General features: G+C 47.7%; 6 protein-coding genes and 1 pseudogene across 13 annotated transcripts in view; 2 read left to right on the top strand and 5 right to left on the bottom strand.

Moving 5' to 3' along the window:
- Positions 1–15581, bottom strand: part of LOC113912572 (vitamin D3 hydroxylase-associated protein-like) — a 16204-nt gene extending 623 nt beyond the window's left edge. The window contains 16 exon segments of the mRNA XM_027575938.2: positions 940–1087; positions 2530–2636; positions 3028–3067; positions 3700–3743; positions 4074–4173; positions 4495–4576; positions 4579–4591; positions 5307–5435; positions 6662–6789; positions 7418–7452; positions 8665–8871; positions 9437–9570; positions 9888–10037; positions 10264–10377; positions 15232–15281; positions 15284–15581. Of these exon segments, the coding sequence (XP_027431739.2) occupies positions 940–1087; positions 2530–2636; positions 3028–3067; positions 3700–3743; positions 4074–4173; positions 4495–4576; positions 4579–4591; positions 5307–5435; positions 6662–6789; positions 7418–7452; positions 8665–8871; positions 9437–9570; positions 9888–10037; positions 10264–10377; positions 15232–15281; positions 15284–15491 (1689 nt within the window). The 5' untranslated portion in view covers positions 15492–15581.
- Positions 15582–19804: 4223 nt separating this feature from the next.
- Positions 19805–37563, bottom strand: FAAH (fatty acid amide hydrolase). Its single transcript, XM_027579714.2, has 15 exons — positions 37135–37563; positions 31514–31627; positions 29477–29611; positions 29109–29242; positions 28825–29031; positions 28532–28572; positions 28165–28289; positions 27141–27266; positions 26524–26621; positions 24807–24906; positions 24462–24502; positions 23589–23628; positions 22966–23074; positions 22270–22415; positions 19805–21890 (listed from the first exon to the last, which is right to left on the bottom strand). The coding sequence occupies exons 1-15, from the start codon at positions 37327–37329 to the stop codon at positions 21762–21764; spliced, it is 1740 nt and encodes a 579-aa protein (XP_027435515.1). The 5' UTR covers positions 37330–37563; the 3' UTR covers positions 19805–21761.
- Positions 37564–49356: 11793 nt separating this feature from the next.
- NSUN4 (NOP2/Sun RNA methyltransferase 4) lies at positions 49357–67484 on the bottom strand. 3 transcript variants are annotated; one of them, XM_027569260.2, is made up of 6 exons: positions 67257–67484; positions 62881–63224; positions 58286–58440; positions 55412–55572; positions 52710–52834; positions 49357–52116 (listed from the first exon to the last, which is right to left on the bottom strand). In XM_027569260.2, exons 1-6 carry the CDS (start codon positions 67347–67349, stop codon positions 51840–51842), a joined length of 1155 nt encoding a protein of 384 aa, XP_027425061.2. In that variant the 5' UTR covers positions 67350–67484; the 3' UTR covers positions 49357–51839. The 3 variants fall into 3 exon arrangements, 2 of the variants coding, with proteins under 2 accessions (XP_027425061.2, XP_027425072.1); XM_027569271.2 differs by lacking the exon at positions 67257–67484 and adding an exon at positions 63748–64090; XR_003515594.2 differs by lacking the exons at positions 55412–55572; positions 62881–63224; positions 67257–67484 and adding an exon at positions 63748–66885 and having other exon boundaries at positions 52104–52116.
- A 9024-nt stretch (positions 67485–76508) lies between these two features.
- On the bottom strand, positions 76509–84831 carry LOC113924949 (cytochrome b-c1 complex subunit 6, mitochondrial). Of its 2 annotated transcripts, XM_027599447.1 has the most exons (5): positions 84612–84726; positions 81190–81216; positions 80548–80695; positions 80276–80437; positions 76509–76729 (listed from the first exon to the last, which is right to left on the bottom strand). In XM_027599447.1, the coding sequence occupies exons 3-5, from the start codon at positions 80608–80610 to the stop codon at positions 76697–76699; spliced, it is 258 nt and encodes an 85-aa protein (XP_027455248.1). In that variant the 5' UTR covers positions 80611–80695; positions 81190–81216; positions 84612–84726; the 3' UTR covers positions 76509–76696. The 2 variants fall into 2 exon arrangements, with proteins under 2 accessions (XP_027455248.1, XP_027455171.1); XM_027599370.1 differs by lacking the exon at positions 80548–80695 and having other exon boundaries at positions 84612–84831.
- Positions 84832–84855: 24 nt separating this feature from the next.
- LRRC41 (leucine rich repeat containing 41) lies at positions 84856–102148 on the top strand. Of its 2 annotated transcripts, none has more exons than XM_027599025.2 (10): positions 84856–85314; positions 88906–88992; positions 89658–89728; positions 95419–96556; positions 99235–99495; positions 100015–100179; positions 100268–100366; positions 100928–101050; positions 101271–101346; positions 101441–102148. In XM_027599025.2, exons 1-10 carry the CDS (start codon positions 85116–85118, stop codon positions 101658–101660), a joined length of 2439 nt encoding a protein of 812 aa, XP_027454826.1. In that variant the 5' UTR covers positions 84856–85115; the 3' UTR covers positions 101661–102148. The 2 variants fall into 2 exon arrangements, with proteins under 2 accessions (XP_027454826.1, XP_035582823.1); XM_035726930.1 differs by lacking the exon at positions 84856–85314 and adding an exon at positions 85380–86485.
- On the bottom strand, positions 102093–129412 carry RAD54L (RAD54 like). Of its 4 annotated transcripts, XM_027599220.1 has the most exons (19): positions 129301–129383; positions 128738–128843; positions 128546–128632; positions 127182–127301; positions 119749–119809; positions 118689–118824; positions 118186–118255; positions 117795–118083; positions 117447–117571; positions 112122–112272; positions 108925–109051; positions 107798–107872; positions 107517–107647; positions 106861–106971; positions 106586–106709; positions 106152–106230; positions 105675–105854; positions 102574–102737; positions 102093–102478 (listed from the first exon to the last, which is right to left on the bottom strand). In XM_027599220.1, the coding sequence occupies exons 2-19, from the start codon at positions 128738–128740 to the stop codon at positions 102268–102270; spliced, it is 2244 nt and encodes a 747-aa protein (XP_027455021.1). In that variant the 5' UTR covers positions 128741–128843; positions 129301–129383; the 3' UTR covers positions 102093–102267. The 4 variants fall into 4 exon arrangements, 3 of the variants coding, with proteins under 3 accessions (XP_027455021.1, XP_027454938.1, XP_035582824.1); XM_027599137.1 differs by having other exon boundaries at positions 128738–129412; XR_003520853.1 differs by lacking the exon at positions 102093–102478 and adding an exon at positions 102933–103083 and having other exon boundaries at positions 102605–102737; positions 128738–129412.
- On the top strand, positions 109205–109513 carry LOC113915428 (annotated as a pseudogene).
- Positions 129413–140325: the final 10913 nt, after the last annotated feature.

Below are 140325 nucleotides of genomic sequence, written 5' to 3'. Positions count from 1 at the left end.
CTGTCTTTGTCACGAGTCAAGTCAACTGGCTTCAAGTCCGGGCTCCTTCCACTTCACCTGCCTGTGTGGTGTGGTGGCATGGGTCAAATCTCTTAACCTATGTGTGCCCCCATTGCCAACTTCGTAAAACCTCACAGGACAGTTAGGGGATTTAATGATTTAATAAATATACAGCACTTTTAAACAGTTCCTGGAACAGAGTAAGAGCTCAAGACACATTAGATAGTGTCATTATTATTATTTTCTCAGAATTCAGGTCAGCAGCTCCACTGGGCAACTCTAGCACTAAAATCAATTTCCAGAAAAGTAAGTTACTTAATGTCTGACTCAGACACATACATACTTTTCAGAGTCAGTCTCTCTCTCCCTCCCTTTCTCTCTGTCACCCAAGACAGGGTTGTTATTTTAGATCATGCATTAAATATGCACATGGAAATATTTCCTTTTGTGAAGCCAACTCTGAATTAGTAATAGTAGCATTTATTGGAACACTTCCTATATACAAAGCCTTATACTGATTGCTTCACTGTTTTTCCATTGAACCTTTAGGACAACCCTGCAGGGTAGATATTTTAATTCCCATTTTCCTGGCAAAGACGTTGAGGCTCAGAGAGGAGGAGTGTCCAGTCCAATTCCCTAGTAAGCTCCTAACCAGCAGCATTTGCTCTACTCTTCCTGCCTCTGGGGTCAACTTTCCCTAAGCAAGTGTCAAGAAGCCCGTGGTTTTGTAAAGTATCCTCCCTGGACAAGGACAGAGGCTGACTTGGAGCTCAGAGGGTGTGTCCTCAGAGATGGGATGAAACTGCAGCAGAAGTGATAAAGGATAGAACAGTAGGAATGACTGGCCCCACCCCACTCCCACTCACTCGGGCTGGGATGGAGGCAAGACTCAGTCCTGGCTTGTGTCCCTGGGGGAGAGGTATGGAGGGGGAAACTGACCTCCCAGAAAGATTTGTCAGAACTGTCTCCGTAGTATCCCTTGTAGAAGGCCAGTTCCTCCTCGTCCTGCAGCGTCACCGCGGTGACCGGCACCACGCCAGCGGGGAAGTTCAGGACATTGTACAGGCTCCAGTAGGAGGAGACATCCGTAGGAAGATCCCGGCCAGCCCAGGTCAGGGGACGAAAGAGGCAGGTGGGGAAGAGTGTTGGGTGAGCGCCCCCTCGGGGTCCTTCTCGGAACTGCAGCCCTCTGGGCTTGCAACGTTGCCCGTCTGGGACCAGGAATCCACCTGACCACCGCCTCCTGCTCGCCCCACAGTGGAGGGAAGGAGAGGATGGATGCTATCGAAGCCTTCCTCAGTGCCAGGCACTGTGCTGGCCTCTCTCTGTTACTGATTCCTTGAGTCCTCTCCACCCCTGTGAGGCGGACTTGACTCTTCCCTGTGTACAATGAGGAAACGGAGGTGGTTGACAAGTTAGCTGGTTTTTTCACAGACCACACGGCTGAGGATGGCTGAAGCGTGCAGGGAGGGCAACCCTGAGTTAAAAAGGCAGCTCCCCTGCAGCAGCCACCTGTTTGCAGGGAATGAGTGACAAAGAAGGGGCGGTGATGTCAGCAGAGGACATTGATGCAGGGCCAGGTGTGGGATGTGCATTTGGGCAGCCACTGTGGGGGGACCCAGGGAAAAGGAGTCCAGGCTTGAGGTGGGTTTTCATTCTGCACTGATAACACCTCTGAGACCTGCTCCTGTGCTGGGCAGGGGCCCCAGCATTGGCCCAGAAACTGCCTTGTGCTGAGGCTTCATTTCAGGGGGGCTAGGCCAAAGCCACCTTTTAAAGTGGGGCAGCAGGAAGTCCGTTAAGGGTGAATGCATACGCTAAGTGGAAGAAGCCAGACCCAAAAGCCTCCTTCCTTCTGATTCCATTTACGTGAAATCCCAGAAAAAGCAAAACTATAGTGACAAAAAGCAGCCCAGTGGTTGCAGTTTGCAAGGATAGGGAGAACTGCAAAGGGCCATCAGGGAAATTTGGTGGGTGATAAAAATAGTCTATCTTTTTATTATGGCGGTAGTTACACAATTGTATGCATTTGTTAAAATTTATCAAATTACACTCTGAAAGTTGGTGGGTTTCACTGCATGGGAATTATATTTCAGTAAAGTTCATTTTTCTCCTTTTTTAAGTAAGCTCCATGCCCAACAGGGGGGCTTGAACTCATGACCCTAAGATCCAGAGTCCCATGCTCTACTGACTGAGCCAGTCAGGCGGCCCTCAATAAAATTCATTTTAAAAGTGAATGGAAATTGGGAGTGTCCGCTCACAGGTACAGGGTTTATTTTCAAGATAACGGAAATGTTCTGGAATTAGGTAGCGGTAGTAGTGGCACAGCATTCTAAATACATTCAAAACCACGGAACTGTACACTTTAAAATGGTGAATTTATGTTATCTGAATTTTACCTCAATTTAAGAAATTTTTTTTTTTCAATAGTGAATGGTAACAGAGGTCAAGGCCACAGAAGCTGTGGCAGGACTCTGAAGTCCTGGGCTCTGGGTCTCAACCCCATCAGGACCCAGGTTCGTCTCACCTAATGCCATGCTAGAATGGTCTGTAGAGAAGGCAGGGGTTAGCGGTGGTGTCAGCAGAACATCCAGGTCCAAGGACCTCCACTTGGCTATGAACTCTTGCTGATACTCCTGCAGGAACAGGGAGGGGTGGGAGGGGTAAGACCAGCAGAAGTCACTGTTTGCAAGGCAAGGTCAGGTGCTGCCAGGCCCAGTGGCATTCAACATCAGGAAGAATTCCCAGGCTGTGAGATGTACCCTAAGATATCTGGGGCACGGGAGGAGGGGTCAGGGCCTTCCCGGGGGCTGAGGTGAAAGGATGGGAAGAGGAGTCTCCGGCTGCAATTATTTGGGAACAACGTATCATCCTGGCCCCAAAGAGATGGACTAAATTAACCTCCCATGTCCCCAGGCCTCCCCATCCAGGTGTAGCCCACCCCCAATCTGGCCAGTCCTGTCACCACCCAGGTCTCTGCTGCCCCTGCTCCAGCAGTCCCTTGAGGTCTCTTCAGGCACACATCACCTCCACTGCTGTGTGATGTTCCCGCAGTTTTTTGGGAGTCCTGGGGGAATAAAGAAGACACAGAAGTCCAAAGGTCAGCATGGGAGGACTCCCTTTTATACAAATTGGGACATTACAACCAAGAGCTAGAGCCTAGTCTCCGTGCAAGCTGCAAGTCAGCTGATGGGCTGGGAATGACCCTGTGTCTTGTTCACTGACCAAAACACCTTGCCTGTCCAGTGCTCCCAAGAGTCCACACCCTCTGGTCAATGCCCCACCCACCAGCCACAGGGACTCCAAGCTCCCCCCAAAACCACAGGTTCTTCCCCTAACCTGAGGCCCCCAGTCAGCCCTCGGGCTACTCCAGCCCCAATTCCAACCTTAACCCCAACCCAAACCCAAACCCAATCTCAACTCAGGCCCAACCTTTACCCCAGCCTAAGCTAATTCTAGCCTGAGCTCAGAGCTTAACTCCAAATCAAACCCCAGCCCCAAAGTAGCCCCAATCTCAACCCCACTCAAAAGCCTAAATTTAACCAGTGTCAGATATAACCCTAAAAACCTAATTAGATCCCAAAGTCTAAACAGCCCTTGCCCCCAGTGGATGCCAACTCTAGCCACATGGCCCTTACTTAATTCCCCCCACCCCGTAGAAGATGCCTGTGAGCTTCACCTGAGGAGACTAGCACTCACCCCATTCCACGAATCTCTTTCAACTTCTGGCTAGCTCAGGGCTCCTAGAGATGAGGAGAGAGGGAGAGACCCATTCAGAAACCACAGGGCAACACCAGTCTGCCCAGAATTAGGGTCCAGAAAAAGCAACTCTGCAGAAGCTTCTACTCCTCCGCAAGCCTTTAGCCCCCTCTAAGCCCCCACCCCCTCTCTAAAACCCCTTCCTCTTTCTGAGATGCACCCCTCTCTCTAAAAGCACCGCTTTCTTTTGGCCCCCATCAGCCTTTTCAGTTCCTCTTCTCTGAGCCCCCACTACTCTCTGGGCCTCATTCTGAGTCCTCTTCTGAGGGCTTCTCCCCTCCTGAATGCCTCCCCCACCTTCGGCCCACACTCACTATGTACTTCAGGATATAGGCCAAGAAACTCTTGAGAGGGTCCGGCAGGCGGAGCACGTTGATCACTGTCTTTATGCAAGGGTCCACAATGTCCCCCTCACTGAGGAACCACAGACACGTATCCGGTCAGTCACAGCATTTCAGCCATCGACTGGCTCTCGTCCCCACCCAACTCCCACTCCAGAGGGAAGCCATGGAAGGAGGTGTGACCCAGAGGAACACTTCTTTTCCCACCAGCACCACCCCTGGAACACACACATCCTGAAGACGGGGACCGGGTTGCTGACTTGCTGTTTAAGGTCACACAATTAACCAGAGGCATCCCACCAGCCCAGGCCCACACAGTCCCTTCCTAGGGCTCAGGTCACCACCAGCCCTGTCCCCAGCCCCATGCCCTACATCTGAGTCCTGACAAACGCACAGCTTCTCCAGAAGGGTGGCCCCTCCATCAGCAAACAGACCTCCCATGAGCAGGTGCTCGACAGCATACTCTATACGGGGGCGGAGAAGGGGATGACCTGGGAGACAGAGGCTGAGTCAGGGCCTGGAGCGCTTCCCACCCCGCCCGGGATTCTCTGCATCCCTCAGGATTTAAAGAGAGGATAGCACATCACCACCGTCTCCATCCACCTGAGCCCCTCCGCTGCCATGACACTCCCTCACCCCCCACGGAGACGCCATGGCATTCAAGCAACCCTCATTTCCTGCCTGCTCCACTGTGATCCTGCCCCAGGCCATGTGTTTCACATATGTGAGCTCATTTAACCTTCACAGCCGCCCCGTGTGGTAGAAAACTGAGGCTCAGGGGGGTTATGAGGCTGGTCCAAGATTACATATGTCGCCAACCAGCAATTCTCAAAGGGGAGGCAGGACCAGGACAAGCCAATGGGTGTGGGAGGCAGGGGTTGGGGGAGGAAGGTGATTTTGAGGACAGGAATCTCCTCACAGCCATTTGATAGACGCAACAGAAACCCAGGCTATAAGAATTATGGGAGTGAGTCCCTGAGTCCCCATCCCTGAAGGGGGAAACCGCAAAACCTTGATGCCTTCCTCACAGGTTGGGCCCACCCTGCCCCCACCTGCAGCCCATCAGTTTTCTCCAGGAAACTTAGGGGAAACACAGTGATGTTAGCACCTCAGACTCAGATATAATTTCCTTCCTCTCCAAGAATGGCCCAGCCCAACATCCTCACCAGTATGGCTTCCCTCCCAATCCAGGCTAAGCAAGCCTACCTGATGTCCTTCTGCAGCCTGGAGCAGCCTGGAGGTGAGCCTCATGGCCCTGGCCATGCTAGGAGTTGGCTGGGCGAAGCCATCTGATTCACAGTAGCCAATTCGAAGGGGCTGGTTACTGGAGTGTACCTGTGGGCAAGAAGAGCTGGGTGGGTCTCAGAAGACACTGAGGCCTCTTCAAGAGCCAGACTGGGACCTTGGGCCACAGCTGTCTTCAACCCAGGGGAATCTACAGAAACTCCCTAAGACCCCCTTGGAGCCTCTCTATGTACTTTCCAGGCTCTAGGTCCTCTGGAGAAACCCCTGGAAGGGCAAATGGATGGGGACATGATTGAGGGGGTGCGGTAGATAGGCAGATAGATGGTAGATAGATTCATGAATGAGTGGGTGGGCATATGTATGAGACGGTGAATGGATGGGTGGGCAGAGGATCAAATGGATAGATGGGTGGGTGGAAGAATGGGTGGTTGGAATTGAGGGGGGGCAGGTAAGTAAGTAGGTGAATAGACACAAAGACCCTTAAGCTAAAAAACAGCCAGAAGAGGATGGAGATGGAGAAATTAGTAGAGGCAAATAATGGGTGACAGAAAATGATCACAGGTTGATTGTATTAGGATGTGTGTAGAGATCAGATGAGTAGACATTGACTGAATGGTAGAAGAGACTTTCCCTATGGAGAGGGTTCTAGAGCAGATAAGGCTGGGTTCAAAGCCCAACTCTGCCAGTTACTAGCTATGTGATCATAGGCAAGTCACTTCATTTCCCCTCAGTTTCCTTGCCTGTAAATGAGAAGCACAATGCTCATTCTATAGAGTGAGTATTAGGATGAACTACAAAGAGCCTGCACATAGTAGGTACCAATAAATGTTGAATAAACTATTGAATAAATGAAGCCTGCCAAAGCTGGCAGGGCCTGGAGCAATCTTCTGGTCCAACCTCTTTATTATACCACTGGGGAGACTGGGGCCTAAAAAGAGATGTGACTTGGCCGAGGTTACCTAGAGGACTGGAAGCCCAGCTTAACCAGATAGTGGCTAGATGAGTGGATGGATGGGGAGACTCTCTAAACCATACTTGCTGAATGTCATGTCTGTGTGTGTGTTGGGACTATGACGATGGAGTCCCTCTCTGGGGGCAGTATTAGCTATGGGTCCAAGGAGCTGGGAGGCCAAAGCAGCTGTTGTCCAGCAGAGATGGGAAGTGAATATGACTGAACATGTGGGCTTCTTGGTCACTGTACCCTGGGCTGGGAAAAGCGGTCTTCATAGAAGATGGTCAGATGGTAGACATGTCAACAAGGAAAGAAAGGAGCGGAGAGGTGGGAGTCCTCCAGGCCTGCTCCCCAACCAGCTCACCTCCTCCCTGAAGGGCATGAAAGGCACAGCGGGGTCCAATCGGTGCATGTCTTCACTTAGCAGGGCTCGCATACACAGCACCAGGCTCTCCACATCCCGGGCTATGGGGCCACCCACTGTAGTCACTGAACAGAAAGGAGGCAGATTTCTCTCATCCCTTCTGCTCTGGGGACCCCCACGGCCTGGCCTCAGAGGGTGGGGCCCAAGACCATGATCAGGGTCAAAGGGTCCTGGGACCAACCTGGGTCAGGGGTTGGGGACAGGCAGAGTTGGCACACCAGCCAAAGCATCTCCGGTGCCTGACAGGAGAATCTTAGCTGGGGCAGAACATCAAGAGACAAGTAGGAGAGACTAAGGCTAGATAGTAGGAAGCACTTCTCACTGGACTTGGGGGGAGGCCAGGTGGGAGCCATGCTATCCCTTCAGATTGCTTTATCACCGGTGGGGCTAATCTGAGATAGGGGCTGAGTGAAATGTCCTTGGGAGGAAGGCGGACAGGTTATCTTTGAATGGGTGTAGCCACGGGCACAGTCAGCTTACCTGATTTCTTTTTTTTTTTCCCAAAGATTTTATTTATTTATTCATGAGAGACAGAGGGAGAGAGAGAGAGAGAGAAGCAGAGGGAGAAGCAGGCTCCCAGGGAGCAGGGAGCCCGATGCGGGACTCGATCCAGGATCCTGGGATCATGACCTGAGCCGAAGGCAGACGCTTAACCATCTGAGCCACCCAGGCGCCCAGCTTACCTGATTTCTTGACTTTCTTGACCAACAGCAGAGGCGATTCCAGAGTAGCTGCACAACCCCGCCCACCCAGAGTCCCGCTCAGCCCTTGAAGGGACCGGCCTGAGAGCCGAGGCTTTAGTAGCCAGCCAAGCACTCCCCCAGGAACCAGCACCCAGCAAGAGGAGCTGCTTCAACCCTGTCGTGACCCCTACTGCCCACAGCATTAAGTCTGATCTCTTTGACTGCCTTCAAGGCTCTGGAGTATCAGCTCCTTCCACAGCATCCCCTTCTAGACCTTCCACACACACATATTACTCCAGGCAAAGTAAGTTGCTCACAGTTTACAGCCTTCTAGACTCTACGCCATCTCTGCATATCCATCCTTCAAAGCCAAGCTCAGATTCTGCCTCTTCCAGGAAGCCTTTCCTTCCCTTGCCCTGCTTCTGAAAGTTTAAAGTCTAGGCTTTTAATAAATCTCTGTTGAAGAAAAGGTCAGCTTCATCCTGTGAATTCCCACAAGCTTTGACCCTCTCTTAGAGCCCCATCACTTTCTGACTCAGCCATTTGCATGTCTAATAGCACAACAAGGGCAGGTACTAGGTCTGAGAGTGTTCTGTGTCCCCAGCACAAGGGCCACCACAGTGTAGGTACTCGGCGGGGGGGAGGGGGAGGCTGAAAGATAGGTGATGAAGGAACAGAGGCAGTGGATGGATGGGGAGATAAATGGATGAGTGAATGAATTAACGAATGAAAGGAAGAATGTGTATAAATTTGTCAAGGGCTGGGATATTTGTCCTTTTGTTTACCGATATATCCCAAGTACCTAGTACAGTGTCAGTCACAAAGTAAACACTCAATAAATATTTGTTAGATAAATTAAATGGTGGATGAATAGTGAAATTGACTGATGGATAGAGACCGGGATTGTGATTGCATAGGTGGATGAATAGGCAAAGGATGGATAGCTGGGAAAAGGGATGGACCAATGAGTGACTAAGGGAACAGGTAGGTAGATGGGTAGATGTAAAGACAAATGAATTAATGAACAAATGAATTAATGAATGAGTAGAAGGTCTTTTCTACTGCCACCTATACCAGACACGGTGTGCTGATCTGGGGCTGAAGCAGGAGTATTTGAAGCCCTCCTAACTTTAGCCACTTCCCCTAGTACTGAGGTGAGTGGATAAGAGTTGATGTGCCAAGCAGGCCCCTCTACTCCCCCAGACTTCTGTTCCCCTAGGCTGGGCTGAGCCCCCCGCCCCCATCACCAGCACCAAGTACCTGAGGCAGTATCCCGTGGTCTGGAAGCCACAGACCCCACAAAAGCTGGCTGGTATGCAGATGCCGCCAGCAGTGTCGGACCCCATGCCCAGGATGGAACCCCCTTGTGCCAGCATGACTCCCTCACCCCCTGAGGAGCCCCCACGTGTCTTCTTTAAATTCAGAGGGTTCAGGGTCCGTCCATAGATGGGGTTGCTGCAATAAAAGCTGACGGAAACAGAAGAAAAGGGGCTGGGAGGTGAAAGTTTAACTGGGGAAACGTCCCTCCCCGTGTAGAGACTGACCCCCTCAGGAGTCAACCCCGGGCCTGCTTTGGCTCGCATGCTCCTCCCCAGGGCTGAGCCCTCCTGGTCTCCTTTACGGCTGAGGTGAGGGCCCACTGCCACAAGGAAGACCAAGAGTGGACACCAACCACAACTCCTAACCTAAGGACAGGAGCCCCCAGCCCTGCTGTCAGAATTGGGAACAGGTTCCTCACAACAGTAGGCACGCTGAATGCTATGGGAGAGGAGGGAAAAGCTAGATAAACACAAAGATGAAACTCTTCAGAACCCCAGAGCCTGAGGGCCTGGAGAGACGATGAAGTCCACCCACACATTATAAGATGAGGAAACCGAGGCTCAGGGGGCAGGAAAGACTTGCCCAAGAACCTCGGTCCTCACGGTCTGCTTGACTGGCCCTCAGCTCACCCTCTGCCCTGAGTCAGGCCTTTACGTTGCTGTCAGTGCTGGGCCCACCTCCAAACCCAGCCCCGCCCACCCACTTCAGAGACCTGAGCAGTGTCTGGGGGATGATGGTCTTAACGAAGGGAATAGCTCCCTGAGCCTTGAGCGCTTTCACAATGACCCCATCCTTGGCCGTGGGCTTCTCCAGGAACTGAGCCAGGCCACACACAGAGTCATGGCCCTGCAAGGAAGTGACATTAGCCCACAGAGGTCAGGATGCAACCACCCAGTGGACAGACTCTCCTCCTCACTCTGCTCCCGCTCCACGCATTGTCACGGCCTCTGAGACGCACGTGCTGCCCCCTTAGGAGAATTCACCCGAGTGGCAGAAGACCATGGTGGGTCAGAGCCAGACTACTGGGTTCAGCTCCCAGCTGCCACTTTCTAGTTGTGCTTCCTTGATTACATAACTCGCCCAATGTCACACACTCAGAGGCTCACAGGCTCAGTGACGTATGGGGACACACACATACGTGTACGCATGTGAACCCGGCCCACCTTGCAGTCATAGGTGTCCTTGGGGCTGATGGGGACCCCATAGAGAAGGCCTCTCTCAGTCTTCTTGAGCTTCTTCAATACCTGCAGTTCCTCCTCATGCTCGCCCAGGAAATCCGTCAGGCAGTTTACCTTCTTATGTACCTTCAGGGCCTGAGCAACATTGAAGGAGACCAGATAAGGGGCTCAGGTTGAAGCCAGACATGGGGTACTCAGTCACCCACCACCCTGACTCAGAGCAGAATAGAAATGACCAATGACTGTGGCATGTACCCCCCTCCCAAGCCAGCTATAGCGCCATGATGTTACACCGGCCCCCACGTCTTGTGAGGAAGACAACAGGTGACAGCCCCCACCCCACTCCTGACCCAACCCCCACCTCCTCTAAGTAGCTAGAGAGGATGCTCTCCAGACTGAGCTCTTCATCCTGCAGCTTCTGGGCCAGACTCTCCAGGGGCAGCTCCAGGATGGCCTTGGGGTTCAGGGAGGGTTCCTGTGGAGATGGGAGGTCAGAGGTCAATGACTGATTCGCTCCAGTCCACTCGCACACACTCAACATCACCTCCCCACACCCCACCTGATACGCAGTTGCACACCCATCCATGTGTTGCACACGCTCCTGGACTCATCCTTAGCATGAAGAACATTTCCTGATCGGTCTCCAGGTTGGCATGAAAGTCCTGGATGTTCCCTATGTCTCTGCCTCCCCAGTGCCCATGGGCACAGAGGAGGGCCTGCCCCCTTGTGTTGCTACCCAGAAGGGGCACAACGGCAGTGGGCGTGACTCTATCTGCACGTTTTGGGACTCAGGGGTTATGGAAGTGAGGTTCATCTCTGTAGGGTTTGCCTTCAGTGGGGCACCCCAACATCCCAACTTTCCTTCTTATCCAGCCTTCCCATTCCTGGTGATCTGACCTGGGGAAGGGCATCTTAGTGCCTGAGCTCAGAACTCCCCCACCTGTATGCCTCAAGGACTTTCAGAAGGGCCCAGACATGGATCCCTCTAGAATAGAGTGGGCAACTGGCTAGAATGCACCTCAATGGCTGCATTGTGGCTAAAAGGAAATCCTTCTGAGTCACTTAGCAAAAAGCCACTCCCACAAGTTTCCCACCACCCCCAGCTGCCCTAGCCCCTGCCATGGGACTCTGCCCTCTCTTCACAGTCCAGCAGGTAAAAGGTTAATGCCCGGCCCAGCAGGGACCCTCAAGGCACAGCCCCTGATTCCCTCAAGGACTCTGAAGAGCCAGCTTGAGCTCATCGCTTGCCCTGCTCCCCCCAGCCCTAAGGAGCCCCAGTAGGACCCTCCAGGGACCATCCCAGCACATGCTGACCCCCAGGCACACCCCAAGACTACCTGTCAGCCCCCAATTCCTACATATCTACCTGGAGAGATGACACCCCTCTGGGCAAGTGCCCAGTATCCATCTGGACCCCTGAGGTTACCGCTCCCCTGCAGTTGTCCTCACATGGCCACTTGTAAAAATGGAAGCCTCTCAGGGAGCTGGGGAGAGGTGGGGAGAGCAAGCAGAGGGAGCTCATGGCCACTGGAGGCGGCTGCTGGGACTGCCCCTTTGCTGGCATGGCAGGCACTCCAGTGACTTGGTGGGCTGGGCGGGGCTGCCAAGGGCCCAGTAATACAGCCACCAGCCCAGTTAGTGTTCCTTCCGTAATAGAACAAATTCATCGAAACTCACCAAATGCCTGCCCAGCAAGGATAACATTAGTTTTATCATTACTACAGTGAGAGCTAGTGAATCGTGTAAGACTGATGAATCACAGACCTTACCCCTGAAACAAATAATACATTATATGTTAATAAAAAATAAAAATAAAAAATAAAGTGAAAGGTCTCACTTAGGTAGTGCTTGCTGCGTACCAGGCACCACTGTAAACATTATGAACTCGCTCGAGTACTATAATTATAATCATCACCCCATTGTAGAGATGAGGATGTTAAGGCACAAAGGAGTTTTTTTAAAAAATAGATGCATCAGGGGCACCTGGGTGGTGTAGTCGGTTGGACGACTCTTTTTTATTTTTTTAAGGTAGACTATTTTTTCTTAAGATTTTATTTATTTATTTCCAGAGAGACAGTGAGAGAGAGAGAGAGAGCAAAAGCACAAGCACAGGGAGCGGCAGGCAGAGGGAGAAGCAGGCTCCCTGCTGAGCAAGGAGCCCGATGTGGGGCTCGATCCCAGGACCCTGAGACCATGACCTGAGCCGAAGGCAGCCGCTTAGCCGACTGAGCCACCCAGGCGTCCCTTATGATGGCATTCTAATAACAATATTTATGACTTAGCTGACAACAGAGATGCTTGATTAATAGAATCTCAGCATTAGAACAGCTAGAGGATTGTGAGTATAATTGCTACAGGTTTGGCAGAAGCCAAGCAAGGACTCAATACAAGGAGTGACATCAATGATGTCGACAGAAAGTCTCTATTTAATGAGACTACAAGTCACCTAATGACTCTCGGTTTATTGGGAGAGCTTTGAAAGACAGGGAAATCTTCCGAAGATGTGAGCCACATCAAAAGATCCCCACAAGTTTTCTATAAATTAACAGATCACTTGGAAATTATTAGGATAAGTTGATAGAAGAACTGAGCCTCAACTTATTTCACTTTCAAGTCATTTTAACATATACTTTGGTTTAGAACAAATCCCCCTCCTGCCACGTCCCACGGCTCCACAGCCCCATCTGGCCTTCTCCACACTCACTGGTGCTGCCTCCTATCATGGTTTAAAAATCAAAGAAAATATATTTTAAAGTTGTTAGTTAATTGATGTATTATTAATGTTTCCAAAGCAGTTGTGAAACATGTTTAATATCGTCAAAACCTTCAACCGTCAGGGGGGCTTATGTCCTCCTGAGGTGACCAGAGCTTCCTAGCCAGCAGCCTTCAGCCATGAGCAGCTTGTCCATTTACCCCGGTGGACTCTGAGTATTATTTTCTATGCGCTCTACAGAAACACTGCCTTATCTCAGGCTTTTCTCTCTCCGGAACTGTCTTTCCTCTTCCTTCCTCCTTTTGGAAAACTCCTACACATCCTATAAGGCTCAGCTCCAACACCACCTCTCCATGAAGCCTTCCCCACCCAACCCTCTCCAGATGGACCAAAGCCCTTCCTGCCAGGTCCCATAGTTCCATGGGCATTTGGCCCTCACCACACTCAGCTGAGCTGCCTCCCATCACAGTTTGCATAGCTCTGCATGCACACACAGTTTGCATGCACACACCATGCTACACTCAGACCGGGAGCATCTTTAAGGCAAGTTGAAGTCAGATGTCAGATTCATCCTGATTATGAATCTGTATCCAAGGCCCAGCAAAAGGCAAGACCAGAGGAGCCCTCTATAAGATGTTGCTAAGTTGAACCGAATTGGATTTGTTTGAACCCTGCCAGGGTTTGACCTATGTCTCAGCCTCCTACCTCCCTGGGACATAAAGCTGGACACCTGAGGCCTTGAGGGTATCCTTGGCAGAGGGGAAGGTGCCCAGGATGGACCTGTGTAGCTTTGTTGGGAAGAGAATAAGGTACTGAATGCCAAGAGGTCTGTAGCCTTGGGGGAAAGCTGGAGACACCAGGGACGACCTCATCCCTTCCACTCCTCCAGCCAAGCAGACCCACACCACCCCCACCAGGTACCCAGCCCAAGAGCTCTACATACCAGATGCCCACACATATACCAAGCAGATGCCCAGACCTACACAGAAGCAGATGTCCTCACACGTCAGACACCTGACCACACAGGCACATGCTCAACCAAACATTCAGACCCAAACCAGCCACACATATCTAGATGTACACACTCCCATCTGTAACACAACACATACACACCCAGCCAGGCACACACACCACAAGCCCATAACCAAACACAAGCAGCACACAGCCAGGCACACCACTCAACCAGCACACAATAACAAGGCAGCAGGAGGCACCCATAAGCAGGTTCTGGTGTGTGCAGTGAAGGAACCCAAATACACCACCGTGCACATGCATGCACACACACACACACACACACATGCACACGAATCCTCTCCATCACACTGATTCACCACAGCAACCCCGTTAGCCCAGATTTCTTGCTCACCAACCAGGGAGGGGCAGCTGCTCTCTGGGGGCAGATTGATTTATCCAACTAATTAGCCCCAATTAATATTAATACACATTCTCAGGAACTGCAGCAGCTCGGGCAGAGAAGCTGCCCCTTGGGGCCATCAATCACCATCCAGGGGACGGCAGAGGACATTCAGGAGCTCCAGAGCATGGGGATAGCACCTCAGGCATTATCCCCAGCCCCCACTCCCAGAGCTCCCAGGGAGTCTGCCACCATCAACCACAGTTGGGGACCCTAAGATACCATGAGCCCACCCCTCGTAGGGCAGTTGGGGAGCCCAGGAAGGGGCTGTCACGTCTTCCAGGCCCCACAGCAGACCTCAAACACAATGGAAGGTGGGCCGCCTCTCCTTCCCATCCTGCTCTCTGCTACTCTAGGCAGGTTCTGCTGCGACACCCACAGCTCAGTCCCTTCACCTTCAAGTCCCAGCCCAGCCGCGATGATTGACCCAGTGCCTTGAAATGTCCCCACCTAAGCTGTCAAAAGTCCCTTTTAAGACACAGAGCTTCCTGGGAGGACCCCATCTCCAGTGACCACCCTGTGCTTTGCATGTATCAGGTGCTCTCAAACATTTGCAGAACCCGGTGGCAGGGGGATGGGAAGGAGAACGTGTAGACCCGGGTTCCTGTGTCAGTGGGGTGTGGGAGTACTCAGGGGCTAAAAGAGACCTGAAAGAAGACCTCCTCCCTCCAATTGCTTCCATCAGTTTATCTTATTTCTTTTCTTTTCCTTTTTTTTAAAGATTTTATTTATTTATTTAATTGACAGAGAGAGAGGGAACACAAGCAGGGGGAGTGGGAGAGGGAGAAGTAGGCTTCCTACTGGGCAGGGAGCCCGATGCAGGGCTCGATCCCAGGACTCTGGGATCATGACCTGAGCCGAAGGCAGCTGCTTAACCACTGAGCCACCCAGGCGCCCCCCTGGGGCGCCTATCTTATTTCAACAAAAAGCTCGAGTGAACACCCGCCACGTTACTGAGTCCCGTGCGGGCACTGGGAGAACAAAGAAAACCCACGGCCCCCAATCTCATTGGGTTGGAAGTACATGGATGGAGGAGGAACTGACAGCAATACAAAAAGCCAGCATGGGGAGAGCTGGGGGTAGGGGGCTGTCCGCCGCCCCAGGCTCCTTGTCTTCTGAAGGGGATGGGGCAGTGGTCCTGAGGTGAGACCCGCCTATTGGGATGGAGGGCTGGGGGGCCTCCGGGAGAGGCGTCCGCTCACCTGCTGCCGGAGACGCTGGGCCAGGGCCTCCATCTGCTGCAGTGCCACCCCCTATGCTTCTGTGCCCCGGGGATCTTGCTTCGTGCTGGAGCATGCTGCCAGAAGAGCAGGGCAGCCCCCAGCAGGGCCAGCAGGAGTACCAGCAGCCAACCTACCCCCGGCATCAGGGAACCTGTGTGGATAGAGCAACTGTTTCCTCGAGGGCCCTGCCTGCTGACTGGCCAGCTAGATGCTCGAGCGCCCTCCCACAGCTGGCGCATCAAGGGGCCGAAGCCAGCATGACCCTGCACGGCGCAGAAGCCAAACTCCTCCCACCTGGTTCCTGGCCCTACCTGGACTTCCTGGAGACAAAAGCCCTCGTGCCTCGGGCAATGCAGAGGAAGAGGCTTGGGCAGAGACCAGCCTGAAGAGGAGCCCACGCCTGCAGGTGGGCAGGGGACCAGGCTCTGATCGGACCTCCTCACACACTTCTCCCCCATCCTGCCCCTCAAACACCCCACCAGAACCCTGGTCTGACCTGTGGCAGTTCCTAATGGAGTTGTCCCTGGGGGTTCCCGTTTCTTCCAGGATAATTGCCCACCCCCTGAACACAGTTCACAGGCTATATAGAGGTGGACCGAACAGGCTCACTCTGGAGGGCGTCTGGGGCCCAGGCAGAGAAGAAAGCAGGGACCCTGGCGGGAGCAGGCATCAGCCCCAGGGGAAATGATGCCAGGAAGTGAGGACCGAGGCAGGCGGGCAGAGCCCTCACCCCTGCCTCTGTTACCCTCACTAGGCTCTCATTCCCGACTGTAACGCAAGGCCACACTTGGGATCCTGGGACTCCAGCCTCCCCAGTCGATTGGTTCTCCCTTCCAATCTTCTCATTGTTCCAGGAGCTCCCTATAGGCCGCGGGAGCAGTGGAGAGGAGTATGAGCCTAGGGAGGTGAGGAGGTGCAAATGGCTCCCTGGAGGAGGAGCAGAAACAACGGGAAGATACGGGGCAGCAGAGGAGGAGGGACTGGTTTGGGAGCCCTCTGGCTCTTGCTGGATCTTCTGGCCCAGTCCTGTCTCAGAGGGAAGAGAGGAGCGACCCATCACAACTGAGGCTGCCAGTCATTGGGACCAGGAGTGGTGGTTCCGCCCTTGAGACGGGGACATTGGAAGCAGAATTGGTGGAAAGGAGATGTTTGTGGTTGGTAATGTTGAGTCTGAGCACCTGAGGGTTGCCCAGGGCCAAATGTGGAGTTAGCAATTGACCTGTTGGTCACAACCCAAAGGGTAACCCCAAGGTCATCCACCCTCTAATACTCTGTGTCCTCACCAACAGGTCTCTGGAACTAGCCCCTCTCATTGGCAAACTCCCCAGGTCCTTCCTCCTCTTTTCAGACCATTTCCTTCCCCCATACCAAGGCCTCCCTCGCTGAACCCTGGCTCTCCCCTGATGGCTCAGCTCCCCCAGGAAATCTAGCATCCCTGCCCCTTACAGCACCCTAAATCTTGCTACATCCTTTCTCAAGTTGCACCCCTCCATTAGCACATCACCCCATTTTATTTCTTCATCCGCACTTACCATTAGCTGAAATTATCGTTTACTTATTCCTTACCTCCCTCCCTAGAAAGTAAGTTCCATAAAAGCAAGGACCTTGGGGCATCTGGGTGGCTGTCGTTAAGCAGCTGCCTTCGGCTCAGGTCATGATCCCAGGGTCCTGGGATCGAGCCCCGCATTGGGCTCCCTGCTCGGCGGGAAGCCTGCTTCTCCCTCTCCCACTCCCCCTGCTTGTGTTCCTGCTCTCACTATGTCTCTCTCTGTCAAATAAATAAATAAAATCTTAAAAAAAAAAAAAAAGCAAGGACCTTGTCAGCCCTTTTCAAAATGCCTGGCACAGAGCAGGTGCTTGGTAATACTTTTTTTTTTTTTAAGATTTTATTTCTTTACTTGTCAGAGAGAGAGAGAAAGGGAGAGAGAGAGAGCAAGAACAAGCAGGGGGAGTGGCAGGCAGAGGGAGAAGCAGGCTTCCCTGCTGAGCAAGGAGCCCGATGTGGGACTCAAGACAGGACCCTGGGATCATAACCTGAGCCGAAGGCAGACACTTAACCGACTGAGCCACAGTAATACTTCTTAAATGGAGGAATGATAGGTGGGTTGAGCCCTTCATTCCCACCTTTTCCTCTACGTGTTTCTGCTGGCTCCTTCCTAGCAGCATTTAACACGCTTAAGTCTCTCTCATAAAAAAAAAAAAAAGAGGGGGTGCCTGGGTGGCTCGGTTGGTTAAGCATCTAATTCTTGATTTCAGCTCAGGTCGTGATCTCAGGGTTGTGAGATGAAACCCCATGTCAGGCTCTGCACTGGGCGTGAGGACTGCCTGGGATTCTCTCTCTCCCTCTCCCTCTGCTCCCCCTTTCCCCACTCACTCTCTCAAAAAAAAAAAAAACAAACAAGAAACAAGCCTTCACTGGATACCTAATGAGTACCAGGCACCTTGGTGGGTACTGGACACATGAGAGCAAATCCCACGCACCCCGACCCCAAATGGCCTCCCCGGCCTAAGACACCCAGGGTTACCACTCCCAAACTCTGTGGTGGGAAACTTGAGGAGGGGGCAGCCCAGGCGGGCTGGTAGGCTCTGGACTTGATTATGTGGGTGTCTCTTAAGGGTATGGCAGATCAGATTGCACTGGTGTGTGCCTGGAGTGACACACCCCAGGGTCTTTCCTTGGCCTTGATCCGATCAATATATTTATTGGTGACTTAGATGAAGTTAAAGAGGTCTAGTGCTCATACTTGTGGATGGACAAGCTGAGAGGCAGAGCAGAGTGGCCAACACAGCCAGGATCCCAAAGGCTCTCAATAGGCTAAAGCCCTGGGATGACCTTAAAAGATGCTGCTTAACAGGCACAAATAGCAGGTATTCTCACAGTGTCCTAAACTCCAATGATCGCAACCCCAGGGAGAGGAAGGGAGGGTGGACGATGATCTGACAGAACCTCCTGGAGAAAGACACCTAGCAGAGGAGCCCCGTGAATGGACCTTGCTTCTGTCTCCAGTGTTTGTGGTCACCGAGCCCAGAACCTGATACCCTGGGATGTTTAGTGCATGTTCTTGGGATGATTGTGCAGATGAGCAAAGTATCTGAAGTTTGGCTTAGTGGCTTCAAATCTCTGTGCAAGTCTTTGGCCTTGGCCAAATTAGCAACTGTTTCTAAACTTGTTTCCCCACCTATAAAATGGAAGTAATAATGCCCATTTTTTCCAATGGGATAATGGGTTATCAACTCCACAGGCTAACAGATGTTGGATTCTATTATTAAGACACGGCCCCTGCTTTGGCGTATGGACAGAAGCACAAAGAAGTGTTCCAAGCAGAGGGGACCCATATAACACAAAAGCTCTGAAGCAGGTGCCACCGGCTGGAGATGATCCAGAAACGGAAAGGTGCTCGTGTGGCTGGAGCACAATGAATGAGAGGAAGAAACACGCTAGAGGAGGCTCTAGAGGTAAGCAAGGGCCATGTCCCTCAGAGCATCATAAGACACAAGGAGACTGGATTTTATTCTGGGTGAGATGGGAAGCCATCGGGCCTTGAAACACGTGACTCGATCTGATGTACACTTTCAAAGCCTCCCTCTGGTGACTGCACGGAAAGTGGACTGGGAAACAGGTGCGGATGGAGGCAGGGAAGCCCAGTTAGGTCACAGCACTGTCCAGAGGACGGGCAGGTGGCGTGGACTCAAGTGCTAGCGTATTGATGGAGACGGAGCACAGTGGCCGCTCACCGGCCGCAGCAACCACCTCCCCCACCCCTCGGCATCATTTGCCTCCTCGTCTAACCTTTCCCCAAGCCCTGATCCCCCAGGGAGTAGAGGTGTTTGTGTTAATGTCCAACCACCCCCGTAAGCCCCAGAGCCTCTCCAGGATGGGAGTCAGGCTTGGTAGAGCTCGAGCACCGGTGAGCACAGGGCTGGGCAAGGCCACGCTGGGCTCGAAGGGTGAAGCGGTGAAGCAGGGAAGGCAAGAGGACAGGCACCCCCACCCCACAGCCTTGTGTCTAAGAGCACGAGGATATTGGGGCGCCTGGGTGGCTCAGTCAGTTAAGCGGCTGACTTTTTTTTTTTAAGATTTTATTTATTTATTTGACAGAGAGACACAGCGAGAGCAGGAACACAAGCAGGGGAAGTGGGAGAGGGAGAAGCAGGCTTCCCGCCGAGCAGGGAGCCCGATGCGGGGCTTGATCCCAGGACTCTGGGATCATGACCTGAGCCGAAGGCAGACGCTTAACGACTGAGCCACCCAGGCGCCCAAGCGTCTGACTTTTGATTTTGGCTCAGGTCATGATCTCAGGGTCCTGGGATCCAGCCCTCCCCCACTCCCTCCCACCCCGTTGGGCTCCCTGCTCAGTGGGGAGCCTGCTTGAGGATTCTCTCCCTCCCCCTCTGCCCACTCCTCCCCACTCATGCATGTGCACTCTCTCTCTAAAATAAGCAATCTTTTTAAGATTTTATTTGTTTATGGGGGGGAAGCATCAGTGGGGGGAAGGGGCAGAGGGAGAGGGAGAAGCAGACTCCTTGCTGAGCAAGGAGCCAGACTCTGGGCTCAATCCCAGGACCCTGGGATCATGACCTGAGTCAAAGGCAGACGTTTAACTGACTGACCTACCCAGGTGCCCCCCCCCAATAAATAAGTCCTTTTAAAATTAAAAAAAATAAAAGCACAAGGATATCAGTAACCAAAGAGAAACAGGGCAGGAGTAGGAAGCTGGGGGGTGGGGCAGGTACAGATGATTCTATGGAATGATATGAGGCAAAATGACACAGTAGTTACAAGGAATCTGGGCAAAGTTCAGTGACCTGGCCAGCCAATCTAGGTGTCCGTGTTAGGTTAGGCCCTCTGATAAGCTCTTTGCGTCTACCCTGAAACCAGTCCCACTGAGGTGGGGACACCACTGTCAGACAGTGCAGGGGCCACTGGGCATGTAACCCAAAAGGAAATGCCCCTCTGAAGGAGTAGGAAAGTCAGGAAGGAGAAGGAAGACTTGGGAAGGCAGCCTGCCCTGAAAAGAATTTGAAGAGAGCCAGGTAGAACCAGGGGCATGCCCGACCCGAGGGTCAGAAACATCCTTTACAGTAAACAGGGGAGCTAGGGCTGGGGCCAGGGGAGAGTAAGCTTTGCTTAAGGGGACCAAGAAGCCCCCAGATTAGTCACAGGCAACGCAGTCGTGTAAGAGGGAGGCTGGCAGATGGGGCAATGGTGAGACTCTGAGCAGAGACTGCTCACTTCCATCCCAACTGTCAATTCCCAAACCACCTCTCTCCCTACCCCTGGGCCATGGCCCTAGCTCAGGTCCCAGGCCCCCTTCCCCAGACTAGGATCACGGGGCAGCCTCCTTGCCCCTCTCCAGGCTCTGTTCTACCCAGTTCACTCTCTGCCCCGCACCTGTGTGATCCTTTAAGAGCCCCCCCACTGCCCTGAGACAGGATTCAAGTTCCTGAACTGACGCCCAAAGTCCACCTTGATTTGGCCTCCACCTACATCTCTGCTGCTTCTCCTCTGCCCATTCAACACCTCTGTCTACTGAACTCCTCATGGTCTCTGGATGTATGGCTCCTTCTCCCTGGGATGTCCTTACTCCCATCTCAGCTTCTGGGAACTTTCTACACTCAACCCAGGTCCTCCTCCTTCAGGAAGCCTTCCTAGAACAATCTAGTCCTTGGCCGGTCCTGTGAGTGCTCTCTACCAGATCGCCTTGTCTCACCCTCCCTCCCGAGGCCTAGGGCCTCCTCACCCCCAACAGCGCCACGTCATGGCCAGCACTCCAGACTCCCAGCTGCCCTGAGCCTAGCCCTGTGCGGGCCACTAAGGACAAAGATACAGCATTAGGGTCCCTGCAGTCAAGGAGAGCCAGTGTCCTGAGAAAGGCAAACCCTCCCACAGATGCCCACCACACAGGACTGGAAAGAAAGAGCCCACCTATTCCAGGGCTCAGAGGAAGGAGGGAAGGCCTTCTCGAGAAAGAGGGATCTGAGGAGGGCCTCAAAGGATTTAATGGCAGAGGAACAGAAAGGGCATCCTCGGCAGAGGGAAAGGAGCAAAGAAAGAAGAGAAGGGCAATGCCTAGCAAAGAAGGTCTTAGTCTAAGCAGGGGGAGCAGGGGAGGGGGAGGTGCTGGGGCTGCAAGGCTCCTGTGGTGGTTGGGAACCAGGAGACTGCCAAGGCCAGAGTAGGGCTCAAACTCCAGTGCCCTAACAATGCCAGCCAGAAAATATACAGACTAGAAACATTTCTTGACTGTTAATGGGTCTCTGCCCATATCTTACCCACTGGCTGCCACATGGCGGGGGGGGGGGGGTGTCAGGGCAGAGGGAGGGGACCAGAATGGGGAGCAAGCACAAATGGGGTTTGTGCTTCTTGTAGGGGATTGGGGGAGGGGGCCATGGAGGCCTCTGTCTCCGGCCGAACATTTCCTCCCAGGGTGGCCGCTACAACCGCACGAGGCTGGGTGCAGATTGAGAGGGTCTGGGCCCTCTGGAGCCAGGCGGCGGGCAGGCAGCAATCAGGATGGCCGCTTCTCGGGGCTCATCAGTCGCTCCACCTCCCGCATGAACCGCAGACACAACTCTTCCTGCCACGGCAGAGCCACGCACTGCACGGCCACAGGCAGCCCCACGCTCTTCTTCATGGCCTGCAGGGGACACAGGCATCAGGGTAGAAGGCAGTGGAGGCAGGCCCCCACCAGGGACCAGGACGCACCCCAGCTGGAGAGGAGGGGCAGCACCAGCAGAGCCAGGCTGCAGTCTTTTGGGGGGTCTCGCATCAAGGAGGGCCGGCAAGGGGGCACCTGGCTGGCTCACTCAGAAGAGCATGTAACTCTTGATCTTGGGGTTGTGAGTTTGAGCCCCAGGTTGGGTATAGCGCTTACTTAATGGGGAGGGGAGGGGAGGGGAGGGGAGGCAAGGACTGCTCGTGCTTATGCTGCTTCCTCCCCAGCGGCCAGAGTTGGGTATGGGTGGGCGTCCCAGGGAGGGGGTGCCCAGGGGCCAGGCCAGGCCCTGTGGCCTCACCTTCTGTAGTGCTTTGTCCCAGATATCCCCAAAGTAGCCCCTGTAATGCTCCATCCGGGCCTCATCCTCTGCGGTCACCGAGGTGACAGGCACCACCCCCGCGGGGAAGTCCAGGCAGTTGTAGAGCAGAGTGTAGCTGACGGCCGCTGAAAGGCACCACAGGCAGCTAGAGCCACCAGAGGCGACCCTGCGACCCTCCGCAAGGCCCTGGGAGATGGTGCCCTGCCCCCACGGGCAGGGAGAGGCTCTCTCCCAGAGCCCAGACTTGAGTGGGGGACAAAGCCCAGGAATCCAGATTCCCGGCAGGCTGGAGAGCCTGCTGGAGCTTGCCCTGTGCCTCTGCCCAGGAAGCTTCCCCACCTGGACCGTTGTTCCTATTTTTCTTGGCTTTTCTAAACCCCACCAGGACTTTAAACCCCACCTCCCCAAACTGTAGGCTCCATAACTCAAGACCTCCCACTTCAGTGGTGCTGAGGACAGGGAGCCTGTTTCCTCCCAGAACATCCCAGATGACTCCCATCTCTCCAGCCAGTCGGACTGTGAGGCCCCCAAGGGCGGGGCCCTCCCCAAGGGGTGCAGCCCTCCGCCAAGACTCCTCTTGTACTTCCCGGCAGCCTGCAGGCACTGGGCTGAACTCACAGAAGAGGAGAAGCAGGTGGGAGTGTCCGAGGTGTGTGCTGGGGCAGCAGACCTCACCTGTGGCCTTGCCTGGGGCATTCAGGTCCAGAGCAGGGCCCAGCATGGGGGTGAGCAGCACGTCCAGGTCCAGCGCCCTCCACTGGGCAATCACGGAGTTGCGGTACACCTGGGAGGATGCCAGCACACCAGGGGAAGCCCTCAGACCCAGCGCCTCGCTCCGACTCTTCAATGCAGGGACTGTAGCCGGAGTGGCTCTGGCCCCAGCACCTGCTTCTGCAGCTGGACTAAGCCACACTGGGATGGAGGTCCTCAGGGCACACAGGCACAGCTGCTTCCGGGAGTCCTCCATTGTTCTACCTCCCACATGAACTGCAGACATCATTTTTCCTGCCAGGGCAAGGCCACATAGTTCCCAACAGCACTGGGGCAGGGGGGCGGGGGCAGGGCAGAGAGGCATCCAGAACAGGAGCCTCAGACTGACTCAGCCCCCAAGGTGAGCACCCAGGCAAGTGAGGATCAGAGAGCAGGGCCCAAGCAGACCAGTCCAGGGAGTGGAAGGCGGAATGACAGGCCACTCCAGGGGCCCAGGGGACCCATGGCTAAGAGATCCCTCTGGCAAGTGCCCTGTCCAGCTCCACCCCATACACCACCCGACTCTAGTCTAGGGGCTCTGGCCTCACCTCGATCTCGTGCTGCAGTTCCCAGAGCTTGCCAGCCGACCTGGGCAGAGGAAAGGAGGTCACAGCCCATCAAGGTCACAGCCGTGGGGAGTAGCAACATCAGACCCCTACTCTTAACACCTCCCAGATCTCACTCCTCCATGGACCCTTCTCAACTAGGGGAGCTCCAAGAGGGAAGTAGCACGGAAAGAAGTTCAAATCCCTAAGTTCATGTCCTGTGGAGAAAATCACGCCCCAAGAGGGATTTAGACTGTGTCACTTAGTTACTTTACAGCAGAGCCAGGCCCAGGTCAGGCCTGATTCCCAATGACCCTTAGGATACCAGAGAGACCAGAGCTGTCAAAGGTCCTAAATGCCTGGCAGTGAGAGAAGGGGCAAGTCTGCAGGATGTCAGGGCCTAAAAATGAGGCCATTTATGGTGTTCCCACCCAGGCCATGAGGGGGCAGCAGGACCCAGTGCAGCTCAGTTCCCGTCAGACGTCCAAGAGCAGCGTCTCTCACAGGTTCCCCAGTAACCCCCTCTCCCTTGGGCCTCCCTGATGCTTCCCTTCCTGGTCCTTTCTCCCCTCACCTCGCGGGGTCTGCTCCTCCCCACCCTGTCTCATCCCGTGATCTCCTTCAAGCCCCTCCTCTCTAGCCAGACCTGGACCCTGAGAAGACAAACTTCAAGGTCCCATCTGAAAGCCGCAGAGGCTGCCCACCCCCCCACCCCTCCCACCCCCCACCGCCCCCCACCCCCCACCGCCCCCCAACCCCCGGCTGGACCAGCCGCAGAAGCGACTTCCCTCAGCTCCTCCCATCAGAAACCACTTAACCCCAGGTCAGGGGACAGGGAAGAGGGGGTCAGGGTCTAGGCACAGGAAATGTCCTTACCGGGGCTTCATGCTGTTAAGAAAAGCTGCCACCCTTGGGAGCTGCCAGAGGACAAACGCAGCGTCAGTAAGTCAGTCCTGGGCTCCGAGTGCAGACAACAGTCTTCTTCAGGCCACGTTACCTGTGCCTCCTCCCTCTGGCCCTCCCCCAGGTCCCCAGGCAGCACCTCTTTCAGCACGTGGCTGGCTGGAGGTCGCAGGGCATGGGGAGAGGACAGGAGTCTGGGGAGGGGCTGGCGAGAAGAGGAGGCCATGCGGGCCCAGACCAAGAGAGGCTAAGGCGATGGGAAGGGACCCAGAGGCTCCGTCCCAGCCCACTGCAGCCCTCCGCTCCTTGGGCCCTCACCAGAGGCTTCAGCACGAGAGCCAGCAGTCCTTTCAACCACCCTGGCATCTTCAGAATGGAGATCAGGTCCCCCAAGCAGGGGTCCACGAAATCACCTTTGCTGGGAGACAAAGGGTCCAATCCAGCACTCCCTCCCCAGGCCTCCCTCCTGGCTCGCCCCCACCCACAGCACCCCCAGCTCGGTGTCATCTATTCCGTGACACCACCTCCACTACCCCCTCACCAGACTCTGGCAACCACTGGTCTCTAACCCCTTCATCTGCCTCCTTTCATTTTTTTTTAAGATTTTCTTTTTTTTCTTTAAGTAATCTCTATACCTAATGTGGGGTTCGAATTCACAACCCCAAGATCAAGAGTCCCATGCTGTATGGACTGAGTTAGCCAGGCACCCCTATCTACCTCCTTTTACTTAGTTTTTTTTTTTTAAAGATTTTATTTATTTCAGAGATCAAGAGAGAGAGTACACATGAGTGGGGGGAGGGTAGAGGGAGAAGCAGACTCCCCGCTGAGCAAGGAACCTGACATGGGACTTGATCCCAGGACCCTGGGATCCTGACCTGAGCCGAAGGCAGACACTTAACAGACCGAGCCATGCAGGAGCCCCTATCTGCCTCCTTTTAGACATGTGACTTGTTTCTGCTGATCATTTGGAACGCCTGGACTCCACTCCATACCCACTGGAGCTTCCAAGGCAGGACTCCACGTCTCCCTCCCTGGCACACTCAGCTCAAAGCAATAAGGACTCAGTGACGGCAACATTTCCCCAGCCGGGGCCTGACACTGAGGGCATCCCCTATTGATGCCGACGCCAGCCTAGAGAGACAAGTGGAGCTGCCATGACTCTTATTTCTGAGGCTGTCTCTAGCTCTAGAGCTCAGAGAAAGGTCTCAGGAGGCTGACCCAAGGGCTTCATTCCCAGGGCCAGAGTGAGGGGCAGCCCCTCCTGCTGAAGCCTGGACCAAAGTCAGCTATAAAAGGAGGTCCAGTCAGCCCAGGCACATCAGCAGGGGGTACCTTCAGAGGTCTTGCACCCCTGTCAACCCTTAAGGACTGAAAGCTTCTAAGTGGAAACAGCTTCTCTAAACATGAGCTCTGGGGCGCCTGTGGGGAGCTCAGCGGGGAGCCTGCTTCTCCCTCTCCCTCTGCCTCTTCCCCTGCTTAGGATCTCTCTCTCTCTCTCTCTAATAAATAAATAAAATCTTTAAAAAAAAAGAGCTATAAAAAAATAAACTGCAAAGTCCCTTAAAGTAGGTCTGATCCAACCCACCCACTCTACAGAAGAGGAAACTACTCAAAAGGCAGGTCCAGCTCAAGTCAGAAGAGCCTGGAGTCACAGCATGATGTCTAGACCTCTCCCATCTTGCTTCACCCTGCCCTTGTCTCTCAATCTTTCCCAAACAGACAAGCAACTCCCCTGCCCACCCCCTACCTCCCAATGAGTTTTCATCAATTGAGCTCTGCTCAATCCAGCCTCCCCTTGAGCCGGTACCTTTCTAAAGTGCCCCTGGCCAGGGATCTCCAGGCTCCATCTGCATAGTTAGAGGGGCGGTGAGGTCCCCGCCCAGAATGCTCTGACCTTCTTTGTGTTCAACTGAGGCCTGTTCCCCCATCTTCTCCCAGAGTGGCCCATCCTGGGAGTAACAGGACCCAGCTGCTCTCCCTGGGTCTACCCACGTCCCGGACCCCACCCCAGACCCCAAAGTCCAACATCACTCACAAGTTCTGCAGGAAGCTGTGGCCTCCATCACTGAACAGCCCACCGGTTGACAGTGTCTCCAGAGCATGGGGTATGTTGCTTGGCAGGAAGGGAACCAGCTGCGAGATTGAGGGGTGTAAGGCCCCCACACCTAGAAACCCTTGGCTCCCACGATCCCCATGCTGCCCAGGCAGCCCTGAGGAGGGACCGGACCAACCCTGCCGCCATGGCAGCCCTCAATGGAGCCACAGAGGCCGCCTTACTGACCCATGAACATTCCCTTAAAACGCACATCGTGAGAGAAGTCAAGCCACACATAAACTTGTCTCAGATGAGCAGACTAAAACCCATTGGCCCACCATCCTCTGGACAGCCATGCACCATGGTCTGTGGTTGACGGGAGCCTCCCAGGGCAGCGCTCACTCATCGCCAGCACAGGGCTGAGTTCACCATCCATCACAAAACCTAACGCTCATGATCAGCCCTCTATCCACGGGTCCCACAGCAACATCGCTCCCGTCCCAACCACAAAGCAATCGGGGTGAAAGGACGCTGGGGACCGGTGGCAGCCACGGGTACCAGGAAGGTTTCCCTGAAGGAGGGGCCATACCAGGACTTCAGGGTCCCCACGGCCATACCGTGTGGCCAGCAGCCTCAAGGCTCTGCTTCGTCTCCAGCACGGCCCGCTGCATGGCTGGGGTGGGCATGGTATACTTGTCGGTCTCATAATACCCCACACGCAGAGGCCGAGAGCTTGTGTAGACCTGGGGGGGCAAAACCCTGGAGTCAGAATCAGGTGAAGAGAGAGCGGCCCAAAGTTGGGCTCCCAGAGATCAGAGAAGCTACTCAGCCCCAGACACAGCTGAGAGGTTGCAGCCTGGATCCCCCAAAAACCGAGTGCCTGAGAGGCCGGCCCTTTCTGCATCTGACCCTTTCACAAAACCCCTTCATAATCACTCTGCAGAAGGGGAACAGATGAGGATTCCCACTGGCGATATATGAAACTGAGGCTTCAGGTCTAGATAGGGAGATAGGCAAAGGGGCCTGGAGTGGGGCTGGGACTCGTCCCAGTCCACCCCGTGCAGACTGACAACACTAGGTCCAGAACCCAGGTTACCTGTCCCCTGAGTCGAGGCCCTCCACTGCCTGTTTCAAGACTGCAAGTCCTGGCTCCCATGATAATTCGTTCCAGACCGCAACACAGGGACCTCATCTCGTCCTCTCCCCCCTCTCAGGAAGGGCTTCTGAAACCACTGGGTTGTTAGAATATCCTCTGCCAAGGAGGGGGAGCTCACACCACCCAGCCTAGATCTCCTGCCTGCCAAGAAGCACCCTAGTTCTCCCTCAAGTGGTTCTTGGGCTGAGAAGGGAGTCCTGTCTCTCAGAGCCGGCAGAAGAGGCTGAGCCCAGAAGGTGGGACCTTTTCTCCTTAGAGGCCTCCCAGGCCAGTCTGAAAGCCCAGGAGTCGCCACAGGCGGGCAAGGGCTCCATCTGGTGGCTGTCTGTGGAGCAGCAGCTGAGCCTGGCTTCAGACCCCTGGGGGGTGGTTTTCAAGAAACAGAGCCTCCGAGGCCTATGCACGCTGCCTGGGGCTGCTCTCTGGGCTCAGGAGCACCAGCAATAACCAAACTCAACCCCACGCCCATCCCCAGCCCTGCTCACCTCCTCCCTGAAGGGCAGTGGGGGCACCGTGGGGTCCAAGCGGAACATGTCCTCACATAGCAGTGCTCGCAGGCACAGTGCTAGGCTTTCCACGTCCCGGGCCATGGGGCCGACTGAGAGCCGCACTGCGGGGGCAGGGAGGGGAAGGAAGAAAGATCACCCTGCCCTAATGGGCTCTGGGGCTGGGTCCAAGCAAGGGCTGGGCCATGGCCCAGGAGTGTGAGCAGAGACAAGGAGGTAGGAACTCAGATCTACACTAGCCTGAGAGTCAAACACTGCCCCCGGGAGAGGGAGAGGCAGGGGTAGAGGTGGATCAGGCAGAGCCCCCCCCCCCCCCCCAGTGCACTGAGGGAATCCCAGACCTCACCTGCTACCTGTCCATAGACACAGCCCTTCAGGCCACTCTTGCTGGATAAGAAACACAAGATGTTGGAAACGGGAAATGGTCACCCTCTGCCCAGCCCCAAACCCATACAGCAGCTTAGAACTCTCACCACTTTGGAAACTAGGAACCAAAGCCAGTGGTGCTGGGACGCTCCCCATCCCCAGCAAAACCCCAGTGAGGGAATCCCTCCCTGGGGCCTAGAGAGGTTGGAAACTAGGCCAAGATCACACAGCAAGAGATCCAGAGTCTCCTTCCACCCACCACCCACACCATACCTGATGCGGTTTGACGTGGGCTTGAGGCCACAGATGCCACAGAAGGCGGAGGGAAAGCGGATGCTGCCTCCAATGTCAGTGCCTAAACCCAGGGGGGAGCCTCCAGCTCCAATGAGGGCTCCTTCACCCCCGGAGGAGCCACCTGGGGTTTTGGAGGACTTCCACGGATTCAAGGTCTGGCCAAAGAGGGGGTTACTGCAGTCATAGCTGGGGAAAGCAGGAACGGGTCAGCCCAGGTCACACTGGTGCTAGTGCCCCTGCCCCCACCCTGTACCCAAGCCCACCTGAACATGGACTGAGGGATGTTGGTGTGCACGAAGGGCACAGCGCCCTGGAGCTTCAGCACCTGCACCGCCACACTGTCACAGTCTGCGGGCGCGTTCTCGTTCAGGCTCAAGCCCAGCGTGGATTCCTGGCCCTAGAGGGAGGGACAGGCACCAAGAGGGGTGTGGCTGATGGCTCAGGGGCCCTTCAGCGGCAGAGGGTCCCCTCCTCCCGCCATCTCACAGGCCAAGGGGGGGCACACACCCAGGGTCCCTCCCAAGGCCTCGGGACCTGATACTTCCTCTGAGGGCCCAGGGTAACCCAGGAGGCAGAGCAGCTGGCAGGGACAGGGGCGTGGGGTTGGAGCCCGAGAGGCGGCAGGGCACACCTTGTAGCTGAAGCACTCCTTGAGGCTCACAGGGACGCCATAGAGCAGGCCGCGCCGTGGAGCCTGGGACAGCTGAGTCTCACAGTCTGCGAGGTAGGTGGTCACACAGTTGGTCCCTTTGTTTACTTCCCAGGCCTGGAGGAGGGAGAAATGGACACAAGGCAGAGTGAGATTGGCCTTTTGTTTTTAATTGTGGTCGAATATACATTATATAAAATTGGCCTTTTAAAGGCTACCCAGGGAAAGGGTAACCAGCCACATGGCCCAGAGCCAGGAGCACAGAGAATAATCTAGGGCCCAGCAACTCACCTCACTGGGGACATCTAGCCCCAGCCTCCCTGGCCTCAACCCCAAGATGGAGAGAGTACTTCCAGGGCCAGGGCACAACCAAGGTACCCAAAGGAGCAAGACACTGGCTTCAGATGCTCCCCAGAGGGGATGAGCTGGGAGGAAGATGACCTTTGGCCTCTAAGCCACATCTCTGTCAGTGAAGCAGACAGGGGCAGATCCCCATCTCAGGTCATGCTGGGAGTCAGCACAGAGCAGGGCTAGACCCAGGTTCCAGCCTCCCAGAGGCCAGCAGGTTTTCTCTTGCCCCAGGCCCGGCCCACACCGGCACCAGCTAAGCCTCCCCTCCCCCAGAAACTCTTGAATCTGATAATCAAGTCACATGGAGAAGTGACTGACTGATATCAATCATTTAAGGGGGTGGGAGCTTGCCTAAAAGGAAATGATGCATTAACGGGGACCATCTGCCCTGGGGCCTCTCCATAGCCCTCAAACCACACTCAGCAGCGCCCTGTGGGAGGGCAGGCCAGGGCAGAATGATGTATGGCTTTCAGCAAATACTCCTGTCCCTGTGAGACATCTGAGGAAGATGCGTGTGGGCCCCGCTGCTGCACCTTGGCCCATGAACTCTGTGGGTGATTAGGAAGGGCAGCCACTTTTCAGGGACACCGAATGAGGAGACACAGCACAGTCTGCTGAGCCTGCCAGTGTCCCCTCGGGCATCCAGTGCAGGAGCTTGGGGTCCTCCCTCCATAGTCAGGCTCCCTCTCCCTCCCCCTTGCTCAACTGGTAGTCACTCACCCCACTGTCACCCATGCCCATCACACTCTGTTTCAGGAAACCACAAGCAAGGCAACTCATAAAGCACAACTCTTTCCTTCATTTCATTTCAAACAGGTGCCTGGAACACTTGCTACATGAAAGATATAGTGTCTGGCACTGAGTACGAAGACAAATAAGCTCTGTCCACAAGGGGCCCGCGTTGACAGGGGAAAGAGGACAAGGTGAGCGCAACAAGGCCCAGAGAAATGTGTTAAAAAGTGAGCGCTGGCGCGGGAACCCTAACTCCCTGGAAGAGGGCCTCCTTCTCTGAGCCCAGAAGGTTCAGCCGGTGGTGCCTGCTACCCCAAGTGGGGCAAAGAAGAGGGAGAAGAGCCTTCCAGGTAAAGGGAATCCTGCACAAGGCAGGGCTCAGCATGGCAGGCTCTGGGTGCCAGGGAACCACCGGCAACTACTGCTGCCCACCCTCCAGAAGGCCTTGGCCAGACAGGATGCCGGAGACCGAAGAGGAGAAGAGCAGAGTCTGAAGAACTGCAGACCTGAGAGGGCATCAGGCAGGAGGCTGGCGATCCATGGTGGAGGGAGACGGTGGTGGAGGACCAGGGTGGCTGCTGGGGGGATGGGGACAAGGGGTTGGACTGGAGAGAGCTATAGAAAGAGAACAGACCATACTTGGTGACCGGTGGGTGGAGGCAGGAGGGAGAGGGAAGTCTGGGCTGCAAGCCAGGCTTCTAGCTAAGACAACATGCTCAGTGTCGCCCCCACACAAACACACACACAGAGTCAGCTCCTCTCTCTCTCTCTCTCTCTCTCTTTCTCTTTCTCTCATGCACCTCCTGGCAGCCCCTGGCACTGTGGTTCCCCCTCCCCCCCCCCCCCCCCCCGACCCTCAGAGAGACAAATTCCAGGCCGGGTTTTCCCCACAGCCTTTGCAGAGAGAGAGAGGATCCCTGGCAACAAGGGCCTTACCTTTCCCAAATAGGTGAAGACTGCCGCCTCAGCGGACAGCTCCCCACTGTGTAACTTCTGCACCAGCTGAGTCAGGGGCAGGGCCAGCAGTGCCTCTGAGTCGAGGTCAGGGTTCTGGAAAGACACCTCAGGTGAGTACGCCCTCTCCCCACAGTCCCCAGGTGCCTACAGCAGACACCCATGGCCCGTGCCCCTAGGTCCCGATACCTGCCAAAGCAGATGCTCATGTCACATGCCCATCCATGACAGACATGCCCACCTGCAGCTCTGACACCAGAAATGTGGCCCAGCCTAGGCAGGTCCTTGTCACCTATGGACAGTGCAGATAACCTTCTTCCAGAAGGTTATCGGAGGCGGTGCCCCAGGAAAGGCCATGCCCAGGCTGATTATGAAACCATTACAAACCACAACCACTAAGAGCTGCCTGTAGGCACCCCACTGGTAGGTACACTCTGTATGGTGATTAAATCTTGTTACCATTCCCATTGCACAGATAAAGATACTAAAGCACTGAGAAGCTATGGTACCTAGGACCATACAGGTAAACTATAGTTCTCTGCCCACTCAACATAGGCTGTCCACTGGCTATCCACCTGCACCTAACCACTCCACCCCTGGCAGGGGAGGCATAAAAAAAAGAAGACACTGTCCTGGGTGGTTGGGCAGTGGTTGGCAGGAGGGGGATCTCTGAATCACAGCCACCATTTCGCAGCCCCACTCTCTCCTGCCCTCGCCAAGGTCACCAGGGCCCTCCTCTCGCCAAATCCGAGAGATACTTGATTCTGTTCTTTGCTCCATGTCTCACTGAGGGATTCAAAGGTACTGAGACCACACACTGGCTCTCTTCAACTTCCTCTGGTTTTCTCCAGCTTCTCTGCTACTTCTGTCATCCATTTATTCAGTCAGTCGGCAAATATGTTCTGAGCACCTACTATGTGCCAAGGACTACGTTAAGGGCTATGAATTTAGAGGCAACCAAGACAGACAAGTCCCTGCTTTCAGAGAGCCTGCACTCAAGAAAAGAAACAAGTCAACACATGATGGACAGCTCACGGAAAGTGCAAGAAGGCAAGTACACACTGCTGTGATGGAAATAACAGAGGACCGACTCGGATGGGATGGTCAGGCCTCGCCAAGGAGGTGACATTTTTTCGGCTGTGATCTGAAGGAGGAGAAGGAGCCAGATGTGGGAAAGACAGATTCCTCTTGTTCTGTCTCTGAGGCTGGAAGAAGTGACTCCTTCTCTCGTGGCCTCCATCCAGGCTCTCCACCTGCCCCGCCGGCCTCCTGACCCAATCAAGCTCCGGTGCTCACAGGCTATTCCCATTGCCACCCACCCGTGTGTCCCTCCCCCTGGGCTCACTGCTCCCCCACTTTCCCTTGGTTCCTGCTCCCTGTACCCTTGCTCAGGGAAGGGCCGTCAGTCTATCCAGGGAGGAAAGTGAGAAAAAAGGAGTCATCCCAGACCCCTCCTTCTCCCTCCCACCCACAGCCAAACCCAGTCAGTCACTGTGCTCACTAAGTAGCTCTGGAAAACAACCACTTCTCCAACCCGTCTACCAAGACCCTCGCTGGTGCCCAGCTTTCTCTCCTGGCTCACACAGAGGCCACCTAAGTGGCTGCCAGGCCCAAGGCAGGCGCTGCCCACCCACCCTTCCTGCCAGGCCAAACAGTGCAAAGCCTGTCAGGCCTTGCCTCTCACCTGAAGGTCCCTGTCACACCACAAGCCCCAGAGGTGTGCCAGGAGGTGCTTCCAGGCACCTGTCTGACTCCTCTGCACCCCTCCCTGAGACACCACCTACTCACGCCCTCCACACAACCTTGGTACCCCGGCTTTAACAGAAAGAACACTCTATCCCCTGCCCTTAATTTGTTAAAGAGATATATTACTTACTTGGGATAATCTGTATCTATAGATATATAGATATAATACAAATACATACATACAGATATTTATAGATATATATTATATATATATATTTATCATATATATATATAATACAGGGAGCCACAAAGAAGAAAAAAATGAATCATGATATCTCCACACAAACAAGATAATCCCTGGTGATATATTTTTTAAAAAGAGACAAAAAATGAAAAATGAACATTTACCCCACCCACCCCGAGGACCACCCTGCCCAGTCCCTCTTCTGAAAAGGAAACCATAAGGTTTCTAATGAAACCTTACAGGGGAAAAAAAATGTTTAGGAAAAACCCACCGTGTAGGGAATTGTATTTATATATTCTGGCTTTGCACAAAGGAATCATACCATATAAACATTACTTGCTACACCTTGCCTTTCTCACTTCATGATGAAAATAGCAAAATGGCTTTTTTTTTTTCTGATTATATAAATGTGCCCACTGTAGAAAAGAATGCCTAACAGTATGGGGAAGAAAGTAAAAATCAGCGAAGGGCCCCCCGCCCCCACGAGGGTAATTACCACCAACGGTCTGGGCACCACCATTTCCCACCTTGCAACAAGACACCACGGAGTCCCTGTGTGCCTCCGCTCAACACTGTCAGCAAGCTCCCTCCATTCTCAGCACAGATTTTAACTCTGTTTTTTGTTCTTGGGTGTGGATGGCTGATGACACTGTTGCTAACGGTTATTTTTAAGTCTTCAACTAGTTATCAGGCAGCTGAGACATTTCTTCTTCCACAAGACACCCAAGAAGGCCTGCGTCTCCGGGGCCAGTCCACAAATGCGAGCGTGATGACATTCGAATGGAAATGCAGAGATGTGTACAAACAAGTTCTAACAAAGCACAGGGCCACCCCGTGGCATTCTTTTTCAAGGGAGGGACACCACTGCTCCCCACCAGCTGTTTTTCTCCTTGAGGCCCCTACTGTCCTAATTTCTGGGATCCTCCATGTTTTCTTTCTTTTCCCCTCATGGTTTTTATCACGTTTGTTCTATTTCAAGATATCTTTTCCATTGGGTCATGTAGGCCACGGATCCTGGTCTCAACAAATGATTCGTCTACTGAATCATTTTGCTTTAAAGTCAGGCTTGGAGAAGGCCAGGAGGTGGAAGCATGGGTCAGACCCAACAGAAGGAAGCGGCATTTGTGAAGACCAGTGGGGTTCTGACAAAACAGGTTGTCAGAGATGTGGGCAAAGGCACAGAGGTGTGAGCAGGTGCTCTGGTATGTCTCTCCCAGCCATCATATTCTAGGGATGCTAGTCCCTCTCTTCAGTCTAGAAAGGATATTAAAACTCATTCGGGGGCGGGGGGGGGGAAGAAGTGGGCAAAGAGTTGTTACAGATTAAGCCTCACACAGTCAACAGAGAGTTACCAGAAACAGGCTTTACTCTAGAGTTGCTCAAGAGTCGAGAGAGGTGAAGGATTTTGTGATGATTCAAGAGATGCTTAGGGGGAGGGGGGTGGGGGGATGGGTTAGCCTGGTGATGGGTAAAAGAGGGCACGTTCTGTGTGGAGCCCTGGGTGTTATGCACAAGCAATGAATCATGGAACACTACATCAAAAACTAATGATGTAATGTATGGTGATTAACATAACAATAAAAAATTTTAAAAAAAAGAGATGCTTAGGATCCCCAGGGATGCCTGGGAACGCTGGCGGTATCTGGACCCCCAGCTAGCTTCATCAGCAGTCTATCAGCCTGGGGCTGTACCACCAGCTGCTCCATTCCTCCAGGGCCTGCCCTGAGCCCTGCTTACCTCACTGCCCCTTGCTATTTGGGGCTGGGCCAAAAAAGCCCCAGAAGAAAGGCTGCTGAGACAGCCTCAAAACCCACATACATCCCCATCATCCTGCGACTCCAGAGCCAAGCAGAAAGGCATTTGGGGGCAGGAAGGAGGAAGGAGCTGGTCCCAAGGTCCCTAGGGACTGAGTTCATCTAAACCACCTACCTCTTAACTGCCCCCAGGGCCTTCAGAGCTACTGTTGTCAGGACCCCATCCCTTTGCTGATTGTTCAAACCAGTAAGACTACTGAGATAGTTCTTTCTCCTCTACAATCACTGGAAAGTCAAAAAGTAAATTTCACAGTTCACTCACTTGGAAGAGCCAAGCGTTGGCATTCTGAGGCCAGGCTTTCCTGCCCCGGGCAGGGTGCAAAACAGCATTTTGTATTTCAGAGCCAAAACTTCTATCCTGGAAGATTTTGTTCTTAAAAATAATGAGAGACAGTTGCTCCAGACGGAAACTGTGTAGATGCTGGTGTTTGGAACTGAAGTGAAGGAAGACCCACCACCCTTCTACAGCCTCATGCTCCTGCCAGCAAGTGGGTTTCTTGTTTCTTGTGACGAGGAGGGGAGTTTAGCAGGCAGGAACTGTGGGCTGATCCCTGAAGCTGCCCCCACACAGTTCTTGCTGGTAGAACCGGCTGGCTGCAGTTCTGGCAGTTACTCCAGAACAGGGGCCTCGGGAGCAGTGGAGGGTAAGGGGCTGAGTCCAGTAGCATTGCAAGGATCCCCGAGTGGGATACCTTGGAGCTCAGCCAGAGAAGGGGGACTAGACAGTGAAGAACTTGGGCTCAGCTATGGCCAACGGCCAGTCTGGATTGAACTTCTAAAACCTGACTGACGGTGGGCTTTTCAGCCAGCTTAATGAAAAGAGGCTGGAACCAGATACATATTTATGTCAACAAATAAATAAATATGACATATCCTGGCCCCGGAACGGTGTGGAGTATATTCATAGCAGCTAAAACCTCACTGTGATCGAGGCTTCACCCTGGGCCTGGCATCCTAAGGCCCGGTCTCCCTACCTAATATCTCCCCCTGCTCTCCCCCGCTGGAATGAGGCTGGAGAGTCCCACTGGACATCTAGGTTCTAGTTCCAACTCTGCCGCAACTCTAAAATCACTTGCTGCCGCTGAGCATCTGCTAAGTGCAATTTTCTGTGACTCCTGCCCTGGCTCCTACCTAGGCACATCCTCCTGACTCCTGTTGTGTCCCCAGTCACCTGGAATGCTTTCCCACTTGTCAGATCTGAATCCTATCAAACACAAACCCTCACAAACAATCGTGGCAAGTTTTTCCTCTCTTGGCACATAAGAACATCTCTCAGAATTTATCATTTTGACTTCTAGCTGGGTCCAGTGTCTCAAACACCTGGAGTGAAAGTCCCCTCCTCTAGGTCCCTCCCTGGCGCCTAAACAAACACTGGAGCGGATGCTGAAGGAGAAAAGCTTGTTGACAGATCATCCAGGGAAGGGCTGGAATTACACCTGCTCAAGGAACGGGACCTATCAGGGGTTAGAACAACACCTGGGCGGCAGGAGCTGGGGAAACTATCCAGCCCGGCTCCCTGGTTGCACTTGGGCAAGTCCTTCCCTGGCTCGCTTTCAGGATCATCACGCACAACCACTTTGAACGGTGAGCGCTCCAGATTTCCTTGGCCATCCCCCTCTGATTCCAAAGTCCGATGTCCTTTCAGGACCTGCCCTGGCCCTTTCGTCTCCCTGCCTCTCCCCTTGGCTGGCTCTACCTGACTCGGAAAGAATACGGAAGGCATTAGGGCGTGGAGAGGTTCCGAAAGTAAAACCTGCGCTGCCCGCCACCTGCCTCTCCGCGAGCCAGTGCGCCTGAGAACGCTGCCAGGAATACCCCCGCCCTGTGCCTCCCCACACACACCGGACCCGAACGGTCACCTGGAGGCGGAAGCGCTGCGCCGCCTTGTCCATGGTCTCCAGGGCCGCCCGCTGCCTCTGTCGCGCCCGGGCCACCGCGCCCCGCGCCGGGCGGCGACTTGACCAGCGCAGGGCCACGGCCGCCGCCACGAAGCAGCAGGCCAGGGCAGCCCCAGAAGCGCCAGACAGCGCGGCCCACAGTTCGTCCAGCACCATGATCTCCCGCCGCCGACCGCTGCCAAGAGCAACAGATGCGGACGTGCCGCCGCAAAACCCGGCCTGGATCCGCCTAGGATCCCGCGCCCGCGTGCGCGGAAGAGGCTGGAGGAGGGCTGCGCGGCCGCCGGCCGGCGGGAAAGCGCGCTGTTGCTTGGCAGCGGGCTTAGGCCGCCAGCGCGCGAAGCTCAAGGTCAAGCCCGCACCCGGCTGGCCGGGAGGGGTGGGAGGGGCAACCGCTTCCCCCGGGCGCCCTCGATAAGCCTCCGCCCCGCGCACGCCACAAGCCCCAGCTCTCGAAGACGTGACTAGCCGGAGCCCCCTGCGGGAAAGACCGGCCAAGAGGACAGGGAGCCGCGACCGACTGACTGGGCTCGCGGACCTGATTAATCCCCGCAAACAGTTTAGAAGCATCTTTCCAGGAGACCCTCCCCGGGTGCCCACCTCTCCCATGCTCGGGGCTGCCAGGGGCACCAGGCGGGAGGGGCCCAGGAAGTCCCCTAGGGAGCCCACCTGCTGCCCCTTCCCCTCTCCCAACCCTGGGACCCCGCGTCTCTCTCCCAGGGCTCTTCATGGCCAAACCACCCACCGCTTGTCCTTTTGCTCAGTCACCTCCTACAGACTGACTTTCCCAGACTCACCCTTCTCCAGTCATGGGACCTTCTGGATTTTACATCCAGAGAGCAGAGAGAACGCCTGACCAGGGGTCTGGGGACCTGGCAGTCTTCATTAGGGGGATGGGGGTCTTACATACACAAACAAAATACTCCCATCCAGGCATCTCTCACAGGACTTTATGTTTATGTGCTTTATCTCATTTGTCCTCCCAACAGACCCACGAGGAAGGCATTTTATTATTCTCATTTTACAGCAGAGGTAACTGAAGCCAAGAGGAGGGGTTAAATGACCTCTGTGGGTCACACACATGGCTGAGTGGGGACTGAAACTCAGCTCTAGTCTCAAGCCATTGCTCTTTACCAGCAAGGTTTACCACCATTACTGCTCCTGGAAGTGAAACTCTGTGGGACGCCCGGTGGGAATGTGCTTTGTGGCTGGAAATGCTGTCTGCTGAAACACTCTGCTGGTACTCCAGCTCTATGTTTACTTCTCTGAATCTGTGCCTTAATGTGTAAAAGAGGGATGGTTAAAATGCCTACCTCACAGGATTGTTACCAGTATGTGAGGTCCTTTACGATGGGTGCCTGGCACATAGTAGGCTCTCCATAAATGTTTATTGACTGAATGAAAGGCCCACCTGTGAAGAGCCTAGATGTGTTAAACTTAAAACTGTCAGTCGGGAGCCTGGGTGACTCAGACAGTGAGTCTACGGTGAGTCTACCGACTCTTGATTTTTGGCTCAGGTCGGGATCTCAGGGCCAGGGGATGAGCCCCACCACCACTGCCACACTCAGCTCAGAGTCTGCTTGAGATTCTCTCCCTGTCCCTCTGCTCTCTCTAAAATAAATAATGAAATAAATGTTTATAAATAAATAAAACTATCAGTTATTTTAACAGCAAAATGGTTTATTCCAGAATAGCAGAGAGTTGCAACTCCTGACAAACAAGCCAGGCCAAAGCCACAGGCAGGTCCAGGGAACAAAGGAGAGGACAGCTCTTTTACAGAGGAAAGGGGGCAGTTAGGAAAGGCTATTAGAAACAAAAAGTCCAGGGCGCCTGGGTGGCTCAGATGGTTAAGCGTCTGCCTTCGGCTCAGGTCATGATCCCAGAGTCCTGGGATCGAGTCCCGCTTCGGGCTCCCTGCTCCTTGGGAGCCTGCTTCTCCCTCTGCCTCTCTCTCGCGCTCTCTCTCTCTCTCTGTGTCTCTCATGAATAAATAAAATCTTAAAAAAAAATAAAAGAAACAAAAAGTCCATTGGAGTAAACTGGGAATTTGAAGTATAGTGGCTTTTCATTGGCTGAGGTTATGACATTCTCTCATTGGCTGAGCTGCTGCTGTGGGAGGAGAAAACCGTTTTTTCCCTCCAGCTGGGTAGTAAAACAGTATGAATGTGTAAGGTGCCTCACTTCCTCCTGGGTCTGCAGTTGAGTGATAGGGCGTGAGAGCTCTTCCTTCTGGCCTGGTGACTGCACTATACACGAGGTTTCCTGGGGCACCTGGCTGGCTCAATTGCTAGAGCATGCAACTCGTAATCTTGTGGTCCTGAGTCTGAGTCCCACACTGGGGGTAGAGTTTACTTAAAAAATAAAATAATCAATGAAGTTTCCTGTTACGACTTTTCACACATGTATTGGAAGAATCCAGACTGAGGGTCTTGTAAGTCGCTGTCAGGCTCTTGAGCATATTCTGGAGGGGTCCAAACCCTTGTGTTTTTAAGTCTTCAATCCCAGTTGAATGCTACTGAGTTCCTACTCAGCACTCATAGCCCTTTGTAAGTTTGGCTAGGAGAGCTGACAATGCAGGATGATGGAAACCCCAATCTGAAGTAGGTCTTGTAAGGTCATCTCACCCCATTTCCTGATAAAATAAAGGGATTCTAGCCTTTGACTCAATGCTTTGCTTTCTGGGTGATCTTGGGTAACTCAATTTTCCCTTTTTTTTTTTTTTAAGATTTTATTTATTTATTTGTCAGAGAGAGAGAGAGAGCACAAGCAGGGGGAGCAGCAGGCAGAAGGAGAAGCAGACTCCCCTCTGAACAGGGAGCCCAATACAGGACTGGATCCCAGGATCCTGGGATCATGACAGATCCCAGGCAGATGCTTAACCGACTGAGCCACCCAGACATCCTTCAAATTTCCCTTTTGTAAAATGAGAAGCATTCTTCCTGACACACTCTCCCTCTCAAGAAAGAGAAACTAAGATTATAGTTATGGGGACACCATGGCCATTCTGAGGCTTAATCACCAAGTTTGTAACCTGCTGTAAGTTGGGCCAAAATTTGTTAATTTAGGAACACCATTGACAAAATATTCACTGTATTTCTTTGCTGTGATGATGGTTGCTCTCAGTAGTAGCTTCCTGGGGGCATATTAAACAAGACTTAATTTAAAAAATGGATCTGGGGGATCTGGGTGGGGTCTGGAAGCCAAAGCAGCAAGTCCTGGGCTAATTTTAAAGTGCAGGTCATGGTGGGTGGCGACTTCACTCCTCTGAGAGAGGATGTCTTCACCTTCTGACATACGGTGGTTTGATTCAAAAGATTGCCACTGACCCCTGCTCTCATTTGATAGGCTTCTTGCTGTGACCTGGGGAAACTGAGACAAGAAACAAACCTCAGATCTGGCCTTGTGGAGCTCAAGGTCTGGTTGGGAAGGGAAAGACATGCATAGACCAAGAGACAAAAGATATACTTTGGTGGAAATGCGGAGATCATACTGCATAAACCCAAAGAGCCTTTGGATGCTGGGCTCTTGGGCTGAACAGACCTCGGGGAAGCAGACAGTACAGATGTATAAAGCTTGGCTCTGAAGCTAAAGTACCTGGCAACCCATCCCTGTTGTGTAACTGTGTTTTCTTACCTGTAAAAGGAGGACAATAATGGTATTCCCCGTCCCCCAAGTCTCTAGTACTATTATAAGAATCGGATGAGTTAAGGCACCTAACACAGTCAAAACAGGACCTAACATACGTAAGGATTCCATGCATGTTAATCATATTATTGTTATTTATTATTAAAAAAAAATAGAGAGGTTTTCTGGCCTGAGGAGCCCACGCTCAGGAACCAGACTGCCTGAGTTCAAATCTTAAGTTTGCCACTTGCTTACAAAGTAACCTTGAATAAGTCATTTTATCCTCTTGTGCCTCAGTGTCTATATCTGGAAAACAGGGTATTATAATGCTAGGGACTACCTCACAGAATTGGGAAGATTCAATGAGTTAAATCAAGGAAAGAGCTTAGAACAGCACCCGGCCCATTGTAAGAGCTCAATAAGCATTAGTTCATTAGTAAGCAGGAATGTGATGCAACCCTACCAGTGTTTGGGGAAGGTAATATGGAGGAGAAGCGGGAGACAAAGGCCATGGAAAGGAAGAGCAGGCAGAATCAAGGATCCATAGGGGCATGGGTCTCCAGGGCTCCGCCTTGTGTTAGCATCTGTAAATCAACACCATACGATTCTGGGAGCCACACGGCAGGTACCTGCACTCAGGTGCTACAGTGCCAGGTGAGTTGCTCTTACTGACAGTCCCTCAGGCAGGTGCTGGTGGGTTCCCTGAGCAGGATCTGGGGGGGTCCTCCCCCATTAGTTGGTCACCTTCAGCAAGTCATCCTTGTGTGCCCTCAGTTGTTGGGAAGACCGGTGATACCCTGCCAAGTCCCCTTGGAGGTGGGAGCAGGGCTGCAAGAAGGGGAAGCAGAGCTTGCAGAAGGGAAGAGAGCTTCTCTGATTCCAGAGGGTTTAAAGTCTGTTTTTGTTCTGGGGGTGGGAACACAGAGTGTGCCCCTGTTGCCAGTAACTGCTTTACTTCTCCGTTTCCTTTCACGTAGGTGAGACTTTCCTCGGTACTGAAGGGGTGGGCAGGAGAGGGACACAGCGAGAACTCACAGCCCCACAGGTGAGGTGGGTTACTAGAAGCACTAATTGTGGGGTGCTTTATCATTCTCAAAGCCCTGTCAAGCCTTTGACCTCAGTTGTCTGAGCCTCCTTACCACCTTAAAGGCCCCCACTACCCCAACACTGTCCTCTGAATTAGGGGAGTCTATCTCCTATGATAAGTTGATTACATAAATGATCTCAATACTCCACCCCTTTCCAGATCTGTGCTTTTTGCAAAACAACTGTAGCTCCTCCCTTCAGGAGGTGGAATCTATTTCCTCCCCCTTGGAAATCTGGGCTGACCTTGGCGGATCGCATTAACTAATAGAATGCCCTGCTAGTTCTGAGTCTAGGCTGCAAGAGAATTTTCCCTCCCTTTCCTGGACCCCTGCCACTACCATGAGAACGAGTCTTGGTAAGCTAGACTGCCAGAGGATGAGACCATGTGTGGGAGAACCTACTCAGCCCAGTCGTCCCTGCTCAGGCCCTCACACAAGCGATGGTGCCCAGCCAAAATAAGGAGAGCCACTTACATGCAGATACGTGAGCGAGCCTAGCCAAGCCCAGCTTAGCCCAGCAGAACCACCAGCCCACCGGTAGACTGAGAGAATAATAAATGGTGTTTAAACCACTAATTTTGAGGTGAATTTGTCACAAAGCAATAGCTAACTGATATACCTCCTGATCCCCCTTGCCCACATGAATAACCGAGGCCCACCAGCAACTTGCTCAATGCTACATCGCCAGTGGGGGGCCCAACCGTCAGTCAAAGCTGGATCTTTGAGACTCGCTGCTGCCTCTGGAATATGGACACAGACATCTAGACTTAGAACTGTTATTCAAAGTTCCTATTTTTTTAAAAAGATTTTATTTATTCATTTGACAGAGAGAGACACAGCGAGAGAGGGAACACAAGCAGGGGGAGTGGGAGAGGGAGAAGCAGGCTTCCCATCGAGCAGGGAGCCCGATGCGGGGCTCGATCCCAGGACCCTGGGATCATGACCCGAGCTGAAGCAGATGCTTAACGACTGAGCTACCCAGGCGCCCCTATTCAAAGTTCTTATTGGTTAGCTTAGAAACACATCAACCACACCTCCCCTTAAATCTTTTTCTCAACCCATTTTAGCCCATGCACTCTTTGGACACTCACACAATGCTATGCGTTCTCCCTCCTAAATGTTTTGAAACTCTAAGTTTCCTTGCCATTCTGCCCCTGAGTTTCCTTATCTGTAACGTGGGGATACTGTACTACCTCACTGGTTATGAGAATTAAATGAGTTAATGTTAGTAAAGTGTTTAGAACAGGGCCTGACATCTAGCAAAGGCTATATAAAATTAAAATAAAATAAAATAAAATAAAATAAAATAAAATAAAATAAAATAAAATAAAATAAAATAAAATAAATAAAATAAAATAATAAAATAAAATAAAATAAAATAAAATAATAAAATAAAATAAAATAAAATGAAATAAAATAAAATAATGTGACTAGAAATGAGCCATGGCAGTAGCAATTTTACTAGGGGAAACATTTTTATTTTGATCCTGAAAGCTTCATAGTTTTCACTTGGATCCGGTGACATCAGTATGAGCTTTGAGTCAGCCCCCATGCCATAAGTCTTCTCTCCAAGATGGCGTGGGAGACAACACCTCGTGGGTGGCAAACCAGTTTTTGAAAGCCAGACGTGCAGAAAAGCACATGCGTCCCTTCCTGAGAAGCACTGGTAGGCCATTATTACACATTTACCTCTTATTTCACGGAGAGCATATTCTTGGTAGGTTGCATGCAAATCAAATCCTAACATAAATCTGTGTTAAAGCTCATCTGGGGAATCGTTTTGCCAAATGAAGAGGGCTTTTGTAAAGCAGATCGGTATCCCTTTGAAGGACACTGAAAATTCTGACCAGAGATGGATTGAATTTGTGTCTAAAACAAATCTGCCACCCAGGGTTCCCTCAGGGGACTCTGGTCCTTCTCTCTTTCCAGGATCCCCCCACAGGTTCCAGGGCCTGCCTGCTGATGAGCCTCAATACAACCCCAAGAGGCCTCCTCTCACTTGGCTTCTTGCCCTTGGCTCTCCAGGGCTAGGACCTGTGCGATTCCTGGCTCCACCAACGTGAGTTCCCTTGAAACCAGCAGGGGCAGAGCTGCTGTCTGCAGAGACTCTGATGTCACTGTGCAGGCAGTCTGGGCGTCCAACTATCAAGCCCTCTGGCTTCCCTAGCAGGCAACAACCTGCTTAGAACTTCCTTCACAAACAGGGGCATCTAAGACAGCCCATGGTTCCAGCACATGCCCACATTTGGTTCTCTGGGTTGGGTGAACATACAGATAGGGTGAAAGCTCAGTGATCTAATGGTCCTGGCAGGCTGCTGGAATGAGCACGAGTGTGAAGAAAGGTCCTAGCTAACTTCCCAGCCTTCCTCAAACACTTTAGGCCCCAGGGTAGTCCTGTGCCTTTGGACACACTATTTTCCTTGACCTCTCATGTCCAGGGTTCCTCCATACTCTTCTTCCAACCACCCCAACCCTGCAACACACAATGCCTGGCAAACTTCTATTCATCCTTTAAGACCCAATTCAGAGGCCTTAGGTTCCAGATGGCAGGTAAAGCACACAATTACCTTCTCCATTACAGTAACAGAAAAAATAAAATAACAGAAAAAAATATTTTTAAAAGAAAAACAGGAGCTATTTATTGGCAAGCCAGAAAAAAAAGTAAAATTCTTAGAAGATCGAAAGCAGGTGATATCAAACTGAAGGAAAAGGAGAAGCAGCTCAAGACACCAGGGGGAACCAAGGTCTTTCCCAGGGGAGCTCTGGGGAAGATCCAAGTAGGACTGGGCCATGGGGACCATCATGGGAATACAGAGAGTACGGCTTGGAACTGCGTCAACTTTGGGACCTCTCCTTGCCGTCTTCAATAAATAAAGTAACAGTCCAGGTTCAAGTCTGAAGAACTACTCTGGAAATAAAGTACCCCAATCTGGGAAAGGCAACCACTAAAGGCATCAGGGCTTGAAAGGAACAGAACAGAAAGGAGCTGAGTGACTCTGGTCTGTTAGGACAAACGAAAAGGGGGTAGGGGAGAGAAGAGGACATTGATATTGTAGGAGTCACAAATTACCTGCCCACTTCTTGGTCACACTCCCCCTTCTGACCAGTCAGCTCTCTGGATCAGGGGAAAGGAGTCCCGGGAGGCCATCCTACTCAACTCCCTAGGTAACGCACACCACTAGCACCTTTCCTGACCAATGGTCTGTTCAGTCTTTCATTCATTCCCTCAGATGATTGAGTTCATCACACTCCTCAGTGTATAGCACATTATCATCATGGATCCATCCAAGCCCTTCTCATATTTTATCTATTTATTCTTTTTATCTTCACTCCCCAATCTTATCCTCCCCCTCACCCACCCAGGCAACCACTGATCTGCTGTCACTACACATTGGGGTGCATCTGCTATTTTTTCTATTCTCTTTCATTAAAAATGCAGAGCTGGTCTATGCCCGCTGCTTCAGTCAGGATAGACTAAGGTCTACTTCAGTCACAACACAAATTCTCAGTGGCTTCACACAACCACAGCTATTTTTCACTCTCGCCACATGTGTCATGTAAGTCCATGGGGGCTCTGCTCAACACAGTCACCCGGGTACCCAAGCCAATGCAGCTTCCATCTCAACCAATGTTCCCATGGTGGGAATGACACGGCAAATCTGATGCTCACATTCAAAGCTTCCATCCAGAAATGTGGAAGAAAAACACCATTTCTGGGGCGCCTGCGTGGCTCAGTCGTTAAATGTCTGCCTTCGGCTGAGGTCGTGATCCCAGGGTCCTGGGATCGAGCCCCTCGTTGGGCTCCCTGCTCAGCGGGAAGCCTGCTTCTCCCTCTCCCTCTCCCCCTGCTTGTGTTCCCTCTCTCGCTGTGTCTCTCTCTGTCAGATAAATAAAATCTTAAAAAAACAAAACAAAACATTTCTGCTAATATTTCATAAAGCAAGTCACATGGCTATGCCTAACTGCAGAGGGAGTAGGGAAGGCAACTCTGCCAAGGGCCCAGGAGGATGAGTAACTAGGTATCTGTGAAAAGTCCTACTGCTCTCCATACCCATAAAACTGATGTCATAGCCATTGATGTATCATGGTTGTGAACCATAATTCAGAAAACACTAGCTTAGGGGTGCCCGGCTGGCTCAGTCTGTGGAGACCAGTCTTGATCTTAGGGTTGTGAGTTCGAGTCCTATGTTGGGTGTAGAGATGACTTAAAAATAAAATCTAGGGGAAAAAAAAAAAGAAAACACTAAAGATTTCTTATGGTGACCTGCAATCTGGTCCACTACACCTTCTTTCCACTGGCCCCAGCTCTGCCCCTGGGGACACTCAAAACACCTCTGCCCACCCTGCCTCAGAACAGTCCTATTGAGAGAGGCCATCTCTCTTGCCCAGGTGTTCCCCTCTCCTGGTATAATACTCTCAATTCCCTTAACTCCTCTTCCCAGGCTGAGACTTTCCATTTCCTCTCCGTCCTGGTCATGGTCCTCAGGCTCTACCCACTTGCCAATGTGCCTCCTAATGTGTCACCTCAAAATGCAGTCTGAGCTGCTTGGCATTCAGCAATTCCCATTTACTCAGAGAAATGAAGGCTGAGTAAGCTGAAGGAGAGGACTGACCTTCAGAAGCATGCTTTGTTCAGCCAACTATCTAATTTCCTCATTCAGCAAATACTATTAATAATAATATTCCCAGGGCGCCTGGGTGGCTCAGTTGGTTAAGCGACTGCCTTCGGCTCAGGTCATGATCCTGGAGTCCCGGGATCGAGTCCCGCATCGGGCTCCCTGCTCGGCAGGGAGTCTGCTTCTCCCTCTGACCCTCTTCTCTCTCGTGCTATCTCTCATTCTCTCTCTCTCAAATAAATAAATAAATAAAATCTTTAAAAAAAAATAAAAAAAAAATAATAATATTCCCAGTGGGAGGCCCATGGAAATCTGGTATCATATTCTGGCTTAAAAATCCTATGATGGCTTCCAATTACTCAGGATAAAACACCTATTCCTGGAGCAGTTGGCTTCTGCCTGCTTCTCTAACCTCAGATTCCACAACCATCCCCTTCTACGCTTCAGCATACTAGACCTCTTTCAGTCTGCTTTAGAGGGATCAAGAAAGAAATTTCTGATTGTGTGTAATTTTTTGAAATTTACTTGAGTGGTCAGGGTGGCGGGATGGGGCAACTGGGTGAAAAATAATAATAATAATAATACATACATACATAAAATTTGGCTTTTTGAAGGAAAAAAACTTAAAAATAAACCCAGACTCATTAGCAATCAGACATAATACCATTTTATACCAGCACATAGAATCAAGCATACAATGGGTTAGAGAATATGGCACACATTTTGTTAGGGGGATTACTGAAAATTCTCTCTCTCAAATAAATACAATTTTTTTTAAAAAAATGAGTAAATTATCTATGGAAGAAAGTTACTTTAGGAAAGTCACTGGTGAGATAAGGACATCCCCATATTTTACCTAAAAACTGAAATGTACATAAAGTCATATCCACAATTAGACAATCGTTGCTTCCCTAACAAATTATGTATCAAAATATGTGTTGTAAAAGTTTTTTGATTAAAAGAATAAAAGACGAAAAAAAAAGTTACTTAAGTGGTCTAAGCTTGTTTCCTTATCTATGAAATGGAACTAAAAGAGTACCTCTCAGGGTTTTTGTGAGGGTAAGAAACAAGGATGCCTATAAAACAATGCTTAGCATCAGTCTGAGATAGACAACTGCTCAACACGCAGTAGCCATTTCCACCACTGCTGTTAGGAATGAGGCGTCAAGGGCAGCCGCGGTTCCCGGCTTGGGCAGCGGGGCCCATGGTGGCGCTGTGTTGGGAGGTGAGGAACGCACACGGTGAGGAAGAGCAGGTTGGCCGAAGAGAAAGTGGTGATTTGAGTTAGCCATTGGGGCTCTGCCTGCCCCCCCTTGCCCTCCTCTAAAGACCCTCAAATCCTGAGACCTTCTAATCCAAAGTTTTTGGTGTTTTTTTTCCTAAAGGTTTTTAACTTGGGGTTTGTGGATGGTCTGTAGGGAGTGCCCAAATCCCGGGATTATGTGTAAAATGCATTCTTCCCCTGAGAACGCCAAAGCTTTTACCGGTCTCTCAGACAGATTTATGACCCCCGCCCCCCAACAAGGTGAAAACCACAGACCCAAACCATCTCTCTAATGTGACCCACGGCTGTCCCAACACTTGGTCCTCTGCCAAGGATGGGCTATTGTATGTCACACAGAAAGGGGAACCCACGAGGAAGACTGAGGCAACATAGCTAAGCTTCCAGGTCTCCAGATATAGCCCCTCCCACAGCCCCTATCAAGCCACATTTGGCACTATTATACTTCGTGAGCTGGTTCTCTACCCTCTCTATTTTTTTGGTCATCATGTGCACAAAATTGGATTAATCAAAATCCTTTTTCATGACACATTTTTATCATGTACAACATACTTTTATGCATAGCTTTTCACTCATTCAGTTGACAATAACCTAATCTAACTATATGTTCCCTCCAGCTCCATCCTGTCCCCCTTACCTGTGGGAACCATTATCCTGAATTCCACCGTGAGAACCCTTCCATCCTTTTTACATAGTTTTATGGCATATGTGTTTGTTAAAAATGTTTTTAAATTCTTAGTTGTATTTAACTCTAAAACATGACAGAGATACAAATTAAAACCACAATGAGATACTCAGAGACACCCACTGGAATACAGTTTAAAACTTACAAGGCGCCTGGGTGGCTCAGATGGTTGAGCGTCTGCCTTCGGCTCAGGTCGTGATCCCAGGGTCCTGGGATCGAGTTCCGCATCGGGCTCCCTGCTCCTTGGGAGCCTGCTTCTCCCTCTGCCCCTCTCTCTCTGTCTCTCTCTGTCTCTCATGAATAAATTAAAAAAGTGTAAAAAAAAAAACTTCAATACCAACTATTAGCAAGGATGTGCAACAAAGCATTCTTTTGTTTGAATCACCATGATCTGTGTAAGGAATCTTGGCTTTGGGAGAGCTCAAATTAGAAGTTGACGGAAGGGTTTTTATGCTACTCTGGCCATGTAATCAAACCAGAATCACGTAACCTGTTAGGCCAGTTATAAACCATTAGTAACGTAAGTTTACTTATTCACCGTAAGTAAACCAGTAAAGGAAGTGACCCTGGGAGTCATCAGGGGAGCTTCAGACTTTAAATGGCACATTAGGAATTCTAGACTAGGCTAAACTCTAATGATAGAAAGCAGTGATTTCCTGGGACCAAGGACGGGGGAAGGGGATTGAGTGCAAAGGAGCACTGGGAAGCTTTTTATCTTTTTTATTTTGTAAAGATTTTATTTATTTATTTGACAAGAGAGAGCACAAGTTGGGGGGGGCGCAGCAGGCAGAGGGAGAAGCAGGCTCTCCGATGAGCAAGTTCTGATGCGGGGCTCGGGGCTCTATCCCAGGACCCCGGGATCATGACCTGAGCCGAAGGCAGATGCTTAACCGACTGAGCCACCCAGGCGCCCCAAGGGAGCTTTTTAGAAGATAGAATTATTTTCTACATTTTGATGGTGATGGTGATTATATTATTATATATAATTATCAAAATTCATGAAACAGTACGTTTAAAACTGATCAATTATATTGTCTGCAAATAATAACACATTTTTATGTTTTCCTTTTTTTTTTTTAAATGGCATCATGCTACATTTAATCTTTTGGGACTGAACTTTTTTCATTTAATATTTTATTATAAAAGTTCATCCATACTGTTTTGTATCACTGTGGTTCATTTGACAGCCATATAATATGCCATTGTGTGAATATTCCAGTTTATTTGTCCACTCCGCTGCTCATGGGCATTTGCGTTTCCTTTTGGGATTGCTATGAACCAATCTTGTACAAATCTTCTGGTGGACATGTATGAGTTTCTCTTGGATTTATCCCTAGTATGGGAATAACTGCGCTGTAGAGTAAGTAGATGTTCAATTACAGGAGATAATCAAACTTTTTTCCAAAGTAGCTCTTTGCCTTTCCAACCTGAGTCAGTCTGTCCCCAGTTAGACTGGGAACCCAGGGGCAGGAGACCCAATCTTGAATTAGCACTGCTTGTAGCATTGCTAGCACCAGGCTGGATACCCAGGAGGCCAGGGGCAGAAGCCCAGGCACCTGAGGCCTCCCAGCCTCAGCCAACACTGAGAGTAAACAGCAGGCCGGGGCCACATACCACCCATGGAGGCTAATTAAAACCCACTCCCTGGAGCTCCATCTTCCTAGCTTCACTCGACTTTGAGTCTGAAAGCTGTTTCAGGGCACTCAGTTACAACACAAATCCCAAGAAAAGAGAAGGCTTAACCTTATCCCAAATCCTTCTCAGCTGACACCTCTAATACCGAAACAAGGATTAGCAGGAAAGGCATAAAGAACAAAATGAGTGACAGAAAGAAGATGTGGGAGATAGAAAGTGGAAAGAACCAAGAACACAAATATTCTAAAATTATGCTCCCTTTTCTGCACCAGGGCCAGTTTCTCAGGGAAAAAAAATTTTTTTAATTAAAAAAAGCAATAATTTGCAAGTGACCATTAAGTAATTTTTAATATCCCTGCCATTAAGGGATTACCTTCTTTATGTTAGAGTTACAAAGACAACATAATTAGCATGCAGTCAGAATGACGTAATATTGCCCCAAACTGCACACCCTCAGGGAGGGGAGGCCCTGTGCTGCTGGGGAAGAGCTCTGAGGGACCTAGGGCTAGGCCAAACAACTAGAACCAGAGTTCAGCCACAGACCAGGAACAAGAAAAATAAAACAAAAAGCATAATATAACAGAAAAAGATATCAGATGCCTAGGTGCTCGGAAAGCAAAAGGAGGAGAGCTGCCATGAAGGAGGACGAGCAGTCTCATCTCCCACGGTCCCAACTGCCGCTACACCTCCAACAGCTCCCCGGCTACCTGTCCTACAGGAGCTCCAGGAACACCTGCTACATGGATGAACGACGGCAGAAGCGCCCCAGAGAGGATCACAGCCCTGTGGTGGCGGCAGCTTCCCCCCGCCCCCGCCCCCACCCGGGGCAGCAGTGCTGTGGGCGGCAGGAGCGGGAGAGCTTTCTCAGCACTAGGAATCGGATTATCATGATTGGCTTAACATTTTTAGTTGCTTGTTCCTTAAATTTGATCGTGGGCTGTCTGAAGGAACAACGGAGGCGCATTTGGGCCCATCGGTTGCTGAGGGCTAATCACACGAAGAACTCACTTCAAGTGTGAGAGATGCTCTGTCACCAGAGGTCTGCCACCAGCCTGCCACCAAGAGGTCTCCTTGGCGTTGGGGCCCTAGGAGCTGGCGCTCAGTAACAGCAGCTGGTACAAATGGCACTAACAGTACTTGGACTGACAGGAGGTCTCAACTACAGCCCCAACTCTATGGAGCTTCAACAGTTTTCTAAATTTTTTTTTAAGATTTTATTTATTTATTTGAGAGAGGAAATAAGATAGAGCATGAGAGGGGGGAGGGTCAGAGGGAGAAGCAGACTCCCCACTGAGCAGGGAGCCCGATGCAGGAACTCGATCCCGGAACTCAAGGATCATGACCTGAGCCGAAGGCAGTCGCCCAACCAACTGAGCCACCCAGGCGTCCTGGAGCTTCAACAGTTTTATTGGCTAAATGCTTCTTCCCAAGTTTACAGCTTAAAGTGTGGGCCTGCTCACTGGCTCCTCAGCTCTTAATGGGGCAGGAACCTTTAGCACAGGCTTAGAAACGGGGGGAGAGGGTATAATAAGTGAGTTAGAAACCTGCTGATGCTCTCACAATTGGACAGCAGGACAGAAAACTCCTACTTTCTAACGCTGAAAACTGTCTATAGAAAGACTTGAACAGGATGGCGGTAGGACCCAGAGTGCATCTTTGCCACGGGTCTCAGTTTCTGGTGCCTCCACGGGAGTATACCCTTCACCCTCCTACACCAGGCCTTCGGGAACAGGGTGATGCTATGTCAGCCTACACATTTTGCAGAAGTACATAGGCCCAAAATTGGCCAAGAGGTTTGGGATTACCAGCTCCCCAACCTGGCAGGATGGGAAGAAAGAAAATGTGTCCATGAAAAGCTTTCGGAAGTGAGTCAGGTCTTCCACCTGAACCTTGATGCTGTATTGATTGGCCAGGAACTCGATGGTGCCTTGCACCACATACTCGTTCTGTAAGTGTGAGAGTGAGCAGGTGGAATAGACAACATGGCCTCCTGGTTTGGTGGCAAGGAGTCCCGCCCTGAAACCAGAAAGAGAGAAAAGCAGTGACTACTGAGCCTCCCAGAAGCAGAAGGACAACACAGGGAGCTGGAAGCATGGACAGTGGAGTCTACTGTGGGATGGGCAGCTGTGTTAGCTTCTGAAGTCCCTTCCACATAGATACACCGGAAGAGCCATTCTCAAGGCAGAGAACAACCCAGCCTTACTCCATGGGCTCTCGGCCAGAAGCAATCCCCTCAACTCTGACTCTGGTTATGGTCCAAACGCTGATGCTAGCTAGCTATGCACGGAGTCCTGACCAGCCCTACAGGGCCTTGACTTCAGTCACTTTTTTCAAGCTTTCAAACTTGTGCTACGCACTGGGACTGGGACTAGCATGGAGGTAAGGCAACGTAAATGAATCTGTGTGGCCCACCCTATGTGTGTCCTACCACATAGGGTTTTCATGTCCCAGAGGACCTTCCTATCATGTCTGTCTCCCCCAGGTAGTTCCTCAATCAGAAGACCCTCCTGGGGATGATGGTTGTGGCAAGAGCTTCTGATCCCCCAGGCGACCAGCCCCCTGGAGCACTGTGGCACGAAGTCGAGAGTGTGGGTAAATCTGTTACTCACGCGAGCAGCTGCACCTGAAGCATAGGCAACATCTGCCGCTCCTTCTTCCTCGACCGCTGAAAGATGTTGTTCTCCTCCTCGTGAAGGGAGTGGCGGTCTGTGGTACAGGGCACGTCCACCAGCACCTGCCCAGAAGTGGTAAAGGGCACAGTCTTAGGGCTCCTTACACGCTCTCTCCCTTAGGCCCTTGCCCTGAGAGGTTTCCCACAGTGCTCCCTCTGCCCATCCTTCCGAGGCAGAGTATCTGACAAAGCTTCTCATTTTAATCTGGTAGATAAATGTGAAATAATGAGTGGGAAAACAGTATATTTAGGTATACTCATGGCTGGTCAAAAAGCCAAAGCCAATACCCAAATAACTATAATTAAATTAACTGATATCGACCTAGAAAGAAGTCTTTCTTTTCTTTTCTTTTTTTAAGATTTTATTTTTAAGTAATCACTACACCCAACATGGGACTCCCAGCTGAGATCAAGAGACCCGTGTTCTACCAACTGAGCCAGCCATGTGCTTCCTAGAAAGAAGTCTCTCATGCTCTAGGGCTCTGTCCTTGGCTCTGTCCTTAGCTATTTGAATGAAACAACCAATTTACAGGTGATAGAATGCCCAGAAGGTAGCTAATAGACTGAATAACAGGATCAGGATTCAAAATTATTTTATGCTGAAACATCATATCCTATATGGAAAAGTTTTAAAGTGAGAAATATAAAATCATTCATGCATTCACTAAGAGCCTATATTCTGTGCTAGGCACAAGAGACAAAAACAAAAATTAAAACAAAAGAAAAAGTTCTATAATTTATGTTTCCAAAGAAATCATCTATGGAAGAGATCTGTGAATTTTAGTTAAGCAGAAACTCCAAGTAAATAAATAATGATAATGGAAGGCTGCAAGCACAGGCTGAGTAAGGATGACAGCTAGGTGTCTAATCTTCATGGCCAGGTACTGTGCTAAGTGCTTTCCTCCAACACGCTCTATGAATCATCTGGATAGTCCTACAGAGCAATATTCCCTACTTTACAAATGAAGAGGCTGAAATCTCAGCAAGAGGAAGCAACTTGCCCAAAGTCAGTAAGTGGCAGCCCTGTAGTACAGACACGGGTTAGGTGGACAGCAGAAGGTCATGCTCTATCCACTCCATTCTGCTGTCTCCATGTCAAAAAAGCTGAACTGGGGATTCCTACACAGGCAAGAAGCAGCCCTCTTAAGCCTATCCAAGATTCTATAAGCCTTGGTCTTTCAATTGGTTGAGCCAGACTGGTGAGAACTGGACAGATTAGATCAACAAGTCAGATGACAATAGAGTGACAAGAGCTATATACTTTTTTATATTTTTAGAAGTATGTTTTAATAAATACCTTTAGAATATGCCAATTAAAAGAAAATGCAAATAACTTAAAGATAGGAAAAGACTTTCAACATCATTCATAATAAGAGAACATAAATTAGATGCTATCAGTTGGCAAAACCCAAAAAGTTTAAGAACACCAGTGGTGGCAGGATATGAAGACACGGAACTCTTCTGCATTACCGGTAGGAATGAAGCCGATGGAGCCTCCACAGAGAGTGATTTAGTACACTCTGTCAAAATCTTAGATGCATATAAACTGTTTTCCAGCAATGATACTTAAAAAGCATAAAACTTAAAAGGACTGAACCTCAGGGTACATTACTCAATGAAAAAAACTACAAAGTTCAAATAGTGAAATTAATATACAACCACTCCTTTTTTTAAAAATACACATAACATTGGGGCACCTGGGTGGCTCAGTCGGTTGGGCATCCAACTCTTGATTTCGGCTCAGGTCATGATCTCAAGGTTGTGAGATCGGGCCCTGCACTGGGCTCTGGGCTGAGTGTGAAGCCTGCTTGAGATTCTCTCTCTCCCTCTGCCCCTTGCCCTGCTTGTGCACACACATGTGCACACACTCTGTCTCTCTAAAAAAAAAAAAGAACCACACACATTTGTATTTGTACATCCACAAAGGATACATCTTAAAGGATACAGAAGAAAATATAAACAATGGTCATCTGTGGGGAGAGGAAGGATGGCTGTGAGACAGGAATAAAAGGGAAGCATACTTCTCACTAGATGCCCTTTTGCACCTTCTGAATTTTGCACCATAATTGAATATTAATACAGCAGTATTAATATTCAAAAATAAATTAGCTTATTCATATTTATTTTAATCAGGGTTTCTGAGCAACCAAGTGAGTTGAGAAGTAAAATAAGTCTGGGGCGCCTGGGTGGCTCAGTTGGTTAAGCGACTGCCTTCGGCTCAGGTCATGATCCCGGAGTCCCGGGATCGAGTCCCACATCGGGCTCCCTGCTCAGTAAGGGAGCCTGCTTCTCCCTCTGACCCTCCCCCCTCTCATGTACTCTCTCTTTCTCATTCTCTCTCTCTCAAATAAATAAATACATCTTTAAAAAAAAAAAAAGAAGAAGTAAAATAAGTCTACTAACCCTTTTCCCACTCAGTCAGGTTCAAACTCTTTCCTGCTAATTATCTCTAATGAAGATACTACCAACGATTGTGCAGATGGCTGTGTTCTCCCAATCACCCATGGAGAGGTGGCCAGGTCCAGAAATGGCCCTCCATCCTCAAATGTGGAGAGCTGGATCCTACCCACTGAGGGCCTGGAGCTGGGACAGGAAGGCCAGATTTGGCTAGCTGGACGTCTTAGGTCAGGAATCACTCACCCGGTCATAGGTGTCCCCCTCCAGTTCTCCCCACTTCCTGCCATCCCATGAGGTGACTCGAACTCGATTTCTATCCCTGATATCTTGAGGCACATAGCTGTGAAGGACCCTCTGTAGTCTGCCTGTTCGAGAAGTGGACACATCATTGGCAGCGAGATTGCCTGTGGGAATATAAATTGTAGCATTGTTTTTTCTAATTCTGGAAAAAAATGCCATTGGAACCTTGATAGGGGTTGCACTGAATCTATAGATGGTTGTGGGAAGTAGGGACATTTTATGCCTGTGAGAATAAAGAAACTTCAAGGCCATGCCCCGACAAAACATCCCACCAGCAATGATGCTGATGGAGAGTCAGACCAATTGTTGGGCATAGCCAATCAATGCAGACCCCAGGGGCAGAGGCAAGTGGAAAAGACATGTTTATTATGTACATGGCACAGTACTAGACACTCTAGAGCAGAGGTTGCAAAGGCAACCACAAACCCAGGCCAGAGAGGATATATAAATAAATAAAGTAGACCAAGTGTGAATATTTCTAAATAAGTATGCTCTCTCCTACTTTTTTGAAATGTGTCTCTGTCTTCATCTTTGGCAGATACTACACATTATTTACCAAAAATTTCTTCCCTCTCATTCCTTAGTAATAGAACTCCAATTTTATTTGAGGCAAAGGGGAGCAATGTGCCCCATTTCTTAGCCTCCTTTTATAACTAAGTTATGACCAAGTTTTGGTCAATGAGATGTAGGCATAATTATTGTGTGGGACTTATGGGAAGATGTTTAAAAAGCTAACACAATTAGATGCACCCCTTTTAAACAATCTTTTCTTCCTGCCTTGAATTTGAATGTGGTAACTGGAGTTCTAGCAGCCATCTTGGACCATGAGGCAATCCTGAGGATGGGAGCCAGAAATAAAATAGGCTGCAAAAAGAAAGAAGGAGCCCAAGTCCCTCATGTTTGTGGAGACTCCATACCAGCCCTGGACTGCCTATATCCCAGCTCTCTTATATAAGAGAGAAAAACTTTTCTTCTTTAAGCCAGTTCATTGATTTTCTGTTGTATATGGCAAACCTAATCCTAACTGATTCACCATCTATCTTTTATTTTCCCTTTTGTGACAGACACAAAGTTCAAGAAATAGTTCACTTTGCTCTTGGCTCTACTGTAAGAAAAAACATTACTGCAAGCTTGATGATAAATTGTGATTGATACCTGGCCTCAGAGTAAAGAAGTGAAAGGGAGAGGCACGAACTATGGTGAAGAACTAGAGAGTGCATACCTTATACCTTATGGGAGTGATCACTACCATGCCAGCTTAGTGTTCCCACAAAGATACAGAGTCCCAATTTTGAGGGCACTTAAAGAAGTAAAAATCGGATTCTCTGCTCAAGAGGAATTTGCAGAAGGACATGAACGGAGTACAGAAAAGCTGGGTTCCAGTTCTGGTTCTATCTCCAACTCAGGTAAAAGTATCTAATCTCTTTAGGACTCAATTTCCCCCTCCCTAAAATAGGAGGGCTAAACTAGGGAAACTCAGTTGCCTCCTTCCACTGGGATGAAGGACTCCCTTGGGTAAGGAGCTGGGAAGGGGGCAAGGTGCTGGTAATTTAGTACACCTTAGAAAAGCAACTCTCAATGATTTCTCCTTGGCTCTTCTCCTGCCTCTTAGTTCAAGTTCCTCCTCTTCCAAGTAACCCCACCTCACTCATCCCCTTTCTCGTGGATTCCCACAGCACTCAGTCAGATCAGCACAGCCCAGCACAGACTCTCTTGGGCTCTCTTGCACTGGACTCATTAAACCCCGTGAACACTTTATCTCCTCTCCCTCTGCACTTCCGAAAGGTAAGATCAAATGTGGTACCTTGCAATCACCCACAGGGCCAACCATGAGGCTGGAAGCTAACCCAAACTGTGCAAGTTGGCTGACGAGAACTGGAAGAGAAGGGGCTAGCCCCGCAAAAAAGGCTCAGGGATAAGGCAAGAGAAGCCTGACTGAGCTCCAGGGTGAGTGGAAAAACAACAGCCCCCGTCTGGATAGTTCTCAGGTCTCCAGGGAAAAAAGGCTGCCTGTTTTAAGGCAGGATGACAGCCAGTAGATAGCCGAAGTGAACACTTAAGAGTGCACATGGCCCGGGCTGGTGGCTGCAAGTACTGAGATGAATAAAACTTGGGTCTGTCACCAAGGAATTCATTCTTAAAGAGGGAGATGATGCATACGCGGTAAAGCTCTGGTGCAAGGCTAATGTGCCTAAGGTTGCCAGGGTGACACCCACAGCACAGGAGCACAGGACACAGGCGTCGCTTTGCAACCGGCCAGCAGAGGTCATGAGGGGAGACTTCCAGGAGGTAGCACACTTGAGCTGAGGCCGAAAGCTAAAAGGCTATAGGCAGGCCAGCTGGGCTAGAGTGGAGGGTATTCTAGAGAGAAAATGGAACAGGAGCAAAAGATGGAGGCTGATTCAAATAAGAGAGAGTAGCAGAATGTGGCTGAAGCACACAAAGTCTGGGGAAGAATGACATAAAGCTATAAAGGGTGGCTGCAGCAGATCTTACTGCTTTTGTTGGCAGACTAAGGAAACGAACCTAACCTTAGAGACAAAAGTAAACAGATACAGAGGAATGAAGGTGTCATGTGTAGATTGATCAGGGCCCTGGTTTAATCTGCCTTCAGAGACCTTGCTCGGCTCAGCAATATTTCTTGGCCAACGGACAGAGGAAGAGAGGAGAAAACTGCAAACAAATATATACCACCTTAGCAAGCGAGCACTGTACCCCCTCTGACCCTGGGACCAGAGAGCCCATCCTCTTTGGGAGGCCCCTGACTGGGTGAGGGAGGGAGCCCTCCCTGCCCAAGATACCAGGCCTCTGACTTACGGCAACAGCCAGTCTGAAGCAGTGCTAGTGTCTTTCCCCCGGGCGCTGCACATAAGTCAAGCACGGTGTCGCCAGGCTGTAGGCCAAGGGCCAGGACAGGCAGCAAGGAAGCAGCATCCATCAGGTAGTAGTCCATGACACCCAGGCTGCCAAGCCTAGAAGAGAGGAGACCACCTTAGAGTCAAATTCTAAGTCAGAAGACCCAATGGAAGTCAAGGCCACCAAGTCCATGCCCTCAGGGGCTACTGAGTTCTATTCAGCAAAAACTCATTTCTCAGACCCGCTCACTCACTCATTCATCCACACCGCAGCCAGAGTGACCCAGTTAAAACACAGATCGAGAGGTATCTGGCTGGCTCAGTCAGTGGAGCATGCAACTCTTGATCTCAGGGTTGTGCGGTTTTTTGTTGTTTTGTTTTGTTTAAGGATTTTATTTATTTATTAGAGAGAAAGTGCACACATTAGGGTGGGGGGGAGAAGAAGAGGGGGAAGGAGAGGGACAAGCCAATTCATGCTGAGTTCAGAGCCAGATGCGGGGTCCAATCCCAGGACCCTGACCGAGATCATGACCCAAGCTGAAGCCAAGAGCCAGAGGCCCAACCTACTGAGCCACTGAGGTGCCTCCAGGGTTGTGGGTTTGAGCCCCATGCTGGGTGCAGAGATCACTTAAAAATAAAATCTTTTTTTTTAAAAGATTTTATTTATTTATTTGAGAGAGAGAGAATGAGAGATAGAGAGCACGAGAGGGAAGAGGGTCAGAGGGAGAAGTAGACTCCCTGTTGAGCAGGGAGCCCGATGTGGGACTCGATCCCGGGACTCCAGGATCATGACCTGAGCCGAAGGCAGTCGCTTAACCAACTGAGCCACCCAGGCGCCCTTAAAAATAAAATCTTAAAAACAAAACCAAACCCCACATATCAATTCACTCTAATCAGCCAAGCTAGCCATCTTGCCCTTCCTTAATTAAGCCAGGTATGCTCTAATCTAAGGCTTTTATAGCTGTTCTACTTTCTACCCACAAAACTCTTCCCCCAAACAGCCCTGATTTGATTCCTCGCTTTTTTCAGTCTCTCCACAAAAAGTTATCTCATCAGAGAGGCAATGGCATTCCCTGACTACTCTATCTAAAAATAGCACCCCTACTCCCATCACCTCCTATTTCTCTGTTACATTACTTTTCTTTAAAGCCTTATTGTTCACTTTGTATACATGTACAGATGTGTGTGTGTGTGTGTGTGTGTGTGTGTGTGTGTGTGTGTGTGTGTGTCCTCTCCTCTTCCTCCATCTTTAGAATGAAGGCAGAGACTTTGTTCACTGTAATAACCCCAGCACCTGAAACACCACCTGGCATATAGGAGGAACTCAGTCTTACTGGATTACATACTGAGACACAAAATTGTTTGTGGGTTTAGAGAAGAATGCCATCAATTGTGTCTCCTACAGTCACCTGAGTCAGGCCTGATGAAGAAATAGGCCCTCATTAGGTAAAGGAAGAAGAGAGGAAGGAAGAAACAGGAGCATTCCAAGAGCAGAAAAAAAAGAGTAAGCAAAGGCATGGAAGCAGGGAAACTCATAGCTCCTTTCCGAAACAGTGAGAAATCTGGTGTAGTAGAAATACAAGGTGAATGAGACTGAGGTTGGAAAACAGATAGAGGCCAGGTTGTAAAAAGCCTTAAACCCTATCCTAAGGAGTCTGGACTGTAACCTGCAGGCAGTTACCAAAATTTGTAAAAAAAAGGGACATGATCATCTGAATAGAGTTTTAGAAAGCTAGGTGGGTTAGAAAGAACAAATTAGAAATAGACAAAGTGAGGGCGCCTGGGTGGCTCAGTTGGTTGAGCGACTGCCTTCGGCTCAGGTCATGATCCTGGAGTCCCGGGATCGAGTCCCACATTGGGCTCCCTGCTCAGCAGGGAGTCTGCTTCTTCCTCTGACCCTCTTCCCTCTCGTGATCTCTCTCTCTCATTCTCTCTCTAATAAATAAATAGAATCTTAAAAAAAAATAGACAAAGTGAGAAGGCTGTGATAAGAGTCCAAGGCATGAAGATAGGCAGGAACCATGTGGGTAGAGACAACAGACAACAGAAACCTAACGGTCACAGGACTCCTCACTCCAAGGCCAGTTTTCATAAGCCATTCTCCTGCCTGAGACACAGCTCAGCCATTGGGGACAGACTCAAGGAGACAGAAACCTGATCCTTGCTGCCCTGACAGGAAGGCTCTGGGAGAAAGATGTGACAAGACATGAGACATAGCACCACTGAGAATCCACCAAAAGAGCTACAGTCCCCAGGTTTGAGGTTGTGACACCTTCACAAGTAGACTCAGAGTATGGTGGGATATTTTCAAAGTCGAATCACACTTGGATTGTCCCTGAGGCTGTGTGCCTCGTGCCTCATGGAGAATGACAAGAAATCTGAGAAAAGCACAGAATTCCTGTCACACTAGCACAGGTCTATGAAACCCATTCTCATCAGTTCCTTCCTTTTTGAAGCGTCACTCAACCCTTTTTTGGTTCAGTTTTGAAATCTGCTGAAAGTTACAGTCCCTCTTTCAAAAAGAAAGGCACAACAATTTTTCAAATAATTACAGGAGATTCCTGGACTCCGTAAATACATCCTTGACCTCCTGGGAGATTAGGATTCCCTTGATTTATATGGAACCTACCAAGACAAGAAGGAAACCCAAACCTCTCTGAGTAGAAGCCAAGCACCTCAGGCAACTTAGGAAACCACACGGTGCTGTGTCCACAGTTCTGCCTAAAACCAGCGCCTCTGAACTGATCTCCAACCCTGCCCCAATCTATCTCCCACCCATCCCAATTTACTAACATGATCTTCCTAAAGCATAACTTTGATGAGAAGAATACCACCAGTAAGAGATACTGTTTGTGAGTGCTATATTGTAGGTGCTATACTGGTGTCTCAGATACATCACTTCATTTAGTCCTCACTAGGACCCTGTGAGGCAGGAGAACCCAGATTCCAGAGCCAGACCATCTGGATCCAGCCCAGCTGCTCAACAACTGTGTGCCTTTAGCAAACAATTCAACTTCTCTGTGCATCAGTGTCCTCGTCTGTAATAAGAGTACCTACCAGACAGGATGATTGTGAGGATTCCTTTGAATTAACAGAAGTTATGTGCTTAGAACAATAGCTGGCACATGAGCTAGAGTATCAGTGCCAATATTTTCCAGATTCGTTTCCAGATAAGGAAACCAAGGGTCAGTTATCCAAAGCTACATGCCCAGTAAGTGATGAAGGCAAAATCCAAATCTAGGTTTTCTTGACTCCAAATCCCATGCTTATAACCACTGTGCATTACTGCCTTTCCCCTACTCAAAAATACTTTCCAGTGGTTCTCTAGAACAAATCTTGGCAATTTACAGCAATATGGAACTAAAGGGTGCATGGTCTGAAGCCATCCAGCCCTAGCAAGTCTAGCCATTTATAAGCAACCCTGGGCCATCAGGAAAATCCCCTTCTCCAAACCTGTAAGTTCCTGGCATTCAAGATTCCCATTCATGGCCCCCCCACATACTCTTCTAGCCCCACCTCCTAGTTTTCCTAAGCATGCAGCCTTCCCTCAAGCCAGTAGCTAGAACTATTGCAAAAGCTTCCTAATTTACATCCTCATTTCATATGGCATACATAGCCCTGCCCCTCTCCAATCTGTTTTCCACACAGCAGCCAGAATTTTAAAAATTCAAATCTGGTCATGTCATTCCCCACCTTAAAACTTTTCATGGCTCCCTCTTTCTTTTAGAGAAAAAGTCCAAAATCCCACATGGCCTAGAAGACCTTCAAAATCTGGCTTCTGCCAGCTTCTGTAGCCTCGCACCCCCATCCCCACCCTCATGCCACCAGCTTTAATTCCTACTCATTTTCAGGTCTTAGCTTAAATTTCATTTCCTCAGAAAAGACTGGGTTAGATCTCCTAATTATAAAATTTCATAGTATCTTGTACTTTTCCTTCGTAGCACTTATCACAATTATAATTTCTTAACTGTTGTCTTCCTCACTAGACCATAAGTTCCATGAAAGCTTCAGCTGAGCACTGGGATGAGAAGACCAGAAGTCCCCTCATCACCAACCCCTCTGGTACTAACTTTGTGTCTCAAGGTAAGTTTCCCTCGTTCTTTGGTACCAGGAGGTTACTTGTCCTACGCACTTGGATGCATGGCTAAGAGGGCAAAACGAGAAAGCAGTTGCAAATTAATACACATTTTAACTGTAGAGGGCACAGGAAGTGCGCAAATTAGAGATGGCTGTCTTCCATAGGGGAAAATAGAGCAGAACAGGTTCTGGGGTCAACCTGCCTGGGTCTAAATACTAGCTGTACCACTTGCTCTCCCAGGGACCTAAAGCAAGCAAGTACCTTAACTTCTCTGCACCTGTCTCCTCAAATGTAAAAGGGGAACAATAAGATTACCTACCTCAGAGGGCTGCTGACAGAACAAAAGGAGATAACGCACACACAACACTTAGAAAAACACCTAGCATGTATAAGCAATATTATGATCCTCATGAAACAGGACAAGAGCTGGGTCTCTTTCTGTCTACTTCCAGCACACTCAGGACAACCCCAGATCCTACCTGGCAGGAGGGAACCGACTGACATCCCCTCTGGCAAAAGTGAAGCATCGAAGGTTCGGGCTGTAGGCCCCGGAGGCTGGAGTTGGAGTTGGAGTCTGGCCACCCTCAGGCTCCAGTTCCCCGTGGGAAATGGCTTCCTTCACAAAGTCCCTGGCCCTCAGTTGCTCCAGCTCACCACTCACATGATCCCAGGCAGCAAAGTTATTAACCAGTGCACCATACTTCTGCTCTGAAAGGAGACTGACCCGGATGGATGGCCAGAGATCACCAAATTGCACACTGTAGGTCATGTCAAAATTCTGCAGAGCCAGTTGAGTGGCAGGAAATTTGGGCTCTGTGGCAGCCTGAAAGGAAAAGAACAGGTCTTCCAGTCTTGCCTCTCCCCTACCACCTGACCTCACCAATACCTTAGAGCCCTGCAGCAAACGCGGATCCAGCTACTGCCCACTCCCGCCTTTGCATCCTGCCTCTGCCGGCCAGAAAAGAAGTATGAAAGAGAAAAGTAGCGGGGAGCTGGCCTTTCTGTCTCAGGGTTGTAAGAAAGCAAGCTGTAGCTCTCACAACAGCATGTGTGGGTCACCAAGAAAGGGGGCAATCCTTGAGGCCTGGGAGTAAGAAGAACTTAAGAGAATAGGAGCTCACGATAGGACTTTTGAGGAGAGTCTACAGAAGGTTGGAAGAAACTATGAGGGCCCTGGGGGAAGCCTCAGCCTTAAAAACAAAAGATGCTTTCTCTCTGAACAGCCCTTCCATCTTCTAAGGCATTTTCTTGTCTCCTAGCTTATGTGAGCACCACAAAAGACAGACAGCTCAGTGGGATACAAATATCAACCTTCCACATTTGATGGAAAGATAAAGGTAACTTACCTAAGGTCAGGCAGTGACTGACACCATAATGCTCAGCATCATAGGGTTGAGGGTCATTTTGGGGGAGTTCCTAGAGCCCAGGAAAGTGGGATAAGGAGAACTCCTAGAAACCTTGTGGTGTAAACCAAAACAGGGACTTCTCTGGGGGTAGCAGAGAGTGACGGGATTCAGGCGTGCAGAGCATAAACATAGATTAAAAGGAAAATGAAGACATCAGCTGAGGGGTCCTCAGGTAGGTTCTTGTTGCCACAGCTGGGACACTCGGTTGGGCTAGCAGTCCTATTACTGTCAATTCATTTTGCTCTGGCCTACACTTTGGTTTGGTCAGAACTCTTCCTCTGGCCCTCATTTCTTGTTATGGCGGGGACTCTTGCTCCGACCATGACTTTTGCCGGGGCGGGGACTATTGCTCCGGCTCTTGCTATGGTGGGGACTCTTGCCGTGGCCCCGCCTTTTGCCATGGTGGGGACTCTTACTTCGGCTCCGACTTTCACCACGGAGGGCACTCTTGCCCGTGCCCTGACTTTTGCTACGTTGAGAACTCTCACTCTGGCCCTGATTTCCATTACACTGAGGACTCTCGCTCTTATCCTGACTTATGCTTTGGTGGGGACTACTGCTCCGGCTCCGACTTCTCTCCAACTTCTCTTTCCGGCTCTGACTTCTTTGAGGGTGGAGACTCTTGCTTTGACTTTGACTTCTGCTGGGGTGGTGGTTATTCTCACTCCGGTCCCGATTTCTGCTTTGGTGGGTATTCTTGCCCTGGTTGTCACTACTCTGGCATTCACTAATAACAACAGCTGAACTGCAGCTGAGATCAGTGCTACAGCTGGAAGTCTTGGTAGAAGGCAAAGGACAGCTATAGGGAACCTGGGGGCGCTCTTTGCAGCAGCCTCGAGGAGCCACAGAGTAGACATGGAGGCCACAGGGCATGGTGTCACAGGCCACAGGGTGGCACCGGGCTTGGGGGGCAATGGGTAAACTTTGAGGATCAAAGGGTGCTCGCAAAGGGATAAAAGAATAGATGTGGGTAGAACAGGGAGGTGGCACAGGCTGGCGATGAGGTTGGGGTGGGCCCCTGGGAGTGCTATAGATGCCACAGGGGGGCACCATGGTCAGTTTATGACACTGAGGGGGACCAAGGAGTGGGCAAGGATCAGAGGTGGGGGGAACCACAGAATATATATGGGTATTGCATGGGGGTCCTATGGGGAGTCCATAGGAGGTGCTCTGAACATAACTATTGGGTGGGACAGGACAAAGAGGAAGGCGAAGGGGAAGACAGGTGGGAAGAACAGGTTTGAGGGTTTTAGGGATCACAGTAGGTAAGGCAGGTCCTTGGGGAAGTTCTTTGGGGCAGGGATTTGAACAAGTGGTAATGGATGTCACCATACAAGAAGGACCAGAAGGGCAGGAGGGAGGTGGAGGAGAGGCACTGGCCTTAGGTGGCCTGGGCAGGTTAAGAGGAGTGTGCTGGAGAGGGATGATCAGGGAGCGACATCTGTGGAGAGCACGTGGTTGTTTTAACTCTGAGGATTTGGGGGACTTCACTTGTGGGCCAGCTGGGGTAGGGAGAGGGGGTTCGTTATAGCTTCTGCGGGGGGGTGACTGGGGTGGAGATATAAACTGGTTGCCCAGGGGTGAAGGGAAGAAGACAGAATAAGGACAGTGAGAGGACAGGGGAAGAGGTGGTTCCTGGGGACAGGGGGTACAAGAAATCGTGGTGCCTGGCTCTACAAAGAGGCAAGAGTTCCCACCAGTCTCCCAGGCGAAAATGGACTCAAAGCAAGGCTTCACTGGAGCCTGGGACTGGGGTGAGCAAGGAGAACCAGTACTCCTAGCAGGCAGACGGATGGCACAACAAGGGCTACCAGGGGCAGCTATATGGGCCTCTTGAGAAAAATGGGAATAGTGAAAAGAGCCCTCTTGAGGTGCAGGTGTGCCTGCCTGAGAAGAAAGTGGGGAGCCACAGCAATTTTTCCCAAGGGGCAAGTCAAGCTGTGGTTTAGGTTCACAAGGGTCTGGAGGCTTAAGGCAGCTACAGCAAAAGCTGCCAGTGTGTGGGGAAGATGCAGGGGAAGGTGGAGGGTCATTGTAACTTCTGCCTGAGGACCAGGGACAAAGCAGAGGGGAGACCCGGGGCCCAGTTTCCAAAACCCTGGGAGAAAGGGGTGGGGACACTACAGCTCTAATTTCCATGGGCCGGTGAGCAAGAGCAGGTGAAATAACCACGGCAGTTCCCAGTGGCCTATGAGTAAGAGTAGGTGAAATGATGGGGCAAGTTCCCTGGGACCCAGGAGTGATGGAAGATGAAATCATGGGGCCAGTTTCCAAAGGCCCATGAGGGAGGATAGGAGAAGTCATCCAGCTGGTTCCCAAGGGCCGATGAGGAAGAGTAGGGGAAGTCACCGGGCTGGTTACCAGGACTGAAGGGTATCCACCACAATAACAGAGGCAAGTCTCCTGGTCAATGCAAGGGCTTCGGGGACAGGGATGCGGTGATCTCGGGGGACTGATCCAGCTGCAATAAGGGCTCCGTGGACGAACAGGGGGTGACCCCAGAAGGCTGAACGGCTCAAAACAAGGGCTCGAAGGGGGCGAACCAGAGAGGATAGGCTCGCGGCAGAAAGGCCTTCCAAGGAGTGGAGAACGTGGTTCAAAAGAACATCTCCCCGGGCGCAGGGGAGGCTGTGGAGGTTGGGAGGGGGGCGGTGGGGGCGGGGAGGGAATCGGTGGAGGTAGGGAGGGTGGCGTGGCGGTTAGGGAAGAAATTCCTGGCCTACAGGTGAGGCCAGAGAAAGGATCTCTGGAGAAGTGGGGAGAGTCCAGGGGGAGAGGGGAGTCGCTGCACCCTTTGCCTGAGTTTGGGGAAAGCCCAGGAGTATGGGCAGGGTGATCGCTGTAACCTTTCCTGGACGCCAGAGGCTGCTCGAGGGTGAGGATGGGGTTGAATCCTTTCTTGGAGGGCGGCGCAGACCCAGGAAGGGAGGGGTTGTCGCTAAAACATTTTTCGAGGGGTGAGGGCGGCGGGGCTGAAAGTTCTAGGAGGAAAGGCGGAGAAGAGGTCATGGAGGGAGGGAGAAAGGGGAGACTGGGTAGGAAAGAAGGGGAGGGAGGGGGGAGAGGGAGGAGGGCAAGTGGAAGGGGTAGTGGGGGCCAAGGGGAAGGTAACCGAGAGCCGGGGAACAAGAGGCGGTGACATAACTGAAAGAATGAGGGCGGCGGTGATGACGTAACTTAGAGGGGCGGAGGCGTAACCCGAGCGACAGCCCAAGCCTTGTGACGAAATAAAAGGGCGATAAAAGCGAGTACGTAACAGATGTGAAAGGGAGGAGCCTAGTGACGCACCCTGAGGGGCGGGGAAAAGAGGCCGAAGGCGTTCCAGAGGGGCGGGAGCAGTGAACCTATCCGAGACGGGTGGGAAGTGGCGGGGCTGGAGAAGTTTCCCGAGGGGTGGTGGCAAAAGGCCGCTATCGCTGTTCCCTCCTGGGCCACTGGCCGGACCTTACCCATTTCTTCTTATGTCGATGTCTCCGCGGGATGGTCGCGAAGTGTGCACGCTTCAGCACGTCCCAAATTCTTCTCACTACCACCGCAGCCATATCAGCGTGCACCGCCGAATAATTCCGACCGGAACCGCAACGGCGGACCCGCGGGTTCCGGAGAGGTGGTGGCGCCAATCTGGGCGAAAATCGGAGGGAATTCCGGCGCTCTCTCTTCCGGGGTTCAGCCCACCTTTACAAACCAGGTGCAAACCCCGCTCCGCCGGGGATCTTCTGTGGGTCTTGGGAAAGAGCAACCACTCGCACAGAAAGATGCCTCTGTTTGGAGCATTGGGAGAGAGTGCGTAAAGGCCCCTAACCCAGTTGGGAGGGGGGGGGGATCAGAGAGGACTAGGCGCTGGCAGTTGAGTACTGAAAGAGTTAGCTAGGCAAAAAGGGGCGGGAAGGTACTTCCAAGCAGAAAGATCCTGAGGTAGAGAAAAACGAGGACAGATTTGTGGGCAGAGGCGGATTTATAGTGAAGCTAACGAAGCTTGAAGAACCTGTCATTTGAATTGCCCCTTCCAAGGCTCTGTCCTTAATATTGTATTGTTTTTCTTACCAAGAGGGCCCTTGAATTGTGTAAGCTGTAGGCGCCACAGAACTTGACTTCACCATAGGGAGCCAGTACAAAGGAAGGATATGATCAGATAGGTGTTTTTAAAAATGATCATCTGGGAGCTTACCGGTTGGTGAATACACCGAAGTGCTGGGAGAGAGCATGGAAGTTCCCTGTCCTTTCCCTGTCTATACCTTGCACTATGCATCTCTTTGATCTGACTGTCCTGAGTTACATCCTTTAGTAATAAACCAGTGATCAAGTGAGAAACGGGTCTTCTGAGAGCTATGAGCGGCTCCAGCAAGTTACTAGAGCCCAAGGAGGGGGTCGTGGGGACCTCTGATCTCTACGTAGTGAGTCAGAAGTACAGATGTGAGCTGTCAGCCAGTGGAGCTTAAGTATTCAAAAGTAATCAGTCACTATTTCAAACTCCATCGAAGAGTCATATCGCTTTCAGAAGTCAGGAAATTTGGGTACATTTTTACTGGAGTTACAGGAGTGATGAAGCAAGTGTGAATTTTAAGACAACAGTCTCCACTACCATAGAAAATTAGAAGTAGTGAAGAAACTGTAGCACTTTGAGCTTTTCCAGTATTTTATGGATTGTGAACTGTCAAAGCTACATGTGAATGAGGGAATTTTTAACCTTTGCTCAAACTGTGTTCTTTTTTTTTTTTAAGATTTTATTTATTTGTCAGAGAGAGAGCGAGAGCAAGCACAAGCCTGGGGAGAGCACAAGCAGGGTGAGCAGCGGCAGGCAGGAGGAGAAATAGGCTCCCCGCTGAGCAAGGAGCCCCATCTGGGACTTGATCCCAGGAGCCTGGGATCATGACCTGAGCCAAAGGCAGACGCTCAACCACTGAGCCACCCAGGCTTCCCTAAACAGTATTATTCTTAATGTGAGTTGTAAAGTTCCAGTGAAAAACACACACCTTTATTTCCACATTTGCAGGAGTAGTTACCAAAACTTTAAATATCACAAATAGAATCTTATGTTTATCACTAAAAAAAAAAAAAAAGAAAAATCATCTGACATTTGATGATCAGAGTAAATAGGATTATGGCAGGGAGATCAGATGAGAGAAGATGGTTCTGGATTAGTGTAGTGCTAGTGAAGATAGAAAAGGATTGATTCCACTTACAATTCAGAGAGAATTACAGGATTTGTTGATTGATTGGCCCCATCTATTTAAACCAGTACATGCTACACCACCAGTTAATAGCTGTCCTCTTAACCTGCTTTTATTATATTATTTTTTTCATATAGTCTGCTAAATTATAATTTTCAAAAGATTGGAAACATAAGTGTATTACAGAGATAAAATGAACACATGCCAAAGATTTTATTTATCATAATAAACTGCTTCTCCATTATTATCCTAAATAATGAGGGAACCAGCTAGATGGTAAGACTTGTTCAAATGAGGGGCACCTGGGTGGCTCAGTCGTTAAGCATCTGCCTTCCGCTCAGGTCATGATCGCAGGGTCCGGGGATTGAGCCCCACATCAGGCTCCCTGCTCTATGGGAAGCCTGCTTCTCCCTCTCCCACTCCCCCTGCTTGTGTTCCCTCTCTCGCTGTCTCTCTCGCTCTGTCAAATGAATAATAAATAAAATCTTAAAAAAAAAAAAAAGACTTGCTCAAATGAGAATTTGAGTTTAAGAGATTTAGGTTATCAGCCAAAGGAATACTGAAATGAATTTGCTAAGAGTTGTAAAAACATTAGTATCTTATTAAGTAATAAACTGTAATGCTTATTGCTTCTACCAGATGGAAATCAATTCCATCTCTACTGATCAAAATTCAATTGCATTACTATGGCTAGGAATCATTTGCATTGCCATTGGTTTTCTACAAGTTAACCTTTACCCCTACAAAGTTCTGCAGTAGCCTAGTCAATATAAAGTCTATCAAAGGTATACCCTAGCACTACGGTGAAGGAGCACCCAGTAATTCTCTTCTGCCCCTTTACAAGTTCTGGACAATTTTTCTTACTATTTTTCCCCTCACTAGAATGTAAGATTTTAAAAATCAAGGATTTTGTTTATTCATTGTTGAATTATCAGCACCTAGAACGTATTTGGCTCTCAATAAATATTTATTGAATGAGTGAGTCAGTGAAAGATGAGAAATTTGTTGGGCGCCTGGGTGGCTCAGTTGGTTAAGCGACTGCCTTCGGCTCAGGTCATGATCCTGGAGTCCCGGGATCGAGTCCCGCATCGGGCTCCCTGCTCAGCAGGGAGTCTGCTTCTCCCTCTGACCCTCTTCCCTCTTGTGCTCTCTATCTCTCATTCTCTCTCAAATAAATAAATAAAATCTTTAAAAAAAAAAAAAAAAGAAAGATGAGAAATTTGTTACAGGGACCTAGCAGTTGTAAGATGGAGGGAGATATGTGCATAGAGAAAAGCCTTTTTTTAAAAAAGTTCATGGCAGCTCTTTCTGCCCACCAGTCCTGTCCCCATGCTATCATAAAAACACTTTTTGCACCAAAAGAAGGACAGACAGAAAGAAAAAAGGATTGGCTCATGACATTTAAATCCAGATAAGGATCCAGTGAGCAGAGATTGAATACACTAAATAGGAGGTATCCCAGAATACCTGTTCTCAAAGGTTTATATCAAATATGGAGTGTCCGGACCACAACCACCATCTCCTTGTGAAGGACCGCTTCCAACCCCCAATCTCCTCAGTTTACCCATCGGCGCCTGGGTGGCTCTGTCTTCGGCTCAGTTCGCTTTTCCTTCTCCCTCTGCAGCTCCCCCTGCTTGTGCTCTCTCTCTTAAATAAACAATAAATAAAAATCTTTAAAAAAGAAAAATCTTTAAATATTAGGACGCTTTTAAGCTCACAATAGTGGGTGCAAGTTTTTCAAAATCCTAATTTATTTTATTTATTTAAGTAATCTCTATGCCGAACGTGGGGCTCAAACCCACAACGCTGAGATCAAGAGTTGCACACTCCACCAACTGAGCCAGCCAGGCGCCCCTCCCAATCCTCATTTTGCTTGAAAGCTCAATTTTTATCTCTGACAACTAGTACTACCAATTGTTTTCCTTGAAGTGACAGGCTTACTTTGTTCATTTTTCAAGAAAATGCTATTAAAATATAATTGATTTTTTTTATATAATTGACTTTTGTCTATTGATCTTATATCCTGAGATCTTGCTAAGCTAAATTATATTTTGGTAACTTTTTTGGAAATATTTTCACCTTTTCTATACACGAGGTTATGTCTTCTATAAAGACACTTTTATTTCTTTCCAATCTGAATTCCTTTTTTTTCCTTTACATCATTTTACTGTTTATAATTTACAGTACATAGTTCAATACAGGTGTTAGTAGACTGACTTGTGTCCATTCTTCGAGGGAAAGCATTCAGTATTTCATCATTATATATGATGTTAACTATAGCTTTTTTTTTTTTTACAACAGGTATCATTTACTAGACTGAGAAAGTTGCCTTCTTTCCTAGTTTGCCAAGATTTTTTTAAAAATCATGAATGAGGGACACCTGGGTGGGTCTTTCTTTAAGCGTCTGCCTTCGGCTCAGGTCATGATCCCAGGGTCCTGAAATCAAGCCCCACATTGGGCTCCCTGCTCAGCGGGAAGCCTGCTTCTCCCTCTCCCACTCCCCTTCCTGGTGTTCCCTCTCTCGCTGTGTCTCTGTCAAATAAATAAATAAAATCTTTAAAAAAAATAATAAAAATCATGAATGGTTGTTGACTTTCTTCAAATGCTTTTCCTGCATTTATTGAGTTGATCATAGGTTTTTTTCCTGCTTTATCGTTAATATGATGAATTATATTGACTGATTTTCAAATGATGAACCAACTTTGCATTCCTGTAAAAAAACATACAAGTTCATGATGAATTATTCTTTTTATATATTGTTACATTCTTGCATTTGTGTTCATGGAGCATAATGACCAGAAATTTTCTTTCTGTAATATTTTTGATTTTGATGTAGGGTAATGCTGAACTCATAAATGAGTTTGTGAACTATCCTTTCACTTCTATTTTCTGAAAGAATTTTTATAGAATTGGTATCATTTCTTCCTTAAATTATTATTATTTTTTAGTTTTATTTATTTAAGTAATCTCTCCACCTAATGTGGGGCTCAAACTCACAACCCCAAGATCAAGAGTCACATGCTCTTCCAACTGAGCCAGCCAGGCGCCACTCTTCCTTAAATTCTTGCGAATTCAGCAGTGAAGCCTTCTGAGACTGGAGTTGGGTGTTTGGCTGTTTTTTGTTTTTGTTTTGCAGGGGTGGGGAGTACAGGGTGAGGAGGAAGGGAAGGTTTTTAATTATGAGTTCAATTTCTTTCGTTGATATAGGGCAGTGATTTTCAACCAGAAATGATGCCCCTTCCCCAGGGGACACTTGGTAACCTCTGGAGATATTTGGGATTATTATAACTAGACAGTGCTTCTGGCATCTGGTGGATAGAAGCCAGGGATACTGCTGCAAACCCTATGCCCCCACACAAACAATTATCTAGCCTAAAATGTCAAGACTGCTAAAATTTGAGAAACCTTGATATAGGGCTATTTGAATTTTCCAATTCTTCTTGTAGCAGTTTTAACAATTTGAGACTTTTATTTTATTTTTTAATATTTTATTTATTTGACAGAGAAAGACAGCGAGAGAAGGAACACAAGCAGGAGGAGTGGGAGAGGGAGAAGAAGGGAGCCCAATGCGGGGCTTGATCCCAGGACCCTGGGACCATGACCTGAGCCAAAGGCAGACACTTAACGACTGAGCCACTCAGGCGCCCCAACAATTTGAGACTTTTAAAGAATATGTTCATTTCATGTAAGTTGGCATATTTCTTCCTTTAGTGTGTTTAGCACGGGGCGTCAAACTACAGCACAGGCCAAATTCAGCCTTCCACCCATTTTTTAAATACTGCTTTATTTTTACACAGCCACACCTTTAATTTACTGTGGTTCCTTTACTACTACAACAATAGAGATGAATGGTTGCTCTAGAGATAATATGCCCCACAATCCAAAAATATTTGCTATCTGAATCTTTACAGAAAAAAGCTGCTGACCTGATTTATAGGATCTATAGTAATGTCCCCTCTCTCATCACTGATACTGGTAATTTGTGTCTTCTCCCTTGGGTAATTTTATCAGCCTACCTAGAGGTTTATTTTATCGAACTTTACAAAGAAACAGTTTGTGGTTTTGTTGGTTTTCTGCTTTTCTATTTCATAAATTTCTTTGTAATTTCTTTCTACTTAATGTGTTTTTATTGCTAACTACCTTTTAAATAAATTTTTTAAATAAGATAAAATACGTATTCTATTACCCATTTGTTTCTTTTAAGTTTTTTTTTAAAGATCTTATTTGACAGAGACACAGAGAGAGAGCACAAGCAGGGGGAGCAGCAGAGGGAGAAGGAAGCAGCAGGCTCTCCGCTGAGCAAGGAGCCCTACCCGGGGCTCAATCCCAGGACCCTGGGATCCTGACCTTAGCCAAAGGCAAATGTTTAACAGCTGAGCCACCTAGGCACCCCTTGTTTCTTTCAAGTGTTTATTTATAGAATTTATATCTAGAATTTATATATAACATATAGTGTAATGTTTGCTTCAGGAGAATTTAGTGATTCATCACTTATATCACTTATATAACACCCAGTGCTCATCACAACAGGTGCCCTCCTTAATATCCATCACCCATCTAGCCCATCTCCCACCTACCTCCCCTCCAGCAACCCTGTTTGTTCTCTATCAGTAAGAATCTCTTATGGTTTGCCTCCCTCTCTTTTTTCCCTTCCTTCCCCTATTTACCCATTTATTTACCATTTCTGGGACTGTTCATTTCTTTATTTAAATCAGAGTTTCCATTTAGTATCTTTTTTTTTCCTTAAGAACTTCCTTTAATCTTTCTTAGAGTCCAAGTCTGCTAACAATGAATTCTCTCACCTTTCATTTGTTTAAAACATCCTAATTTTTTCATTTAAGGATATTTTCACTAGATATGGAATTCTGGGATATTTACTTCTTTCAACACTTTAAAGATGAGTTTTCTTAAGAGAAGTGGGTAGTAATTTACTGTTGTGCCTCTATATGTAATGCATCTTTTCTCTGAGATTTTATCACTAGTTTTCAGCAATTTGGGGATAAGTGACTTGATGTGATTTCCTGTTTATTCTGGTTGGAGTCTGTTGAGCTTCTGGGAACTGAGTTTATAATTTTCATTATACTTGGAAAATTTCAACCATTACTGTTTCTAAATTTTTTTTAAAGATTTATTTATTTATTGGAGACACAGAAAGAGAGCACAAGGAAGGGCAGAGGGAGAAGCAGACACCCCACTGATCAGGGAGCCCGATGCGGGGCTCAATCCCAGGATCCCGAGATCAAGACCCAAGCTGAAGGCAGACGCTCACCCGACTGAGCCACCCAGGCACCCCTCAAAATTTTTTTTTTCTGTTCCAAAACATCAATTTCTCTTTCATTTATAACATTCCTTCAAATAAAGTAATTTGGTATATTTCAAAAAAAGTAATTTTGGTAAAAAAAATTTTTCTCTTCCCTCCAATCCCCCCTCCCCCTTCTGGGCCATTTGGTATTATCTCACAGCTTACCTTTTCCTTGTTCATCTATTTTTAGTGTTTCTTTTTCCCTTGTGCTTCAAGTTTTTATAGTTTCTGCTGCTGTGTCTTCAAGAACATCCAAGCACACCTATTCTTTTTCTTCTTCAGTGTGTAATCTTTTGCCAATCTTAAGTGAATTTTAAATTTCAGACATTGTACTTTTTTTTTGAGAAAGAGAACATGCAAGTGGGGGCAGGCGGAAAGGGAGAGAATCTTAAGCAGACTTGGCGCTGAGCAAGGAGCCCATCTGGGGCTCAATCTCACAACCCTGAGATCATGACCTGAGCCGAAACCAGGAGTTGGACACTTAACTGACTGAGCCACCCAGGCGCTCCCAGATATTGTACTTTTAAGCTCCAAAAATTCTATTTGATTCATATTTTCCACTTCTCTCATTATTTTCATTTCCATTATTTTCCACTTCTCTCATTATGTTCATTTCCATTAAATCTTTGGGTATATTTGTAACAGTGCTTTCAAAGTCCTTGTCTACTATTTTATCATCTTATCATCATGTGTGTTTTTATTGACTATTTTTCTCCTGGTCACATTTGCCTGCTTTTTTTGCATGTCTAGCAATTTTTTATTGAATGTTTGGTATAAAATTTACATTGTTGAATGCTGGATTTTGTTGACGTTTTTTAAAACGTTTTGGATTTTGTTCTGGCAGGCAGTCAGGTATTTTTGTGAATCAGCTTGATCCTTTCAAGACTCCTTTTTAAGATGGGGTATAGCCTATCTTGAGAGGCCTCTTTCTAGGGCTAATTTTAGCCCTACTGCTGAAACGCCCTCTTCTGGAGTTCAAGTTCAATGCTTGTTCATTGAACAACAGGTGTTCAACAAGTTCAATAGAATTCCCCACATTAGCTGGTCAACACTCAAATATCTCCCAGCGTTCTGTTAATTTTGGACATTATTCAGTTTATAGGTACTCAGTAGTTCATTGCCTGGCTACATGGAGCTTTGCCCTATTCATTTGCAGCTTAATATTTAGCCAACCGACTCAAGCATCCTCTAGGCAGAATTCTGGAGCTATTTCTCTGGGTAATTCCTCCTTTCTGTGATAACACTAACACTAGAATACCATTCATTAAAATCTGAGTAATGAGTTTAGGGATGTTCACTGTAAATTTTCAGTTTTGCTGTATGTTTGAAATTTTAATGAGATGTTTGGCAATAATCGGATTACATACAACAAATACAATGCCACCATTTATAAAGTTATTTGTGAGATTATACATCACCATGAAATGGGTTCTAAATCAGAAATGGCTGTGAAATGCTGGCTATCCCTGTAGCTAGAACAATAGATTGAGACTGCTTCTCCCTCTGCCCCTCCCCCTACTCATGCTCTCTCTCAAATAAAATCTTACTTTTTTTCTTTTAAGATTTTATTTATTTATTTGACAGAGACACCGCAAGAGAGGGAACACAAGCAGGGGGTGTGGGAGAAGGAGAAGGAGTCTTCCCCCTGAGCTGGAAGCCCGAAGCAGGACTCGATCCCAGGACCCCGGGATCATGACCTGAGCCGAAGGCAGACACTTAACAAATGAGCCACCCAGGTGCCCCATCAAATAAAATCTTTTTTAAAGAAAAAAGCAACGGACACTGAGACCAAAACTGTCAAAAGACACTTCTGTGGTAGGAGACTTTCATATCGACTGGGTAGCCAATAAAATTAAGTCATCCATCACTGTTCATTTTAACTGTGATAATGGCATGAAGGTAAACTTTGTTAGTCCTTATCATTAAGAGATACATACTTGCGGATGCCTGGGTGGCTCAATAGGTTAGGCGTCTGCCTTTCGCTCAGGTCATGATCTCGGGGTCCTGGGATCGAGTCCCGCATTGGGCTCCCCTGCTCAGTGGGGAGTCTGCCTGTCCCTCTGCCCCTACCCCAGCATGTACTGAATCTCAGATAAATAAATCTTAAAAAATAAAAATAAAAGAGATACATACTTGCTGGGTGATGGGTACATGGGTGTTGATTATTGTTCTACCTAGTCTTAAGTCTGAGATTTTCAAATAAAAAAAAAAAAAAAGAGGAAAGGAGGTAGGTCTGCAGATCACTGGACTTTATTAAGAGGAAGCACTGCTAATTACATAGAAGCTACTTGCCTAAGCCAAGATCCATGAGGTTCACACGAACGTACAGTTACACAAATAAGAAACAAATGGCATGGTCGAAACCATGAAATATCCTGATGCCCGGATGATGAAGGCTGGGGTGAAGCATGCACATTTATTTCAAGCTGTTAAAGAGTTTGTGGGCCACCTAGATGGGGGAAAGAAAAGGATGTCATCAACTGGCAGCTTTAACGTCATAGCTTACAAGGTCCTTCATGATCTGGAGCACTACTGCCTCTTCTCTCTCCACAGCCTTCCCACACACCCATACCCCTCTTGAGCCCTAGTGAACTACCTTCAGTTACCTGAATACTACCTCCCTGCTACCCAAAACTCTCTTTTCTACTTTTTAAAAACTCTTTTATCTTTCCTTTAGAACTTAAGTTTGCATGTCATTTCTTGTAAGCTTTCTCTAAATAAACTCCTATCCCCACACAAATCTGTCCCTCCTCATTCTTCCCCAAAGAAACTTATACCTCCCATATCACAGGGTTTATTAACGTAAAAATATTTATATAACATCTACTATACACCAGCTACTGTTCTAGGTGCTGAGTGAGCTATAATGGTAAACCAGGCAGTATCTCTGTCTCTTAAGAAACTTAGAGACTAATAAGAGAAACATATACATAAAGTAAACTTCTGACAGTGATGAACGCTCTGAGGAAAATAAAAGGCGGGGGGGAGCATAGCAGCTTTAAATAGAGGATTAGTGAAGGCCATCCTGAGAAGGTTATACCCAAAAGAGTTAAGTATTCTACTTGTCTTCTATGCTGGTTCAACTAAGTGAAGGAAGGGACCATGCCTATCTCATTCCTACATCTCAACCCAGTGCTTGGCTCATAAAAGTATTTAAATAACATACAATTTACCATTTTAACTATATTTTTTTTAAGTCTATGACAAACATGGGGCTCAAAATCACAACCCCGAGGGGCACCTGGGTGGCTCAGTCGTTAAGTGTCTGCCTTCGGGTCAGGTCATGATCCCAGGGTCCTGGGATTTAGCCCTGCATCGAGTTCCCTGCTTCACAGGAAGCCTGCTTCTCCCTCTCCCACTCCCCCTGCTTATGGTCCCTCTCTCGCTGTGTCTCTCTGTCAAAGAAATAAATAAAATCTAAAAAAAAAACAAAACAAAAAAAAACACAAGCCTAAGATCAAGAGTCACATGCTCCAGTGAACAAGCATGCCAGGTACCCTCATTTTAACGATTTTTAACTCTACATTTCTGTGGCATTAACTCATTGTCCAGCAATTATCAATTTCCAGAATTTTTTCATCTTCCCAAACTGAAATTAAATAATTCCCCACTTCCCCCTCCCTGAAGACCCTGGTAACTACCATTCCACTTTCTATGAATTTGATTATTCTAGGCACCTCATAAGTGGAATGACATATTTGTCTTTTTGTGATTGGTTTATTTTACTTAGCGTGTCTTCAAGGTTCATACAGGTTGTAACATGTCAGAGTTTCTTCCCTTTTTGAGGCTAAATATTTCATTATAGGTATATACCACAATGGACATTTGGGTTGCATCCACCTTTTAGCTATTATGAATGCTACTATGAACATGCATGTACAAATATCTGTTCAACTGAACAGTCTCAATTCTTTTGGGTATACAACCACAAGTGGAATTGCTGGATCATATAGCAGAGTTTAACTTTTTGAATAAAGTGCTTCATTTCTTTTTATTGCCAAATAATGTTCCATTATATGGATATATTACATTTTATCTATTTATCAATTGATGAACATTTATGTTGTTTCCACTTTCTGGCTATTATGAATAATGCTTCAGTGATTATGTGTGTACAAGCTTTTGTACAGACATATGTCTTCACTTCTCTTGAGTATGTACCTAGGAGAATTACTGGATCGTATGTTAACTCCATGTTTAACTTTCTGAAGAACTGCCAGACTTGTCTTCTATAGGGCTACACCAATCTACATCCCCAACAGCAGTGTATGAGGTTTCCAATTTCTCCAAATCACCAACACTGATCAATTTTTTTTAATGATATGGAGAATTATAGATGGATATTCTGTATATAAATTTTCCTTCTTTCCACTAAAATTATGTTGAAAAAGGAATATAATGCCTCTATTCATATAATTAAATGTATCTGGATTCCATTTTTGTTTAAAAATCTGATAGTATAGGGGCGCCTGGGTGGCTTTGTAGTTAAGCGTCTGCCTTTGGCTCAGGTCACAATCCCAGGATCCTGGGATCGAGCCCCACATCGGGCTCCCTGCTCAGCAGGAGGCCTGCTTCTCCCTCTCCCACTCCCCCTGCTTGTGTTCCCTCTCTCGCTGTCTCTGTCAAATAAATAAATAAAATCTTTAAAAAAATAAATAAATACCTGATAGTATATACAAGAAAACATGGCTATCTCTAGGCAGTATGATTTCAGTCAGAGTTTTCTATCTTTATAAATTATCTTCCTTAATTGTCACAATGTGTTTAATGGGGGCGGGGAGTGCGTGTGCATTTGTGTATTTCCACTGTATATCATAGAATTAAAATACCTATATTGGGATTTTTTTTAAGTAAGCTCTACGCCCAACATGGGGCTTGAACTTAAGACCCTGAGATCAAGAGATGCGTGCTCTACCAACTGAACCAGCCAGCGCCCCTGGGATTGTTGAAGCATATATAAAGTTGGCTGAGTGGAGATCATTAACTTTTTTCAGGGGGGAAAAGACATTTATTTTTTCCTTTTTACCTTTTGACCCCCTTCACCCATTTCTCCCTATGTTTTTGATTATACCCATCCTAGTAGGTATGAACTGGCATCTCATTGTGGTTTTGATCTGTATTTCCCTGAGAGCTAATGGTGTTAAGTACCTTTTCATATGTTTATTAACCACCCAATTGGTTTTAATATAAGCAGTCATATTAAACTTTTGCCTACTCTGTAATTTATTTAAAATACCTGTCATACTAAGAGAGTCAAATACAAATTTACTTAAAAAAGAGAGGGGCGCTGGCTGGCTCAGTCCATGATCCTGGGGGGTTGAGCCCTGTGTTGGGTTGGGCTCTCTGCTCAGTGAGGAGTTGGCTTCTCCCTCTCCTTCTGTTCTGTCTCTCAAATAAATAAATAAAATCTATTTTTTTTTAAGATTTTTTTTATTTGACAGAGTGAGAGAGGGAACACAAGCAGGGGGAGTGGGAGAGGGAGAAGCAGGCTCTCCGCCGAGCACGGAGCCCGATGTGGGGCTTGATCCCAGAACACTGGGATCATGACCTGAGCCGAAGGCAGATGCTTAACAACTAAGCCACCCAGGCGCCCCAAATAAATAAAATCTTTAAAAAAAAAAAAAGGAAAACTTTTTGGACCAACTACCATGTACATGACATAGTGGAGGATATAAATGCTTTTAAAGAATAGCCTGTTACTTAAAGGTACAAAATCCAGCTTCTCCAATGTTTAGTGGTCCAAGATGGGACATCATTTCTCTTCTTTAAGCCTCAGTTTCTTACCTGTAAAATGGGACTAATGAGACCTATCTCCAGTGTAAGTAGTAGAATTAGGTAAGATGATTTATGTAAAGTGCTCACCACTGTACCTGATGTAGATGGGCCAGTAAGTAAATGCTTATTGCTGGATCTGCCCCTAGTATGGAAAAGTTGTCAGCACCAAGTCTGCCTGGCCACTGTAAGCTTCCCCGTTCCTGACTTTAGGCTGACTTACACAGTGGTCCCTTGCATGCAGGAAGTCAAAGAGCTCCTCGGTGCAATCCTCCTCTGTCTGTGACCTGGAGGATACACGCTGGTCACAGAGCTCTAGCCGCTCCCGAGCCTTTACACATTTCTCCAGCTGTTCGCATTGCTCTCTCACTGTTGTTAGGGGATCCTGAAGGAGAAACACAGAAAAGAAGCGAAATGGGGGTTTTAGGAGGAGACCCACAAACCATCTGCTTTGATTAATACAACCACCAAACCAAGGTGCTGCCTCGGAATTACCGTGCAGAAGGCCAGCTGGCAGAGCCACACTGCCGCCAGAAATGGCAGAATGGGGTCTCCCATTCAATTCTGATGCTAAGTAGTAGGGGAAAGTTTCACATTCCTGCCTTCCAAGGTTGCCAGTATGCACTGAAAGCCTCAGTCCTATCTGAAAAACAAGGTGGTAAAGGAAACCTAGCCAAACTTGAAGTAGATCTATAGGAGGCCTTACTTGTTAACACAGCATTTGGGATATGTAATGTCTGTGAATTTGAATTCCCCTCATCTGACAGCCAGGCCTATATACCCCTGCTGCCCAGCTAGAAAGGCAATATTAACATGGAGAAGGACTATATAAGAAAAGTTCCTTCCAGAGTCCTTTATTAAACCGCAAATAGCAGACAGATAACTGAATACCAGGCCCTCAAGATGCTACTCTGCTCCCTGACACCATGACTGCAGAAGCTCCAAACCCAGAAAAGACTCAGCTTCCCAGGCCCGCACCCCCCAAACACTGCACAGCACAGGAAGGAAGTATTAAAGGTTTTTTCCATTTCCATTCTCTCCCAGGTGTCAAATAAAGACTCCTTAAAATGGCCTTAGAGTTCATGAAGCTCAAACTTCCTTTTACTGAGATGGTTCCAAACCTGAGACGGCTCTTACCACTAATTCCTCCTCCTCCTCTTCCTCCTACAAAAGGAAAACAAAATTAATGTCAGCAGCAACTTAGGACATATATTCCTAACCATACTGATGTTGTAATTACTGAGGATAAACACTGTATTAATTGTGTTTTTAAAATGTTCTGTATTTTATGACGCTTTGACATTTTAGGGGCTTTGCTAATCCTGGAGAGAAAGCCCCTCCCAGGGGACACACCTTTCATATGTAAACCAACCAATCCAAAACCCTTATCACCAATCACTTCCTTTATCTCCTAGACTAAACCAATTATTGCTCCTGCCCTAATCATCCTGAAGGCCAAGTACCAAACAGCTAGAGACCACCCCTATAGCCCAGAACCCACAGAAATTACTCAAATAATCCAATCCTAAATTTGCCAGAGCTTGCTATCCTGCCTCACCCATTTTTTCCCTCAGAAACCAAGAGTCTGGTTTCCCTTGCTCTCTCCGATGGTCCAGACCCTTCTCCAGGTGGCCGTGAGTGGTGTGGTCTTCCCACACAGGCCATGCCTGTACTCTTACCATACCTAATTAAAACAAACATTTCAACAAGGACACACTATTTCACTTTCATTAGCAACAACCTAGTGTGTAGGGCACTCTAAAGTTTATAAAGTGGGGCGCCTGGGTGGCTCAGTCAGTTAAACTCTGCCTTTGGCTCAGGTCATGATCTCAGGGTCCTGAGATCGAGCCCCACATCGGGCTCCCTGCTCAGGGGGAGTCTGCTTCTCCCTCTCTCTCTGCCCCTCTCCCTTGCTTGTGCTCTCTCGATTTCTCTCTCAAGTAAATAAATAAAATCTTTAAAATAAATAAAGTTTATAAAGTGCTTTCATATCTGTAATTTGATTAATCACAACAGCCCCTTAAGAGCTCCCGGTTTAGAGATAACACTAATCAGGTATTTTCTTTCTTTTCTTTTTTTAAACTCTATGCCCAACGTGGAGCTTGAACTCACCACCCTGAGATCAAGATTCACATGCTCTATCGACTGAGCTCATGCCCCAATTAGACATTTTTTGATACAGATTCAAGCTGATGGTCACATGGAACCTATGTAACTTAAAGTATTTTGTTTGAAATTCTGGTAGGCCCTAGTATTACCAGAAATAGCTCAATTTAGTCCTTATATCCCAAAGTTAGGAGGAAAACTAACATTTTTTTCTAGACTCTGAACTTGAACTGGGAATATGAAAATGGCCAAACCTAACCTGTTCTTTAGCCAGAGCTTAACTAAAAACAGAGTCACTGCTTTTTGACTTGCTGAACTCCCAGGACTCTAAGTAGACTATCAGCGTAAGTGCATCAAAGGTCTAGAGTAATCACAAGCTTGGAAACACCAACTCCTGCCTATTTACTTCTGATTCAGGTACACAACCTCAAACTTAGTTTCCTTTCTTCCAAGGAGAGCAGTATAAAAAATTCCCTGTGGGAGCATCATTATAGGTCAAAATCTGGGGCACAGCAGAGTCTGATCAATATTTCAACCTGTCAAAAGCAAGCTGTTTGCCTGCCTGCACATACACGTATCCACATTTGGAGGAAGGGAAAGAAAAGGTATATAGGAAAATAAGAACTAGCTCAGCAATCCCTCATTATGTTTTCAAAATTCCAACACAATCTGCTCTATTCTCTACCATGCCCTTTGGGGAAGAGACCAAAGCTCATGAAAGCTGGGAGGACTAAGGCAGGTTTAACTATAACCCATTCTATTTATTCTCACAATTAGCAAAGATCTCTTCTAAACATGAAGATGATTTTTGAGATGTCAAATTCTAGTTTTTCATTAAGCCTTCTTAACCTTGCTCTTTAAAAAAATTCATACTGAAATGTTTTTCCAAAAAATTGAAATCATATTCTGCCTCAGTTAGAAACCTGAAATTAGTATCCTAGAAGCAAGACCTTTGTATCATTTCCCTATTGGCAATGCTACTACACTGATCATTTTGATAATTTTGTGTCAAAAGTATCAGGGCATGTTTTGGAAAAACAAATCCAAATACTAAGTCTGAATATGGACTACTTCACGTAAAATTTCCAGTCAATGACAAAAACCAAGGTCACACTAAATAAAAAGATTTAATGTCCAAAAAGTATAGGTTCTTCATAAAAGACCTCAGTTTTCTTTCTTTTTTTTAAAAGATTTTATTTATTTGATAGAGGACAAGCGGGGCGGGGGGGGGGGGGGGAGCAGCAAAGGGAGAGGGAGAAGAAGGCTCCCCGCTGAGCAGGGAGCCCAATGCAGTCTCGATCCCAGCACTCTGGGATCATGACCTGAGCCAAAGGCAGATGCTTAACTGACTGAGCCACCCAGGTGCCCCAAAGTTTTCTTAATTTAAAAAACTGACTACCTTCTTTTCATCTACTGCTATGGAGAGCCCTACTAGTGAACTTTCTGGTATACTTCCTGCTGAACTTCCTGAGGCTGGCTCCATTTCGTTCTGTTCCCCTTTCTGAAAATAAGAAGACTAGGAAAAATCAAGGGATAAACTAGTTTCCAACTATTCAGAACCCATAAATCTGGAACAGCTGCTGCGAAGTGACTAGAGAACAAAGGATAGGAAATGGGACTGAAAACCAAAAGCTAGCTGGCTTCTATAAAGCTGTGTAGCACTGTGGCTAAGTCTTGGCTCTGAAACCATGCTGCTTGGGTTCAGGTCCCCACTCCATGATTAAAGCTGTGGTCCTTAGAAAAGATATTTAACCTTTCTATGCTAGTTTTTCATCTGTAAAATAACCATAATAATAGTACCCAATACTTACCCCATAGGACTATTGTGTGGCTTAAATGAATTAGTCATATTAAGAAAACTTGGAATGGTAAGCAGTCAATAAATTACATTGGCAGTCTTACTCTGGGAAAGAGCTCCCTCCTCCATCATCGCAGAATTATACTGCACATTCCTACACTGTCCCCAAATATATCTCCCACCCCCACCCCTACCAAAGAAAAAGAAACCACTTCTTCACAGAAACCAGCGTTTAAGGCCAGATCTCCGGAACCTCCATAGAAGATGTGGCAGGATTCCTGACCTGGGCGGAGAGAAGCACTAAAAGCCGGTCGGCTTGCTCCCTAAACCTGTCAAACCAGGGTCTCAGATCACCTGGCTGACTAAAAATAAAGACACTATTTTTACAAAAGTTTAGGCGACAGCATTTTCGCTGTCGTTACACCTTCACCGCATTCACAGAACGGAGAAACTAAGCCCAGAAAAGGGCTAGTCATCTACCTGTCCAAGATGAATAGACAAATTCTGGGGAAGGGTCGAGGGAACCAGCAACCCCGACTGTGCAAAGTCTAGGGGCGAATCCAGGGCCAACAGGGCCCCGGGTATGTTTTGGCGGGGTAGGTCTTCAGCCTCTGGGCAGTGAAGAGGGTCTGTCTAGTCGGTCGCCTTCCCTTACCTCCTTGGGATCTCCGGACCCGGTCAGCATCTTTCGCTCGTCCTCCAGCCCCATGTGCCGCTACAGTTCTGAATTCAACACCAACACCAACAGCAACAGCGGCACCTATTCCACTTCAGGATCAAGAAGGACTTGTAAGGGTCACTCAGCGGATATCCGGCGATCTGGCCGGAAGTGCGGCAGACTCGTCGTAGTCGTGAACACACGCTCGGATTGGCATATACTACCGTCCAAACGCAGGGGATAGGGGGAACTGGTATTTGCGCCTCAGGAGGATTTGCTAAGTAATGTCCCCTTAATCGTGCCAGGGCCAACTACATAGATCTAAGGATTTATTTAAAAGTATTGACTTCTAAGAGACTTGGAAAGAATGCGGATCCATCCGATGTTCCTTTAGCGCAGTCCCCAGTCTTACCTACATCGCTGATGAAACCGTCCTAACTGCTGACCTTTTCAAGATGGCGGTCCGCGGGTGCCACTCTCGGGCTCGCGCACCTCCCCAAGATGGCGGCGCCCGAGGCCTGGCGCGCCCGGAGTTGCTGGTTCTGTGAGGTAGCGGCGGCAACGACCATGGAGGCCACGTCCCGGGAGGCGGCGCCAGCGAAGAGCTCGGCCTCGGGCCCCAGCGCTCCCCCCGCCCTGTTCGAGCTGTGCGGGCGGGCGGTGAGCGCCCATATGGGGGTTCTGGAGAGCGGGGTGTGGGGTAAGTCGCGGGGTGAGGGGCTACCTCTGGCAACGAGCGGAGGCGGCCCAGCGGCCGGGGGGCGCGGGGGGCGAGGCCGGGAGGCCTGGGGCAAGGCCCAGCCCGGGGCACTGGAAGCCACACCGTCGGGTCGGAACATGAATTCCGTGCCTGACCGGGCTGGACAGAGTAAAGGCGGGGACCAAATCGGCAGGTGGACGCGCACCGCGGCCTGGCTGGGGGGCGCGGGGGGCGAGGCCAGGAGGCCCGGTCTGGGGCCAAACAGGCAGGGCCCGGGAGACAGAGGCTGGAATGACGGGCCGGCCGTGAGCACCGAACTGACGCTCGGGTCGGGCCGGGCTGGGGAGTCTCGGATGTCGAACCGACGGGCAGGGATGGCCCGGCTGCTTGGGGGCGGGGGCCGAGGTTGGGAGGCCCGGCCTAAGGCAAGGAGGCCAGGCCCGGGGCCACCTAACCTGACTGACGCGCGGGGCCTCCCGTGTCTGCTTGACAGACCGCGGGTGCCGGGACTCCGGAGGCCAGGCTGATGGGCAAAGGCAGCCCAGCGGATTGGAGAGCGAGGGGCTGGGGGGAGAGGCCGAAGGGCCGGGGGCGCCGAGGCCTGTCCGACGACCCAGGGTTGAAGGGAGCGCACTGACGACCGGGGCCTCGGGTGCCAAATCGCTTGAGCGCTGGACTGACGGGCAGGGCAGGGAGCGCCGGAGGCCCCTCGGATTGGCCTGAGCGGAGGAAGGGCCCGGAGCGGGTGAAGGGAGGCCGGAGCGGGTCAGCAATCGAGGGAGGCCCGAATGACGGGACAGGCGGGAAGGGCCGGCGAGGCCCCAGGCGGGGCGACGGCCCCGGGATCCCGGCTGGGAGGGGGCGCGTCGCCGCTGGGAGGCCCTGGGCTGAGTGCGAGCGAAAAGAGGCCCCGGGCCTGAAAGCTGCCGCGCGGCCCGACGGCCCGGCCTGGGCTGAGGGCGCCCCAGGCTGAGCGGCAAAGGCGGGCCCGCGGCGCTGGGCCGAGGGGCCGGTGGGCCTGGCATTCGGGCGGGCCGGCGCGGGCCGGGTAGTGCCGGGGAGGAGGCCCGCAGCCGATGGGCACGGGGAGGCCGGGCTTTGGAGTGGGCGCCGCTGGACCCAGACCGGCAGCTGATGAGAACAACTCGGGTCGGCCTTGTGAACACCGATGGTGAGAGTGAGAGAGAGGAGCGTGAAAGCTCTGGGGGGTAGGCCTGCCCGCACAGGGGATGAGGGAGGCCTTGGGCCTGACAGACTGGTGGTGTGAGGGGGTGGCGTCCAGAGGCCAGGGCTGAAGTTGGGTGAGGAGATCCAGGCCAGGCCTAGGGCCCAGGGAAGGGGGAGGGAGTGGCAGGAGAGAAGGCCTCGGGCCTTGAGGGGGTGAGGGGGTGGGGTTCTGGAGAAGGCCTCGGAAGTGGTGGTAGTGTCTTTGCCAGGAGGAAGGCCCTGGTAAGGTCAGGAGTGAGGGCTTGAGGTCCTGGGATTGGGGGTTGGGGGGTTGCACACTGAGGAGGTGGCTGTGAAGAAAAGGCCCTAGAGTTTGGGGGGGTTGGGCCTCCAGGAATAAGCCCCAGAGCTGTGGGGACTGGTTAAAGAAGGCCCAGGGATGGGAGCAGGCCCTTGGTGAGGTGGGGGTGGGGCACTGATCCTGAAGAGGCCCAAGTGTCTTCCTGCAGTGGGGAAGACTGTTAGAAGTCCTCAAGCTGGTGGGGGGGGGGGGGAGGGGATTGTGGAGGCCCTGTGCCAACAGCTGAAAGAAGGGTCAGGCTGACCCATGGGAAACAGGAGAAGTCTCAGTGGAACTGGGCAGGGTGCTCAGAAAAGTCCTCAGAAAAATGTGGAAGAAGGCAGAGAAGATTGGCTGTATTAGCCTGGAGCTTCTAGGATGCTAAACTTGGCTAGGAGGGAAGAGGACCGGGTGTGGAGACCTGGAGTTGGGAAGAGGAAGCATTAAAGGTGTAGGCTGGAAAGAAGCAAGGAAGAGCCTGGCTTAAGAGGAATGGAGAAAGGAAGAGGGGGTTTGTGGATAATAGAGGATGAGAATCCCCAGGGGCTGTGAGAGGGGGTGGCTAAACAGAGCAGATTGGAGGAACAGAGGAGAAAGAGCTCCTATGGGCCTAGACCAGGTAAACAGTCACAGAAAAAGCTGAATCAAGTTAGGCCTCTTAGGAGAGCCAAGTAAAAGGCCTGCTAAGAAGTGCTGTTTTGGAGGAAGGTCTCAATGTGGGCTAACAGCCAAGAAAGGCTTCCTGGAGGCAGTGGACTAGGGTTGCTTTGTGTAGGGAGAGAGAAGGGTAAAGTGAGTAGAGGCAGCAGGAAAGGATACAGTGAGGAAACAAGTAGAATAGGTATGTCATACCTTGAATGCCGGGATATAGAGCTTGGACTTTATCTTGAATGCAGTAGGGGCCTACATTAATGTAATAGCTTAGGGAATTAATACTTTCATTCAGCAGGTACATTGAGTACTATGTACAAAGAATTATACTAGACTCTTGGACATCAAGATTCAATTATTCTACAAGTAAAGATAAAGGGAGATCCTAGAGTAGAAGTTTTGAAAGATTTTCCTTAGATATGGTATACTGTAAGATCTAAGACTTGTTCTTGGCAGGACAGAGAGGCTGTTGACAGATATGAATAATAATAAACAACATTTAGTGAGCTTATTATGGCCAGACATGGTCTTAAAAAGATTACCAGCATGATTTTTTTTAATTTTTCTAACAATATTATGAGGGAGTTACTACTACCTCCATTTTAAAATTGAGGAAACCGAGTCTTAAAGTTGTTAATTTGCCCAAGGATTCATAATTAAGTAATAGAATCAGAATTTCACCCAGGTTTGTCCAACTCTAGAGACTAAACCATTTAGTCAATACTATAAAGCCTCTCAAATCTAGACATCAGCAAGAACAAGTTTTGTTTTTATGATATGTTGAATTTAGAGTTAGGGCCTAATTATTTCTATTATTCATAGGAAAGTACTAGTTCAGGATACAGTAGGGGCCCAAAGAATGGGAGTCACCAGCCTGGAAGAGTGGGAAGGGAATTCAGAAAAGGCTTAATAAAGGGCATATGATACTTGAAAGATGAGTAGTTGATATGTTGAAAATGGCAAGGACATTCCTGGTAGAGAGCAGCACGACAAAGGCACAGAGGCCAAAAGCAGTGTAACATGTTAGGTAAATGAAAAAAGTAGTGTGGCTGAAATAGAGGAGGCAAAGCAGGGAGCTGGAGAAGTTAGTAGGGCCCAGATTATGATGGATGTTTTTATCACACTATCCAATGGGACCTTTTAAATGCAGAATAGTTCATTATGTTAGGCAGAAGTGAACTGAGGAGCTCCTAAATGAGCATATCCGCTTGCTTTATTATCTCATCCTTGAAGATGTGCATGCCCCTGGAATTCCAGCTGCCAACTAAGTGGCTGAAGATAAGTAGGCTAGAGTTTGAATTAGACTTAGGTTAGTTTCTGCAGGTTCCATTTGCCAAATGAGAAGCCTGCTCTTCTGTTTTCCTTTCCAGTAGGATAAGTAATGCTTGGAACCCTGGGAGAAAAAAGTAAATTTTGTGTTTTGGTTTTTGTAGCCCTCCCAGGCCCAATACTTCAAAGCATCTTACCTCTGCTCAATATATATTACTTGGAGAGGATTGAGGAAACTGCCCTCAAGAAAGGTAAGTGTCTTTCTCTCTTGTTCTCAGTCAGTGATTGTAAGCAAGGCACCATGATGTTCTTCAGGTAAATATTACACCTGATACCTGCATAGAACTTCATGCTTTTCAAAAAGTACCCTCACACCTACTTTCTTATGTGATTCCTCAGAGTGTCCAGTGAAACACAAAGCAAGTAAATGATCCCAGTTATACTAATACAAGTGAGACCACAGGCACACAATTCATAGCTAAGCCATACTGAAACCCAGACCTTCTGACTCATTTTTCTATTTTACCGTGCTGTCTTCCAAACCCCTCATTGGACAGATCTGTTAACAGCTAACATTCATCTAACTAATCCAGATACGCCAAGCACTGTCGTAGGTACTTTACCTGGAGAAATTCATTTAACCTTTTCAACAACTCTATGAAATAGCTATTATTAACTACGTTTTATAGATAAGGAAACTGAGGTACAAAAAAATTAGGTAAACTTGCCCAAGGTCACACAGCTAGAGTGTGGTTTGCTGATATTAAACGCAGGCAGTCTGTCTTTAGAGCCAGTGCTCTTTACTAGTCTGCCATATTGCTCCTGTGAACACAGAGAAGGACAACATTAAAAGCTGATGTACCTCACCCATGGTGGCCAAAGAGCAGCCAAGTAAATGTGATATTTCTCCCCACAGGCCTCTCCACTCAGGCCATCTGGCGCCGACTATGGGATGAGCTGATGAAGACAAGGCCTTCCAGTTTGGAAGTAAGTTAAGGCACCAGGTAGAACTCTGGCCTGACTTTGCACAGTGAAAGCAGGAATAGCTTATAAACACAAGCTGGGTACTGGTAAAGTGCAGGGACAGTGATGGAGTGAATTTGGGAGGAAATGGCTTGTCACAGGGTTCTTGGCTCTGATGGCTTGTCACAAGGTTCTTTCCATTTGGCATTTGTCACTGACTTGATTCCTCACCGTGTTTGCACATAACACAAAACAGGGAAAGGTAGTGATTACAATGGATGGCAGAACCCAGATTCATAGAGGTCTTGACAGGGCTGGAGCAGTGGTCAAACTTGACAAGATGAAATTTAACAGAATAAACCAATGTTTTACTTAAGTCTAAAAAATTCCAATTGTATGACCTCAGGGTAGGAGGTGGAGGGGTCTGGCTTAGCAGCAACTTGTATGAAAAAGATTAAGGGGGTTTTAGTCAACAGTGTGCTAAAGCTACTCATATAATGACTTTCCTCTGAGCTATGTGAATCAATGTAACTATAATATAAGCTGAAGGACAAGGGGGATGATAAGCCTGCCTGGCTCTGGAGTATGGAGAAAGAAGTCAAGGCCATCACGTGAGTCACATTTGGAAGACTGGAGATGTTTTTCCTGAAAAAGAGAAGATCTGGGGAACATGAACTATCTCGAAATATTTGAATGACTCTCACGTAAAAGAGGGATAATAGACTTGTTCTAGTGGAAGCTAAAGGAGAATAAATTTCTGCTAAACTGAATGTAGAATTTTTAAACTCTGAGCTTATCGGTGATGAAACAAGCTAATGCCAGAGCTAAGAAGCTTCCCATCTCTAAGTGTTCAGATAGAGTTTAGATAACTACCTGACACAAGGGTATTGTAGAAGAAATTCAGCATTTTAAGAGAGGTTAGAAGATGACTCTAGGGCTCCTTTTAGCCCTGAGATTCTGTTATTCATTGGTTCAGGTATAACTTGCTCTTATTTAAGCAGAATTTCTTCTGCTGCTCCGTAACTAGGGGACAGAACAGATTGAGTTCAGTAAACATTTACTAAACTTACCACACACCAGGTCTTATGTTAGCTATTGGAAGCACAGACACTAATCTCTCACATTTAGCAGGGAAACCTGCAAACAAATACATCGTGCATGGTGGGATAAGTGGTATGACAGTAGCAAAGAGGTTGAGGGAGAAGGGAGCATGAGTCTTTCCTGGGAAGTAGTATTTGAACTGAGCTTTAAATGGTGGATGAAGCCAAATGATAAGAAAACAAGTTCTTATCATTGATTTAATTTCTGGGGATGCACTGGGTTCAGCAACATTCAGCTCCATATCCTTCAGCTTTCCTACTTCTAGATCTGGACACAACTCCTGAAGTTCAGTGCAATAATGCTAAGGCCCAAGAAAGTCCTCAGGCTGTACAGGAATTAGGCCTTATGAGGAAGAAAAGTGGATGCAAGATTAGAAAATACTAAGTTTCTTGAAACTTAAAGATGCATGAGATTCACTTTGTCCCACGGTTACCCACGCAGTATGGTTGACTAGCAGATGATGGAGATTGTAACATCTTTCGTTTAGAGTAAGCTTTTTTTCTCCAATATTATCTCAGCCTTCCTGGTAGTTTATCTTTTCTTGTCTCAGAGCATTTTAGAACATTAAGAAAGCCCCAGGCTTGGTAGCCTAACAGTCCCCTAGACAGAGGTCATTCCAAAGGGTACATTCTTCTGCTTCCCAGTTTTACATGACAATAACCTTAACTTCCTAATTCAGAAACACTTATCGAGTGCCTGCTCAATTCCAGGCACTGTACTAGGTTCTAGGGATACAGTAGTGAACGAGGTAGAGATAGCCCCTGATTGCTTATAAAGAAATAGAATTTCAAACTGTGTAGTACTAGTGTATGTGTATTAAGAGATCTGTAGAATAAAATAGATATTCTGGAGACAAAGCAATGGGGAAATGAAGGATTATTCAATAAATGAATCTCTGGTTATTGGTTAACTATTTGGAAAAAATAAATTTAGAGCCTCATTTTACAATATACTCAATTTCTATATGGATTAAAGATTAAATTGTAAAAAGTACAAGCACAGAACTAAAAAAAGAATAAAGGTGACTGGTTATCTAATCTCAAGATGGAGAGTGTTAATTATTATATGGGCAGAATCAAAAAAGCATGGACATATTTGGCGATATAAAATGCCAACACTATTTAAAAGGTACATAAACTAAGAATGTTTGCAACAATATTTGTAAAACAAGAGGATAGCAGGAATAAGACAAACTATCCCAGTAGAATAAGTAAAGATTGGGACAAGTCACAAAATATATAAAAATCTCCAATAAAATATATTGAATCTCGAAAATAAAAAAGAGAAAGTATGTAACTCTTAAATAAGCATATATATACAATATATTTATTATATAAAAATAAGTACATGTAATATAGTATAAAAATATATACTTATTTATATATATAAAATATATATTATTTGGCTAGAAATTCTATTTCTTAGAATTTATAGTATATAAAAACAAATACTCATGAAGATTTATTTCAAGATGTTCATTACAGCAACTTAATATCAAAAAGGTAGAAACAATTTATTCAATATGCAGGAATTGCTGATTATTCATATTTTCAAAATATTAATAAAGTCATATTCTGAAAACATTTAGATACATGGTGGTAAAAAGGTGATGACACGGTGGCATAATGTTTTAAAAGCCCAGCATTTGAAACTATTCAGAATTGTCTCAATGTTATAAAAACAATTGTCTATAGCTATTCACATTTACACATACACTTGAAAGAATGGGTTTACAGATTTTCCACAAACAATATTTCTGTTATCAGAAAAATAGTGGACAATAGTTTATGAACATTTGCTGGCTCTGTGTAGTACAAGAAAATATTTAGCCTTCCCTAGTTTGTATACCCACTTCCTCCCCAACTAGTGCCTGAGCCACCAGGCTGTGGATGGGCCAAGGACTGTGTTGGTAGGCAAGTGTCATTTCACCTCTTTGGTGGTGCCTCATTTCCCCTACTCTTGCCCAAAAGAATGTGTTTAAATCACTTTGCATTCCCTGAGCGATAGTGTACAAGTACACAAAATGAGTGGCTTGAGCTAGATCTCTTAGCTATTTCTCAGCTTTGAAGTTTTAGCAGAGATTCTTCTAAAAGGTGGTGATGGAATAAAATGCAGTGAACTACTGTCTGCTCATAATTGAGATAGTTGTTGTAATTAACTTCAGATACTCATTTAATCCTTACAACTGTCTGATATAGATAGGTTATTTTCTCACTTTACAGATGACGAAACTGAGGCAGAAAGAGGTGAAGCAGCTTGTCTGAAGTTATAGTTACAGAATGGCAGACTCAGGATTCAAGTTGAGGCAATGTGGCTCTGGAGCTCATGCTCTTAATCACTATGTCATGCTGTTCTCACTGCAGTTATCACATGTCTGGGGTGTTCCAGTTTCAAATATTCTCTCCCACTGTCTTCATCAGCCAATAAAATGTGTGAAAAACAACACTAATAGTTATCTAACCTACATATTCCACATGCCTTATGGTCAGAAGTAGCCATAACATCTTAGTTCACATCTTTGTCCATATTTTAGGCCTAGAATGTCTCATTTGTGAAGTTAAAGCCTTGCTAGGTTACCTGCAAGTGTTTTCCAAGGCTGTGAGCGTGGGCCAGCAAATGTGTAAGAAAAGTGTTAGAGTGAGGTAGGATTCAGGAATACCCTCTCTGCTTCTACTCGAGGCTGAGTGGAGATTTGGTTGCCAGGTATTTTTTCCTGGTCCCCCAACGCCCCCACTGTTGCTGGTGAGAGAGGTCCTTCCTTCTTGTTGCTACCATGCAGTTGGCTCAAACATGAAGTCATTCCTGATTATTACCACAGCGGGCAATGTCATGGGGAATAGCCAGGGCAAAGCGAATGACACTTTTGCTGAGAACCATAGGGGCCCAACTCCTGCCAAGAACCTCAGATAGAAATTGAGGGTCACTCTGGTATGAGGGAATGCATAGAGGTAGGGTAAGTACCAAAGAGAAGTGTCCCTTAGTCTTGAGGAACCTCAGGCCCCCACTATCTCTTGCTTCAGGCTGAATAAGCACCCTGCTTAACAGGCTCTGCCTCCATCAAGTCCATTTCACATTGCCCATCCAGACCAATTATTACCATTAGCAGTAACAAATAACATTTTGTATTTTACAGTTTATGAAGTGCTTTCACTTGCATGGTCTCGTTTGATCTTCACAACAAACCTGTGAAGCGAGTGATATTATCCACATTTTACAGAAGAAAGAGGTTCAAGAGGTTGAGTATAGTGGCAGAGATGACACCTGTATCAAAGCAGACTTTCTTCTGTACCTTAGGAGAGAATGGGGACTTAAGGAAGTCTGTGTGCCCTCTTGTGGTGAGGGTGGGGCAGTAATTGCAAACCTGTATACATCAGAATCATCTGGGGGAGGTTTAAAAAACAAAAATGCATGGGCCTTACTGCAGATGTAACATAAGAGAATTCCCAAGTCTGGATACCTGGCATATGAATTTTCAAAAAAGAAAAGCTCCACAGTCAATTCTGATATGCACCAAAGGCTGAGAATTACTTGCATTCAGAGTTCTTCTAAATGTACCAGAATAGTCTGATGAAGTCTCATATGCATCAAAGCCAATAACTACTGACTTGGAGAAAACCAATCTAAGATTTGGACCCTGATCTCCAGGAATTTCTAATCTGGTTGGGATAAAACATGTACACAAGCGAAGAGACTCAACACCATGAGACAGGTCTACCAGTGTTTAAGACCTGAATAATCAGAGTAGCAGGAGTCCCACAAGAGGCAGGGACAGGAGTAGAAGGGGGCATACAAAGAGACACAGACGAACAGCCTCAACAAGAGTAAAATGTTTGTAGGTCCTCTCAGGAAGCCAGCAATGAAGAGCATTTCTGGCAGATGTAGGAAAGGGCATAAGAAGGCAGGTTTGGGTCAGTAAGGTGATCAATTTGGCCAGAGCAAAGCATTCATGTGAGCAAGATGTGAGAGATAAAGCTGCTCAGATAGACAGAGGCCATATTGTGCAGGGCTTTCCCTGCCAGGCTGAGGAACTTCAGATTAGCCCTCAGCAGTGGACTTGGGTGGGCGGCAGTGGGGCGGGGGGGGGGGGGGTTAAAGCAGAATGTAATCAGACATGTTTTATAAAGATGAATCCAGTGGACTTGCACAAAAGTTTGGGGAGGGGAAAAGGAGATGGGGGAGCATTCAGGAAGCTAATGAAGTGAGGTCAGGTGTGAGGTGATAAGGGTCTGAACAAAGATGGTAATAAGAATGGGAAGTTGGGATCAGGTTCTAGAAACAGACATGGAAGAAGTTACAGGATTGTTTCACTTGAACGGCAGGCACTATAGCAAAATATTCTCTGGAACCAAATTTCCTGGGTTCAATCTTGATTCTACCACTTATCTGTGTAACCACAGGCAGTAACAACCTTTGTGCCTTGTTTTTTCCTAACTGTAAAATGGGACTAGTAGTAATACATACCTCAAAGATGTGAAGATTAAATGAATTTGTGTAAATTATTTAGAATGTTGCCTTGCTCAGCAAATAGCTATTGGAAGGGAAGAACCCGGGATGATGGTTCAGCAGGGTACCCTCTTAGTATCACAGCCGTCTGGCATGTTCTCTGCTTTCAGAGTGTGACCTGTTGGCGAGCCAAGTTTATGGAGGCCTTTTTTTCCCATGTTCTACGTGGGACCATTGATGTATCTTCTGACAGGCGTCTCTGTGACCAGCGCTTCTCACCACTTCTGCATAGCTCCCGCCATGTCCGGCAGCTCACCATCTGCAATATGCTGCAGGGTGCAACTGAGCTGGTGGCTGAGCCCAACCGCAGGGTTCTGGAGACCCTGGCCAGTTCCTTGCACACCCTCAAGTTCCGCCACCTGCTGTTCTCTGATGTGGCTGCTCAGCAGTCACTTCGGCAGCTGCTGCATCAGCTTATTCACCATGGGGCTGTCAGCCAGGTGTCGCTGTACTCCTGGCCTGTGCCTGAGTCAGCCCTTTTCATCCTTATCCTCACCATGAGTGCTGGCTTCTGGCAGCCAGGCCCTGGTGGCCCACCTTGCCGCCTCTGTGGAGAGGCCTCCCGAGGCCGGGCCCCATCCCGAGATGAAGGGTCCCTCCTGCTGGGCTCACGCCGGCCTCGCAGGGATGCTGCTGAGCGATGTGCTGCAGCCCTGATGGCCTCTCGGCGGAAGAGCGAAGCCAAGCAGACAGCCAGAGCTGCACCTGCCACCCGAGTAACACGCCGGAGCACACAGGAGAGCCTGACAGCAGGTGGGACAGACCCTAAGAGGGATCTGCACCCTCCAGCAACCTCCCACGAGGCTCCTGGCACCAAGCGGCCACCCTCTGCTCCAGCCACCACCTCCTCTGCCTCCTCTTCCACATCCTCATCCAAACGGGCTCCAGCTAGCTCAGCCCCACAGCCCAAGCCCCTAAAGCGTTTTAAGCGAGCTGCAGGGAAGAAGGGTCCTCGCACCCGTCAGGGGTCTGGTGCAGAGTCTGAAGACCTGTATGACTTTGTTTTCATTGTGGCTGGTGAGAAGGAGGATGGGGAAGAGATGGAGATCGGGGAAGTGGCGTGTGGAGCTTTGGATGGATCAGATCCCAGCTGCCTGGGGCTTCCAGCACTGGAGGCCTCCCAGCGATTCCGCAGCATTTCCACCTTGGAGCTATTCACAGTTCCGCTCTCCACGGAGGCGGCTCTGACACTGTGCCACCTGCTGAGCTCCTGGGTGTCTCTGGAGAGCCTCACACTCTCCTATAATGGTGAGTGCTCGGCAGGGGCAGGAATGGGTCTCACAGCGGCACCAGCTGTGTGCCCAATCCTGTGGAGGGGAATAGGGAATATGATCAAGAAGCTGCAGATGAGGTCCTGCCTGCTTCACAGTGGGACAGAAAGCACACACATGAAATAGGGGCAGACTTTCACTGTGGGGGAAGAACATGAGGTCTGTAGGCTTGATTTAGAGCTGTAAGCAGGGGTTCCTGAGAGACAGCGAGGACCTGAAGAATGGGTACATTTTAGCTATGGTAGGCAGTCCACAGGCAGGTGGGAGAAGTTTTGTGTATGCAAGGCCCAGCCAGGGCTAAGGTTGGGTTGTCCCCCCAGTCCTGTCAAAGCAGCTGTACAGACAAGAAGGTACAGAACACATCTTTATCAGACGAGCAGCCTGTGAAGCAGTCCTCAGTTCTTACCCACCTGGCTGTGCCCAGCTAGCCACACTTCAACTCTGGGTAAATCCACCAATCTACCTACCTTGCTGAGCATGGATGGAGAAAAATCACGCAACTGTGCAGATTGGTGCTACTATACATTCAATCATCAATCTTATATGAATCCTATGTTTGCGACATTAGCTCCCATTCCTCTCTACTTCTAAATGTTACCCCCTTTTCCTTTCTCAGCAGATGACTTCACCTCCTACTTCAGAGAAAAATAGAAGCCATCACACATAACTTCAGCTTATTGTTAACCAACCTAGAATTCTACATCTACACTCATCCTTTCCTCTTTCACAGTGGGAGTGATGGCCATCCTAACGAAGGCTAACTCTTCTGTGCTCTGGATCCATACCCTCTTGCCTTCTTAGGAAAGCTTTTTTCTCAAATGCCTTAGTAATAAGAACTAACTTTTATATACTGCTTAGTATGTGTCTGGCACAATTTAAGTATTCTATTAATTGAATCCTTACAACAACCCTGAGGTCAAGTGGGTTGCCCAGGATAACCTCACGAGTAAATTGTAGAGCCAGGATTCAAACCCAGGCAACCTGATTCCAGAATCCCAAGGTTTTAAACCACTACTTAATGCTGCCTTCCTTCTCCAAGGTCCTCCTTGTTGCTAAGTCCAGTACATACTTTTCAGTCCGCCTCTTACATTAATTCTTGGCGACATTTGCTATGAAACAGCCTTCATCAAATACTCTCATTTCCACTACCTCAATTTTTTTTTCTTTTCCCTTTCTGGACATTATTTGTTATTAATGTTCAGAGTTCCTCAGAGCTCTGCCATTTTACACATGCTTCCTGGATGACTTTGTCCATTCCCTTGGTTTCAAAAGCCAGCTATGCTGAAGACTCCCCAGTCTATGACACTGGTCCAGTCCAGATCTTTCACCCCAACTCCAGAACCATTTTAGCCAGGTGACAACTAGAGATCATTTCATAAACCACAGATTCCCCAACCTGAATGCATCTTCTCCCCTCCATGCCGATCCTCCTCCTGTTCTGTCAGTGACCTCACAGCTCTCAGCTGCCCAGAAGACAGCCAGGTTCTTTTGCACCACATCTGTCTTTAAGAACTCTCAAACCCACTTATTTATCTCTACATCTTAATTCAAGCTACCATTACTTCTCACCTGGATTCAACAGTTCCTCCTGACTCCATACTCACCATACAAATTCACTGTCTACTCTGTAGCCCAAGCATTTTTTTTTTTAAATGCAAAGGCCATTCATTCATTTAAAAACCCTTCAATGGTTTCCTGTCACCATACTTTACTTACAGGTCATTCGTGTTCTCACCCCTGCTTACCTTTGTAGTGGCATCTTGAACACCCCCCCCATACTTTACACACCAGTCACATTGAGTATTTTTCAGTTCTTGGAACCTGCCACTCTTGTTCCTTCAGGCCTTTATATATGCTGAGTTCTCCCTGCTGGTCACTCCTCTCCCTCCATTTAGCCTGGTTCCTTCGTGTTCTTTAGGACTCAACTGCAAAGTTTTTAGATAGAAGCTGGTGTGGGTACCAAGTACCCATCCTTTGTGCTTCCATAATACACTTCCCCAGCTCCCCTCACACACTTTTGCTGTTCATCAGGCTACACAGGCAGGAATAAGATCTGCTGCTCATCACTGTCTAGCAAAAACTGTATTTACTAGGTGCTGGGTGAGGTATAACAGGAGGAATGAATCCACAGGAATCTGCTCAGTCCGGGGGGGGGGAGATAATATTGGCTTTGAGGCATTAAGCCTCTGCTCTAACCCTTCTGGATCCTGCTCTTTTTTGTAGGATGTGGTTATCGTTTTTTGCTCTACTCCCACCCCTTTAAAGTTTTCCCCACTGGGTCATTGTCACTCCCCTGCTTAGATTTCAGATGTTCCATGTGACCTATAAGAAAAGTCCAGAGTCTGCTGTGGACCTCTGGGCCTGGCCCTATCATTCAGCTGGCAGCACAAGATACCCTGCCCCACCCTCCACGTCCTATCTTGTTTTGTGACTGCCCTCACTGATGCTTGAGGGCATGGCCCAGTACAGTAGACATCAGTTTGCTGGTTACCTGAGGAAAAAGCAAGACAACGAATGGTTGAGACAAATGATTTTAAATAACCTGATCCAAAGCTCGAGTTAGGATAGTTATCAACAGAAATATCTGGAGTTGTCTCTGAATGTTACTCCTGCTGACACTCCCACATGACTGACCTAACTTCTTTCCTGCCATAGGCCTGGGCTCTAACATCTTCCGTCTGCTGGACAGTCTGCGGGCCCTGTCAGGCCAGGCTGGATGCCGCCTCCGTGCCCTGCATCTCAGTGATCTGTTCTCACCACTGCCCATCCTGGAGCTGACACGTGCCATTGTGCGAGCCCTGCCCCTACTGCGGGTCCTCTCTATCCGTGTTGATCACCCCAGCCAGAGGGACAACCCTGCTGTGCCAGGGAATGCGGGGCCCCCTAGCCACATAATTGGAGATGAGGAGATACCAGGTGAAGCAGTGTGTGTGTATGTGTGTGTCCACACAAATGTGCAAGTGCATTTGTGTGAGGAAGGTGGAAGGACCTCTAATCCAGGCCTGGCACCACTCATTCCTTGAATTCATTCCTTTAGAGCATGTTGTTCAAAGATAACCATGGCCTGGAGAGTCCAGACCACTATAAGCCCAGTAGAAAGTGACCATGGCAGATTAGTCTCTAGAAAGGCAGTCTAGGTCCCTCTTCTTTATATTCCCTTAGATCCTGTGTTTCCTATGTCACCGCCCTGCACACTAATATTTGCTTGCCTGAGTAGTCTAGTCTTCCTGGACTAAAAGCTCCAGAAGGGCAAGGACTAAATCTCATTTAGTGCTCTGTTCCCAGAACCTAGCACAATACCTAATGTGTAGTACATACTCAATGACAAGTAGATGAATGAAATTTTTTAGTAAATCTCTAAAGGACAGGATGGGACCTGCTATGGGAGTAGAAGGGAGATGGCCAGCTACAATCTTTTCTCCCTACCATATCCAGAAAACTGCCTGGAACAGCTGGAGATGGGATTTCCACGGGGAGCCCAACCAGCCCCACTGCTCTGCTCTGTGCTGAAGGCCTCAGGTTCTCTGCAGCAGCTGTCTCTGGATAGTGCCACCTTTGCCTCTCCCCAAGATTTTGGGCTTGTGTTACAGACACTCAAAGGTAGGACCCAGCTAGAATGGTAAAGGAAGGGTAGACCTTGTATCGTTCTTTGGGAAAGTTAAGGCCCATGGCCTCTACCCCCATGCAGAGTACAACCTAGCCCTGAAGAGGCTGAGCTTCCACGACATGAATCTGGCTGACTGTCAGAGCGAGGTGCTCTTTTTGCTACAGAATCTGACTCTTCAAGGTAAGTTCTTCATCCAGAACCTGGGGCATTCCTGGGTCTTCACTGTGGCTCTGCCACTGTCTCACTGAAAAGAGGAAGCCACTGTTCTTGGTCTTATATCCTCAACTATAAAATGGCTATAGAACCTGCAATTCCTCCTATACTAAACATGGGAAAATTACTCACTTTTAGAGTAACTCACTCAAGTTTTTCTTACCTTTCAGTGGCTGATAGAAATAATGGTGGTGGGTAAGAATGACTATGCTGGGTCAGGCTCCCCTCATAGACTTGCCCCTAATGCCCACCCCTGCATAGTGGGCAGTCAGTGGATAGAGGGGGGAAAAAAATTAAATGGAGAACTGTTCATGTAGAAAACCTCCCAACGGTGAATATCTGGGCTCAGTCTCTTGTTTGAATCTGATTTAGTTCCAGCCTTGCTTAGGGTCTTGGACAAATTTCCCTTCTCTTTCTGGGCTTCTATAAAAAAACATTCACACCCCTTGCTAGGGCCAATTGGGGCAGGAGGGGCAGCACCAAGTTCTAATGTTAGCCGTCAGAATTTATTCTAATTTCTCTTGACAGAGATTACCTTCTCCTTCTGCCGTCTGTTTGAGAAGCGCCCGGCCCAATTTCTGCCTGAGATGGTTGCTGCTATGAAGGGCAACTCCACACTGAAGGGCCTCCGGCTGCCAGGGAACCGCCTGGGTAGGGGCAGGGCCCTGGGAAGGGGCAGGGGGAAGGAGCCAGTCCTTTGACTTAGAAACTCAGTGGATGAAGGCATAGGCCTCTCCACTGGGAACATGGGGGTTGGAATACAGTTGTATGCTGGAGCTTCAGGAGGCTGGGCTTCTTCCCACCAGAACTGGGTTGGGATACCCTTGGTCCCCGTTCTTGGGCGGTTAGACATTTCTCCCCTTCTCCCCAGGGAATGCTGGCCTGCTGGCCCTGGCAGATGTTTTCTCAGAGGATTCATCCTCCTCTCTCTGTCAGCTGGACATCAGGTACATGGGGAAGGGGGAAGGGACAAGGGATGGAGCTGCAGGGATATAGGGATTAGTTGTTTCCTGGGTGTCTAATCCATCTCACCCCTACCAGTTCCAACTGCATCAAGCCAGATGGCCTTCTGGAGTTCGCCAAGCGGCTGGAGCGCTGGGGCCGTGGAGCCTTTGGTCACCTGCGCCTCTTCCAGAACTGGCTGGACCAGGATGCAGTCACAGCCAGGGAAGCCATTCGGCGGCTCCGGGCCACTTGCCACGTGGTTAGCGACTCATGGGACTCATCCCAGGCTTTCGCAGATTATGTCAGCACCATGTGATGGGGCCTATGCTTCACAGGCCCATGCTCAGTACCATCAGCTTGCAGGGGCTGAGACATGGGCTGTGAAACGGGCTGCCCAGAACTCCCAAACACCAATACTTTCTCTTTCTGCCACCTTTTTTTCTCTTTTTTCCTTCTTCCCTTGCACTGAGGTCCTGGAGGCCTTGATGGGGCTCAGCAAAGGCATTCCCACAACTGGGTGTAGAGCTTTTGGGCCCCTTGCCCAGTACTCTGGGAACCCTGGGCCAGGTTACAGTGCTCATCAGTCACTGGGGACAGCTACCCTCCCCCTGCCCGAGGTTCCTGCTTTCCCTCCTCAAGCAGGTACCCAGGCTTTAGAGAAGTTTAGGAGTGTCCACTACCAGGCGTCTTCTCCGCTGGGCTTACCATGCTGCTCCCAGGCCTCAGTCCCTTTCATACCTTTATTCCTTTCTTTTTTTTAACCAAAAAAGTTTTTCTTATAAAATAAACTTTGGGCAAACATCACGCAGCCCTCCTTAATGATTTTTGTCCTAGAGAACAAAATTCAGTAGGGTCCTATGGGGCAAGGAGCCCCTTTTCCCTGTCTCCTTCCTCTAACAGCTACACCCAGACCAACTGGTTTATCAGTGGAGGCCCCGCTGCTCCTCATGGGAACGCTGGTGGAAGACGAATGTGATGGCAGTGGAGGCAGCATCCCAGGCAGCCTGGAGTACCTCATCCTTGAGCCCCCGCTTATCAGTGTTATGGTTCCACTGAGCCAGGTCTGAGGTACAGTCAGAACCATCAGGGGGTGGCTGGACCTGGTGGTGGTTGACACAGCGGCGGCAGCGCAACCTGGGGGCAGAGGACAGAGCTGTGGTGACTGCAGTGCCCATCGCCATGTGTGCAGGGGATTCAGAGGTACCAGCCAGTAAGGGCACTCCACTCACCTGTCATGTGTGTCACTAAGGCTAGCCTCATCCAGGGTAAACAGCTCCTTCAGCTCGCCCAGAGAGAAGTGCCGCTCCACATCCTGCTCCTCATCCACCACACAGCTGCTCAGTGCCTTCTTGTGGCTCTGGCGCTGAAAGATCTTCTCCTCAATGGTTCCTGCCTGGGGTGGGGAGACCAAGGGATGCATGGCTAAGTCATCCCCAAACACAGCGGACAGGAAAACCTAGGGCTTGAAACTATAGCCACCCAAGAGAAGGGGAAATAAAACTACAAGTCCTATAGCCGCACGTCTGCTCAGCTGAGTCCATTTTCCCAGTCTATCTCTTGGGAACATAACTGGTACATGTCTGCTCACCCAGGGTATTTTCTGTACAAATGGAGGGTTTCATGGCCTGGCTACATTCCTTCAGAGTGAGCTGAGGTTTGCAGCAGCTTCACCAGAGCTCCACACCAAGCCCAGGTCTTTCTCACTCAATAAATATCATTAGGGTATCCTAGGCCAGGCCCTGTACACAAGGATACAAAGAAGAATCAAATATGATCCCTATTCTTGAGCTCATAGTCTAGTGGGAGAGACCTAAACTAATTGGTACAATAATAAAAACCTGTATATGATACCTAAGGGCCCATAAGAGGGATGGTAGAGGGAAGTGTTGGAAAGCTTGAAAGATTATCCTTGAGCTGAATCTTAAAAAATGAATAGATGGTTTACAAAGAAAGAAGGGAAAGCTCCTAGGTCCCACATAGGAACAAAGGAATAAGCCTGGTCTACTAGAGGACTGAGAACCTGAGCCTGTCTAGAGGATGGTGGTTGTAGTTAAGTTAATGTAGTTAAGAGCTGGGATTGAGAAAATCAGCAGAGGTCATACTGAAGAAATATGGATGCTAGCCTGAAAGAGCTTGGCCTTGTCCTGTAAGTGATGAAAAGCAAAATCAGAATTTTTGTCACGTTCATTCTGGAAGCAGTATGTGAAAACAGGTTAAGACCAAAGGTAAAGAATCAGGAAGCTGCTGCAATATCCAAGTGAGAGAGGACTGTGACCTTAGCATGGGACAGAGAGGAAGGTTAAAGAAATTTCCAGAAGGTAAAAATCAATAGTAATTTGTCGTTAGGAGACAGAGAATGGTCCAGTAGGATGATACGCAGGTTTGGGTTGGTTGGATAATGGAGCCATTACATGACAGAATTCAGAAAGCAAATGAATTTAGTCACCATGCATCCAAAGTGTTCATAAGACATGCAAGTGGAAATGTACAATAGGTGATGGAAATATAGGTCTAGAACTCATAAGAGTTCCAGGCTAAAAATTTAGAGATCTGTCAATATAATGAGTGTATGTAATCACAGAGGTAGGAAAACCAGATTACAATTTTATTTATTTATTTATTTAGATTTTATTTACTTATTTGAAGAGAGAGACACAGCGAGGGAACGAACACAAGCAGGGGGAGTGGGAGAGGGAGAAGCAGGCTCCCCGCAGAGCAGGAAGCCCGATGCAGGGCTCGATCCCAGGACCCTGGGATCATGACCTGAGCCAAAGGCAGACGCTTAACGACTGAACCACCCAGGCGCCCCCCAGATTACAATTTTAAAGATTAGTGGTCAACAGTATCAGATACAGAGGAAAAATCAAGAGTTTCTTGTTTTGGCAATTAGGAAGCCAATAGTACATTCAAAAGTAGGTTCAGGGGCATAAAGGGTCTGATGAATGAGTAGAAGATGAGGAAGTGAAGTTAATTCGTAGGCTTTGGAAAAATGTGACCATGAATGAATGGAAAGTAACACAAAGCAGTAGCTACAATTGGACAGAGGCTTAAGAAAATGTTTTAAGGTGAGAGCTACTTGAGCATGTTTACAGACCCAGGGAAGTAAAGGAGAACTTAACTGACTAAGAAAGGAAAGGATAGGAAAGAGTCTAGGGCAAAGCTAGAATGATGAGCCTCAAAAAAGAAGGAAATGATCTTCCTCGGAGATGGGAAGGGAAGAGCCAGGTGCAGAGATTTACGAAAGAGAGGCTAGAGAATTCAAGCCTGGTAGCCTACATTTTCTCTGTGAAGTACAAGACAACGTCTCTGCAAAAAGAACGAGAGACTGGGTTAGGTAAGAAACTTGAGGGAAGTGGTGAAGGCTTGAAGTGGCTGTTGAAAGAAACGAGATATGGCCCAGCCCAAAATGGAATATGTGAATTTGTGCTAGTGCTGATCTATACCTGCAAATTTTATCTGGTGCAGAAGCTGAAAACAGTTGTAATGATCCAAGTGGAGAAGGTTTTACAGAAAGAGTGGCTGAAAGGATGCATAGTAAGAATCAGGCCAAACAGAAAGAGAAGTCAAGCCAGACTGGGGGGAGGTGGGGTACTAGGGACATTAGTTTGAAGCAGATGTAGGAGGTATGAGAAAGCTGGAAGAACACGAAGTGAGAAGAGAATGACAGCTATTAAAGTTTGGAACTATGTGTAGTTTTGGCACTATTAAAATTCTGGAGTGTGGTCTTGGGAGTAATTAAATGAGGGGGAGTTGAAGAGCTCACTTAAGAGAGGAGGTCAAGGAAACATGAAGGCCAGAGTGCTAAGGAACTGCATGGTCCTTGAGGTCCAGATGATCTGGGGAAAAAAACGAAGGCGGGGCTGGTATCCGAAGTCATCAATGAATTAGGAAAATAGCATAGGATAGAGGACCGTAACAAGGAAGACAAGACAGTAGTCAAGTCCGATAAAAGAGAACTGTAGGGTGGATGGTCAGAGTGACGACTGAGAACGTGGAGAATGCCAGTACCTCTTCTTAGCCCCATGGACCCGTGGAGGCTAGTGACACAGCTGAGATCAGGGATGAGGGAAAGCAGGTGTCCTGTCAAAGGAAGGCGACCACGGGAGAGTTTGCTAACCTCTGAACACGTATCCAGGTGGCATAGTGAGGTTTTGAAGGAACTGGGTGGAGAGAGGAAGAACAGAAGAATAAAGGGCTCTGGCTAAGCCCATAGCCTGGCCACTGCTAGAGGCAGAGGGGACAGAGAGAGGTACTGAGAAACAACCCAAGATGGTCCTGAAGGTCCTGTTCCATGACCCACCCCTACTATGACCACTGTCACCCTCCTTACAGACAGTAGGCGATAGATATAGCAGGTCTTCTTTTGACCGTCACGCCAGATCCGGGCCATGGCTTGTTCATCATTGGCCGGGTTCCAGTCAGGGTCAAACATGACCAGTCGGTTAGCCCCGATGAGATTGAGGCCACAGCCTCCAGCTTTGCTGCTTAGCATGAAGACAAAGTCAGGGCTCTGGAAAGAGAGGAAGCAGGAGAAAAAGAATCTCTTGCAGCCCAGCAGACTATTCTCTCTCTCACACATCTGTACTCTCATGCTGTAAGGACCACCGATACCGCCAACCTGTCTGCCTACCAATTTCCCAGCCCAGCCATCACCAACCAGCCTAACCTCACCACACCCACCAGAAAAGGGGTAAAAAACAAAACAATCAAAGAGACCCTAAAGCAGAGCACCCTTATAGCTTCTCTACCACCCCTGGATTCTGATGTTACTGCACTGGTAGTGTGGGGACAGGGGCTGTACATTTACCAACGGATTGTTAAAGCGCTCCACAACCTTGGCTCGCTTCTTAATGGACATTGTGCCATCCAAGCGGACATACAAGTACCTGAAGGAGAATCCAAAGATCAAAAACCAAGAAGGAAGCAGAGCCCTGCTCCCGAAGGAACGGAACTAACCATGCTTGAGGCTATTCATGTACAACCTGAGGCCCTAAACTCCCAAAGGGACAGGCAGGGAGCTAGAGGCCAGGAGTCCGTCCTCTGGGAGTACCTGAAGGACCAGGGGCTCTTCGGCTTAGAGACGGAGCTGGGACCGTTGCAGCAGTAAGAGAACAGGTATTTTCTGGGAAGACCCTACTATACCCACACCTTGGCCGCCATCCACCGGTCAGAACAGCTACTCTTCCTAGTGGGACGGTCGAGGAGACACTGCTTTGACAAACTGATTAGGCTCTTCCCTACCTTCGGGCCCGGCAGAGCTTCTCAAAGAGGTCCAATGTCTGAGTGTAATTGGACACCAGCACTACTTTGTCACTGCTGCGGCTTCGGGTCACTGCCAGGATGTAATCAAGGACCAGCATCTTACCTAGAGAAATCAGCAACCGTTAGCCCCCAGCAGGCCATCCCAATGCCCGTGGACTCTTACTCCTGATATCATGCCTTGAGATAAGGATACATCTAGCAAACAGAGACAATCTCCCACTCCTCCTCCCAGAGGAGCCCAAAGACTGGCTTACCTGACAGCTGGGGCTCTACAGCCTTGGAGCTATAACCAGGGGGAAATATTTCCAAAGCACCTTCAAAGCCATTCTCCTCTTCCACACACTTGTCATAGATTAGAGCTGGATCTGGGGGGTGGGGGGGTGGGGGAGAACGACACAAACCCACAAACAAAATGCAAAATGCCAGCTACAATGCTTTCGGGTGTTTCCACTTCAGTGCTCATTGGAAGCCCCTCTAGAAGCCTACCCAGCAGACCTTCCTCAGCACCAGACTTGCTTGGCCCCAAATCCCAGTATGCAGTCAGTTCCATCTGGGACCATCTTGCTCACCAGTGTGTTCTCCCAGCAAAAAGGGAACTATATCAGAGAGGGCAAGTTTGTTATTTTTCCCCCTGTCCAACATTTTATATGCACACGTGTGCGTACACATACTCACAGAGTCCCATATATCCCAAGCATCAAGCATGGGCTGGGCAGGGGATGAGCTGAACCTTCCAAAACAAAGGGTCTGGTTTACAGAGTACACAAGGTAGGGTTCATACCTCAGGGAGGGCTAGAATCACATGTGGCCTTCATGAGGACTCTAGACAAGTTTGGAAGGTGTCTAGACCATACAGGAGCCTACCCTCACTCACTCTTTCAGAGGAACCCAGGACATGGACCCAACTCACGATTACAAAGCTTCTTTAGTAAGGTGATGGAAGAAAGGGAAGACACACTCATCTTGCCCTCACGCAACTCTTCGGCAGGCTTGGCCTGTCTCAGAAACCTCTTGTATAATTCAGTTTGAAGGGGTGTCAGCCTGAAAAAAGGGCAGCTGGGTCAGTGGGAAAGGCTGGACCACACTTCTGCCCTGAAGACACTGTGAGAGCCCAGCCATGCCTCAAGGACTGAGCTTTTTTTTTTTTTTTTTAAACACACTCACTCTATACCCCTCAGCTGAGTTCAGTACCTACAACAAACCACCTGCTCAATCTTCACAGGCAGATATTTAGACAGGATATCAGATGTCCTCCGTATCAGACACCTGGGGAGACAGGATAAAAAGGCAAAAGGTTGGTAAAAATGCTATGCTAACTACTGGAATAAAAGCTACCACCCAAAGAATCCAAAACACTATTTCTCTTCTGTAGTATCAAATGTCAGAGACCCATCAGCCCTATGGCAAAGATATCTTTATGAGGGTCTCAGTCAGGGGAATAAAGACCCTTTCAAACAATCTAGCTTACACTGACAACGCTTTGTCTTCTTCCTCAAAAGTTTAGCTGGTCTTCAAGAGAAGGCCAAGACCTCCCATTGAGCCTGGTGCTCAGACAGGGAAAGCAAGCAACAAACCACTAAGTCCTTAGGGGAGTTTCTACTTGCGCTTGCCCAAATACCACATGGCCCAAGGTTCAATGAAATTAAGCCCTTACCTCCTGGCAGACCAGGAAAGATAGGGATCAGGCACCTAAGGAGTAGCTCCTAAGAACTAGGAGTAGCTCCTAAGAACATAGTGACTGTCCTTCCTACCACCTAAAATCGGAGAGGGGGCAGGACTCCAGGATATAAATCATCAAATATATTACCTACAACAGAGGAGTCCCAAATGTACTTCTCCCCTGGATTATGTGGACCCTATGGAAAAGCCCTCTTAGTCTGGGAGCCACACCCATCCCTCAGATCTATTGCTACCTGTCCAGGAAGGCTGTGGGGCCTGAGAAGGGAAGCCTGGTGCTTCAGCTCTGAGATCAACTGACAGGAAGCTTCTGAAGTACTAACAATGCTCCAAGGGATATTTTGCTCAGGGAGTCAGGCAACATCAGAGAAGAGCTTCCTGAACAGGATGCTAAGCAGCCCCAAACAAGACTACAGGGCCCAGGCCAAGAAGCAAGCAGGGACTTGGCCTGCAAGACACTTCCATTTGTTCAGTGGCTCTGGTCAGGGCGCAGATCCCACTCCCTCGAATCCCAGCCCTCATGGGCCACGGCCCCGGAGGATTGCCTTGGCTGACTCAGCAGGCAATTCTGATGACCTAACTTGGGGGGAAATCCTGAAGAAAGGAGCTGCTGCCTAGTCCAGCCCCCACCCTGCCATTACCTATTCACAATGCTGGTGAGCTCCCGCAACCGCTCCTCTCCCAGCTGTCTGTCTGCCTCCCTGGCAGCTGCATCCCGACCCCTCAAGATTGGCAACTCAAAACGCTTCTTGAACTCTTGGGCCGTTCCTAAGACAAGAGAGAAGGGAAAATTAAAGCACTAAAGAATGTAAATAAGAAAACCAAAGGGCAAGTCTCACTCTTTCCTGTCCTCGCTTCTAGTCGCTTGCTGTGCCAGCCACACGCTCCCCCGGGGGCCCCTGGTAGCCATGCTAAGCAAAATTTGAAGAAATCAAGGACTTTCTGCTTACAGTCAGGCACAAGGATGCTAAATCTCTCAAGATCAAGAAACATAAGAATAATGTTAAGTTTAGAGTTTGATGCACCAGATACCTTTACACCTTGGTCATCACAGACAAGGAGAAGGCAGAGAAACTAAAGCAATCCCAGCTCCCAGGTTTGGCAGTGAAGGAGCTGAAATGAACCTGGCACACTGATTTGAACTGTATTAACATTTTTTTAATTAAAAAAAAAAGTGTAAAAAAGGAATGATTAGCCCACTACCAACAGTGGCAGGCTACTTTGTTACAGACCACTTTCCTGTCAAGAACAAAGCTAGACAAACCATAGGCAATCTCTGAACAGATCAGAGAGCTACCAAAGCAAGTGGGGACTTGACAGGCCATATAGACAGATTTAAACTCAAATATATAACTAATTACATTAAATATAAGTGGATCAATAATCCAATTAAAAAGACAACACAACTGTCAGACTGGATTTTTTTTAAAGCCCATCTATATGCTGCTTATAAGAGATGAAGTAGCATGTATCAGCGCAATGAAGTACCAATACCTGCTACAATATGGACAAAACGTTATACTAAGAAGCCAAACACAAAGGTCAGATATTGTATGATTCCATTTATATGCAATGTCCAGAATAGGCCAGTCCATAGAGACAGAAAGCAGACTGGCGATTGTCAGAGTTTAAGGGAAAGGAGAAATAGGGAGTGACTGCTTAATGGGTATAGGGTTTTCTTTTGGCCAGGAATAAAAAAAGTCAGATATCTCACAAATGAGGATCTCAAATGGCCAATAAACATATTAAAAGGTGTTCAACTTTATTCAACATTACGCAAATGCTATCATGAAACACCCACCAAAATGACTAAAATTTTTAAAAATTTCTCAAGATAAAAATGGGTGATGATATAAAAGCAGAGGTCGGCAAACTACAGCCATGGGCCAGGCACCTGTTTCTGTAAATAAAGTTTTATTAGAATACAACCATGCCCATTCATTTACATTCAATGGCTGCTTTCATGCTACAAGAGCAGAGCTGAGTACTTATAACAGAGACAGTATGGCCTGCAAGTCTAAAATACTATCTAGCCCCTTAAGAAAAAATGTGCTGACCTCTGATGTAGAGACATGAATTCTCCTATACTACTGGCACAATCGCTATCTACTAGAGCTGAACACATGCATAACATATGACCCAGCGATTCCGCTTGTAGGACAGAGAATGCATATTTACACAAGACAAACGCACACTATGCTCAAGGAAAGACATACAAGAATGTTCACAGCACCATTACTCAAAAGAATAAAAAACTGAAAACTCGGGGCGCCTGGGTGGCTCAGTCGTTAAGTGTCTGCCTTCAGCTCAGGTCATGATCCCAGGACCCTGGGATTGAGCCCTACATCGGGCTCCCTGCTCCGCGGGAAGTCTGCTTCTCCCTCTCCCACTCCCCCTGCTTGTGTGTTCCCTCTCTCGCTGTCTCTCTCTCTGTCAAATAAATAAATAAAAATCTTTAAAAAACAAAACAAAAAACCTGGAAACTCAACTACCCATCAACAGAACAGATAAATAAATTCTGGTATATTCATAAAAATGGAATAGTATTGGAGCACGTGGGTGGCTCAGTTGGGTTAAGCATCCAACTCTTGATTTTGGCTCCGGTGGTGATCTCAGGATTATGGGATGGAGCCCCGCATCACGCTTGTGCTGGGCGAGGAGCCTAAGATTTTCTTGACCCCTCTCCCTCTGCCTTTCTGCTCCCCTCTCTTAAAAAAAAAAAAAAAAAAAAGGAACAGTATACAAAGAAGAAAACAAACTACCGCCACGAGCAACAACATGGATGACTCTCATAAACATAATGTTGAACAAAAAAAGAAACCAGATGTCAAGGAATATATACTGTATTATTCCATTTACATAAAGTCAAAAATAGGCAAAAACCAAACTCAAGTGTCAAAAGAGTGTTCACTTCTAGGGGAAAAGGAGAGAACAGTGATTAGAAAGGGGGTGCTGCTAGGGGTGCCTGGGTGGCTCAGTTGGTTGGGCATCTGACTCCTGATTCTGGCTCAGGTCACAATCTCAGGGTCGTGGGACTGAGCCCCACATTGGGCTCCGTGCTCAGCATAGAGCCTGCTTGGGATTCTCTCTAAATAAATAAAATCTGAAAAAAAAAAAAAAAAAAAAAAGAAGGGTTCCTGCAGAGATGGTGGCAGTAATTGATCTGATAGTTGTTACACAAATGTGTTCACTTTATGAAATCTTGCTGCTTAGCTGGTTCTCGCCTAAAGTTATCTTCCTGAGCACTGGCAAGTTGGGGTGGCACTAACAAACCCTCCCACATATATTTATGTGCAAGAACTACCCACCTGTGGTTGCCAGAGGCTGGGGGAATGGGACAAGGGGAGTTATTATTTAATGGGTAGAGGTTCAGATCTGCAAGATAAAAAAAGTTCTGGAGATGGATGGTGGTGATGGTTGCACAACAATGTAAGCATATTTAATGACACCGAATTGTACACTAGAAGTAGTTAAGAAACAAAAATTGCCCAAGACAGTCTGCTCCGAGGCCAAAGCTCTTGAGGCAGCTAGGATCTGATGAGCAAAAAAATGCCTACGGGTAGTGTTTCCATCCCCAGCTCATAGTGACACTACATTGGGCATAGCCCTACCACCTCTGTGGTGGAAAAATGGCTGGCGTGGGCCTTGCTGAGTTGTTCAGTAGAAACAAGGTCTCCCAATGGCTAAGCTACTCCCTGACAAAAGAAGTCTTCCTACAAGAGTGCCTAGTGACCTACATATAACTAGCATTCTCCCCTCTCTCTCTTCAGCTAGAGTTACACTCCCAAGACCAAAGCAAGACTCCTCTCCAATGTAGCAGACAAGGCTGGTTTCTTACCCAGAATGCCTGAATTAACAAAATGTACCAAGCTGAAATACTCAAGGAGATCATTCTGGATGGGGGTCCCGGAGATAAGCACCCGCCGGCTGGTGTTCAAGCTGTCCAGTGCCTGGTAAGTCTGATTCTCAGAGTTCTTAAGTCTGTGTCCCTGCAAGGAAATTAATTCTCACTTAGGCCTGGGCATGATGTGGCAAAGTCCTGTGTAGACAGGAAAAGAGGAATCATAAACATTACAGGTCCTGGGGCCTTGGGAACTGAGCAGGATACAGCAAGAGTGAGAATTTACCTGCCTTCTTAGGGAGAAAAGTCAGGTTCAAGAGACAGACCTTCAGTTTCCAGACCATCAGTGCTACATTCATAAAGCAAGGATTCCCTCGACTCCGTTACCTCCCCTCGTTTTCCCTGCCCCAACCTCCAGAGCCTTAGCAGGCTGCTTATCCTCTTCAGAGACATTCAGCCATGTTCTATTCTAGACCCCTGTTTTCAGGGAATCCTCCCCTCCCCATCAGCCCAACCCAGAATCTACTGAGCCAGGGGCCTTCTGAATTGGTTTACAGGCCATGTCTATGCTGTCAGAGCTAAAGGGACTTAGGCCAGGCTCCTCCTTCCCTCACCCTGCAGAATCCACAGCTCACATACCTGAAGAGCCTCTCTCTGCCTCCCTCTGCATCTGTACCCCAATCTCTATTCTCCGTCACTCACCCCTCATACACACCACTGTTACTTCTCTCTTTTTTAAGGCTTTTTCAAGAAAGTTGTAAAGAACCCTATTGTCTTTCCTCTTTCCCCAAGAACCACATGGGCAAGATCAGGCCTGTGCCTCTTCCATCCGAAGTCCCCCATTTCAGCCCGTAGCGGGCAAGGCATTTGAAACACAACCACCCGTGAAAGAATGAACAAACAAGTCAGCATGCTCCCCCTCTGGTCAGCCTTGTACAATGCAATTAAACACAGACCCTCCACCGACCCTCCTGTCTCTAGAATCAAGTCCAAGCTCCTTAGTTTAGCACTTCTCAGTAAAGCCCTAGGTATCTTCTCTGACAACTCTCAACAGCTTGTCTTAGTTCTCCTCCCCACTCCTAAGGCTGGATTTCCTTAGGTCTCTTTGCCCATGCCATTCCTCTGCCCAGTTTCTCTCCCAAAGGCAAATTCCTCAAATGTCACCTCCTATGCAAAGTCTTCCTCAATGACCCCAGGCTGTTGGTCTCTCCCACTTCCACGCTCCTATGGCACACTGTGACATAATACCTGTTTACTGAATCTTTTCAAAGTGCCAGGCACTGTACTATTAAGAAGCACTTCCCTATAGTCTCTTCTATAATCCAGGTAACAATCAGATAAGTGGGAATTGTAATACCTATTTTAGAGAAAATGAAGTTCAGCGAGGTGAACAGTTATCCCAAATCACACTGGTAGAAAGCAGAACTAGGATTTGAACTCAGGTCTTTGTGATTCCAAAGTGTGGGCAGTGCACTCCCCTGCCGCTCATCTACTGCTATACATACTAGAGCACTACTCATACTCTACTTAATCTCCCCAGCTAGACAAGGACTTCTTAAGGCAGAGACCATGTCAGACTTGCCTTTATATAACTTGGTGCCTAGGACAGAGCCCCAAACAGAGAACTGCTCAGTAAATGTTTGTTGAATGAAATGAATGAATAACCACCACTGCTATTAAAGAAGAATTAGACCTGGGGCACCTGGGTGGCTCAGTTGGTTAAGCGGCTGCCTTCGGCTCAGGTCATGATCCTGGAGTCCCGGGATCGAGTGCCGCATCGGACACCCTGCTCAGCAGGGAGTCTGCTTCTCCCTCTGACTCTCCCCCCCTCATGCTCTCTCTCTATCTCATTCTCTCTCTCAAATGAATAAATAAAATCTTTAAAAATAAAAAAAAAGAAGAATTAGACCTAGAATTTTAAACTTTGAAAACGACTGGATGACTGGATGTTGTATACCTAAAACTAATAATGTTATATGTCAATTACATCTCAATTTAAAAATATTTTTTAAGACACCCAAAACAAAAAAATAAAAAACTAGAGGCTCCAAGCTCTAGCCCTGAAACAGAGAAGGCTGAGACTCTGGAGCCTAAGAGGGAAATGAAACTTGTGAGGAAATTACCCAAAAGACCCTAGGGAAATAGGTGTCAACAACTGGGTCCCTCTCAACTGAAGCTCCCTGAGGGCAGGCATCATGGGACCCCCAGGACCTGACACACAACAGGCACTTAATAAATAACCCAATAAATGAACTGAGCTGACACAATATCCCTGTGGGTCTCTGGAAGGGAAAGCCAATCCCAACTCCCTATGGGAATACCCGGGCTCCAGACCCACTTCCTCCCACCAACACCCAGAGATTTTTTTTTTAAGATTTTATTTATTTATTTGAGAGAGACAGACAGTGAGAGAGGGAACACAAGCAGGGGGAGTGGGAGAGGGAGAAGCAGGCTTCCCGCTGAGCAGGGAGCCTGATGTGGGGCTCGATCCCAGGACCCTGGGATCATGACCTGAACCTAAGACAGACAATGAAAGAGACACCCAGGAGCCCCCACCCAGAGATTTAAAACCCAAACTCTGGGGTGCCTGGCTGGTTCAGTCAGAAGAGTGTGCTACTCTTGACCTCAGGGTCATAAGTTCAAGCCCCATGCTGGGTGTAGAGATTGCTTAAAAATAAAATCTTAAAAAATAAAATCTTTCTTTTTTCTTTTCTTCTTTTTTTTTTTTTTTAAAGTAGGCTCCATACCCAGTGCAAAGCCCAAGGCAGGGCCTAAACTCACGACCCTGAGATCAAGACCTGAGCTGAGATCAAGAGTCAGATACTCAACTGACTGAGCCACCTAGGCGCCCTAAAAATAAAATCCTTTAAAAAAATAAAAGCCAAACTCTGGCAACTGAGCAATTCAAACGTTTGGCCAGATGAAAAGTTGTCAAAGCTCTTATTAATAAGCTACTGCTGAATTTCTGTTCTGGCAGGGTTCTCCACGTATCCTTTTTAAAAACAAAAAATGATACCATGATTAAATACCACTTTTCTCTCTGAAACATGAGCCCTACGAGTAGCATTCTTGTTTTTTATGCATTTCCCCAGCATGTTTCTTCTGACTTGCCATGTGTTCTAGATCTTATAAAAGAACATATATGGGTCTGGAGAAGGCACACATTCCTCTATCCATGCCTAAGCCACGCTTCCTACACCAAGTTTTGTTATTATATCCAAGGCAGTAAGGGATAAGAGCCAGGTCTTAAAATCTCAGGCCTGGGTTCAAGTCCCAGCTCACTAGGTCCTGGCAGAGGCAACTGGGCAAGTCATCACACTTCTCCTAACCTCCAAAACTGAGATGATGACAACAATGTCAATCCCTCACCTATTCATATACTTTACAAAACACTTCCATACATCTCTCTTGATCTGGACCACGTCCTTTTCAGGTAGACCCTGTGCCACCCACTCACTGTATGGAAGTGACAGTCTCCGAGCAGTCTCATCTACACAGGCTGCTTACAAGAAGCAGAACCAAGGCTGAGCCCAAGTCTTCTGACTTGCCCTAACTCGGATTACTGTAAGGACCAAAGATTTTGTACACAGAGTTATTATGCAGCACTTCTGTGTGCCAGAGAGAAGCATCAGCTAGGAGGGAGCATCGCGGATGCTGGGAGCATGAAAGCCAGGGGTGGCATCTTCCCTTTCCAGGATCTGAATGGGACAAAACGACAAACTCCTCCTAGAGTAGGCCGACTGTCTTTCAGGACTGGCTTCCTTGTGTCTCTGACAATTGACAAATTGCTGACAAAAAAAGGCAGATGAGTAAAAAGGAGGGCCAGGATGCTGTAGTGTGGCAAGAAGCAGCCTAGTCCCCTCTGCCCTGCAGAGTCAGCTTGCAAAACAGGACAGAATGAGAAAGAAAAGAAACACTACAGAGCAGAAGAAAGTCTAGATGGGCCAGGGCCCTGAGCTCTATAGGGTTATCACACATATAACCCACCCCAACCTGCTAAACCCTTTACTTTTACCAGAAAGAACAGCCCTTTGAGCTGTCACAGGTTGGTACACATGTCAGACAATGATGGACTCTTTATTAAGGACAAAAGCCCAATTGGGAAAGAGATCCTAACTAGCAAGCATGGCATCCCAAAAGTAAGCCTTTCTTCTCTGTAACCTCCCCAAAAGTCCCTCAGATAGTGAGCTAACCTGTAGTTCCCAGAGCATAGTCAGGCTTGCCAATCAGTTGACAAACGGGGCCAAGTCTTTCAGCCATCTCTCCACTAAAGCCCCAGGGGTGTGCAAAGTGGCCTTCACTCTTCCCAAGAGGTGCAAACAATAGTAGCAGCCTCAGCATAGCCAAACACCCTGAAAACCTGGAAAATTCTTTATACCGGGAAGTTCCCAGCCACCCTGCCTTTCTAGGTAGTAGCACCTCTACCACCATTCATGCATAGTGGTGGAAAAGGCTAGTAAGTAACTATTACCACATTTCCCTTTGTCCCAGAGAGTCAACACAGACTACTCTAAGGTGTATGGACTGTCCACACTGGGCTTTCCTACCTGTGTTTCTGTTCACATGCATCCCCCCCAGCCTACAACAAAAAAAAGTCTTATGACAACTACCAGTCTTATGAACATACCAGGCACTATGATAAGAGCTTTCCCTCATTCACCTCATTTAATCCTCACAATAATCCCATGAAACAAATGATTACCCCACTTTACTGACTCAGAAACAGAGGCTCAGGTGGTTAAGTGACTTGTCCGAGATCATTTCACTGTAAGTAGAAGAGCCAGAATTTGAATAAAAGTCTGACTCCAGAACCTACTCCCCTAAACACTACCGTGTCTCTCCACCCATCCAAATCCCTCTCATCCTTCAAAGTCTTTCCCTGGTCTAAGAATACTATCTAGAGGCACAAAACCAAACCTCACCCTCCTTGGAGTTGCAAGCACCGCTTAATCCCTATTGGCAGATTTGGTGTCAAGGGCTCTGCCTCTCACTTGCATCCCCTAAGGCAACAAATTCTGTCCTTAATATTCCGAGAAGACTGGGGCGCCTGGGTGGCTCAGTCAGTTGAGTGTCTGCCTTTGGCTCAGGTCATGATCTCGGGGTCCTGGGATCGAGGCCGTGTCAGGTTCCCTGTTCAGTGGGGAGTCTGCTTCTCTCCGCCACACTCATCCCACTCATGCGCTCTCTTGCGCTCTCTCAAATGAATAAATAAAATCTAAAAAAAATTCCCCAGTGACACACAGGCCTTGGATGGCAGTTCTTAGTGAGGAGATTTCAACACTTTCCTCTACCAGGACTCACAGACTGCTGAAAGTCAAGTACCTCGTCACATATGACCAGCCCAACACTCCCTTTCTGGAGGACTCCAACATGAAGGCGGAATGTCTCATAGGAAATGATGAGGATGGGAGAAGGCACTCGGGCTCCACGCTGGTTCATGAATCCTTCTACAACAGAAAACACGTGAAGGGAACAAATCTTAGAATATCTTAAAGAAAAAAGTTTGATAGTTCTTTAATTTAGCCTGGAAATAACCATTTCCACTATTTTGCATGGGAATTCTCTTCTACCCCCTCATTGCCCTCAGCCTGCTGCCCATCAGAGAGCATACACACAAGGAAAGAGCAGGTTACATGGAAGAGCACAGCCAACTCTGTTAAGGCTCCGTACCCAGCTTTTGGTCTATCTCGTCCTTAGAGCCTCCGTCAATGGCCAGAGGTTGGATCCTCCCTCCAAGCCATTTCCCAACTTCATTGTACCAGTTCCTCACTAGGCTGGAGGGTGACACCACCATTGCCTTGTCAATTTCTGGTTTGCACTCTGGACTCTGGCGCAAAAGTGTCCACATCAACGTGATGCACTGCAGCGTCTTGCCCAGGCCCATCTCATCAGCCATGATGCAGCCGTGGCTGCCAGGGATGCGCCGGCTGGTGACACACTCCCACAGGAACTTCACTCCCTGGGGAATAACAGCACTCAGGCCACTCTGGCATCCACACTGCTGCTGCCCCAGGGATGGCAGTCTCCCAGCCCATACCTCTTTCCCCCCAACCCCCTTTACCTCTCTCTGATGAGGCCGCAAGACCTTACTGAGGATAGGATCAACAACCACATGGACAGGGAGTTTTTCCCTGAGGAAACACAGCAAAGAAAACATGGAGCTCAGATAAGCACAAGGGTACGCCCTCAGGAAGTCGTGTCCTGCTAATCCAGAGGCCGCTGCCTGAGAGGGCCTTCGTGGCCTGCTAATCAAACCATAGCAACTTTTGCTCCAAGAGTTAGAAAGTGAGGAGAGGGTTCCCTATGTCATCAATCCCTCCTGCTCCCCTGAGCAAGCTTGGCAGGAAGGGTGAGGAACCTCCAACAACTGGACATGCCCACAAGCTTCCCCACGCACTCTCCTTCCCCACCTACCCACTCTCTGGATGGTGATGCAGTGGTCATGACAGCACTCTGAAAACATGCCAGTCCCAAGGAAAAATCACACCACAATGCCCTCTGCCCTTCTAGGTATGTGCACTTAACAGAAGACCAGACCTGCTCAAGAAATACCAATGTACATACTTGTCAAGCTTCAGCTGGTCATGGGCGCTCAGCAGGGGAGGCTCGTACAAAACCAAGGCACCTTCTTCCAAGGGGTCATGGAGGGCCCGGCGGACCCCAGCCCTTTTGAGGCCCAATGCCCGAGAGCCCAGAGGACCTAGAAACCAACAATCTGTCACCTGAGCCTCTATATTGAAGAGATCAGCAGGACCAGCTCAAATGCCTATCCTTCACATACCTTGTCCTAAGCTTGCATATGACCTTCTCTCTCCCAAAACCCAGCTGCGCACCTCTATCTGACCATTATCCCAGTCTGCCTCAGATCAGAGTTCTTCCCATTTTACTTCTCCCATTTAACTATAAACTTCTGGAGGGTTGGGTCTTGTTCATCTCAAGTCAAGCCTGGAAAGGTCTTGGGCGCCTGGGTGGCTCAGTTGGTTAAGCGACTGCCTTCAGCTCAGGTCATGATCCTGGAGTCCCGGGATCGAGTCCCACATGGGGCTCCCTGCTCAGCAGAGAGTCTGCTTCTCCCTCTGACCCTCTTCCCTCTCGTGCTCCCTAACTCTCATTCTCTCTCTCAAATAAATAAACAAAATCTTTAAAAAAAATTTTTTTTAAATAAATAAAGCCTAGAAAGGTCTAGAACCCAAAGGGGCCCTTCAAGACAGAGAGCTCTTGAGAGTTGGCCTCCTCCCTCCCCAGCCCCAGTTTTAGCACAATGCTATGTCCTACACAGAACCCAGGTTTCATTCAATCTGAGTGAATTTAGTAGCATCTCATTTCTGAGGTTGACTATCTGAGGCCATCAGCCACCTGGGCCCACCAAAAGCTTCCCAAGCACTGGCATACCCCCACCCCCCAAGAAGATGAGGGGCAGTTAGTCATGGCAGGCCTTGCTGAAGCTATCAAACACAGCCTACATGCAGGCTTCTAGAGTGTTGCCCCCACACACCGTCACCACTGGCCTGGCATCTTCAATTCCAAGGTAAGCATGTATTTACAAAAGCAGAGGTTTTAAATTATTCAGATACATTCACACATGACTGATTCAAAAAAAATAGGAAAGTATCCATTTTTTTACCTTGATAATTTGGAATGGGGATTTTAAAAGGCTTTGACAAAATGCTTCGAATAAAGGCTTCCTAAAAACAAAAAGAAGAAACAGGGATTTAGGACTGATTAAAGAGGTTATGGGATAATATTTTTACAAATGCAGTCTAAAATGCCTATTTAGGGGCACCTGGGTGGCTTAGTCAGTTGAGCATCTGACTCATATTCAGTCAGGTCATGATCTGGGGGTCATGGATTGAGCCCCACATCAGGTTCCGTGTTCAGTGGAGTATCTGCTTGAGATTCTCTCCCTCCCTCTCCCTCTGCCCCTCCCCAACTCGCACCCGCTTTCTTGCTCTCTAAAATAAATAAATCTTTTTTTTAAAGATTTTATTTATTTACTTGAGAGAAAGTGAGTGAGCACAGCAGGGGGAGCGGCAGAGGGAGAGGGAAAAGCAGGTTCCCCACTGAGCAGGGAGCCCGATGCAAGGCTCGATCCCAGGACCCTAAGATCATGACCTGAGCCGAAGGCAGAAGCTTAACCGACTGAGCCACCCAGGCGCCCCTAAAATAAATAAATCGTTTTTAAAAAAATTTAAAATAACAACATGCCTATTTAAAGATAATACATTCAAGGGCACCAGGAGGCCCGCTTCTCCCTCTCCCACTCCCCCTGCTTGTGTTCCCTCTCTCGCTCTGTCAATTAAATAAATTTTAAAAATCTTTAAAAAAATAAAAAATAAAGGTAATACATTCAGAGCGTTATATTTTGATTACATCTCACTCAGATGCATCTAGAACATAAGGAGAAGTGCTCCAGGGCGCCTGGGTGGCTCAGTTGGTTAAGCGACTGCCTTCGGCTCAGGTCATGATCCTGGAGTCCCGGGATCGAGTCCCACATGGGGCTCCCTGCTCAGCAGGGAGTCTGCTTCTCCCTCTGACCCTCTTCCCTCTCATGCTCTCTATCTCTCATTCTCTGTCAAATAAATAAATAAAATCTTAAAAAAAAAAAAAAAGGAGAAGTGCTCCATATTAGGTTATTAGGTTTTATACAACAGCTTTCATCTTTGAGGCTTTACAAAGATTCTACAAATACTCAGGGACAGCAGAGTGCCACTGGCAAGTGCCCAGCCTCAGTCGTCAGCCACAAGGCTTAAACCCATTCATTCAGGAAAGGCCATGCCAGCAAGAACAACTATTCCCTAGGGTACATCACCTTTTAAGAAAGCACCACAAACTTACCCAACCTCAGTACTAACAGGGAACTCCAATATTTGGATTCAAACACTCTCCTCCAGGACTCCATCTTCCCAAACATACCTCACATTTCTTTTGTCATATCAATTCTGCCTACTACATCTAATTTCCTACACTGGCCTCCTTGGGAACTCACCAGACCTTCAAAAAGTAGTGGTAGTAGCAGTAATAGGAACAGTAGTATTAGTAAATATTAACAACAACAGCAAAAATGACAACAGTAATGATGACTAACAGTGTATACCAGATGCAGTGCTAAGCACTCAAGATGCCCGCACTCAGACTGCCATTGAATCCTCACTACCAGCACTAGGATGTCCATGTACTATCGCTGGTATCTCCATTTTACAGATGGGTGTATGGAGATGGAGTGGTTAAGTCACTTTCCCAAGTCACAGGGCCATGATAGGTGCAGGACTTTCCTCATTCCAAGACCCTTACTTGTAACCAGTGGGTGGTATGGCCTCCTAATCCAACTGTTTGACTACAGCCATACGCATCAGCCCAGAGTCAGCAGCTTCTTGCCACGGGAAGGCGTGAGAGAGAACACGAGAAAGAGGACATGAGAGGGCAAACAAATGACCAAAAAAAAGCAGGTGGGCCAAGGGTAACAAGAAGCAAACATACATAGGTCCTAGAGAAGGGTGGCCTTGGTGCCTCCACCTCAGAGCCTACAGGAAGCCTCTGTGTCAGCACCTCAGCCTGGAACCAGCACTGGGTGATGGCGCTGGAACAGAAGAGCAGGCAGGGGAGTCCCGAGCACCAGCCCCTGAGCCAACTCTGACAAGCCCATCAAAGCTCTGGCCTTCTGGTCTATCTATCCCTGAGCTCTGTGGGGAAATACTATGGCCTGTGAACCTCAACAAAACAAGAGCTGAAACCCAAGAAAGCAAGGAGAAAACAAGAACAGAAACCCTAAAGGTAGTTTTAATGGGAATACATTAGTGGAAAAAGAAATAATGAAAACTATTCCCCTCAAGCAAAAAGATAGTTTAATAGGGAAAAAAGCAAACCTGTCTTGCCCTGAAATTTTTACTTTTATTCTGACCCATTTCTATAAAGATTACAAATTTCTAGAAACTCAGTGTACTGCAAATAGGAAAAATATAATGAATATATTTGACAATCTCCTGGAAGATAGAAAAAGAATGTGGAGAACTGAACTTCATCACACTAAATAACATGATGGGGGGATTCAGAGAAAGGCCCAAATTATTTGTGTATTTCTTTGCAGCTGAATAAAATCTTGTACTATTTTTAATTACCATGATTATTATAATTATTAATAGCAATGATAATGAGAAACTTGTATATGAACAATGCTAAAGCAAAGCCACCCTTAAGTCAAAGGAGGAGAAAAGGATGGAGTGCCTGGTGGCTGCTGGTTGAGCATCTGACTCTTGATTTCAGCTCAGGTCGTGATCTCAGGGTCTTGGGGTCAAGCCCCCAGCATCGTATTGGGCTCCACACTCAGCAGGAAGTCTGCTTCTCTCCCTCTCCCTCTGCCCCTCCCCCAGCTCTCCAATGGATGCTCTCCCTCTCATAATAAATAAATAAATAAATAAATAAATAAATAAATAAGAGGGAAAGGAAGGAGATGGATTCTAATTTTTTTTTTTTTAAAGATTTTATTTGACAGAGAGAGACACAGCGAGAGAGGGAACACAAGCAGGGGGAGTGAGAGAGGGAGAAGCAGGCCTCCCTCCCGCTGAGCAGGGAGGCTGATGCGGGGCTCGATCCCAGGACCCTGGGATTATGACCTGGGCCGAAGGCAGACGCCTAACGACTGAGCCACCCAGGCGCCCCTCTAACTTCCTTTCTAATTTGGCTTCAATTCTAAACCTGAAATATTAAAGTTTTTTTTTTTTTTTAAGTAATCTCTATACCCAACATGGGCTTGAACCTATAACCCTGAGATCAAGATTCTTATGCTCCACTGACTGAGCCAGCCAGGTGTCCCCAAAAAACTGAAATATTATTTTCAAAATTGGCAATACAGGCTAGATTTGAGGCTCTGAGTAGCCAAGAATTTATGCTCCAGATTTAAAATGCAAGACTTTGAACTGCAAGGTTGTGCAACTAGTGTGGAAGAATGTGAGCATACCCGGCCAAAAACATGAGGGCACAGCCTACAAGACTTGCAATGACCAGCCTCCGGGAACCTGGTCTGATTAAGACTGGCAGAGGCAGGGGAGAGAGCATGTTCTCACTTTATTTAGTTACTGCAAATTCATACCATCCCTTCTTTCTCATAAAAGAGGGAGAGCAGGGGTGCCTAGGTGGCTCAGTCGTTAAGCCTCTGCCTTCGGCTCAGGTCATGATCCTGGGGTCCTGGGATCGAGCCCTGCGTTGGGCTCCCTGCTCTGCAGGAAGCCTGCTTCTCCTTCTCCCACTCCCCCTGCTTGTGTTCCCTCTCTTGCTGTGTCTCTGTCAAATAAATAAAATCTTAAAAAAATAAAAATAAAAAGAGGGAGAGCATCCCTCTTTCCCACCAAGGTCATAGCTTCCCTCTTCCAGAGATTCACTCTATCAGTTCTGCCTGATCTCTCCTATATCTCAACCTCTCCCTCTCTCTCTCTACTAGCTCTCTCTCACCAGCATTTAAAACATGCTTAACTCTCTCCTATTTTAAAAACAAAAATTCCTTTGGGGAGCCTGGATTAGTCAGTTAAGCGTCTCGATTTCAGTTCAGATCATGATCTCAGGGTCCTGGGCTCAAGCTCCAGGGGGATGGGGGGGCATGGGGGGGCCTATGCTCAGCGAGGAGTCTGCTTGAGATTCTCTCTCCCTCTCTGCCCGCCCCCCATGCACACTTGCTCTCTAAAAAAAACCAAAAATTCCTTTGACCGCTTTTATCTCTACCCCTTCAAACTTCTAGAAAGAGTATCTCCCCTTTCTAATCTTCCACTCCTCTGGAATGACTCTGGCCAAGATCACCAATGGCCTACATAACCCTAATTCCAGTGGACATGTTTCTATCCTTATCTGGCCAAAGCTGGCCACTCTTTCTTCCCAAATATTCTCTGCGTTTGACTACCATGACACCACTTTCCTACTATTCCGCCTCTTTAGGACCTCATGCTCAGTCCCCCGAGGAGCTCTTCTTTCTCTGCTTAACTCCCTTAAAGGTAAGTGTTCCTCGGGGCTCAGGGTTGCACCTCAGCTCCACTGACTGCACTCACTGACACTCCAATACACTTTGGAGGGGTCAAATATCATCTCTATGCTAAGGACCCCAAATCTATTTCTAGTCCCTACTTCCCTCCTAGGTTCCACACCTACCCATATTTGCAACCATCCCCAAACCTAGATATCCTATCCTACAAAACTTCAAACTCATCACATTTAAGGCTAAGTGCTCTCATCTCCAAGGCTGCACTATATGATTTTTGTGGGCCTGAGGCACTTTTGCCTTTAGGGTCCCCTCTATCTAGAACACCGCCCATTCTCTTCACCTGGCTGACTCCTCCTATCCTTGAGGACTCAACCTAATCAACACATCCCTCAGATTCAGGTCTTTGACCAACCTCCAGACTGTGAGACCCCCTGTTGTAAAATCCCAACTGCACTTGCACTTATGTCATATACTTACATAGGACAACTTGAATGAATCCTAAATGGAAAGAGTCCCACAGAACTACACATTTTTTTTAAGATTTATTTATTTGAGAGCAAGAGCATGCGTGCAGGGGGAGGGGCAGAGGGAGAGAGTGAATCTCAAGGAGACTCTTCGCTGAGCGCAGAGACTGAGCGCAGAGACTGATCGCACCACCCTGAGATCATGACCTGAGCCGAAACCAAGAGTCACTTAACCGAATGAGCCACCCAGGTGCCCCATACACACCATTTTTTAATAAGGCTTAGTAAACAATTAAACAATGTATTACTTAATGAATTATATATAGTTCAACTATCACAAAAGCAAGGGATGATGAAAATAATTCAGGTCAGTGGTTACCGGTCAGGATGGGAAGAGGGATTATGACTTTGGTGATGTTCTAGTGCAGGATGGTGGGTTCACGGGTGTTTATTCTGTGTTTTCTATTTCACATGTTATACACATATTCCTTTGTATTTATCAAGTATTATGTAAGAATGTTTTAAAATGTTTGCTGAGGGGTGCCTGGGTGGCTCAGTGGGTTCACTGTCTGCCTTTGGCTTGGGTCATAATCCTGGGGTCCTGGGATTGAGCCCCACATCGGGATCCCTGCTCATCGGGGAGCCTCCTTCTCCCTCTGCCTTTGCCTGCTGCTCCCCCCTGACTATGTGTGCACAAGCACGCACTCTCTCTCTGTTAAATAAAATCTTAAACAAAATTACATTAAAAAAATAAAAAATATTTGCTGAATGCACAAATAACCAATATCCATTACATATTGTTATCACCTTATTCCCATTTTTCCTTCAAAAATGTCCCTGTAAAAACAGACTCCTGCATCTCCCCCGCACTTGACACCAGATATGTGGCACTTCCACACACAAGCAATTATTCAGCACTGCCTGCGTGTCCTACAATTTAACTCAATCCTGACACTATCCACCTGGAGAGAGTATCAGATCCCATAGGTTAGGGCTCCGTCCCACAGGACTGCCTCTCCCCAACACCTCAATCCCAAATCCAGGTTGCTCCCTGTGCTTCGGACCAATAGGCTATAAAATGGAGGGTCCAACACCCTCCTGGGATTCAATTACTTTTCTAGAGCAGCTCGCAGAACTCAGAAAAAGTTTACTTACTAGATTACCCATTTATCACAAAGGCTACTAAAGGATATGCAGAGCCAGATGAAGAGATACATACAGCGAGATCTGGAAGAGTCCTGCGCACAGGAGTTTGGGGTATGCCACTTTCTGGCATGTGGATAAATTCTTGTTCACCAACTCATAAGCTCTCCAAACCCTGACCTTTTGGGGTTTTATGGAGGCTTCATTACATAGGCATGATTGATTAAACACTAGCCACTGGTAGGTTGGTGCCCCTGGCAACCAGCCACCAAGGTTAGTTGCTTTACAAATGAATCTCATTAACATAAACTCAGGTGTGGTTAAAAAGTTTTTAATGGATAGTAAAAGACACCTTTACAGCTTTATCACTTAAATTCCAAAGGTGACGCACCTGGGGGGAGGTACCTGGGGGGCGGTCTGCCTTCAGCTCAGGTCATGATCCAGATTTAAAAAAGAACTGCAAGCTTGTGCAACTAGTATGGGAGAATGTGAGCATCCCTGGCCTAAAACACGAGGACACAGCCTACAAGATTTGCAATGACCAGCCTCCAGGAATCTGGTCTGATAAGACTGGCAGAGGCAGGGGAGAGAGCATGCTCTCACTTTATTTAGTTAGTGCAAATTAAACCATCCCTTCCTTTTGATAGAAGAGGGAGAGCATCCCTCCTCCCCACCAAGGTCAAAGCTTCCCTCTTCCAGAGATTCACTCTATCAGTAAAATCTTAAGGGTGCCTGGGTGGCTCAGCCGGCTAAGAGTCTGCCTTCAGCTTTTGTATCCGGCTCCCTGCTCAGCGGGGAGTCTGCTTCTCCCTCTGACCTCCCCCCCTCACCAGCTCAGTACGCACGTGCTCTCCCACAGGTAAATAAAATTAAAAAAAAAAAATAAAGAAATTCCAAAAGTTTTTGGAGCTCAGTACCAACGTCCTCAGAAAGTTTGGTGGAAAAAGCTTTGGTGAAGCTAAGCAGATCTGACTACTCTGTAATTTTGGGCAAACTACTTAACCCCTCGGAGACTCAGCTTCCACATCTTAAAAAAAATGAGTTATATGAGATAATGCACAGAACCTGCCATAGTAAAGATTATGTTGGATTTTACTAGTGGAAATACGTGGAAGCTGTAGGACTCTGATACCTCTTAAAGCCATATGCTAAGTGAGAGACTGAGCTGGCATGAGGATCCTGGTTCCAACACCTTGCCATGGCCTTTCCTTTTCTATACCGTCATGTCCTCAGGAATCTGAGCCACCTGAGATCTGGAGCCCAAATAACCATAAACAGGAACTCCAGGTCAGGCACACATCTTGAAGCAAAGAGGCCAGGCCCCTGAGGCTGTAGGCAGATCCAAAGCCTCCACCAAAGTCTGTCTGCTGGCTCCTCTGTAAAGCACTGAGGAAGTCTTCAGGGGTAGAAGCCTCCCTAGACAAAACAAGAAAGGTGCCTCCATAGGGCACACACATTCACCAACAGGTTGCAGTTCTGACTTACATGTTGACTACTATCCAGACAGGGTGGCCGATTGGTTAGCTGAATCAAAGGTTTCCGAAAGGGAGACAGGAAACACTCCTGGCTCTGGGCCCCACTGCTGGATTTCCGTTTCTTGGGAGTCTAGAAGAGTATTGGGGAAGGTAAGTCAAGTCTGGAAGACCACAGAGCTCACCACAATGGCAACTAACATTTAAAATGCTTATTAAATGCTGGGCACTGTGCTAAACTCTTCACATGTATTATCATGTACCATCTTCACAGCAATCCTATGATAAATGTTTATTATTATACTCACTTAGCAGGTGAGAAAACTGGAAGTTAATGAGGTTACAGAACTTGTCTAATCTGAAGACAGGCACTCAATGAGGTGAATAAAGTGAGCCAGTCAGCCCACACCATGGCAGTGAGTCACTAGCACTCAAAGGGTTTTCAGGAGTAAACAGCACCATTTATGACCCAGCTGTACCAAGTGCTGCCCCAAGTTCAAGTCTGAGACCCATGTAAGTAGCAAGAGGCAGCCTTGTCCCTCATAGGAAGAGGAGCCCCCTGCACACCAGCAGTGGTGCAACTACAGAGCAAGGCTCCACGGAACCATCAGGCAAGCTTGTAACAGCTTGCCAAGGTATTTGAAGCTTCAATGATCCTACAAGAAACACCTGAAACAAACACCAGCCCCTTCACCCTTCATATACAGGCCCTGCCCAAAACTGCCTTCTAGACCTTCCTTAGCTAGTCCCTTTCTCCAAACTTCCAGTGGCCAAGCCCTTACTTCGTGAACTGCTCTTTCTCTCTGAAGTATATGCTGTATTATCCTATTGATTTTTGTATACACAGGTCCGATCCGGTCAGCCCCAGAAAGCCTCAATAGCGGAAACAGCACAGGACCAATCCAAAGTCCAACATACTGCACTTGAGTATTAGCAGGGACTAGATGGGCACCACTCCTCTAATCTAGGCCCAAGTGAGCTCAGAACCCTAAGGCAGGCCCTACATACTCTACTGTTTTGTGATATTGGGCAGGAGATAAAAAGCAAAAGAGCAGACAACTAGTTGCCATTGGGAAGCCGTTTTATTTTTCCCAAGGGAGCCAAAAGGCCCAACCCAATCTGCTCTTTTGCTTTGGAATACCCCTATCAGAAAAACTGAGGCTATATTAACTTCTAGTAAGCACCTTGAGGACCAAGATTTTTTTTATCTTGTTCAATGCCTGACACTTGGTAAGCACTAAGTAAAAGTTTACTGAAAGAGGTTTCTGGAGGTGACCAGGTTCACCCATGTAACCCCAGAAACCATGTCCAGGACTCCTTTCTGCTCAAACAGCCCTGCATCCTACCTGTCCCACCCCTGGAGGGCAGGGTACTCACCAATGTCCCAGGCTGCCAGTCTTCATCATCACCAGATCTACCTTCCGGTTTTCTCTTGGCCAGCTGGCTAGGAGCTAAGCTCCTCCTCTGTAAGGGGAATATGGAAACTGAGCACTTCCAGAGATCCCGCAGCCTAAACCCATTAGACCGAGACACAAGGCTACCCACAGTCTCCCTTAGGCCCATACTTACCATCCTGGGCTCAGAATCATAAAACGTCAAGTACCCATCAGCCAAAGATCAAAGGCACCCAGCAGCTGAGAGTGCAGAACCACGGCCAGCCGGTTAAAGCAAGCTGCTGTATTATTGAAAGCATGGGCTAATTAAAGAGGGAGCATGGATGGAGGGAATCCAGCTAGGGGCTGGAGTTTGGGCCCAAACTGTGAGCGTGTCGGTCGCCAGTCAGTCTAGGCGGAAGAGCAGGCCAAAGAGGAAGTATCCAAGCAAAGGTGAGTAAAGATTTGGGATGGGGAGGGGGTGGGGGAGAGGAAGATGGAGTACCAGACTGGCAGAGAGAAGTCGGGCAAGTGGTCCCAGGTGGACGTGATGGCAGGAGGTAGTTGCAGGAGATAAAAAGAAGTCACAGGCCAGGGGACAGGGGCCGGGGTGAAAATCCGAGGCGTAGGGAGAGCGAGGCGCGGAGTTCGAAGGGGTTTTTCCCAGGTCTGGAGCCCGGAAGCCAGGCCCGGACTGGGGGAGGTCAAGCAGGGGACCAGGCAGGGCAAGTAAAAGACCCGGGCTTGGGAAGGGAATACCAGGAAGAGCTGGAAACAACAGCAAAGTGAATCCGGGCCCTAGCACTGCCGCTCCAACCTTCCTCTTCCCAAAGCGCGCGTTAACAGCCGCCAGGAGTCCCCGGACCCGCCAGGCCCAGTGAATCGAACCTCCCGCGGTGCTGCCGCCGCACCACCTATTGGCTGCGTTCGATGCGTTCGGCGCTCGCGACCCCAGGAAGGGGGCGGGCCTTGTGCTGCAGTCACCGCGGGGCGCGGGCGCCGGAGATGAGGCTAAACAGACCTCCTAGGAGGTGGGACTTAGGAGGATGGGCGGGGCCAACAGTGATAGGAGCCATTGGGCGACATGGGCGGGGCAGGCTACTTCAGTAGCATCAGTAGCATCAGTAGCATCAGACTGGGGTGTGGAGGACTTGTCACCTGTCTGCGGAAGGCTGGGTATTATGAAAGACGGCACGCTTCTGCACTTCCCTTTGCTGGGCCTGCAGCTGTGATGCAGGGTCGGAGTCAGATCTCACCCACCCGGAGGGTGGCAGGAGTCTTTGGCCCTGACTACCTACCTCCAGCACTGCTCCGGCAGTGATACCACCCTTGGGGGATGTGATCCTTTGATCCGGGGTTTCTTGAAGGAAGCTGCCTTTCTTATCTAGGCAAATTCATGTTGGTAGAAGTGTGATTCTTGGAATCGAGAATTAACGACTCTATCTCTCAAAACTTCAGTTTCTTCACATCAAAAATATACTTTCTAGGGACGCCTGGGTGGTGCAGTTAAGCGTCTGACTCTTGGCTTCAGCTCCGGTGGTGATCTCAGCCTCCTGAGTCCGAGCCCAGCCTCCTCTGAGTTCAGCATGGGGTTGGCTTAAGACTCTCTCTCTCCCTCTACCCCTCACCACCTCCCTCTCTCTAAAATAGGGGCGCATGGATGGCTCAGTTGGTTAAGCGTCTGCCTTCAGCTCAGGTCATGAGGCCTGAGTCCTGGGCTCAAGCCCCACATTGGGCTCATTGCTCAGCTGGGAATCTGCTTCTCCCTCTCCCCCAACCCCCTCACTCCCGCGCTTGTGCTCTCTCTCTCTCTCTCACTCTTTCAAATAAATGAATATTTAAAAACAAATCTTTAAAAAAAATAAAATGTGCATTCTATTAGTACTTACCCCACAAGGTTATTCTGAGAATTAAATAAATTAGCATTTAAAATACTCAACATAGGGGCGCCTGGGTGGCTCAGTCGTTAAGCATCTGCCTTCCGCTCAGGTCATGATTCCAGCGTCCTGGAATCCAGCCCGCATCGGGCTCCCTGCTCCATGGAAAGCCTGCTTCTCCCTCTCCCACTCCCCCTGCTTGTGTTCCCTCTCTCACTGTGTCTCTCTCTGTCAAATAAATAAATAAAATCTTTACAAAAAATAAAATAAAATACTCAACACAGAGGGCACCTGGCTGGCTCATTTGGTGGAGCAAGCTGCTCTTGACCTCAGGATTCAGTTCACCCCCAAACTGGGCATGGAGCCTACTTAAAAAAATAAATAAAATCTTTAAAAATGAATAAATAGGGGTGCCTGGGTGGCTCATTTGGTTAAGCCTCTGCCTTCAGCTCAGGTCATGATCCCAGGGTCCTAGGATCAAGCCCCGCATGGGGCTCCCTGTTCAAGGGGGAGCCTGCTTCTCCCTCTCCCGGTCCCCTGCTTGTGCTCATGCTCTCTCTCTCTGTCAAATAAATAAAATCTTAAAAAAAATAAAAAATAAATAAAGTCCTCAACACCGTGCCAGGGACAACCTAGGTGATCACTAATAATAATAATGGTATACATAACATTTACTACCAAGCACTTCCAAGCTTCTGAGATATAATAATTCATTTAGTACTCACAACTATGAGGTAGGTTTATTATTGTCCCCATTTTATAGATGAAGAAACAGGCTGCGAGAAACCAGTAACTTGTCTAGAGTCACATACCTAGTGTGTGGCTCCAGAGTCATTGTCCTTAGCCACCTTGCTAAGGAGGGTCACAGCGCAGTTTTGTGGGGCCTGAACCTTTTGTTAAGGTCTTGTTGAGACCCTCTAAAATTAGGTACACATGTTAATATTTGCTTAGAATGAGGAAAAGAGTACCCAATTATGGAATCTTGGAAATTTAGGTCCCTTTCCTCTGAAACCTCTCCAGGCAGTTGATTAGAAATGCTTCCTGTTATAATCTGGCTTCTCCCCAGTTAGAACACTGATTACAAATCTCTAGTAACTTCCAGCACTCCCAGGGTCCATGCAGATGGGCCCTGAAGCTTACCCTTAGCTTCATGGTAAATCTGCCTCTGATGATTATTATTATTTGGGTGGTGGAGGGCAATAGTGTTTTACTTACTGATCTTTTTAAAGACTTTATTTATTTTTGAGAGAGATAAGTGGGGCAAGGGCAGAGGGAGAGAATCCCAAGCTGACTCCCTGCCCAGTGCTGAGCCTGATTCTGGCTCCATCTCACAACTCTGAGATCATGACCTGAGTCAAAACCAAGAGTTGGACACTCAAATGACTGAGCCACCCAGGAGCCCCACTTACTGATCTTTTAAATTAAATGTTTTATTTTGAGATAATTGCAGATTTGCAGGCAGTTGTAAGAAATAACACAGAGAGATCCTATGTACCCTTTCCCCACCACTAATGGTATCTTGTAAAACCATCATACAACATCATGACCAAGATATAACCAATAATACAGTCATGATACAGAACATTTCCATCACCGCCCAATGATCCCTCATGTTGACCTTTTATAGCTACATCCACTTCTCTCCCACCTCTACCCCTTCCTCAATCCCTGGCAACCAATAATCTGTTCTCCATTTCTATAGTTCTGTCATTTCAAGAATGTTATATAAATGGAATTATGTAGTATGCAACTTTTTAAAATTGTTTTTTTCAGTCAGCATAACCCTCCAGAGATTCATCTGTATTGTTGCATTATGTGTAACAATTTGTTCCTTATTATTGCTGAGTAGTCCTCTATGGTATGGATGTACCTCAGTTTATTTAATTACATCTGGGTTGTTTCCAGTGTTGGCTATTATGAACTGCTATAAGCATTTGTGTGTAGATTTTTGTGTGATAAGTCTTCATTCTGTGGGATACGTGCCCCGGAGAGCAATTGCTAGGTTGTAGAGTAGTTGCATGTTTAGTTTTTTAAAAAACTGACAGGGGCACCTTGGTGGCTCAGTCCATTAAGTGTCTGACTCTTGGTTTCAGCTCAGGTTCTGATCTCATGAGAGATCATGAGATCGAGACCACCCCCATTGGGCTCTGCAGGAATCTGCTTATTCTCTCCCTCCGCCCGTTCCCTCTCTCTCTCTCAAATAAGTAAATAAATAAATCTTTAAAATAAATAAATAAGAAGAAACTGATGAAATGTCTTCCAGTGTGGCTGTACCATTTTACATTTCCACCAGCAATGTTTGAGTGATCCAGTTTTTCCAAGTCCTCACAAATTTGATACTGTCACTCTTTTTTACTATAGCTATTCTGATAGGTGTGACGTAACATCTCATTGTGATTTTAATTTGCATTTCCCTAATTGCCCATGACATTGAACATCTTTACAAGGCTTATTTGACATCTGTATATCCTCTTCAGTGAAATGTCTCATATCTTTTGCCCATTTTCTAATTGGACTGTTTTTTACTGTTGAGTTTTGAGCATGTTTTATATATTCTATCCCTTTGTCAGGTGTGTGGTTTGTAAATATTTTCTCCCATTCTGTAGCTTGTTTTTTTATCCTCTTAACAGAGTCTTTTACAGAACAAGCATTTTTTCAAAAGATTTATTTATTTATTTGAGAGAGAGAGTGTGCACACATGCATGTGAGAGAGAGAGAGAGAGAGCAGGGGGAGGGGTAGAGGGAGAAAGAAAATCTCAAGCAGACTCCCTGCTGACCATGGAGCCTGATGGGGGCTGGATCCCACACCCCCAAGATCATGACCCCACCTGAAACCAAGAGTCAGACACAATTGACTGAGCTATCCAGGTGCCCCAGAACAAGCATTTTTAATTTTGACAAAGTACAATTTATCAAATTTTCCTTTTTATGGATCATGACTTTGGTGTTAAGAATATTTTGTCTAGGGGCGCCTGGGTGGCTCAGTCGTTAAGCATCTGCCTTTAGCTCAGGTCATGATCCCAGAGTCCTGGAATCGAGCCCCGCATCGGGCTCCCTGCTCTGTGGGAAGCCTGCTTCTCCCTCTCCCGCTCCCCCTGCTTGTGTTCCCTCTCTCGCTGTGTCTCTCTCTGTCAAATAAATAAATAAAATCTTAAAAAAAAAAGAATATTTTGTCTAACCCTAGATCCCAAAGATTTTCTCGTATGTTTTTTCCTAAAAGTTTCCTATAAAGTTTTATAGTTTTATGTTTTATATTCAAATATGTGATCTACTTTAAATTACTTTTTTTATAATGTGTGACATTTAGGTAGACATCCATTGTTTTGCCTACAGATGTTCAATTGCTCCAGTATCATGTTTAAAAAATAATTAAAGAAGACAGTTTAGGGTTCCTGGGTGGCTCAGTCGTTAAGCATCTGTCTTTGGCTTGGGTCATGATCCCAGGGTCCTGGGATCGAGCCCCACATCGGGCTCCTTGCTCGGCAGGGAGCCTGCTTCTCCCTCTCCCACTCCCCCTGCTTATGCTCTCTCTCTCTGACAAATAAATAAATAAAATAAAATAAAATAATAAGAAGATGACAATTTAGGTAATACAAACAAACTTTGTTTAATACTTCACGAAGTGGTCTGTCTCCATTTGGAGAACAGCTAACTGGGCAGAAGGCAGGAAGCTTTTATGGGATCGAGAATAAAGAGCAAGGAAGAGAAAAATAGAAAATATCTGATTGGCTGGGACAACATAGTGAACCTTTTCTGGGGTGAGAAGGAACGGGAAATGAATATAGAGCCCAAGGTTGGCTTGGTGTTTGGAGACTGGCTGAGTGGATATACTGTGTTCTGGTCAAGCAGAACAATTATAGGGACATGAAAGTTATCTAAGTTTCTGTTTGCTGACATGGCACAGAATTGGCTCCAATTTGGGCCTAGAAATTTACTTCAACAAATATTTGTTGAAAAGCCTGTCTTTCCTCCCATGTATCACATGACCTCACTGATATGAGGAATTCTTAATCTCAGGAAAGAAACTGAGTGTTACTGGAGTGGTTGGGGGTGGGAGGGATGGGGTGGCTGGATGATAGATATTGGGGAGGGTATGTGCTACGGTGAGCGCTGTGAATTGTGCAAGACTGTTGAATCACAGATCTGTACTTCTGAAACAAATAATGCAACATATTTTAAGAAAAAAGAAAAAGAAGAAGATAACAGGAGAGGAAGAAAAGGGGAGTATGTCAGAGGGGGAGACGAACCATGAGAGATGATGGACTCTGAAAAACAAACTGAGGGTTCTAGAGGGGAGGGGGGTAGGGGGATGGGTTAGCCTGGTGATGGGTATTGAGGAGGGCACGTTCTGCATGGAGCACTGGGTGTTATGAACAAACAATGAATCATGGAACACTGCACCAAAAACTAATGATGTAATATATGGTGATTAACATAACAATAAAAAATTAAAAAAAAAATATTAAAAAAAAAAAAAAAAAAAAAGAAAAGCCTGTCTTTCCTCCATTGAATCGTTTTTGCACCTTTGCCAAAAATCAACTGTGCGTGTTCATGTGGTATATTTCTGGATCTTTATTCCGTTCCATTGATCTATGTCTCTAACCCTCCACCAATACTATGGTTTTGATTACTGTAGGTATGTAAGTCTTGAAATTGAGTAGACGGGGTCCTCCCATTTTATTTTATTTTTCAAAGTTGTGTTAGCTATTCTAGTTCCTTTGTCTTTCCATATAAATTTGAAAATAGTCCTGTCAATGTTTACAAAAAAATCTTGCTGTGATTTTGATAGGAATTTCATTAAATCCATATACCAGTTTGGAGAGAATATCTTTTTTTTAAAAGATTTTATTTATTTATTTGAGAGAGAGAATGAGAGATAGAGAGCACGAGAGGGAAGAGGGTCAGAGGGTCAGAGGGAGAAGCAGACTCCCTGCTGAGCAGGGAGCCAAATGCGGGACTTGATCCCAGGACTCCAGGATCATGACCTGAGCCGAAGACAGTTGCTTAACCAACTGAGCCACCCAAGCGCCCTGGAGAGAATTAATATCTTTACCGGATTGAATCTACCAATCCATGAACAAATATTTATTTATTTATTTGTCAGAGAGAGAAATCACAAGCAGGGGGAGCTGCAGGCAGAGGGAGAAGCAGGCTCCCTGCTAAGCTAAAAGCCCAAGGCGGGACTCAATCCCAGGACTCCGGGATCATGACTGAGCCGAAGGCAGACACTTAACTGACTGAGCCACCCAGGCATCCATATCTTTCCATTTATATAGATTTTCTTTTATTTCATTCATGGACATTGTGTAGTTTTCAGTATACACACCCTGTACATGTTTTTTCACATTTGTACCTAAGTATTTCTGTGTTTCTTTTTTTTATTATTTCTCTTTTTTTATTGTTATTATATTTTTATTTTCAGTAGCCATGGGGTCATCGCTTATATTGACTTTTTTTTAAGTAATCTCTACACCCGGGGCACCTGGGTGACTCGGTTAAGCGATTGCCTTCAGCTCGGGTCATGGCTCCAGGGTCCTGGGATCAAGCCCTGAATCAGGTTCCCTGCTCCCCGGGAAGTCTGCTTCTCCCTCCTCTACTCCCCCTGCTTGTGTTCCCTCTCTTGCTATGTCTCTCTCTCTCTGTCAATTAAATAAATAAATAAAATCTTTAAAAAAAAATAAAGTAATCTCTACACCCAATGTGGGGCTCGAGCTCATAACCCCAAGATCAAGAGTTGCATGCTCTACCATTTGAGCCATCCAAGCACCCTAAAATCAACTGGTTTTGGGATATTTATTTTGTATTCTGTGACCTCGATGAAGTCACTTGTTCTAGGAAGTTTTTTGTAGATTCCTTAGGATTTCCATGTAGACAATCTTGTCCTCTACACATAGGGACAGTTTTATTTATCTTTCTAATGTGTATGCATTTTATTTCCTTTTCTTGCCTTAGTGTACTGGTTTAGAACTGTTGAGTAAGAGTGGTGAAAGAAGGCGTCCTTATCTTGTTCCCAGTTTAGGGGGAAAACATTCAGTCTTCCACCACTATGTGTAATGTTAACTGTAGGGCTGTTGTTGTTTTTTTAAGATTTTATTTATTTATTAGAGAGAGAGTGCATGAGAGAGAGAGAGAGAGAAAGAGAGCAGGAGCAGGGGCAGGGGGAGAAGCAGACTCCCTGCTGAGCAAGGGACCCCAATGCAGGGCTCGATCCCAGGACCCTGGGATCATGATCTGAGCCACCCAGGTGCCCCCAACTGTAGGGGTTTTGTCGATGCTTTTTAACAACTTGGAGAATTCCCCTCTATTCCTATCTTAGGGTTTATCATGAATGGCTGTTGAATTTTGTCAAATGCTTTTTCTATATCAATTAATACAATCATGTAATTTTTCTTCTTTAGACTGTTAATATGGTGGATTACATTGATTGATTTTCAAATATTGAACTGGCTTTGCATCCCTGAAATAAACGCTATTGATCACAGTGTAAAAATCCTTTCTATGTATTATTGAATTCTATTTGTTAATATTTTCTTAACAATTTTTGCATCTGTATTCATGAAGGACATTAGTCTGTAGTTTCTTTTTTGTGCTGTTTTTGTCTGGTTTTGGTATTAGGGTAATACTTAACTTTATAAAATGAATTGGGAAGTATTCTCTCTTCTATTTTCTAGAAGAGATTGTGTAGAATTGGTGTTAATTTTTCTTTAAATGTTTGGTGGAAGGGTGCCTGGGTGGCTCAGTCATTAAGCATCTGCCTACGGCTCAGGTCATGATCCCAAGGTCCTGGGATTGAGCCCCATTGTCAGGTTCCCTGCTCCACGGGAAGCCTGCTTCTCCCTTCCCCACTTCCCCTGCTTGTGTTCCCCTTTTGCTGTGTCTCTCTCTGCCAAATAAATAAATTTAAAAGAAAAATCTTAAAAAAAAAAAATAAATAAATATTTGGTGGAATTCTGAAGTGAAACCATCTGTACCTAGAGATCTCTTTTATGGGAGTTTTTAAATTATGAATTAAATTTCCTTAATAGTTATGGGACTATTCAAATTATCTATTTTGTATTGGATAAGTTGTGGTACTTTGTATTTTTTGAGGAATTGGTCCATTGTGTTTAAGTTGTTGAATTTACATGTGTGGAGTTGTTTGTAGCATACCCTTACTGTATTTTTGATGTCTACAGGGTCTGTAGTGATATTCCCTGTTTCATCACTAATATAATTAATTTGTGTCTTCTCTTTTTGTCCTTCAACAACCTTGCTGGAGATTTGTCAATTTTATTGATCTTTGCAAAGAACCAACTCTTTGTTTCATTGATTTTCTCTATTTCTGTTTTTCTTCTGTGTTTTCTTAGATTCTGCATTTGTCTATTTGGCACCCATTAATCACAGGGCCAAACTAATGACCAAAGTTGTTTACATCTTCCTGAAATCCAGCTTTCACAGGCATTGAAAATCATGTTATAAACCCTTCAGTTAATCCCACGTCTATAGCCCCAACTACTTCCTTTTTTTAACCACACATCAAGCCAATATTCGCCCTACCAAGGCCAGGTTCCAGACAACCAGAGGCCGCCCTTATGCCCCAAAGGCCGCCAGAATTATTCACATTAACCAGTCCTAAACTGTTTATCCACCCTGCCCTACCTTTCCCACGGAACCCCAATAAAGATTGTGGCCTATACCTTCCCTGTGCTCCTTTCTGCCTCCTGATTGATACTGGTGCTTCCGCCATGGCCCTGCATGGTGAGCTGTGCTTCTTGTTTCTAGAGGAATTATGAGCAGTAACATTAAACCTCTCTTTTAGTGACATTGATTTCTCTGTATCGTCAGTCACCTTTATAAATTAAGACCCGTTAATCAGTTTTCAACTTCACTGAATTCTGTTCCTGTCTGTATTATTTCTTTTTTTTTTTTTTGTCTGTATTATTTCTTACTTCTGCCTTCATTGGGTTTATTTTGCTCTTCTTTTTCCAGATGCTTCAGTTGGAAGTTTAGGTTATTGATTTGAGATTTTTCCTCTTTTTTTTTTTAAGATTTTATTTATTTATTTGACAGAGAGAGACACAGCGAGAGAGGGAACACAAGCAGGGGGAATGGGAGAGGGAGAAGCAGGCCTCCCGTGGAGCAGGGAGCCTGATGCAGAGCTCGATCCCAGGACACTGGGATCATGACCTGAGCTGAAGGCAGACGCTTAAGGACTGAGCCACCCAGGTGCCCCAAGATTTTTCCTCTTTTCTAATGGATGCCATAAAATTCCCTCTCCACACTGCTGTAGCTGTGTCCTGCAAATTTTGATATTTTGTATTTTCATTTCTATTCAGTTCAATATTTTTTTTTCCCTTGAAACTTCTTCTTTGGCCAATGGATTATTTAGAAATGTGTTTAGTTCCAAGTATTAATAAATTTTGTAATCTCTGTTATTGATTCCTAATGATTCATTGTGGCTAGAGAATAAACTCTATATGATTTCAATTCTTTATTATTATTATTATTATTATTTGCTATTGAAATTTGTTTTCTGGCCCAGGATATGGTCTCTCTTAGTATCAAGATATCAGTGGGCATTCTAAAAGAATATATATCATGTTGTTGCTTGGTGGAGTATAATGTCCATTAGATCCTGTTGGTTGACAGTGCTATTATTTCTAATATTTGTGCCCATTTTCTGTCTAGTCCTTCTATTAAATGCTTAGAAAAGGGTGTTGAAATCTCCAACTATACGGGCATACCTCATTTTATTGAGCTTCACTTTATTTCACTTGACAGATAATGTTTGTTTGTTTGCTTTTTACAAATTGAAGATTTCTTGCAATCCTGTGCCAAGCAAGTCTATCAGTACCATTTTTTTTTCAACAGTATTTGCTCACTTTATGTCAGTGTCACATTTTTTAAATTCTCCCAGCATTTAAAACTGGGTGAAGATTTCAGCTTTTGCCCACTGCTGGAGAGAGAATTTGGAATCAAAGTCTAGCCAAGTTAGCTTCCTGCTAAAACAAAAACCATTCTTCAAAAGAACATAACAGGGACGCCTGGGTGGCTCAGTCGTTAAGCATCTGCCTTGGGCTCAGGTCATGATCCCAGGGTCCTGGGACCGCCTGCATTGGGCGGGCTCCCTGCTCCACGGGAAGCCTGCTTCTCCCTCTCCCACTCCCCCTGCTTGTGTTCCCTCTCTTGCTGTGTCTCTCTCTGTCAAAAAATAAATAAAATCTTTAAAACAAACAAAAAAAGAACATAACAGAATCCCAAAACATATCATTCATAATGTCCAGCATCCAACAAAGAATAGTAGACAAGTGAAGAAACAGGAAATGCGATGCATTAAGTCATCAATAAAAACCTCCCCCAAAATGATACAGGTGTTAAAATTAGCAGACAAGAATTTCAATGCAGTTATTAATAGTTTCAAAGATAAAAATGGAGAATGTATGCAAATTAGATACCTCTACATACCTATTAAAATAGCTAAAATTAAAAAGACTGACAATACTAAGGGTTGGGGAGGATGTAGAGCAATAAGAACTCACATACATTGTTAGAATGTAAAATGGCACAAGCACTTTGGGAAAAGTGTTGACAGTGTCTTTTAAAATTATACTTGCCATAGAACTCACCCATTCCACTCTTAGGTATTCATCCAAGAGAGGTATTTATTCAATAAACAAATGTTTAAAAAAATGTTGACAAAAAGGCTTGTACATGAATGCTCACAGAATCTTAATTCAGAGCTAGGAACTATAGACACAACTAAAATATCCATCAATAAGTCAATGGATTAACAAATAGTGGTATATTATACAATTGAATACTTCTTAGCAGTAACAAGTAACAAACTCTTGATATATACAACATGTGTGAATCTCAAAAACATGATGCTGAACAAAAAAAGCCAGATATAAAAATGTACATATTGTGG

Source organism: Zalophus californianus, chromosome 4 (assembly GCF_009762305.2).
Source record: "Zalophus californianus isolate mZalCal1 chromosome 4, mZalCal1.pri.v2, whole genome shotgun sequence".
NCBI lineage: Eukaryota > Metazoa > Chordata > Mammalia > Carnivora > Otariidae > Zalophus > Zalophus californianus.
Note: the sequence above shows the minus strand (reverse complement) of the source record. Positions and strands in the feature narration are given on the sequence as shown.

What these genes read in the sequence shown, in the direction of transcription:
- NSUN4 (XM_027569260.2), bottom strand. Translation starts at nt 67,349, where the DNA reads ATGGCTGCGGTGGTAGTGAGAAGAATTTGGGACGTGCTGAAGCGTGCA. An exon ending in AGTCGGTTCCCTCCTGCCAG is followed by an intron (nt 58,441 to 62,880) that starts GTAGGATCTGGG and finishes CCTCTCTTCTAG; the next exon opens with GCTTGGCAGCCTGGGTGTCA. An exon ending in GCTTCAGACTGGCTGTTGCC is followed by an intron (nt 55,573 to 58,285) that starts GTAAGTCAGAGG and finishes ATATTCCCACAG; the next exon opens with GCAATCTCGCTGCCAATGAT.
- RAD54L (XM_027599137.1), bottom strand. An exon ending in ACTGGCAGCCTGGGACATTG is followed by an intron (nt 127,302 to 128,545) that starts GTGAGTACCCTG and finishes ATACTCTTCTAG; the next exon opens with ACTCCCAAGAAACGGAAATC. An exon ending in ACTAAAGAAGCTTTGTAATC is followed by an intron (nt 106,972 to 107,516) that starts GTGAGTTGGGTC and finishes CCCACCCCCCAG; the next exon opens with ATCCAGCTCTAATCTATGAC.
- FAAH (XM_027579714.2), bottom strand. Translation starts at nt 37,329, where the DNA reads ATGGTGCTGGACGAACTGTGGGCCGCGCTGTCTGGCGCTTCTGGGGCT. An exon ending in CGCAGCGCTTCCGCCTCCAG is followed by an intron (nt 31,628 to 37,134) that starts GTGACCGTTCGG and finishes GTGTCTTTCCAG; the next exon opens with AACCCTGACCTCGACTCAGA. An exon ending in GGGACAAAGCACTACAGAAG is followed by an intron (nt 21,891 to 22,269) that starts GTGAGGCCACAG and finishes TGTCCCCTGCAG; the next exon opens with GCCATGAAGAAGAGCGTGGG.
- LOC113924949 (XM_027599370.1), bottom strand. Translation starts at nt 84,665, where the DNA reads ATGGGGCTGGAGGACGAGCGAAAGATGCTGACCGGGTCCGGAGATCCC. An exon ending in GGTCCGGAGATCCCAAGGAG is followed by an intron (nt 81,217 to 84,611) that starts GTAAGGGAAGGC and finishes TTCCTTTTGTAG; the next exon opens with GAGGAAGAGGAGGAGGAGGA. An exon ending in AGGAGGAGGAGGAATTAGTG is followed by an intron (nt 80,438 to 81,189) that starts GTAAGAGCCGTC and finishes TTTCTCCTTCAG; the next exon opens with GATCCCCTAACAACAGTGAG.
- LRRC41 (XM_027599025.2), top strand. Translation starts at nt 85,116, where the DNA reads ATGGCGGCGCCCGAGGCCTGGCGCGCCCGGAGTTGCTGGTTCTGTGAG. An exon ending in GCTGCCAGGGAACCGCCTGG is followed by an intron (nt 101,051 to 101,270) that starts GTAGGGGCAGGG and finishes CCTTCTCCCCAG; the next exon opens with GGAATGCTGGCCTGCTGGCC. An exon ending in CTCTGTCAGCTGGACATCAG is followed by an intron (nt 101,347 to 101,440) that starts GTACATGGGGAA and finishes CACCCCTACCAG; the next exon opens with TTCCAACTGCATCAAGCCAG.